This window comes from Rhodamnia argentea, chromosome 5 (assembly GCF_020921035.1).
Source record: "Rhodamnia argentea isolate NSW1041297 chromosome 5, ASM2092103v1, whole genome shotgun sequence".
Lineage (NCBI taxonomy): Eukaryota > Viridiplantae > Streptophyta > Magnoliopsida > Myrtales > Myrtaceae > Rhodamnia > Rhodamnia argentea.
The window spans coordinates 20116073-20260251 of record NC_063154.1 but is presented as its reverse complement, the minus strand read 5'-3'; the positions used below and the strand labels follow the sequence as shown (position 1 = coordinate 20260251).

Here is a 144179-nt window from a genome sequence, read left to right as displayed (position 1 = left end):
TTTTTTCATCGAGTCTGGTTCATATCCGAAATGACCTTCGGCTTCAAATCCTTATGTTCAATTTCAGTTTGGAGGATGTTCATTGACCAACTAATAGGTACTTATGGGATGCTTATGCTTCTTTCTATACTATTAACTTGAGCATAATCCATTTACAAAAATGACTAGCACGTAATCGTTTTGGCTCTGTTTGATTTGAAATATGTTTTCTCTCGTCGAGTTATTTGTTGCTTAGATGAACATGGTAGCGGTACTATTGCTTTTGATTTGATGATTCTCATCTAGACCGTATGGAATAGATAGCATCATTCTCACTTCATTCCGGTTGTGTACAGGTGATAGGAAGATTCGACTAACAACCACAATGAAATAAAGCGTAAAAGTGAGAAAGAGAAAGCGAGACACAAGGTTTTATCCCGATTCATCCTTAAAACTAATACTACGTCTAACAGATGATTTTATTATAATTAGCACATGGCACTTCCCGTTGTATTTCTTCATTCGCAAGAGAAATATATATCATATAGCGATAACTATTCATGGGTTCAAACCCAAACTATAAATAAAAAATACAAGCTCGAATTATAAAACTCATGCGTTTCTCTATCGATTGAAAGTATGAACCACGCTGCAATGGTCGGCTCACTTAATATGTGCAATACTTATGCCTTAAATCAAATGTTTCTGCCGTAAGCATCGACCGGAAGTCACTCGCCCATTCTCATTCTTTAAGGTAATTGAATCAATACGGAGGGTCTTATGGTCCCCCCCTAAGACGGTGCAAGGACAAACGCTTGGAAAAAGCCGACGTGGTCATGGGGCCAGGCTGCGCATAACTAACATCATCACGACCGTTAAACTTGTCTCGTTCACGTGGCTCAACAACCCATCTCAACCCTCCATCCGTGGCTGGAAAATCAACAAAGGGATAGAGACGCAAGAAGCTTCCAACCCTCGGGCTGCTTTATCGCCATGCGGCCACTTGTTTCCTCCTCCGCCGCATGCGGATTTCTGAAAGGTCTTCTTCTACTTGCCGCGACCTCGCGTTCCAGGTTTTCGCGAGGACCACCGTAATAGGTCGTTTTTATAGGCCAAAATATTAATTTAAACCCCCTAAAAAAATGACAATAGTTAGTTAGATCAGTCGGCGAATTTCTCATTTAGGAATCATTGGAGCGCTCATCTTGAGATGGGCTTACTGGCGAACTCCTTTCAGCATAATATCATGAAAAATTGATACAAATTCTTAATTGGCAAGTTATAAATAGCCCCACTCCAGGAAAGCCTGACGGAGCAATACCGCGTGGAGGTAGAAGGGCCACGAAGACTCGTTCAAATCATACAAGTTAGGCGCAAATGGCTCGGAATTAGAATCATTGCATGTACCCGAAATCTTATACTTAACTCTTACGGTAGGGTTCGCACGGTGTTCCAAGAACCTTTCGATGGCCAGGCTTATAATTTTCTCGGATGACAGTAGGGCCGGCGCCGGGGGTTTACACATACACAGTCAATTGCTTAGAAATCTAACAATCTTCCTCGAGGATATTTCAACAGGACAGCACACGCCAACTTGTAAGAATGAAGAATGCAGGGGATCACTGCATGGTCGTTTGAGCTGTTCACTAAAAAGTGTTTGCAAGCAATAATTAGTGTGGTATCATGTCTATTTTAGCGATTGGCTCTATTCGCACGTGAAGATACCATGTAGAAATATCTTGGGAACGAGAGACCGCACTCTGCCAATTTCTGTAGGAACTTCAAGGAAATATCTTCACTTGCTCAAGCAAAGTTGCAAAAAGTCAAGGGTGTGGTGCCAGCCGAAATTGTGCAGCAACCCACAAGATTTGAATCAAATCTTGGCAATATGTTGGCGAAAATATCTTAGTCAGAGAAAGTCCAGAAGAGAACGAAGGAAAAAGATCTAAAAACATTGTTCACGATTTGGAGATATTTGTGGTCATGGGTCTGATATTTTTTCACGATGTGTATGGGCCTCGATGCCGTATATGTAGCTGGGGGCTTGCTTTCTTTGTCGGGCCTCGAGGCTAGAAATCGATTTTGTGTAAATCGGGAAAAATTATCCGAAAAGTTGTGAACTTATTACATTTTTACCAATTCAGTCCCAAGCATTTTATGCTTGCAAATTGACTCCTAAATCTCATGCTTTGACAATTGAGTCATTCCGACCAATTTTTAACGAAAATCGCTGATGTAGACACCGGCCAACAAATGTGGTACAATCCATGTTGACGTGAGCAATTTTTAATAATATTTTTAATATTTTTTAATTCACTTATCTATTTATCTATTTCTATTTTTCTTTACTTTTTTCCTTTTTCCCCTTTCAAGCCATTGTTGGGCCTTGTTGATGGCCGATGGAGGTGCTGGCCTTAGGCGGCATCGGGTGAGGATTGCCCTTGCATGGGCACGCGAGGGCATACCTTCACTAGATTGGGCAAGGGCGGTCCAAGCCCGCCCAAGTGAGGACGGCCCTCGCCTAGGGTCGGCAAGGGCAGCCCTCGCCTAAGGGTGGCAACCTCGGCCGTCCATTGACAAGGTCCAACGATGGCCGGTGGAGGGACAAAGGAAAAGAAAAAAGAAAAAAGAAAAGGAAAAAAAGTAAAAAGTAAACAAGGAAACTAGAAAAAAAGAAACATTAAATTAGAAAATAAATAATTCGAGAAAAATATTATAAAAAATTATTCACGTAAGTCCACGTCAATGATTTCCAATCAAAAGTGGCCATAGTGACTCAATTGGTAAAATATGAAAATGTTTAGAACTCAATTAGTAAAATTGAATCCGATACAAAAAAATTGGCAAAATTAAAATGTTTAGGACTAAATTGACAAAAGTGTAATAAGTTTAAGATTTTTCGGACGATTTTTCTGTGTAAAATTAAAAGGTTTAGGTTTTGATCAGGCCCACAGAAGACAACATGAGTCGGTCCCCATGTATTATCTTTCTTTTCTGTTCAATGGTTAAATTAGGCTAAAAAAAGACACGGGTTATCAAGAAAAACTAATTTTGAGCAAAGAGAGTTTGGGAGGAGGCGTTTTGACACGATTGTTTGGTAAATTCGAAAGTTACACGAATTTAATTTGGACAAGTCGAATGCAGAGCTCCAACATGATACATTCATTGTTGTAATTTATGTCTTTTTTTTTTTTTGAATCTCGAACGATAGAATAATTGCTCTCTCCCTGGACACTTGATAAGCGGGTTCGATCTTTCGGGCAAACCCCAAATGGGCCTGCCTCAGCCCGTCCTAGACTCCTAGCTGAAAATATAGGTCGCTTTTCACTTAATAATCTTTTACATAATACCGAGGGTGTGTTTGTTTTTGGGAAAACCTTTTCCGGCAAAGTGTTTTCCGGATTTTCGTCTGTTTGGTTCGCAAAAAATAATTTGGTCAACGGAAAGCATTTTTCAGTCAACAAAAACTTTATTCAGCAGATTAGGAGAGTGAATTCCTCGAAATAAGAAGGTGGAAACACTTTCCCAAATCTCACTCTCTCGCTCTCTACAGAGGTATGACGCTCTTTCGTTCCATTATTTTCTTTTATTCACTTCTTCTTCACCGACGCTCACCTTCTTCGTCGTTGAAGGTCCGGCTCTTCTTCATTGATGCTCTTCATCTTCGCCATTGAAGCTCGTCATTGAAGCTGGCTCTTCTTCAACGACACTCAACAACGCTCCAGCTTCTCTCCCCTTTCTGATTTGAAAAAAACCTCTGAAATTTGATGATTCTCGTTTCCGTTCATCTTCTTCAAGTGAAATCTTAGAAATTACTTTTAAAAATTTCGTAGATCTTAGAGTTATCAAGCTTGATTGGAGATTCTACCCTACCACGAGAGCTATAAGGTAGTATATCTAACGCTTGACCTTTTTGCTCGATTTTTCGCTGATTTGTTTGACATTTTCAATGGCATGTGCTTCGATGAAACAATATGAGTCGGATTCGGTTGGTTTTCATAGTTTGATGAGTATTCCAATTTTATCGATGTCTGTTTTATGATTTCGATTGCACAGGGCTTTGTAGCATTGGCACTTTCTTTGGCATCCTTGAAAATATTGTTTGGCTAGTTGTTGCGTAGAATTTGATTGAAAGAACTTTTTACAGTTTCTTGTGTAGAATTTGATAGAGAAGGTTCATGATTATGCATCTCATGTTTTGGTTTACCTACGCGATAGACGGTGTTATCATCATTTGTTTCCTTCAACTATGTGATCCATATTGTTAAAAGCATGCAAGGCGTTTGTTAAAATGTCAAGACGGAAAGAAAACCATCGATTATAATTTATTGAAATACCTTTTAGAGTTCCTTTAGTAACTCAGCGGAATCGAGTTGTCAATCTTCACACTATGTGCGGTTTGTGCACAGATGGCTGTGTATTTATTTGGGTGCTATTTTGAGATAAGGGAGTTATAAAAATGAGCAAAAGAAGATCTTCAGCGTACTATGGCATTTGATCAGAGTTGATGAGACTCAACCTAGGCAATAATTATCCCCAAGTTTAAAATGTCTCAAGGTGTTTCGCCAATATTTGGAGAGCGTTTGTTGTACTTGTATTAGCAAAATTGTTTACTCCCTATTTTTATTCTAGGTTTTTGCTGCCCAGAACAAATAAAAGAAGGTACATGTGGAAGACTTGTTAACAATGTTCTATTTACTTGTGTAATTTGAACTTATATTCCGGTGATTGCAAAACAATTTGGTGACATCGACTTGCCTCCTACTGTGGATGTGGATTGCTCAATTGATTTAGATGATAGTAGTGACAATATTACAAAAGGAATAGAAGATCCATCAATAGTTAATAGAAAGCGAAGTCGTGCACCTAATAAGGATGATAAATTTACAATGCTCTCGGAGCAAATTGGAGAGGTTGCTTCTGCATTAAAAAAAGATGAGTAAAAATCAGTTGGATGTTCTTGAGCTCTACAAAGAAGTGATGGAGGTTGAAGGTTTTGATGAAGCCACCCTTGTATATGCCTTTGATTATTTGGTGGACAATGAGAGAGTTGCAAAAGCATTCATTATCCATAGTGCCAAGCTAAAGAAGTTATGGTTTGAAGATTTCGTAGATAAAAGAGGAAATGGAAATTCATACGTGTCGGGCTTTGGATGTTTTCTCTTCATACTATCAGATACTATCGGATACTATCCGAACTATAGACTTGTTCTTTGATTAGTTGTTGTAGTAGCTATCTAAGTAGCTTTTTGTGGCACAATTTATCCTAATGTTTAGACATTGGTACTAACCCAACTATGAAATGTTTTCTATTTGTTTGCTTTGTGAAATCACATCCATTTTCCATTTCGGGAGCACACGTCCAGAGATTCAGGTTTCCTTTTCATTTTGCGAGTTCAAATACTAGATTTGCTAGACTCATCGAGAAAATTCGTTTAGTAAGTAACATTGACTCAATAAATTAATTTGGAAGTGAGAGGCCCATTATTGTGGCCAATTGCCCGAGGCCAGCGAGCTTGATCTCATGTGGCCGGTCACTGGTCATCACCGAGGCTCGGCGACCGGGGAGAAAGAAGAAAAAGACAAAAAGAAAAAGAAAAGAAAAGAAATAATTAAAAATTAATAAAAAAATATAATATAATATAAAAAAATATAAACCTTTCGTGCTAATAAAATATTTTTTTTTTACGTGAGATTCGTGAGATTGAAATCGTTTTCCAAATGAGAACCAAACACCGGAAAATATTTTCGGTAACATATTACCAAACAAAGGAAAACAAACTGTTTTTCAAGAAAATGATTTCCAGGAAATCACTTTCCGAAAAAAGGATTCTTGGAAAACATTTTCCTTGAAACAAACGGACCCTGAATACATAATTGAGTTTCACATTTGGAAAACACTTTGCACTTTCAAATCAATCATCCATATAATAAAATGCTGTCTTCTTTCAAAAAGTGCCCGTCTCCACAGCCTAAATTTTCAATCCTATCCAAATTATCTAAAACCAATTACTAATCAAACCGCCAAAACCCCTGGTAAATGTGAGAAGAAACTAGAGCCCTCGAAGCAATAGCTCGTCGTCGCCGCTTGAATTTTAGGTAGATTGAGTTTTATTAGGTATTGAGGATTGGATTGTGTTGATTGAGGTTGAAGTGTATTGTTATGTCGTTGTGTGATGTTGCCGGAATAATAGTGTCGATCGATTGATATGCAAAAGGGTCATGGGACGTCCTTACACATTCCATTTGATGGCTTTGGATGCCTTTCTTGTCCGAATATGTTTGGATCATGTCGATGCAATCTGACTTATATGTTCTACTCTTGGTTCACTTAAAGTTAGGAAAAGATTAGATGGGAAAATGACATTACAAGTGCCATAACTTTCATATGGTACTCACTTAATGGTCATAAGTTTTTTTTTCTCGATTCCTTAAATACTATAACTTTTATTCCGATCACTTAAATGTCATATGACTTTTCAATCGATCACTTAAATGTCATAATTTTTTAAAAACGTTTACCAATGTTATGCTGTGTTGGATTTTCGGCATTTTGGTTGAATGTTTTTAGAATGTTATATAACTCAAGTGATTGGATTCAGACCAAAAAAAAAAAAAAAGTGATGGATCAGAAGTTATGGTACTAAAGTAAGCGTTGAATGAAAGTTATTGTACTTGTGATATCCTATTGAGATACATGTATAAGCTGTGTTAGAGAAGTCTCATTTCGAAGAATTTGTATGGTGTTGAGTAGTTAATATACCTTAGTTGACCTATAACTCAATGATTTAAGCTTTTGCGTGAAGGTAGATCCAATTGGATATGTTGATGGGCTCGGACTTGATTTTTTTCTTGGCAATCTCTCACTTAACCTTTTGAATGAAGGTGAACCTAACTGAATATGTTGAAAGGCTTAAACTTGGTTCCCCGAATATGTTGAAAGGCTTAGACTTGGTTCCCTCTTGGACTTCTGCTACGTGCTCTCAAGATTTTCTTATCCCCAATTAGATATAAAACAAGTTTGAGGTTGCTGCCTCTTTGATCATTGCGACGAAGTGGGAAGATCAGTCATGTGATTTTACGCCTGGGCTGCATTTGCCTCTCTTGTTGAGAATTTTCTCATCAGTGGGTTTGGAATGTGATTAGGTGGAAAGCGAGACCCTTAGATCCAGTTGGGGTCAATGCAAGCAAGTTCTGAACCATGACGATAGCTTCTGTTACTAGGAAACCTGCTACCTGTAAGTTGTAAGGACTTATCTCATTCGGTCTTTTTTCTATTGCTATGATATAGGATATGTCAAAAATACTCATTACTGTTATGACTGAGCACTTGATCTTGCCTTGTTTGTGCTTTATCAGTTTGCTAGAACGATAGTTTGTGAGATTCATCTTGATTTTGATAGGATTTTTCATCTTCAGTCACAGAAAATAAACAAATCCATTGTGTAGCAGGCCATTCTTATTCTTTACGCCTCGCAATCTCTGTGGTTTTCCCTTCTACACACCCTGTACTTATTGGTATTGGCTGAAGTACACTATAAGTGTCAAAGTTTGTGTATAGCTTTCATTTTAATGCCAAAACTTTTAAAACGATCATTTAAGTGTCAATTTTTTTTTAAAACAATGCTCACTTCAGTGCCAACTCCTATTTAAGCTAACGTGACTTGTGGGAAATCCGACACGACCTATTTTTTATTAGTACTTGAGCTAACATGGCTCGTCGAAGTTGGTATTCAAGTGATCGTTTTGAAAAGTTTTGACACTAAAGTGATCTTTTTTAAAAAAAATTCGGCACTTAAGTCATGATTTTGAAAGTTTTGAAACTAAAATGAATGCCGTACGCTAGTTTTGACACTTGTAATGTACTTAAGCTTTGTTAATGGTTTGGGATGAAGAAACCTTGTGTTCAGTTTCTGTTTATGCCACAGCGTGGCATAATTCACGGGATCAGAAAGAGGATATCCTGCGCATCTTCAGGACCGAAGCGACATACGAAGCGTTTTCATCAGTCTATTCACAGAGTGGCGATTGACTCGGTGAGTATGTGGATCTCGTGTGGTCTCCCCTGCTTTTAAATTGCCAAAGTCGCCTGCTCTGCCTCTTGAAGCGTAGGCGTGGCAATATGCGGGGGATCTGCAACTTTATCCCCATTAAACAACACTTCGTGGCCTGGTTCTCTTGCAAAAGGGGGAACTTTCCATCGCCACAACTTTGCAATTTAATGGATCTGACGTTCATCCCACTTTCCTGAAATGCTGAAAAATTACCCGGAATTCACTCGAGTCAGATATCGTGGAGAGAGCACAAGCCTGAGACTCCTCTGATCTACTGTAGTTTGATCGGGATCGTCGCTTGTGGTCCGTCGATTTTCATCGTATCCGCGCACTTGATTAAGCTGCGACTAAAAAAGTTCGACACAGCTCGGAGGCCGACGTTCCTTTCTACATTAGTTAAAGCAGAGGTCTCTCAGCCCGTTTTCCTCAACCCTCTGCTTTTGAGTGTGCAAACAATTATGTTATCTTTTCCTGCAATCTTTATTTTGTGGAAACACATGCAGCAAGCACTGAAACAACATGACAAATAACCAGATTGGACTCCTGTCGCTATGTGAACACCCTCTGCATATATCTGCAGGAAGGATTCTGAAAGGACTCCGAACTCAAAAACCCACTCTCTGCCTTTCTCTGGAGGTTCCATGGGGACTTTTCTTGGGCACTTGGTGCCAGGACTCGCCCTCACCTTGCTTGGATTATGGCACATCGTAAACATATCAAGAAACTACCTCCTCAAAGGATCGAGCAATTTCAAATCACGGTTTTGGCATCCGTTCACTGCCTCTGCCCCCATATTCAAGCATTCCGAGCTCGTGCTCGTGTTCTCATTCTCTATTTTCGCGATCCTCACGCAAGTGGTGGGCTTCCCTGTCATCCACTTTGCTTTCGAGCTCGATAGTATTGAGCACGCCACCATGTTTCTCCACCTTGCGGTATTCTCTGGTTTCGCTCTTTTGGCAGAGATCAACCATAAAACAGAGACTCTATCGGGAGTTGTGGGAGTTCTCGCTGCATCTGTCTTCGGTCAAGAACTTCTCTTGCTTCATTTCCATTCCGCTGATCATGTTGGACTCGAAGGGCACTACCACTGGCTATTGCAGCTTGTTGTGCTCGTGTCATTCGTCTCATCTCTGGCAGCAACATGTTTTCCCACCAGTTTCCCGGCATCTCTAGTTCTTGCCATTTCCGTGATCTTTCAGGGTTGTTGGTTCATAAACATGGGGTTCTTCCTTTGGATACCAGAATTTGTGCCTAAGGGTTGCACCGCACAGTCCATTCACCCTAGCGGAGAATTAGTGCACAGTGCAGTGACTTGCAGCTCGAGTGATGCGGACTCGAGGGCTCGAGCCCTTGCTAACTTGCAGTTCAGTTGGATACTCGCAGGGATCTTGTTTTCGACAGGGAGCCTGTGTTTGAAATTGGCCGGTAAATGTCCGGAGAGCGGGCAGCATACAGAGTACGAGCAGCTCCGGTGTAAAGGTGCCGAGTTGCCAATCTCATCCTTAAAACATAGTGTAACTGCTTGACAGAGCAATTTATGTGAATTAAGGTTGTCCGGAGTACTTGCGATCTCCTAAGTAATAATAAGCTGGAGTGTGAAGGAATGGCTCAGTATACTGGCATCTACTGTTTATTTCATTTTCAGTAACGAGGGAATTGTGAAGATTATTATAACTTACCTGGTAATTATTATACAAATAGCTTATTCGCAAGAAATCTCTCTCTCTCTCTCTCTCTCTCTCTCTCTTCATCGTGAGTGGCGGTGGCGGCGACGTCTAGAATTGTGACACGATGGCAGCCATGACGTGCGGCGGACAAAGGAGGAGAGGTGATCGGAGAAGAATAAGGCAAAAAAAGGGCAGGACACATCTCACCTGCGCAAAATTTAATTTGTTGATGTGCCATCCTCTTTAAGCGGGAGTAAATTTAAGATACAAATTCATTATCGTAAAATGAACATTTAAATCCGCAGGGTTAAAGATAAATGTCTTGATTTAGGATAAGGGAAGGGGTGGGCAACGGAGGTTAATTGAGTCTGGTCTTGATGGATGGCGATCCCGTCTATTGGTTCCACGGGAAAGAAAGGGCTGGTAATTCATATTTACGTATTGCGTTCGTATCGGCTATTCAAGTCTTTATGTAGAGGTTCCAATGTGATTATCCAACGTTTTTCTTTAAAATATAAGCGAAAATGCGTCAGCAATATCAGTGTTGAATTGAGTTGAGTCATGCCGTGTCGGATTCGAATTCGGATTTCTCTTGGTGATTACGGGATATGGACATCACAGATATTATAATTTTCGTGGTACTCACTTGAGTGCTATAATTTTTTTTTTCGATCATTTGAGTGTCATAACTTATGTACGGCTCTTAGTCAAGTGACATAACCTTTTTTTTTTTATCACTTAAGTGATATATAACTTTTCAATCGATCACTTAAGTATCATAACTTTTTAAAATCATTCATCACAAGTGTTATGCCACGTAGGATTTACGGCACTTGGATGAACCTTTTAAACAAAAAAGTTGGCACTTAAGTGATCGATTGAAAGCTATGGCACTTAAGTGAATATTTTTTTAGAAGTTATGGCACTTAACTGATTGAAAAAAAAAGTTATGGCAGTCAACACCATATGAAAGTTATGACACTTGTGCTATACTATCCCTAGTGATTTCATATAGTGATAGAGTCGTGCTCTTCTGCATTGTTGATGCCTAAATTTTGATTTTTAGAAATTCATTCATTTAAGCATAAAAATGAGGATTAGTCATATTTCTCACAAAAATTAAATTTTCACGCATTGCATATTTATTTTTCGTTAGTCGAGCTTATCTTTGCATTTAGGTTAGAGATGAGTCAATTGAGCTTCATTTTGACATGCGATCGGACTAGAACTCAGCTTGAAATTTTTACCTATAGCTAGAGGGGATACTGAATTTGTTTAAGTTAATTAGACTTGTTCTTGGTCTCAATTCAGTTCATTTAAGTTTAATTTGATTATTAAGACTTTCAATTAAATGCCCATTATTTCATAAAGGTCTTAATTGAGCCCGAGAATTCAAGATGAGCCCATGTACCATGCTGAGAAATTCGGATAGACCTTGCCATATGATGTGCCGAATTTCTAATGTGGTATGGACCTTGATTTTAATTCAAATTCAGCCCATTTGAGCTTTTATAATTGTAAAAGGCCCTTAATTAATTGCCCATTTGATTAATTAATGTCCAATTAGGCCTGAAATCACAAAATGAGCTCACAAGAGCCTAGGAATTTCGTCCAACTCACTGGGACCCCATTCGGACGAAAATTCTTATTATTTTAATTGATTAGGACTCTTCAAATATCAAAATTCCAAGTTCATTAAAGAGTCTTATCTTAACTAGAGATTAGAGTTTTAAGAAATTGAAACTCTATCCTTGTTTGGCTGAAAATAACATAGACTTTTGGTAGATTGAGGCTCCTAAAATCCAACGGCAACTATTGAATCTTACTCGAGCTAGAATTGGCGATTTGACGACCGTCAACGAGTCCTATTCCTACTATGATTCTTAGGACCGAGCTCTATATAAACATGCTTTCGTTTCAAGCTCGGATATCATGCCCCGATCCCCGCGCCCGCAATAACCCTACCAAAACGCCTCGGGTCATAAAAGGATAACGTGTCGGGCACGTGATCAACCCATTATTTTTATCTTTTTATTAAACGCATGCGGAACGTGCAACTCCCGGACAGTTATAAAATCAACATGGATAGAAAGCGGGATATCACACCAGACACAATCTTTTTTATTTAATTATAGGTAACCCCGGGAAGTACGTATATACAAGCCCTACCTCGGGGTCACTTTTTACAACCCCGAAAAATACCAGATTAGGGTTAGGGGTTAACACTACTCAAGTACTACTAAAAAGAACCTGCGCTCACTTTCGGCTTTTCATAGCTAAGGGTCTGAAAAATAGTTAACAACAATTGGGTGAGATATAAAATCTCATTGAGTCAACGCCTAAATCCAAGCAGGACATTAACCCGCTCAAGGCGGTCTAAACACACAGGACAATATCAATAGTAGTTCAATAGCGTGCGACAATTGCAACGCTCTATCTATCACATGAATAGGTACAACCCAATAGTCAATCGTCAAACACATGGAAGCTTATCCCGCCTTGGTCCACACATTAAACAGTTTATATATAACATGCAATCAAATGCATACAACCAAGGCATATAATCAGAACACTCAACATATATTGCATGCACAATGCATCACAAGTGTTCCAGTTATTAATGACCGTTCCCGGTCTTAGCAAAACCATGCTCTTCTAGCGGGACTAGGCACCGTTCCATTTCTTCGGCAACGGCAACTAACAAACAATGTGGTTCCAAGTACCCTCGGCATTGATTAAGAGTTAGGCATTCCCGTAGGGAGCATCGGTCTGTTACAAGCTGCGATCGACATCTAATAAGTTGTGTGGTTCCAAGTACCCTAGGCACGAACTTACCGGGCTTGAACCCTCGCACTTGGGGGTTGGTTTCGTCCTTACGTACCGGAGAGAACGGTATCCATCATGTGGCCACACAAGCACAATAGGTAAATAACCAATTTATATCTTTGCATTTAACCCAATGCACACACACAAACCGTCGTGCTCAAAATTTGGATCAAGGCCATTTTAATGCTTAAAGTTTAGTCCACACATGGTCACATAATCACGGTTTATCCATTAGACTTTGCTTCTATAAACAGGATAATCAGTCATCAAATTCACATCTATCAAGACACTCAATAGCCATCAGACAGTCACCAATAATAATAATCTACTAATTAATTAACAATTAAATAATTATCATGGTCCTAATTAATTGATTTAATTACGATTTATTAGCATTTAATAAATCTCAATTATAAATAATTAAATCTATCTTAATTAATTAACCCGACTTTAGTTAATTAATCCAACTTAGTCAATTAATCCAAGCTTCGATTAATTGTCACCTTAATATTCAGGTGACTCGACTTCGGGCAAATAATTCAATTATCAATTAAATAAATAACCAGCACCAATCAATTATTTCAATCGTAGTCAATATCGGTTATTCTAATCCTCAAATGCGGTTAACGTTCTAATCAGAGTTTATGGGTTAACTCACAACTTTGGTGTTCTATGTAGAGTCGGGTGCGGCGATGACGAAAATGGTGACACGGGTCGAATTGGGGCTCGGGTTACTATTCGGGTCGGGTCGGCGGTTTGGTTCGGGGTCAAATTGGTGGGATTCGGGTCGATTCGGATCGGGTACTGTTCGGGTCGGGTTAGAGAGCTTCGAGCCGGGTCGGATTTTCGAGGCAAATCAAGGCATGGGTTGGTTTCTAATCCAACGGGTCTTGGGTCGATTGGCTTGGCATAGGATTGGCACAACCTCGGGTCGATGCCGCAGCTACTAGTTGAGCAGAACCACTACGACTTTAGAGGGTTGTGGTGGCGTTGGGACAACGAGCAGCGGCGTCGGGGCTCGTGGGGGCAGGTCCATAGCAGTTGGAACAGAGGCTGGGTCGTGGCCGTGGGTTTTTGGTGAGGGCCCGAGCAATGAAGGGGAAAGTCGCGGGTGGTTCAGATCCGGGCTAGGGCGGGGTGACGACGTCGGGTGGAGGGCCGATGCCGATGCTATGCGGTGGAGAGCTAACGCCGATGGTGTGCAGCGGAGGTGGCGGCTAGACACATCGTTGGGGTTAGGTGTGGCGGCACAAGCCACGTTAGCCTTTGGCTTCGTCGGGCGCAAGGGCTGGAGATAGAGGCTGGTGCGAGGGTCGGGCGAGGTGACGGCACGAAGGACGACCGGCCGGGGTGGTGCGACGGCGGACGAAGGCGGAGGCTAGGTGGTGCGGGTGGCATGTCGTCGAGGCAATTGGGTGGTCGGGCGTGGAAGCTGCTTTAGAGAAGAAAAAAAAAAGAAAGAAGATGATGATGAACAGAAGAGTAAGGAGGAATGGGGGTTAAAGCATGTGGAGAGAGAGAGAGAGAGAGAGAATTGATGGGAGAGAGAGAGAGAAAGAGATAGGATGGGGATGAGGTGATGGGGAGGGTGATGTGGGGCGGTTGGGAAAAGCAATTGGGGAGGGGGTTTTTGGCCGATTAGAACAAAAATGGGGCCCACTAATAAAAAAAAAAAGAGAAATTAAATTTTCTTGTCTTATATAAATAAAATCTAGGGGAAAAATAGTAATTTGACAAATGGGTATCGGATGATCATTTGGCTCAATCTACTGAGGGCAAAAATGGTATTTTCACATTTAGGGTTCGGACAAGACTGAATTTGTGCGCGAAGGGTCTTGACACTACAAGTCAACATTTGACTATTCAAACTTGGCTTTTTTTTTTTTTTTATAGACGTTCCGGAACAACCAACCATCGTCTTTTAAATCTTCAAAATCAAAATTTTATTTTCTATGCTGGAATTCATAATTTTTCTTACAAACACCAAATTTTCGGGACGTCACATCGGGGGTCGGTAGTTTGCAAGTTCGATACGCTAAAAAATACAGAAATTTCGTGAGAGAAAAAGAGAGGTGACCAGCTGAAGTTCCATCCCGTCAATTGGCTGGAGCAGTTTCGCACCAATTGACCGTGTGTCTCCTTCCATGCTCCGATCAACTCGTACCAGGCACCACGACATTCAGCACTCAACAACCTATCACCAGGCACCGACGGTGTGTTGATCCAACCTCTGGATCTTCCCGTCTAGACCTTGGAAGTTGCTACCCTACCAACCGGATCCCGGCCCGTAGACCGCCACAACCAGTTTTACGTCGATCGGTCGTGCGTCGTCATCCATGCTCCGTTCAGCTCGTGCCAGTAACCAAGATGATCTTCTCTCGATGATCTACTACCAGCTTCTGATAGTGCAACAATCCGATACATGGAGCTTCCTGTCCAAGCCTTTGACGTCATTGTTCCTACCAACCGGTTCAGCTTGCTCGATCCGCCAATTTTGAGCTACCGGCTGCCCACTGTTCAGCCCTGGTTTTAGGTCAATTGACCTTCTTTTTAATATTATTTTAAGCTCTAATCCCTCTACTACTTGTGCTAGATTGTTTGGGACTAGTCTGAAGCGAATTGGACTTGAAAAGGTTTGGTTTTGGGTGCGATTATGTCAAGTGTGTATGTGCTGGAAATTGAGCTAAGAAGAGGTACTTTTTCTCGATTTTTTAATTGCAATTCGATGTTCGTTAAATTGGTAACTTGCATGCGTGTTTGGTATCACATGTTGATTTGCAATTGAAGTTGGAAAATTTGTCCTTTTTATTAAATCATGCTAAAAAACCAAACATTGAACATTATGAGTCAAAAATCTGATTTTTTTTAAGATCAAACTCAATTTGGTCATGAATTGATTCAATCTCGCAATACTCATGAGAATTGATAAAAATCAAATTGGAACCATGTTTTTTTTTCTCAAAGTAGAAATTGCTCAACTTTTTTTGAAGATCAAATCGGATTTGACTGGAAAAACTAGAATTTTTGTTGAATGGTGGAATTGATTGGTCAAATTATGCTCATGGTGGACGAACATTGCTTTGGTTTTGCTCTTGGTCGGTTGAATTGATGTTATCTTTAATTATTTTGTCATATCTCATGTAAATTGGACGATATTTTGCTAGTGGTGGATAGACTAATTTGCCCGATGATTATCTCTAATGTATGAACCATTGAATTGCCTTATCTTTTACGGATGTTCATGTTAGAGATAAGATTTGTGCTTGATTGGATATTTATCCATTTTTTTTAGAATTATCTAAAACACTTTTTCCAATCTAAAAGATAATTTTCTCAAATTAAAATTGGATCAAATTTTGGATGAGGAAGATGGACTCCAACGTCATATTTTCGGCCACCCTTTTATTTTTTGAAAATTCAAAGCTTAATTGACTCATCTTTATTTTATTTTTGGCGTGCTTGTTTGTTTTGATTGTTATGAAGTTTGGACAATTTTAAACAAACATGCCCATAATATATGCTCCCATATGTGCCTTGTTTTGTCGGAAAAATAAATCACACACCTTGTCCATGATCTTTTGGAATGGGATGGTGATTTAGTATAGAATTTCGTGTTCCGCCCTTTGACAAAAGGGATGTTGTTTTTCTATGCAATTATCCGCATATTAGTTCGAATCCTCGAGGACGTAGCGGATAAAATCTCGCTCCGGCCCAAGTCTTTGGGAATGAGAGGATTTATCGAAAAATTCGAAATATTAAGGTATATTATTGACATTTTTGTTTTCCTTTGTTCAAGCTTTTCATTGTTCTTATTTTAATGTTATTGCCGAGAAAACACAAAAAAAAAAAAAATCATTTTTCGAATATCATATGGTCAAACATGTCAGAATCCTGTTTTTATATAAAAAATAACATCTAATGTAAATTAAGACTTTGAGAAGTCATTTTCTTAATTAAAATTGGATGTTATCACATTTTATGGCATGTTTTCACCATAATCATTCTCAAATTCGAAAATACAAAAAAAAAAAAAATCACTTATCATTCGTATATCATATGACTTAGAGCATATCATTGCCATGTTATCATGCATATTGCCATGTCATTTAGTATAGTTTGCATTGCATTCTTTTTCAAAGAAAATAAAAAAATCAATTCACATCAATCGATTAAAAAGGGATTTTTCATGAAAATTGGTACCGAAAGGGAATTAATTTTCTAGATTAATATAACCAAGTCCTCAAACTCATTTTTCTCTGGTTCGTAGAAATAAAATAGTTCTCCTGCTATTTTATTAAGGTTTCTAATCAACCTTCCGTAAATGATTAGTGGCGGCTTCGATTGAATATTTTTTCATGAATAAACTTAAGTTACGATTCAGTAAGGCTTGGGAGTGTTCAAATTAGGTTAGTTGATTTAATTAACCTGATTATCCGTTAGCCCGATTTTAGGTCGGGACGACTTGGCGACTCATCCGGGGATGAATTTTTAATTTTTCAAAAATTAAAAGGGTGAACCGAATTTTTTTAAAATTTTTTTCGAAAATTAAATGATAATTTTTTGAAAATTTTAATTTATCCCCTCTAGTTTTCGGAAAAATTAAAATTTTGTGGACTTAAGCCGTTGATTTTCATGATCTATACCTTGGTTGATCGATTGTGATTTGCCTTGAATGTGACTGATTTTTTGGACCAACCGATGTGGGGTTCGATTGATTTTCATTTGATTATATCTTGGATAATCATACTCCATTGTGCTTTATTTTTCTGATGATTTTTTGCAGGTTTACTTGATTTTTGGCATTTAATTCAATTGCCCTATTTTATTAGAAAATGCCATGAATGAGTGAATCATACCTATCATGCATGATTCATGACATTGCATTAAACCTAAAATGCTAGATGAACCTAGGATGGTGTTTGGGTAAGAATCCATTAGCCTTCGACTCGAATCCCCAACGTCTTTCGATTTTTTTTTTTTGGTCAAGCCTTGTCTCTTTGGGCAATCCACGGACCGGGCTCATGTGCTGAGCCCCGTCCAGGCGACGACCCAGCCTGTGAAGGCCTGGGTTCGGCTCGATTCGGGCCGGGTTATTGGACCCCACCGGAACCTTTTTGTATTAAATTATTAAAAACCATTTAAATAATAAAAAATCCATAAAATTCTAGAAAAATGCAAAAAATAGTAAGTAGGTAGGAAATGCCTCTATTTACCTATATTTGTCTATTTAAGCTTTTATGTGCTGATTATTGATATATTTGCCATCTCATATTTGCATAGCTTAATTAGATTTTGCATGTAAAAGTCTTTGATGATTTGATATGTAATGCATGTCTCGGTAGTTAAATTAGCATGGTAATTAGAGTTTAATTCGAAATGCTCATTTTATCCTTTAATTTGCCGAACTTTGCCAACAATCTGCTTTGAGTGAGTACATGTTCCAAATGCATGATGGACGAGATTGATATTACAATGCGGCAATCGACAGTGATGGCCATGGAGCTGGTAGCCCATTGAGGATTGGTGATTGAAGACCGACACCTAATTTGGTTTGATTTCATGTGTATCCGATCCGTGTATGAGGGTTGTTTTCTTTAAATATCGCCATTATAGATTTGGTTTGCATGTGTTCATTCCAGTCTTATTTGTCATATTTTACATGATTGAGTGTTTATTACAGCACTATCTTTTGATAAATTGCCTATTAATCGCTTTCCTAGATGCTAGGTTAAGGATAAATAGGTAATTACATGAAATGACAGAAAAACATTATGCATGATCATCTAGCACCGATTAGATACCTAGTAAGCCTAAAATGATGTGCGGAATGTGTGGTCATCTTAGGGAATATTAACTGGTTAGGTACCGAAATGACGCTAATTATTTGATTAGCGTAAACAAGTCCCCGAACCTAGAATCTCTGGTTGTGTAGAAATCGAGACGACACTCTTATGTCTCGATCGGTTTCTAGTCGATCCCAATAGGCTAGTGGCAACTTCTAGTAACATTTTAGGTTGTTAATCAGTAAAATGAAATCTAACGTCACGCGAGTAGGACTTGGGAGAGTCCATAGCAATACCTCTAAACCCGTCGGACCCTCGGGAGAGGTTAAGGCAAGTTACGACAGACATGAACCGGCAACTCAAAAATCGTTATTTCACTTTGAACGTACATGATATAACGATCCATTTGGGTGAGATAACATTAATCGGGAATACCCATTAAAAACTCCATTTTGACAATTGTATATTGCACCAACAAGTGATTAATGGTGGAAACGTGGCATTCTTAGCTATCCAACTTGTGTGTTATGTAGGAGTAGGGGTGAGCATGGTTTCGTGGTAGAACCGAGAACCTGGAACCGGAACCCGTAGGATGCGCTCCGGTTCCAGGTTCTAAGGTATGCGGGGTAGGTTCCAGGTTTCAAAAATTGAGGAACCTGTTCCAACGGGTAGGTTCCAGGTTCCACTACCTGGAACTTGGAACTTGGAACCTGGACCCTGGATTCTGAAATAAATTTTTATATTTTTCTTGGTATATATTTTTGCACAATCATACAACGTTATATGGCATTCGATGATGAGTGTATAATTTGGAGTCAAACAATTTTTTATGTTTCGGGTTCCAAAAAATGATAAATGTGTTGCAATGGATTGGTTTTAGGTTCTAAATGTAATATGTACAGAGCCTAAAATCACTCACATCTACTTTCTCTTGGATGTTGTAGTGGTCACTCTCATTTTGCTTAACTAAAAATGAGAAAATAAAAGAAATTGATAGGTTCTCGGGTACCCGGAACCGATCCTAGAACCTGTGACACGGTAGGTTCCAGGTTCCGAGGTGTGAAGGGTAGGTTCCAGGTTCCAAAAAATGAGGAACCTGTTTGGACGGGTAGGCTCCGGGTTCCGGATGGAACCCGTAAGGAACCTGGAACCGCTCACCCCTATGTAGGAGTGGAGAATAAATGCAGAGATCATCTATTTTTGGCATGTTCTTATGCAGTTTTATATGAGGTTTGGGATGGATTTTCACATTCACACTCTTAATGGGATCTTAATGTGGCGAGAGCCGCCCTTCCTAAGGTGAGGGACCGTCGTCGTTCGCTAGCAAAGAGAAAAAGGGAAAAAGGATGATCGGTGCAATTTTCGATCATGGAAAATTTTAAAGGTTTAGAACTAAATTAATAAAAGTGAAGGTCCTCGAAGGCATGGCCACAAGTTAAGAGTGATGGCCATGGTCACCTAATGCAGCGGCATGAGCCTAAGGTGTTGCGGTAGTGTCGTGGAGCCATGGCGATGGGAGCAAGTCGCAGAGAGAGATATAATGTTAGGATGCACATGTAAGTGTGTTGTGTTAAAGACATCCCACATCGAAGAATCAGTATAATGTATAGCATTTAATATATCCTAATTTGCATATACCTCGTTGGATTAAAAGCTTTTGAGTGAATGTGGGTCCAACTGGATATGTTGATAGGCTTGAGATCGGACTTGGGTTGACCCTTAATAATCTCCATAGATGAAGGAATCAAACTTTTACTGCGCGCTCCTAACTATTGCGTGGTGACATTTTTTGTCCAGAAGCCCTCCTTTTCTCTTCATCGTGAACGTGAACGTCTCTAGCTCTTTCAATGGGGCATGAAGTGAGAAGACTTCAGGCTTATAACGGTTTGTCTTGTAAGAGCAATCGATATCTCACTCTCCTATGTTAGATCGAGAGAATATGTGATTAGGAAAGCAAGATATCTCCCCCATTCTTTCCTCGTGGCCCAAGATTCACGGAATATGCTCTTCTAATTCCTAAATTTGATCGAAGATTTAAATCTTTCCAAGTTTTGTAAATCCATTTGCGATGCAAATGCTGATTTCAGCCACTAGGGAAGATTAGGGCTTGGCTGATTTTCATGCTCTCGCGAGCTTAGTCCAAATGATTTAGTTAGGTGCAAAGCCTTCTTGCTTAACTCCGTTAGTACCAAAACAATTATAATGCAATTCATGTGGCCCTAATTACATTGCTCCTAATATGCAAATCAACAATATTGTTGTTTAGTAGTTGGGTTGATCTCTAATTTTTCTATGGAATGAACAGGTTCGCCAGAATTTAGCTATCTACAAGAATTCAAAAGAAGAAGTGGAAGTTCCAAGCTATTCTTATTTTGGATATACAAAAAGCATATGACATGTTAGGATGTACATATGAGTTATGTTAGAAAAATCTCACATCGGAGAATTGGTGTGGAGTTGAGCGATTAATATACCCTAGTTGGCACATAACTCATTGGTTTAAATTTTAGAGTAAATGTGGCTTCGATTGAATATGTTGATGGGCTCGGATTTAGGCTCCCTCTTAGTGGTCTCTCCTGGTGAAAGTTTCGGGCTTCTACTGTGCACTACCAACAAATGGTATCAGAGTTGATAGTTGATTTGTGGGCTTCCAATGTGTTCCGGTACTAGAGTTGATGGATGATTGGTGGGTGTTCCAATTGATGGTTGATTGTTGGGCTCCCAATCTCTTTCGGTACTTGACAATAAATGGTATCAGACCTAATGGTTGATTGGTAGACTCCCAATCTATGTGGGTGCAACTGAATATGTTGACGAACTTGGATTTAAGCTCACTCTTGGCCATCTTTCCCGGGCGAAGATATCGCTGCTCTACCAATACGACAAAGGTGAGTGCGATTTCTTGGAAACTTGCATGTTAAGAATGGGTTTCAGTTCAAAGGATGGCCACCTCCTTGGTTTCATCTTTTGAGAGGTCTTCGACAAGGTGATTCACTCTCTTTACGTACGATCATCATAGCGGTGAATCCGCTTTCGGCATTAATGAAAAAGGCACTAGAGAATGGAAGCATAAAAGGTATCTAGCTAAACAGGTCATGTCCACTCTAACTCATTTGCTGTTTGCAGATGATTCTATATTTTTCCTCGATGGTACTATCAAGGAATGGTAGAATGTTGTGGAGGTATGTACATTTGGCAAAATTGTCCCTGGAGGTTGCTTGGAAAATGTTAGTTGAACTACAATGTTCCAGGAATTGAAAACACTAGAAGTACCTTGGGATTCCTTTTTATTGGGGTGAAACTAAGAAGCAAATGTTTGCTTGGATTTTAGCAAGGGTCAATACGAAACCAGAGGTCTGAAAGGAAAAATTAATGTCGAGGACAGGCATAAAAGTTCTCATTTAAGCTATGGTACATAATCTCCCACAAAGTTAATTTTACAATCCCAATTTCTATAGGTCGGAGTTTCGAAAGAGAATAGCAAACTTCTGATGGAGAACTAATGAGCAGAAATCTAGGCTGCAATTGAAAAGATATGAAACTCTCAAACTTAGAAAGAATATGGTGGATCGAGATTTAGAGATCTAAACTACTTTTAAAAGGGCAATGTTGAGAAAAACGTGTATGGTTGATGATGCAATCCCCTTCTTCTTTATGGAGCCAAATACTTAAGAGCCGTTATTTTCCTAATTGCTATTAATGGACAACAGGTAAGGGGACTCGACCATCTTGGGGCAGGCAAGGTCTCATCATGGGTAGAGACGCCGTGAACCCTTCTATGATGTGGGCAGTAGTAAACGGGGAAAAGATTTGCCTAAAAGAAGACGAATGGCTCCCCAAGGGAGTGATTGGAGGCCCAACAAACAGAGAAGAACCTCAGAATGTGTCGGGTTTAATTGATAGCTTGTAGCCAACCGGTTTGATGAGCAAACTACCACCAGGATCTCATTGCTCTGATACCAAGTATGTAAGGCACAACTCTCGTTCCTCCTGCTCTAATACCAACTTTGTAAGGGCCATTCTTAATCCAAGCTAGCTTTAATTGCGTTCTGTTTTAATAATTTATTACGTATAATAGAGGTGCATGCGAAAGGCTGGAATAAAAATACAAGTACATGCAAAACAATGAGGCAGGCACGACGCCTAGGGGTAAGGCTTTTCATGGGGTTCCTTAACCTGTAGCACTCATGCAGCCAGACTATTCAACAGATTTTTGAAGTAATTACTTATATATACATTAAACGGTTAATATACATCACCCCAGATAACGTAGAAATAGACAAGGGAAACAACTTCAAAAGACAACAGCTTCCCATCCACAACTTGCCACTAGCGTCAACGTACCCCATCACTCACATCTGACCATCGCATGGCCTCAGTCAAAAAGTAGTTGCTGTGCCGCCAACTCCCAAAAACCTACCTATACGTTTGCTACCTCGACTCCCAGACTCCACTACTCTCCACTCTCGTCGTTGCTGCTCCATCCGATGCTGCCTTCCCCATCGCTACGCTCGCCCACGAGAGGGGAGGGTTGAGATCCATGCCACACACCCAATCCTCAGATGTAGATGGCAGTAAAGTGGTGCTCGACATGTCCCACCGGAGGATCCACATTGATTACTATGATCATGTGCAGCCTCTCGTAACGGTTGTATGGTGGATAGAGTTTGGAACGTTCCTCCCAGGTGCGCGTGATACGTACTGGATCCCCAAAGTGAGGGATGACTCGGGTGGGTGGAGGAGAGGATGACATATCAATAAGCTGGATTTGTTTTTTTTTTTAAAAAGACGGAGACAAAAATGGGGCAGAATGAGCTCAAGGGGCCAATTCCTCCTCTTCCTAGGGCGTACAGATCCAGAAACAGCGACGGGGCGACGGTGGCTTGAGGTGGGACGCAGCTCGTTGATCTGAACGTCGACGCCGAAGCTCGAGCAAAGGGAAGGAGCGTCGGGCATGGGTGACTGAAAAAGAGAGGGACCGAGAGAATGGAGCAAGTGGGCGGAGGAGTCGAGGAAGAAGGGACTCGGGCAGAGAGCACGAAATGCTCTCGGTGGGCTGTTCGCGGGGAAAAAGGAAAGAGAAGCCAGAGAGAGTGGTGGAGGGGTGGGGGTTTTATAGCGGAAGGGTTCAAGGGTGGGGCTGGTTCAACGGGAAGATTTCGCACGCTTCAATCAAATTTTTGCACGGACCGGTTTAAAACTAAACCGAAAAGTTCCTTCCATTATGCCCGTCACTAGCCCCACCGTGAGATAATCGGTCCTCAAATCACATTTTTACTTGTTAATCCAATTTAGTAAGAATTTAGGACGTCACAATCCCCTCTCACAACCGATGTGCAATAACCCCAACAAATTTCGAACATACTTGAGGTACTTTTCATCTCCTTGTATTCTCCAGCAGATATGAAAATCAAGTAGAGGTGGTAAATTGACAGATTGGATCGAGTTTGGGTGGGCCACAAATGGGTTTGATCCAAATCCATCCATTAGCTCACGTTGACCCATTTACTTATTAAGAATTTTTTTTTTTGGTCAGAAACTTACTAAGCAATATAAATGGCACATATTCTCAACCCAATCCATATCTAAGCGAAACCCAGCCATATGACACAATGAGAAAAACATATAAGAAGGCTCAACAATTCTTCAAAATTAAATGAACCAAAAATATAAACAATTTGCAAAACAAAATGAAAACTCTAGCGGTCCAAGAAATTCAAGCTTGAGAAGGCTAGGGTTTTGGACCACAATAGCAGCTACCTCAGCACTGAGGATGGCTCCTCCAAAAACGGCCGCCGTTGACGAGATAAAAAGCAGGCAAATCCCCTCCCCCCCCCTCCTCCTCTCTCTCTCTCTAAAAGTCCGGTTATCATGCATTTCAACGCCCACCATCATCAAATATCTCTCCTGATCTCTCTCTCTCTCTCTCTCTGCGACGAAGATGACGCTTGCAGAGTCTTTGCAGAGACATTAGAATCTGCCAACTACATCCATTCGCTGGAGCTACTAAGGGCCTCGCTAGGATCATCGATTAGCAATGGTGGTGGCCAACTATGCCGAAATTATTGTTCGCGGTGGCATAGTCGGCAGCGCCATTGATGTTGTACGTGCCGCAGATTAGGAGCCTGAACCTGTTCGTCAGGACTGCCGGGGAGTTGCTCCGCCATGCCACTCTGTACGCTCTCAGGGCTTACCCTCGCATCTGCCTCGCCTTCACTCGCCTCTGCAACTCCCTCAACCACCTCTCCAAGTAGATTTCTATTTTCTTTCCTTTCTTTTTTTGTCCTTTTCATAAAATTTTCCGATTGCTGTTGGTCAAATCTCCATTGCTAAACTGCTTGAACTAGGCGAGCATAGAGATAGAGGGGGTGATGGTCACTTTGAAAGCAACAGTCAAATGGGTTGAAATGTCTTCGTAAAGGACCCGGTAAAACCCATTTTATTTGGGCTTTTTCTTTTCGAAACACATTTATGATCCATAAATGAATTTTAAAGCGACTCATATATAACTCGCTTCCATAAACGTCAGTTAAAATATGGGTCGGAAGACCCATTTTGACATCCCTAAAATCAAGGAATAATTTCATTCACAAAGTTAAAAACTGGATCTTTAGAGAACGTAAGAACGGAAGTGCAGAAGAATAGAAAAAGTGAAACTTGACTCAATGAATAAGAAAAAAATAACGTAGATAACAGAAAGAAAGATTTTGAATTGATGCTTGTATTGATTTCTCCCGTTGATCATCTACAATGAGATTATATGTTTATATACACTTACAAAGAATCTGTATAACAAATTCAGTTAGAGTTTGAATGAAATTGAATTAGTTATGGATAATGAGAGGAGTCGAAAATATCTCTCCGAACCGATTCTTGTTGAGATGGCTTGACCGATTCTTGTTGAGACGGCTTGACTTGTTCAACATCCCCCCGCAAGCTGATGAGGCGGCACGAATTGTCGGTTTGGATCGTAGAAGTCGAAAACGTGCTGAGGAGAGTCCTTTGGTGAAAATGTCAGCAGGCTGATCTACGGATGAAATGAAGTGAAGGTGGAGTTGTCCACGAGCTAGTCTTTCACGAATAAAATGATAGTCAACCTCCACATACTTTGTGCGAGCATGAAATACGGGGTTTACAGTCAAGTACAATGCTGATAAATTGTCACACCAAAGATTAGGTGGATGTGGTGGAAGAGCATGTAGATCTTTCAAGAGATATTCAATCCACATAAGTTCTGCGGTTGTATCCGCTAAACACTTGTATTCAGCTTCGATATTGGACCGTGCAACGGTTTGTTGCTTGCGAGAGCTCCAAGAAATTAGATTACGACCAAGGAAAATGCAGTAACCTCCAACAGAACGTCGATCGTCACGATTACCAGCCTAGCTTGCATCCGAAAAGGCATGGAGAGTTGTAGATGAACCACGAGTAAACATAATACCAAGTCGAGGTGTGTTCGCAAGATAGCGCAAAATGCGCTTCACCGATTGCCGGTGGGCTGTGGTAGGGGCATGGAGGAATTGACACGCGGTATTGACGGAGTAGACGATATCCGGTCGTGTAAGTGTTAAATACTGTAGAGCACCGACAATACTCCGATAAAGTAGAGGGTCAAGGAGAGGGTCTCCATGGTGGAGAGAGAGGGGTTCATCGGTGGTGCATGGTGTGGAGACAGCCCGAGCATCCGTCATTTTGGAGCGAGCTAGAATGTCACATGTGAACTTGGCTTGATGGAGGATGAGGCCGTCAGAAGTGAACCGTACTTCAACACCAAGGAAGTAATGAAGGGGACCCAAATCTTTAATGGTAAATTCAGCCTGTAGAGTGGTAAGGAGGTTTGCAAATGGAGCTTGAGGAGAACCTGTGAGGATGATGTTGTCTACGTATACGAGGAGCATCATACTGTAGTGATGTGTATGTTGAACAAATAATGAAGAGTCTGCATTTGACATTTGAAATCCGAGAGCAATTAAATATGAGCTAAGTCGTTGGTACCAAGCTCGGGGAGCTTGCTTGAGGCCGTAAAGAGAACGCCATAGACGACAAACATGATGTGGCCTTGTTGCATCTACAACAGTATCAAATGCTGAAATTTCAAGATGACCTTCATGGGACAAAAGTGGTCCATGAAGGTCTTCTCTACTTAATGGAGATGCTCGGGTCTGCACTAATATTGCCGTCGCCAGTTGATTAAATTCAGCACAAAGCCCACGGAACAAGTGGGTGTGATATTCATTCTCAGAAATAGTTTCACCAATTGCCGATAGTTGATCGGAGATTTCTGTAGCTTGCTAAATATATTCTGTTACCAAGCGAGTTCCTTTCTTCATGGTTTGTAGCCGCATCCGAAGAGATGCAGCCCTGGCAGAGGATTGGGCCGCATATGCATTAGAGAGATAATTCCAAACGGAAGCTGAAGTCTTGTGTTTGGTGAGTTGAGTAACAATCGGTGTGGCTGAGGTGGCTAAAATCCAGTCAAGTGCCGTCTGATCACGTATTAACCACGAAGTGTAAGCTGGGTTGAGGGTGGGGTTTGCTCCGGAATCGTTCTGCTGCTGCTGGAGATACTGCGGTGGAGCCGGTTCTGATCCGTGTACTATGGACAGTAATTACGAAGCTAAAAGAAATGGAGTGAGATGAGTTTTCCAAACGACAAAATTTGTACCATCAAACCTTTCACCAAGTGAGGGAGTTGGGGGAACAGTAGTAGGGAGCACTGGATTCATAGTGGAGAAGATGCCTTCGGTTTCCAAACGGGGCTTGCGCCAAAAGGCTCTGATACCAAGTTAAAAATTGGATCTTTAGAGAACATAAGAACCGAAGTGCGGAAGAATAGAAAAAGTGAAACTTGACTCTATGAATAAGAAAAAAACAAAGAACAGAAAGAAAGATTTTGAATTGATGTTTGTATTGATTTCTCCCGTTGATCATCTACAATGAGATTATATATTTATATACACTTACAAAGAATCTGTATAACAAATTCAGTTAGAGTTTGAATGAAATTGAATTAGTTTGGATAATGAGAGGAGTCAAAAATATCTCTCCGAACCGATTTTTGTTGAGACGGCTTAACCGATTCTTGTTGAGACGACTTTGACTTGTTCAACACACGGCAAGCAAGCACTAGACCCTCAACACCTTGTGAGTTCAGCCGTGGCGGTTTATCGGAATTTCAATCGTTGGGTAAAAACGAAGAAGAGGACATGCTTAGTGGACAAAGACTCACCTCGGATCTGGAAGATCTAGAAATGACCAAGCAAGGGAGTCCTCAAAGTCAACATCAACGACTCTTTTATGGAAGGCACGATGAGCGGAGCCACTAACTACATCTGTTGAGACAGTAAAGGGAGCTTTGTTGGCAGATATGCTCGAGATTTGGGAGATTTGTCCCGGTCGAAATTAATACACTTAATTAGGGATTGTGATTAATTTAGGACAAGATTTTGATACAGCTAAATTAGAGAATATATACTTGCTTTTATTAATCATTCTTTGTACTATAATTAAATTCTCTTGTATAAACAGAAGATGTATGAATGAAAAGTGCACAGTACACAATTGCTCTTCCCATTTTCTTCTCTTTGTTTTCCTTTCCATCCGAAATTGTGACATGGTATCAGAGCTCGCCTTCTCTACATAGCTTCTGCAATCTTCCCGATTGCCCACCGGATAATATTGCACCTTTGCTATTGTAGAAACACTAGCCTACAAAACAAGGTTAACACTTCGGTGTAGGAATCACTATCTAAACACTTTGAAAAATAAATTTTTTCATTTGCTTACCGACACCATGACTAAAGACCGCTCATCTGCTTTAGTAGAGTCAAACCTAGGAGAAAATTTATCAATCCAAGAACCTACCTTGGATCCGCCTTCTGAAGTTGTGAACCAGGGATAGCCGGTTTCGGGCTAGCCCACTTCCGGGCAATCTATTGAGGGCCAGCTGGTCGTAGGCCGGTCCATCTAGTGGCTACTCATCCAGATGGGACCCAACCCATTATTCTATGGGCCAACACAAATAGGCCCATGGCCAACTATCCAAGGCCATGGAGAACAACCCAATTGAGGCCCACCGACCTCATTCGAGGCAAGCTCAACCACCGGGTCGAATTTTTTTCATGCGGGTTATACATTTGGGTCGGATACTACGGGTTCGGGAATGAATCCCTACCCCATTCCCCAACCTGATTTTCTTCCATACTAGATTGTTGCCGCCAACGGCCGACCGGAGGCTAGCGACCAGCTTTACACATCAAGCAACAATGGACCGAAACTAAAGCTCATCACCCAACGGTTATGCGGCCCCAACAACTACTTGATTTGGACGCGGGAGTTCCGACGTGCACTAGTAACTAAGGACAAAGACGAATTCCACAATGGAACGATTTTGATTCCATTCGATGAGCGTTTGGCGTGGCTTTGGAGGAAATGCAATCAACTTGTCCGATCGTGGATTGGAAATTGCATCACCCCCAAAGTCGCTATAGGACTTCCCCCAACGGAGGACAGGGAAAAAATGTGGGAAAATATCAAAGAAATGCATGGAAAATTAGATCGAGTAAAAAAAATTTTGTTAACTCAATAGATCTCATAGTTAAAACAGGGCAACATGACCATCGCCATCATTTATAACAAACTTTCATCCCTATGGAACGAGCTAGAGGCGGCCGAGGAAAACCTTGAATGGCTGGAGCCGATCTTGCAACAATGCAAAGCTATAAGGGAAAGAGAGAAAGGGATGAGGTTTCTCCTCATCTTGAATGAGTCTTACCTCTCTTTTCGATTGCAGATCTTGACCATGGAGCCCATGCCAATGCTTGGCCTGATCTACCAACTTGCTATTTAGGAGGAAAGCCAACGTCTCGGCGCGTCGGACTACGTAAAAGCCGGAGAAGGAGCTATTCTAGTGGCGGTGACCCATGTCCCGCCGAGAGGAGCAGCGGGCAAAGGACAAAGGGAAAACCGAGGCACAAACCTAGAGTTTCTGGAGGAAAAACCAAGAACCTTCAAGAAAGGAATGGACGGCTCAGATTTCGCAGGATGATAGAATGGCCCACGATTGCACCAGTATTTCTTATTGCTTGATGAATTCAATTTCCAATGATGCATGGATAATTGATTCAAGTGCTAGTGAACACATTGCCTGCGATAAAATTTTCTTTTTTGATGTCAAAAAATTGTTGTTTCTCGCCTTAGTAGAACTTCCAAATGGATTATCACACGTGTCATGATGACTAGCACAAGAAATCTTAATTCATTTATCACATTACAAAACGTGCTTTATGTTCCTGAATTTCATTTCAATCTTATTTTAGTTTCTCGAGCTTGTGAGGAAAATTCTTGTTGTGTCCTATTAAATTTTGGTAAGTGCTTTTTTTAGGCCCTTTCGACCGGCAAACCGATGGGCTTGGGTAGAATCTCTTAAGGGCTATATTTTTGGATCAATTTTCCGAGCAATTTCAAATTATCTTGTACTGAATTGAATAAACAGTCATTGTGTAACATTGCGGTCATACTGCTTCTTTTCCTTATCCTCAATGTCTCATTTGTTCCCTAGCAAAACAAGCATGTGCACCCTTCCAAAATAGCAACTCTCGTGCAGATAATATTTTTTCCTTAATCCATGCTAATGTTTGGGGACCCTATCATACTCCATATCGTGATGGCTCTCGATATTTCCTCACAATGGTAGATGATTTCTCACATGCCACATGGGCATTTCTCATGCAATCAAAGAGTCAAGTCATTTCTCATCTCAAAACTTTCTTTTCTCTATCAAGAAATTAGTTTGGGAAATCGATTCAATGCATTCGCACTAATAATGGAAGAGAATTCTTCAATGGTGAATGTGCTCTCTTCTTCTCCTCAAATGGAATTTTACATGAGAACTCTTGCACTTACACCCCACAGCAAAATGGAGTCGTTGAACGTAAACACCATCATCTCTTAGAAGTAGCACGTGCTCTTAAATTCCAAGTATCTATTCCCGAGACTTTTTGGGGAGATTGTGTGGTCACGACAGCTTACCCGATCAATTGTATGCCATCATGTATTATAGATGGTAAAACTTCATTTCAGTTGCTCTATGGGAAGAAACTAGAACTTCACCATCTCAAAGTTTTTGGGTGCTTATGTTATGTGATCGCCATGAGGCTCGGGATAAATTGGGTCCTCGTGCCCGTCAATGCGTATTTATGGGATATCCGAGTCTCAAAAAAGGATATCGGATTTTTTAACCATCCATAGGAGAATTTTTTATGAGCAGGGATGTAATTTTTCATGAGAACATATTTCCCTTCAAAGATGAGATTTCTTCATCGGAAAGTCCAGTGACGAGAACAACTAATCATCAATATCTATCCCAAGAAGATTTATCTTTTGGAGAATCATAAATTGTTGTTACTCCTCCATAACATCCAACGCCAGCTGCAGTATCACTTCCGGATTATTCAATTGAGCTTCCTCCCATCACAACCAACGAGGAGTCTCAACATTCTCAAATGGCGGTTCCTTCAAGACCAACTATTGAAGAACCATCTTCAATGCAGCAACATGACCTAAAATAGTGATCTGGTCATATCACTCGTCCATCGACACGGACGAAGGACTATGTATGTACCACCTTGAATTCACCGGATACTCATTACTCTATCTCTTCATTTGTTTCCTTTAATCGGCTATTGTCATAGCATATGTGTTGCATTAGCCATATATATGAGGAACGAGAACCTTCTAGTTATGATGAGGCAAGGCCCGATCTACGTTGGCAAAAGGCTACGGATGCAGAACTGCGAGCCCTAATGGAGAATCATACATGGGATATTGTACCACTACCTTTCCATCGCAAGCCGATTGCATGCAAGTGGGTATACGAGATTAAATATAGAGTAGATGGTTAAGTTAAACGATATAAGGCTCAATTTGCAGCTAAAGGTTTCATACAGCAAGAAGAATTTGATTACCTCAAGACTTTCTCCCTTGAGGCAAAGGATGTTACGATTCGTTCCTTTTTATCGATCGTTGCTTCTCGTGGTTGGCCACTACATCAAATGGATGTCCACAATACATTTCTTCATGGTGATTTGGATGAGGAGATTTATATGGATCTTCCACAAGGATTACGGAGACAGGGGGAGTCTGCAGTTTGTCGTCATCGCAAATCCCTTTATGGACTCAAGCAAGTTTCCCGACAATGGCACGCAAAATTTACCAACACACTTTCGTTGCTGGTTTTAAACAGTCCGAGACATGATTATGTTTTGTTTACATGGACAAAAGGTATGTCATCTGTTTACCTAATGATCTATGTTGATGACATACTTATCATGGGAAGTAATGAATCCATTGTGAAGAATCTTAAAGAGTATCTACATTCCACCTTTCACTTTAAAGATTTGGGGTCCCCTAAATATTTCCTTGAAATTGAGATAGCTCGCTCGGATCAAGGAATCTCTCTTAGCCAACGAAAATATATGTTGGAGATTATATCAGAAGTAGGTTTATCAAAGTGCAAGCCAGTTGTTGTTCCAATCAAGCAAAATATCAAATTAACCGCGGCAGATTATGATGCGAAAATATCTCAAGATGTCATCCCATGCTCAGAGACCCATCAGGTTATCAAAAACTCGTTGGAAACCTCATATATCTAACCATGACTAGATCAAATATATGTTATTCCATACAAACACTCGGTCGGTTTATGCACAAACTAAAGCAATCCTATATGAATGATGCCCCGAAAGTCATAAAGTACTTGAAGAAATGCCCGGGACTCGGGATACTTCTTTCTAGGAATTGCAACATGGAAATGACGGCTTATTACAATGCAGATTATGTGACCGGTCCGATGAGCAGAAGGTCCATCAGAGGTTTTTATATTAAATTGGGAAAATCTCTACTCTCATGGAAGACAAAGAAGCAGCCAACTGTCTCGTTGTCTTCAGCAGAGGCAAAATATCGAGCCTTGGCAAAACCCACTTGCGAGATAATATGGTTACAATGCTTACTTCAAGACCTTGGGGGTACAAATAAAGGCACAAATTGTCATTTTACTAGAGAAACGATTCAAGAAGGGGTAATTGAGACAAGGGGAATCGGGACCACAAAACAACATGCGGACATGTTTGTTAAGCCTCTTTGTCAAAGGCAACATGCATATCTATTAAGCAAGCTAGGCGTCTTGGACATCTACACGCCACCAACTTGAGGGAGAGTGTTGGAAGATATGCTCAAGATTCGGGGGATTTGTCCCAATCATAATTGATACACTTAATTAGGGATTGTGATCAATCTAGGATAAGATTTTGATACACCTAGATTAGAGAACATATACTTGCTTTTATTAATCATTCTTTGTACTATAAGTAAGTCTTCTTGTACAAACAGAAGACGTATGAATGAGAAGTGCACAGTATACAATTTCTCTTCCCATTTTCTTCTCTTTGTTTTCCTTTCCATCCGAAATTGTGACAAGCTTGGTTAACGAAAAATCCGAGAGATCAAGGTCAGCTGCGTGAGCGTAAGCAACGGCTATGGTCAAAATCTTCAAGCTCTTAGCTACACGAAATGAGGAAAGTCTTCTAGTGGAATCAGATCACCTCAACTTCGTTTATTTCGCGAAAGATGAATGATTTAGAAAATATTTGCCTAAAATTAATTGATTGGAACGCCTGAAATAATGACTCAATGAATAATCTTTTCATTAGAGACACCAATATATGCCTTACACATGTTCATGAACGATGAAATTCTTTTTTTGTTCATTTATTTTGATAAGCGATATAGGCAATCATTTTTAGGAAAATGTTTTGCAAAACATTCATTTTATGGGAAACAAACGGAGGCTTAGGTCGCGTATGGTAATGTTTCCGTTCCCGGAACAACTTTAGGAACAGAAACGCTTTTTTTTTGTTTCTGTTTCATTTCCCGACAACGATTATTGGGAATGGAAACGCATTTGATAATTGCAAAAATATTCTATTCCCAGAATGAAAAAAGAACAGGAACGGGTTTGGTAAGCGCATAAAGTTTCTGTTTAAAAAAAAAAGAAAAGAAACGCTTTTAGTAACCGCAAAAAAATTGTTCCTAATTTTTTCATTTAATTAAGGGGACTATATATATTAAAATTAAGATGTCTTTATCTTTTTAACTTACTAAATCAAACTAAATCTCATTTGTTCAATTTACTAAATCAAATTAGTAATTTATGCACGATTTCTCAAATTACATTATGGACGATATCAACTATAAAAAAAAAAAAACCTAAAAGAGAAGACGAATTGAAATTGGACAACGAGAACATCAAATATGTTTTCTATAGATAGGAAAAATTACAATTATGAGTCACACGTAAATGTTCCCAAGTAGTTAAAAATATGATTACCTTTAAATGGAGACCCCTAGAAAAATATTAATTTCACTTTGAGTGAAACCGGGGACTAAAATGAAAAATATTTGTGCATTTAGGTCCTTTTAGTCCAATTGTGCAAGTTTTCCAAACATGAGGACTGAAATGAGATGCGAGGTATCAAAGTCTCATGTCATGACTCTAAGGGCATGCATGGTAATCATTTTCATTCTCTCGATTCCGATTTTGGGAACAAAAAGGATGAGAATCGCGTTTGGTAACACAAATAAATTTGATTCTGGTTCTGCTCCCATAATCAATTTTAAAGCCAAAAAAAGAAGCAAAAAAAAGTTGGTTCTTCAAAAAGAACCACTTTTACAAAACGTTAAGGAAAATGGGATAAAACACAACATAACCCCTTTCTCTTCGTGCGAAACTCTCGTGGGATAAAAAAGTTGGTTTGTCACTTCTCTAACCTAAAACAATACTTCCCTCGTTCTTGTCCGTCGCGGCTCTCAACTCACTCCCGCATCCGCCGCTCCTCGGCTCGACCGCCACCCCTCGGCTTGACCACTGCCGTCCGCCTCTTCATAGCACGATTCCGGTGAGTTTCGCACGACCCTATTTTCTCTTCGTCTCCTTGCCAAGCTCGATAAGGGCATCCCTCGCCCAGATTGGTGAGGGCGACGCTCGGCCGAGCTCGATTAGGCCCTAATTAGGCTCGGCCGAGCGTAGCCCTCGCCGATCTAGGCGAGGGTAGCCCTAATCGAGCTCGGCCGAGCGTTGCCCTCATTCCGTGTTGTTTTTACTTTTGTTTGCCTAGTCGTATTTGTCTTCGTTCGTGCGCTTTCCTCTTACTCGTCTACATCTGTTCATTCTTTTTTTTCCTTGTTGGGAGTTTGATTATGCAATTTTGCTCGATCTCGCCAGCTTTGGTGGTCTTGAGCTAGAATTTTGCGAAAGGTTTTCTTTTGGAGGTCAACTAGATGTTAAGATGAATAGTCTGGTTGATTCTTTTTTCAATGGCTACTGGGTGAGATTGGCTTTAAAAATAAACTGTTGGTTTGTTGCGTACATGGACAATAGAAGAAGTCTTCATCGTGAGGTTGCGGTGGCGTGTTGATCAAAGCAATGAGATTGCGTCGGTTCCAAGATATTGCAATATGGGTGGGAATCTTTGTTGGGATTTATTCTGGAGAGTAGGCAATGTGCTTATATTGCGAGCAATTAGTTGCCAAGTTTTGTGGTAAATGAAAAGAAAATAGACTAGAGGAGGTCTACTTCTACATTTCTCAAACAGATTAGCTAACTCAGACCAAAATCCTTATACATGGAGCCAATTAGAGATATGGGTGTGCCCGAACCGATTGAATAAATTTTGGGATAAGTGTCTAGAAATTTTCAGAGTGCTTTCGTTCTGCTATTAACAGGGGCTTCTAGTGGCCTGACTCTCATGGACTTTTACCTCCACTAAACCTCCCATCATTCTCCCTCTGGAATTTTGGAATGGATTTTGCTCTATTTCGATTACACTTTTGTTCTTGGGGACTGGAATTTGACATTTATTTGACACATAAATTTATCAAATCTGTTATGAAATGTACATCTTGATGTTTAAATTCGTGTATAACTTTTTCATGACTTTTTTATTGTGGAGGAAGCGAGGAAGTACCTTGACTTCTTACTTGCTGAACCAAACAACCTATCGATATAGGGGAATAGAGGTGGGGATATTTACCTTAGCGGGAGATATGAATCATTTACTGGTTGGTTGGGAAAAAAAAGCCTAACTAATAGGCTCTGAGGCCAAGAAGTGACATGTTTCTGGCTTGCAACCCACTTTTTGTAAAGATTATGGTATTGTACTCTCAGCAAAGGGAAACTTATTTAGCTTGGAAAATCCAGGACTAGACTAACTTATTTGTTGGAGCATTATCCCATATTGCTTGACAAAGGGTCCTAAATGCTCTTTATATTCATGTATTCTCTTTCCATCTATTAGCTTAAGCTTTTGGGTTGGACTTTCTAACATGGTATTAAAGCCGGTATTTACCTTCCACGTGCGGTGGTAGCCTTGGTTGGCTGTACTTGTACAGAACTAAGCTTTAGGTCTCTTTCTGTAGCTAATATGGTGAGATTGATCAATGTAAATTGAAGAAAGAAAACAAATGTAAGAGTTACGACTTCAAACAGCTTGTTTGGATGAACAAATGTTGAATGTTGTTCACGGACCTATACTTCTGGAAGTTATATTTACTTATTTAGCAATTTTAAGTGCTTCGAAATGTTTGTTCTTTTGTTATAAAGATGTGTAAACCGATATACCCTCCACAAGCTTTTGTTATTTCTTTCCAATGTTGTACTCCGGTGACTACTTCACCAACAATGGCTCTTGGGTGAGATTGATCCAAATTTTAAAAGGACTCCATTTCCAACAATCTTTCTTTTTTTCCTTGTGGAATATATTGGGTGAGATTGGCTTCGCATGGATATAGTGCATTAGGATGTTTATGATTTAGGCGAGACATTGGAGTATTTTTGGTTTGTGCTTGCAGATAGATACTTCTACGTGGGTCCGATGATTTTGGTTTGCCTTTGTATTTCAACTAATGAAGAGAGAGAGAGAGAGAGAGAGAGAGAGAGAGAGAGAGAGAGAGAGAGAGAGAGAGAGACTTATGTTAGAGAGAGAGAGAAGAAACACTTGATGATGCTCGTATTTTGTGTTCGTCTCTGTTTGCTGTGGGTTGTGCTCGTATCCTTTTTTGAGAATTTGTTACAAAAGTTAGTTTTGCTACGTGACATCCTTTTTGTAGCGAGTATAATGTGTTTTTTTCTTTAATTTGTAAATGCTGAATACATGTGTGGGTGGATACAAACCCAAAGTCCGAATCTCTATACTTTTTTCTTAAAAGAATTGTTCTAGTATTTATGTTACAATGTTATGACTATGTTATGGTTGCGTGTGGTAGCCATGGCATCCGAGAAAGATACATATAATGCAAAGTAGACCGACCATGTGACCAACCTTTTTATAAGTTTGATGGTAGAAAAGGTAAGAAAAGGGAAATCGTACCTTTTGTACTTTCAACAAAGCGGGGTGGAAAACCATACTTTCTGAATTTAATAGTCGGGCAAGACGCCAATATAAGCTATCACAGCTGAAGAACAAGATGAACAAATTGAGAAGATTATTTGGCAGTTTTAAGAAGCTTCTGACATAATCTTGATTTGGCTGGGATAATGTGAATAAAACAAATCCAAGTATATGGGAACTTCACATCATGGTATCATTTAACTTTTGTTTATATTGTTCTAGTATATATGTGTATTTTAAGAGGTTTGTTTGTGTTGCTGAAGTATATCATTATTGTGAAAATTGCAGGATAATGTTAACTAGGCAAAGTTCAAGAAGGATGGACTTTCTCGGTATTCCGAGGTGTCCATTATATTTGGTGATACATATGCTACTAGCGAGCAAGCACTAGGAAATGCTGAAGATTTGGTGGAGTCGAGGGAAGGTGGCGATCGTGGTGGTCATGCGGACAATGATCCAAACGACTTTGGTGAACACCCCACCGATGAGGAAGTCTTTACAAGTGAACAGCACAACTTGGATAAAACTCCAAATGCCATGAGGAGAAGAAAGAGTAAAGCATGTGAAATTTCCAACACATGCAAAGCCTTACAAGAAATGATTAAATCCAGGGTAAGTCATGTCGCGACCTAAAAATCAGGTTAACGGATTATCGGGTTAATTAAATCAACTAACCTAATTCGGACCCTCCCAAGTCCTACCGAATCGCAACTTAGGTTTATTCATGAGAAAATATTTAATCAGAGCCGCCACTAATCATTTACGGTAGGTTGATTAGAAACCTATATAAAATAGCGGGAGAACTATTTTATCTCTACGAACCGGAGAGAATGAGTCCGGGAACTTGGTTACGCTAATTGAAAAAATTAACGCCCTTTCGGTACCAATTTCATGAAAAAGCCTTTCCGATTGATCGATGTGAATTTGAATGATTTTGATTTTTTGAAAAAATGTAATATGAGACCATATATTATGCGCCAGAGGATGATTTTTTTTTGTATTTTCGGTAATGAAAGAAAACATTCAAAAGCAATCAAAAATCTGAACAAAATTAAACAAAAATGCCCATAATATATACCTTTAATTTTCGATTTTTCGAAAATCCTCTCATTCCCAAAGATCCGGGCTAGAGCGAGATTTTATCCGCTACATCCTCGAGGATTCGAACTAGTATGCGGATATGTGTATAGAAAAACAACATCCCTTTTGCCAAAGGGCAGAACACGAATTTCTATACTAAATCACCATCCCATTCCACGAGATCATGGCTAAGGCGTGTGATTTATTTTTCCGACGGGTCTAGGCACAAAGGGGAGCATATATTATGGGCATGTTTGTTTAAAGATGTGCAAATTTTATAACAAATCAAAAACAACCAGCACGACAAAAAATAAAACGAAAATCAATTGAGCTTGAAATTTCGAAAATTCAAAGAGGGGTGGCCGAAAATATGGCGTTGGGGTCCACCTTTCCTCATCTAAACGTTTGATCCAATTTTAATTTGAAAGAATTATCTTTAAGATAGGAAAAATTATTTCAGATATTTCTCAAAAGATATGGATCGAACCTTATCTCTAATTAGATAACACTCAGGAAAAATGCCAAAGATAGGATAAGATAGCATTCAAATAACATCCAAATCGTCTTGCACGTGCTAGAGATAACGATTAAGGTCAAAAGCTTATTTGTAACAAATGTAAATATTATCCAATGACCTCAAATATTATTGCTAACAATCCAATGTCATCATAAAATCACAAAATAAATCCAATCATCCATTGATACGTTTCCTCCCCCAACACGTTCGTCCTTGAGATCGAAGAGCTCATCCATATTACATCAAAACCCTATCTATCACATAAGATAATGATGTTTCAAACCCAGAACAGGTTCAACCATGACGTGAATGTATGTCAAGAAACTCCAGCATGCTTATCTCATCTTAGAAAATTCATCGGACAACAATTTTTCGAGGAAAGATATTTTCATTTAATCTCATCTATTCTCTAAAAAATTAGATTCGTCCAATCTCATGATCAAGTTGAGTTCACTAAAAAAAATCTGACATCATGACAAATCAATTTGCGGTTCTAGCATAGAAGAACTTGAATTCCTTTAATCGCAAAATCGTGAATGTTCGAAGGAGCCTAAAGACAACATGCACATTATCACGTAAACTAGCATGGATGAGCACTCAAAGTTTAAGATTAGTTACCTTTTCTAGACAGATTTTCCAGCAAGCACTTGAGCTATGATTTTCACCCAAAACAGCCTCCTCTACACCAGATTTGTGCTCTGAATAGCCAAATAAGCTGGCACAGGAATGCAGCTTCGTTAGACAATGAATACGGATCAAAGTAAAGTCAAATTATTGCCTGGACAGAGCTGATTTTTGTGTTGAACAGAATTGGACAGCAGCTGGAGGCAATCTGATTCTCAGCGTCTTGAACTACGACGAACGTCGGGACCGTGGAGGGGCGAAGCACCGAACTGCGATGGTTGAGCGGTGGCGGATCGGTGAACCAAAGCGGCCGCGGGGATGTTGGTGAACAACGGCAAAACAAGGGCAGCTCGTGCGCAGGGGGAAAGCTTCGGCTAGGGGATTGCCTCGACCACGAGGGAGACAATCGAACCCTCGATCTCTCCGAACAACTCTCTACTTTTTCCGCAAATCAATAATGGCTCTTAGAAGTGCTGCAAATTTCAGAACGTGAGCCTCCCTTTTCAACGTGAGCGAAGCCTTATATTTATAAAGCTTGTCTCGGCAATCCTAGTAGGAGTAGGAGTCAATTTGGATCGTTGGATAGAGAGTTCTAGTTAGAACGGGATCGAATGTAAGCCTTAGATTTTAAGAGTTCGCATCCACTAAAACTTTCTGTTATTTGCAGCCAAATAGAGATAAAATTTTAGTTAAGATAAGACTCTAATAAATTTGAATTTTGACCTTAAAAGAGTCCTAATCTAACTGAACACCTATCAATTTCGGCCAAAGTGATGTTGAATGGATTCAGCCGAACAAACATGTCTGTGGGCTTTGAGATGCAATTAGGCATGATTAGATTTCAACTAATTCAATAAAGGCCCTACAAAATAAGCTAAATCAATATCTAAACCCACATGCAACTTTCGGCTCTTTCATGGACTAGCCCCATCAGATTTTCTAATTAAACTATAGGCTTGTCTTGCATTCTTAAACTCAACTAAGGCTTTTCTAAGTAATGGACATTTAACTGAAAGCCTTAATTAAATAATTAAGCCTACATAGACTAAAATTAAAAATAGGTCCATTTAGCTTATTAAAATTCGACACACTCCCCATGCCTTGGTCGCAATTTTTCAAACCAAGTTCGATTCAACCGCTGTCAAAATTAAGCTCGGTTGACTCACCTCCGACCTTAAATGCAATGACCGACAGAAAATAAATATGCGATGCATGAAAAGTTATTTTTGGTGAGAACTATGACTAGTTCTTATTTTTATGCTTGAAATGGATGATTTAAGAAAAATCAAAATTTAGGTGTTAACAAGTCAACAAAGTGAATCTGCTGCCACCTCACAAGTCACATTATCACATGTAGACCCCTTCTCCATATCTGCTGTGATTAATGTCATACTTAGCATACCCGAGTTGGATGCGGATCTTTACCACAAAGCACTGGAACGAGCAATGGATAGTGTCACATGGAGGGAGGCTTTCATCCAAACTCCAACCGAATTGAGAAATGGACTTCTCCAGGCGTTTTCGTAGATGTTGAAAAATGTATTAGGGATTGCATGGGATTTCTATGTTTGGTTTTAATTTACTTTATGACTTATGTTACGATGTTATTTGGTTTTTAAAGATATTCATGTTGAGACTCTTTTACTTGTATGGTGGTATGGGTATGATGTTTTCCTTCCGTAATTGTTATATTTGGTTTGCTTTCACTTTCCGATTTATGTTATTGGTTGTTATTAGATTTTTTTCCCCCGGATATCTATATTAATGTTCTTGTATTTGTGTGATGGCATAGGTACTATGGAAGGGGGACAAAATAGTGAGTCCAATGGCCAGGTAACATCAGGTGATCATTACTTGGATGAGACCGATATTGACATAATATTAGCATGGTTGGGTATTGTTGTAATGGACATGTCCATGCATACAAAAGAACCTATTAGAGACAGTTAATTGTCGGGAGCCGAATGGGTAAGGAAGATTCTTTGTGGATATTCTGATAGAGTATATGAAGCCTTTAGATTGGAGAGACATGTTTTTATGAACCCATGTGATTTGATGAGGGCAAGAGGTTGGTTGAAAGATAACCGTTATATTAAGGTAGATGAACAAGTTGGGATTTTCTTATCTTTAATTGGTTATGGTAACTATAATAGAGATTTATGTGAGAGATTCCAACATTCGGGACAAACAATCAGCACCTATTTCACTAATGTCTTGAAAGCATTTACTGAATCATCAAAAGATATTATCAAACCACCTTCATTTGATGATATTCCAAAGGAGATTCTTATGGATCATAACCATAGACGCTACTTCAAGGTATGATTTTCATAACTTTGTTACACCATCAAATACATATAGTTGATAATCTTGTATAATAGTAGACTTTCATGAAATCGCGGGGTTACATAGGTGCTATTGATGGCACTCACATTAATGCTTGTGTCCTCGTGTCGAAACAAATCCCGTATAGAGGCGGGAAAGGGACTACCACCCAGAATGTGCTGTGTGTTTGTTCATTTGATATGAAATTTACTTTCGTGTATGCTGGGTGGGAAGGATCTGCGAACGATTGTCGAGTCCTCTCGGCAAGACTAGAGACTCCTCGGCTACAATTTCCTCATCCACCACCAGGTTTTTGCTTTGTCCATAACGAGTAATGTTCTTTACATTTATATTGCAACTGCATATCATAACAAATGTTCATATACCTTGTTATAGATAAATACTACGTGCTAGATTCTGGTTATGCTGCACTTGTGGGATTTTTAACTCTGTTTAAAGGTGAACGGTATCATCCGAACGATTATAGGGGTAGAGGGAGACGACCCAAAACAGCAAGAGAACTGTTTAACCAAAGGCACTCTTCACTAAGGAATGCCATTGAGAGGTCATTTGGGGCATTGAAAAATTTCTTTTCCATTTTGAGACATATGCCTCCATTTACGGTTCGTAAGCAAGCACGTATTGTCATTGCATATTGTGCTCTTCATAATTACATTCATGACCAAGACAAGATGGATAGAAACTTTTCCCGATATGGTGATCCGGAGTACCCATGTGGACCTATACAAGAAGAGGTTGTAGATGATATTTTTCATGAGGAGGCCTCCGAGATAAACATGCTCAGGAAAAGTATTGCAAATCAAATGGCAAGAGACAACAATATGGATGAAATTTCATGACTTTGTGTTTTTGATTTTTGTAATCTTATTTTTTTAGAACTTTGCAAGATTTATGTTTATTGTAGCAAGCAAAACATTTATTATGATGCATTTAAGGTACAATCTGCTAGTGAAAGTATATTCATTCATGTTTCAATTTTCTTTGGCTAATGTGAGCCAAGAGTTTTGTTATTTGACGCCTTCATTGGGCTACTAGAAATTCTCACTGTAGACTTGTGGACCATTGCCTTTTCCGATCATGACACTCTCTACCCTCATCTTGTTGGCTTGAGAGACCTTGTGCATGTAAGGCCGTACAGCAACACTCTGAACAATACTAGTGGCAGAGACTAAACAATTATGATAGAGATACTAAGAAGACTCACCAAACAGTTTTGTGTGAAGTTGGTATTTGGGTTGTTTTCTTTTCTTTGGTTTTTGACTCAATAAGGTATTCAAACATTTACTTCAACCAATCTCTAAAGACATGTCGAAATCACTAATTATGGTTTCATCAAGTTGTAGAGTAGAGTGCCTAAATATAGAAGGAGATAAAAAGTCGATGAAAGTCAATTTAGGATACTTTCATGGAGTTTGTCTTTGTCCAACTTTTTTTTTAACTACTTTTTCCACTACTCTAAGTTGAAATACGTAGGCTACGGAAAATAGTTAATTTACCGTGTAGTGGAAAATTTAGTTACGTAGTTCATAATAATTATAAAATCACAAATTGATTATATAGGGCATTGACAATATGTGCGTCGCGTAGCTAATACCGTAGTTACACGACGCCAAAAGCCAAATAAGCTAAACAAAGAACCCGCATTTAATGATTTTGCTTCAAGTTTTTGACATGTTTGACTTATACTCCAAGTTTGCGCGATTCTTAATGATCTGATTCTTAATTGCAATAGACGATTAATACTCCTAAAATCCAATGAGGTCATCTTTTGTTTGGGTTTAAACACCTCCTCTAGATTACTCAGTAAAAGAATGGATCCATCTTCCATTATACTCGTCAAATTCTTCATTCGTATGTACTTTTGAAACGGTTGAGCAAATGACTTGGCTTACCTAATGTTGATTTAATTTGTTTTAGTGAAAAATTAAATCTAAGTGAAAAAATTAAATTATTCTTTTCAATCGAACTTCAAACGTCGTCTATTCAAATTTGTATTTCATTTATGACATGCTAAAAAAAATAATGTCTATTAATTTTTTTTCATTTGACTTAAATGAAAAAAATTAGGAAGAGAAACAACTTTTTGAAACAGAAATTTTATGCAGTTATCAAATGCGTTTCTATTCCAGGAACGTAAATTTTAAGCAGTTATCAAACGCATTCTGATTCTCTAAAACTCATTCAGGAACAGAATCAGAAAAAGTAATTTTAATCAGAATCGATTTTCAAAATCAGAATGGTTACCATGCGCAGCCTAAAAGTAAAAATATTTGGCTGAAATGATTTAAAATGAAAATTTTTAGTCAATTTATGATTATGTTCAATGAAGAGGCATGTGGTCCCAAACTGAATTTTTAAAACTTTAAGAGGTGAAAATGAAAAGGGAATTAAAATAAAAATATGGACTATTTTTGCGCATTTTTCTGACCACAAATACTATTTTTCCTGATTTTCGGTTATTTTATAATTAAAATAAATCCGAAATTTTTCAAAAATTACAAAAAACATTTTTTTTTAAAATTGGTTCCTAAGGCTAGGCCAAAGCTTCCAACGTTGATTTTGTAATTTTATGAATTTTTTTGGTATTTTTAATTAATTTTTTAAAATAAAATGATCAAAAATCAGTTGTCAACATCATGTAAGAACAAAAGAGAAGAAAGTCTGTTAAAAAAAATTGCAATTGTTTCTAAAATATGTTCCAAATGTATTTCTAAAAGTGTTACAGGAACATAGAAACAATTCTTTTTTGTTTTTTGTTTCTGCTCTAAAAGTGTTTCTGTTTCTCAAAAGTGTTCCTGAAACACTTTGGGAATACTTTTTTACCATATTCATTTCTGTTATCAAAGCGTTCTGGGAATACTTTGAAAATAAAAATACTTTCTCTTGAGCGTTACCATACGCCGCCTTAGTCTTGATAAGGACTATTCAAGATGCAAGTCACTTCACTTGGAAGCTAAAGCACTTGTTAGTGAGGCCAAAAAGATACTAATGGACTTCACGGACCTCAAATTGGCCCAACACGATCACGGATTGGACTGTCAAAACCCAAAAGAATGGGTCCCTGCCTTACCAATTGTTGTCCAACCCCCCTTAAGCCCCATGGGCCCCACTATGTTCTGAATCTTATTTCATGTACTCGAAAACTTTGAGCTAGTAAATGAAAAAAAAAATGGATTAACATCACGAAAAAACCTCAAACCGATACATTTATGATAAATTTGCTCCGAATTAAATCTGTAACCACCAAAAATCCCAAACGGTACCTTGTGACAAATTGATCCTCTGTTATTTTTCTTTAAATTTTACTGTGAAATTGTTAAATTAGATGAAACGTGGCAGTTGATGAGTGTAACAGTTTGCGGCTTTTACCCTTCGTTCCAGTTAGTGATTTTTCATGGTATTAACCTAGTTTAGTGCAAACTAACGGATAATAAACTTTTCATAAGTATATCGGTTTGGGATTTTTGATGGTCAAAATTTAATTATCACATGTGTACTAGTTCGGGATTTTTTATAATCGAAAAATTAGTTTGATGTGAATTTGTCATAGATATACCGATTTGAGATTTTTCGTGATATTGATTAAAAAAACATATCAACAATATATTCACATCACCACAAATGTGTGGCAAAATGTAGCCATGGCACATGAAGACATGAATAACTTGTTTAGCTAATGATTTCAAGGGCCCACATGATCTCTCTCACTATGATGTCCTAATATAAATCATATCGACTTGTTATCGGTTTCCCAAATAATCAAACCTCGTTATCAGAACAAACGAAAAATTTCTAAGGCCCAAATATTTGTCCAATCATTTCTGCAGTCAAGATGTAAAGATTGCAAATTCTATGAGGCTTTAACAATTGGTCTTTCATCGCTTCGATGTAGCAAGTATTATCAGGAAAATCGCCGTTAAATCACGAATTTTGTGTGAATCGTTCCCAGTTGAGAACCTTGATTTTAAACTATTAGCTTGAAAATTTCGGTTTGGAATAATTGGTGGGGGCATCAAGACATTTTCATCTCACAAATTAGAGATTATTTGTTCAAGTCTCAGCAATTAATCAAATTGCTCTATATGAAGGGCCACTTGCATTGATCGAAGGGTCGAACTTTACTGATTCATCTCAAAATTGAAAACTTGGAATCATGCTGTTTCGAAATCGTTTTTGTAATCGATCCATTTGGTGGAAAATGTGGCAAAACTTTCGGGGCCAAATGCTGATATCGTGAACACGTGATCTTTTTAAATTTCACCAAACAAATTTTGATTTACTTCTAGATTTCTTTCGTTAGGGCTGACATGGCGCCTAGTGGGATGCCAGGTAGTCATAACTTGCCCGCCATGTCAGTATCTCTTAGGTTAAAGACTCTTTTTTTACGTTAGATTGGTAAAGGAATGTCAAGCTAACCTGATGAAGAAAGACATCGACATAATTGCATCCAACATCAAATGGACGCTGAAACATAGGTTCGATGTCTGAAGAACCGAAGTTCAAATGCGTAAATCTTAACATCCAGTGACTCTTCGAATGAAGAAGGTTCTCCTCAAATCTAAAACTAATGGTCTGATTTAGGTAAACTGAATTTCGTTTCATTTTCTCCAATTCAAATTTATTTTGCATCTTTCCTTTTTCTTTTTCTTTTTCTCTTCTCCTCTAGACCCAACGGTGACTCGATTGGAAATTTAGTCTGCATCGCGTAATTTCGGGACGATTCGGTATAATCTTATGACTTATAAAATAACAAAATAACCCGCCTAATGCTACCAATTTTTCCTTCAACTCTTTTGGCGTTCTTAATTAACACTAAACTTTACTTCTTCTTTTTCATTTTTTAGTTTTATTTTTTGGGGGGGTAATCCATCAGCTAATAAAGATGTCGCCGCCCTCATATTTCAAAGCAGAGTATCTTCTTACATCATCAAACAACAAATAACCAGACATAATTTTAGCCCTGCCCAAAATTCATAAATTAAATTAAAACAAAAAGGGGGATAAAAAAGGGATGACATTTTTGCTTGGAGTTGGGACTTTCTTCTTACTCAGCCTCTTCCACAGAAGCTTCGATCCTGAGGAGGACGAACCCGACCGCGACCCCGATGAGAACGAGCCCGTTCATGATCGCGGCAATCTTGAAAATCTCGTCCACCGCGCTGCAGGTCGAAGAGAGCGCCCCACCGCCACCTCTTCTTGATTTGCCCTGCGACCGGAGAGAGCTCACGATCCTCGCAAACGACTGGTCTGCGCAAACTGGCACTCCCAGCGAAGCCACCCTGTTGCGAGCTTTCAGGCCACCGAAAGAGTTCAGCCCCGCTATGTAGTTCACCCTGCTCTTCCGCTGCTGCGGGGCGGCGACAGGGGCGGCGAGGGTCACGGGGCAGACGGCGGCGGAGGCGGCTGCCATTGCTTCTCAGACACACCCACAACCTGGAACGTTGAAAAGAAGAAGTTAAAAATTAAAAAAAAACAAACAGAGAGACAAGATTTTTTTTTTTTGTCAGAAAATTGGTATGAAAAGTAGTTTGTTGATTGGATAAACGGGAGGAGACGCAGACCTTTGTTTCGCGAAGAGGGTTTGGCGCAGTTTGTGGGGGAGAGCGGGGAGAGAAAAGTGAGAATGGGGAAGGAAGAAATTGGAGGAGGGGAGTGGGGATGAGTGGAAGAGGAAGAGGATAAGGTGGAAAGAATTTGGTTGGCTCACGTGGAGATCAGATGATTTCTCCCCCCCCTTTTTTTCCCCTTCATTTATATTGAGAGAGAATAATATAATAGGGGGATAATAACATAAATAGTTCATGAATTTATACATAATATGTAATATGGCCCTAGAATTTTGGCTTAATGTGCAATGTCGTCCCCGAACTTTTGATTTGTTCAATACGGTTCTTAAACTTTTGATACATGTCCAATTTAGTTCCTAGATTCTATTAAAATATTCAATGTTTTCTTTGAACTTGAATTAGTAGGAGGATAATATTGACCATTTTCATACAATCTATGGACTAAATTAAACATGTACAAAAAATTCATGAACCATATTGAGCAAATAAAAAATTCAAGGATAATTTTGCATGTTGGGCTAAAGTTTGAGACCAAATTGATTAGGTTAAAATTTAAGGACCACATTTCATACTAAGTCAAATGTTAGGAACGATTTGCGACATTTATCCTCATGACTATTAGAGTATAAGCAGTTATCGCTTGTAAATTTGGTATATATAAGCCCAATCTGTACGTACCTGAATCAAGCATTTCTCCCCGTGAGATTCTCCTAATCCAACTATGCATGTCAATTGGGCTCACATACATCAAATTAATTTTAGAATTTTCTCATTAGGCTGGTCTCAAAGTTGAGCAAACATGATAGTTTACATGGACTAACGCTAGAGATGGACATGAGGCACGAGAAATCTGCGCCTGACGGGAAATTGGGCTGGGCATGGGCCAAGGGACGAGAGGAGAGGATGTATATATAGCTCTGCCCCGCCATCCCGCCCTGTGTCTGCGTCCCCCTTTCGATAGTATCGGAAAGAATAATTACTTATCATTTAATTATTTCGCGGATTGTTGACATAAGAAAAAAAAAAGAAAAATATAAAAGGACTCTGAGGACAACTTCTTCCTCTGTACAACTTCTGCTTCAGTAAGAGATAAAGCTTGAAAGTTCTCTATGTAAATAGTGCAAGGAATGATCCCAAAAAAAAAAAAAAAATAGTGGGGGGCAAATTTTTTCCATGTATTCCGTTCACTATTGTCCCACATCACTTATTCTTTTTACTTCGGCGATTTTTTGCACCGAAAAAATTACCAAAAAAGTCTAAACCTATAGCAATTGTGCCGATTTAATTCTTTTTCTTTCTTTTTTTTACAATTGAGTCCTAAACTTTTTGCATTTGTACCAATTTAGTAATTCGGCTAACTTTGACAGGAAATTGCAGACATAGATGTTGATCGTCTTACGTGTTACGGCCGACGCTAACATGGATAATTTTTTTAAAAAAATTTTAATAGTTTTCATACTTTTATTTATTTATTTTTCTTGCCTTCCTTCACCCACTATGTCATGTGTGTTGGGTGATCTTGAGACTCTCTCATCCGAAAAGTTAGTTCAAAGGGTGATGCTTTCTCTCACAATTATAAATCGACCACCAACCTCTTTCACAACCAATGTGGAATAACCTCAACAATCTCTCTTCACACATCAGGCCCTAGGTTAGAGCCACAACAACTTGTATCTCTCCCGTGTGACTGTTGGTCCGGACTTGTTGGTAACCCGGGCTCGATACCTGTGTTGGATGGTTTTGAGACTCTATCATCCCAAAAGTTAGCTCAAAGGGTGAGATTTTTCCTCACATTTATAAATCGATCTACTAGCTCCTTTCACAACCGATGCGGGATAATCGCAAAAATGTGGCCAGCAAGACCATCTCGAGATGCCGCCTTGCTCGGACCATCCGCCTTCTCGCACCGCCGCATGCAAGGTCACCTTGCTCTACTTTGGGTAACTCTCTAGACTTGCCGGGGCCTCATCGGCCGCCATCAAAGGGGGCCATGGCCTCGCCAGTTGCGGTTGAAGAGGCCAAAGTGGGTGAAGGAAGGAAAAGAAAAAAGAAAAGAAAAGAAAAGAAAAAAAGGAACTTAAAGAAAAAAGGAAAGGACAAAATTTAAAACAAAAAAAAATCTAAAAAAATTAAATAAATTTGCCCACACATGCATCAGTTGTGCCACGTAGGATGCTTGCATCCATGTCAGAGATTTTCGAGCCAAAATTGACCAAATGGACGGAATCGTCACAAATGTAAAAGATTTAAAAATCAAGGGAAAAAAAACATTTATGACTGAATTGACAAAATTACAATAGGTTTAGGATTTTTTGATAATTTTCCGATTTGACAACTATAAAACCAAAACATTAGTTCAATATTGTGAAAATCCATCCATGAAATCAGTTCTTATTATTGTGTAATTTTTATATTAGAATATGAATAAACAATGTCGAATACTTTTCTTACAATATGATGCCTTGAGACGGAAGTACTCCACGGGCCCTTGCGCCACCGCTCATGGAACGTGGGGTGATGACCGGGCATGCCCATCCTGGCCTCGCCCCACAATCGCCACTAACTTAATTGTCATTAAATACTTATACATAAATTGTTGTTAATAATTAAAAAAAATTTATCAATCAATTATTACAGGAGATAGAAACAAACATTTTTAGAAAAATTAATTTCAAATCATTCATTTTTCACGAAATAAACGGAGGAAAAAATTAATAAGCCTGAAGAATTGGACGTGGGAAAGCAAACTGCAAACAAATCATATCCCATACATACATAAATGTCCTGAAAATTCAGTGACGAAGCGAGCACGGCACACCGTTTTCTAACCATCATTTGCTGCTACTGATCGAGATTTAGGCGCTTTAATTAGAAAGCTGAGTCCAAGAACTCACAGACCATCCAGATGCTGAAATAATGATTGCCAAATGGAGAAAAGAGAAAAAACTAGGCAGGGTAAATCAACGAGGCCTAAAGGTGAGGGCCCGAGCGTTCACCCTATGCGCAAGATCCAGACATTCAGTTCTAAACCGTTGCCGTCCCTGCCGTTTAACAAGCCACAGAATTTTTCAGCACAGGACAAAGCTCCCCACTGTCTTCCATCGGAAAATTTGTCCAAAAAGTCCGAAAACATATTGTACGGCGGCTAATTTGATCATAAACCTTTCAACCGAGCCAATTTATCCTAAATCTCATGGTAATTTACCAATTTAAGTCATAAACCTTCTAACGAATTGCCAATATAGTTCTTTCGACTAATTTTGATTGAATATCACCGACTTGGATAATTTTTAATTTTTTAAAGAATAACTCAGATTTTTTTTTTATTTTTAATTTTATTTCCTTCCTTTTCTTCTTCATTGTGTCGACGGGCCGTTAGTGACCTCCGCTGGCCTCTAGGCAAGGGCCATTAGCGGGCGATGGTTGCGACCCATCGCAAAACCCTTGTGGCCCATAGCGAGGGAGTCGTAGCACTTGCCGAATCTGGGCAAGGGCTTCGCAATGCTTACCCACAGCCGGTGAGGGCTTCGTAACCCATGCCCAAGGGCTAGTGGGAGTTGCTGGCTTCCCATTGGCACATTAAAGAAAAATTAAAAAAAAATTTAGTGCAAAAAAAATAAATAATAATAATCCATAAAACTAATAACAAAAAATTTAAAAATTAAATTATTGTGCATGCCAGCGCCACGTAGGGTGGCCAGCGTTGATTAGATCATCACATCGGCAATTTTCAGTCAAAATTAGCTAGAAGGACTACATTGGCAATTCCTTGAAAGGTTTAGGAGTAACATGGCAAAATTTAAAAGGTTTACGAATATATTGGCAAGATTAAAAGTTTTAGGACTGAATAGACAAATTATTAAAATATTTATGACTAAATTGATACAATTGAAAGATATAAGACAAAATTAATAGCTGTACAAAAGGTTTAGGACTTTTTGAATAATTTTTTCATCTCCCATCAGAAACCTAAAGTTTGATCCACTCGATAGCAGCAACGCAACTCCAATGCTTCCTAGAAAAACAGCAGGCACACACTTAAAACACATAGCCCAAAAAGAATTCTCTGGCAACCGGCAGAGAAATAAAAAAAATTATCAAAATAAAAAGTAACAAAATTATTTAAATAAAAATAAAAAAATTATTAAAAAATTCGAAGCATGTAGATAGAGAGAAGACAGAAGACAGAGATTGTCTCCACGGAAAATGATTTCCTCTTTTTCTAGAAAAGGAATTAATTTTCTCCATTTTCAAAGGTGTTTTTTTTTTCATTGACAGAAAATGTTTTCCTTGACTCATTTATTTTTTGTAATCAAGCGCTGCAAAAATCGGAAATTTTTTTTCTGGAAGTTATTTTCTGCAAATCGAATGGAGCCTGAGTCGACAAAGAAAATTCGATCCTAGTTTACAGGAACAGTGGAGCGCAGGTCACCCGGAGATGCAAAGCAGAAAACTTCGTGAGCTGCACGAGCTTCGGTGCTTATTAAATTATGGTAAAGGCTATTGCAGTGCATGACATGACAGACAATCAACGGAGCTTGTCGTGGCTTGTGGATTGCTTTCTGCAGCTTGGGGGCACATTCTACGTCCCGTTCCGGAAACGCGGCGGAAACTGTTCAGCTGAAATCAGAAAGGAAAAATTTACGCGATGACCGCTAAAATGCAAGAGAAAGAGCTAGTGCAGGGGTATACGCATTCCGTACTTGATAATGTTTCATGTGATGGGAATCGAAATATGGAGATCCATCGATAGTTGGTTTGATGCCGCCGGCTATCGAAAATGAAAACCAGAATGGTTCAATCGAACAACGGATTCTCGCCGCTAGACAACTGAAAAATCCATCCTTCCCGTCAGCACATCGTAATGGGACAGTGACGGTCAGCTGTAATACCAATTCCATCTAACAACAAATGAAAAAGATTGAGAAACTATTTGGTTTGTCTTCAAAATGACAGGCTACGATTGAAGATTTGAGTAAAAAAAAGAGGCCTCTTAGATGTGGAAAATTACCAAAAAAGTTCTAAATCTATTGCACGTTTGCCAATTCAATCTTAAACCTTTTAATTGTGCCAATAGAGTTATAAACTTTTTTCATGTTTTTCCCAATTGTGTCCATCCGGCCTATCTTGGTCGGAAATAGCTGACATGGTCACTGGCTATTCTACATGACACGGTGGCGCTTTAAAAGGAAGAGCCGAAGATTGGACAAGGAGTGGCGAAAGCGAGACCTTACGCGTACAGAGTGCACAACACAAAAGGAACATGGAGATCTTGGTATTCGGTGCCTTGGTCTTCTTTTGCAATTTAATGCTCTCGGAAGACAGATGTCAAAGTATAAAGCTTTCTCTAAATTCAGATTTTTGAATTCTTAATCACTTGCCCTCTTCATTGCCTTAGTCTTCTTTTATACTCCTCATCATCCATACTTCCCATTAGACAATCTTTAAGAGGATCAATCTCCAAACTAACCGTTGAATAATTGTTGGGAAAATCGATTAGCCGTTGAAGTAATCAATCAGAGTTGATTGTCCATACAATTAAATCTTGGTTTCCAAAATCAGAGTAGTTCATCTTTGGAAAGAATCTTGTCTTCATGACGATTGCCAATCCACAAAGATATTAAGCGTATCTGAAATCTTTCGTGTAGATATAATTTGAGATTGATAGTCGATAATATCATTTCATAATTGGAATCCAAACGAAACCATAAGCTATCAAGGGATGAGATAAAATATCTCAAAATAATCATCGTGAAGAATGTGTCAAGAATCTCGTCATAGGTGGAACAATTGCTATGCTAATATTCATCCATTTCAGTACTACGATCATATTTAGCGTCTTGTTGATATTTAAGAGTAAACCTTGATAATATCCACACAATAGCCTTGTTGATATTCACACAATACGTTTATTATATTCAGCTTTCACGGGTTTCTGCTAGTATCAAACTTTGATCATATTTGGCTACCTGGTTATATCCAGTTGCTTCTCATTAATCGTCCTTGGTATCTTAATGATCCAAAACTATATAAGTTGTTCATCTTGTTTGGTACCTCCAAGTCTTCGCAAACTTCCCATTTTTCATAACTTGTTCACCTCCATAAAGGTCCGTCCAATTTTCGTCAATGTTTCACTTCATACTTCCGACACCTTAGATATCGGCAAAGTATATAAATTTCACTCGAGCTTCTATCTTCTGATCCTTCCAAAGATATTGTTAATCGTGGCTCTACCTCACTATTCACCTATCCATACTACCTCCAGGCCTTACTGAACTCCCCATTCTAGGCTTGTTCTCATTCTACTCAGTTATCTCCAACTTGTAGAATCCCGATAGGACACCATCTATATAACAGTTTGTGCATCTTTCACCTAGTTACTCAACCATTAAACACATTAGCAGCCTTTGACAATTTTATCATCTGTATCTATCAAATGGCATTTTCCCAACTCATAGAACCTTTAACCAAATAAGTATATGCTTAGTTTAAAAGTTCGCGGGTATTGGGATAAATTTAACTCTCAAGAGATATCGATAGGTAAGAAATGAATACATAGAACTTCCAAGAGATATTGAAACTTCCATCAAGATAATATTCTCCAAATCATAGGAATTGGGAATCGCCCGAAAACCAGCCAGTTTAATTTGTCCAGTTCTTTTGCTCACCCCTAGTTTGTGGCCGGAGGATCTTCATCCATACAGTTCCTCACTTTCTATAATTTAGCATAAGCAAACTTTGAAAAATCATAAACGTATGTTATGCGTGTTTGTTCAAGTGAGTCTAAATAAGGAAATCTGATTGAGTAAACTTTAATCTCATTTTCAAATATTAGTGTCAAACTTAGAAAGTTTATTACATGCTAATAACTATAGAAAGAAAAAAACTAATTTTTAGTCTCTCTAATATTTTTGAGTTTAATTATCTGGAAAAATAAACCACAAGTCCTAAATCTTAAATACGGAATGCAATCAAGTCTTAAATCTTTAATTGATTAAATTAAATCCCACATATATGTAAAGTACAATTAAGTCATAAATTTGTCCTAAAACTTGTGGTGAAAAGTGCACTTTAAGGATGCCAAGTAGGTAACCTAAAAGTCAATGGATTGCACTTTTTCTGATAAATTCTATTAATAAATTTAGGATTTGATTGCACTCTGCGCATGAGATTTTGGACATTTGGTGCACTTTCCCTTCAGTATATCTTTTTCACTAATTGTTCATTTTAATATTCAACCTAGGCTCACACTAAATCCACCCCTAAAATGACTCCATCCACCCATAGAAAATTTTAGAGGACGGTATTACCCCAATCGATCTCACTCCCAACCTTCTCTATCTCTCATCAGCTCCTTGGAGTTCGAGCATGCCTGTCTCGCTTTCGCGAACTGCTCCACATACCTCTTCCTCACTCCGCAACGAGACACCATTTCTTCTCTTTCTCCTCTCGAGCAACGAGGCCCAAAATATATGCTACTTCCTCCATCTTCACAATGTTCGAGCTTGTCATCGTTAAGGGAAAATAACACAAATGATTCATGAGCTTTAACTTAATACGCAATGCGATCCCTGAATTTTGGCCAAACATACAGTGTGATCCTTGAAATTTAACCCAATATTCAATTTGGTCCTTAAACTTTTTCACTTATTCAATATAATTCTTGAACTTTCGGCACATGCTCAACTTAGTTCTTGGATAGTATGAAAAATTTCAATACTTCCCCGACCTTATATTAATGAAAGAACTACATTTAATAATTTCGTATAGTTCAATGACTACATTGAACATGTATCAAAAGTCCATGGATCATACTCAATAAATTAAATGTTTGGGGATCACATTGAATATTAAGCTAAAATTTGGGGATCATTTCCCGATCAATAAAAATGTGTCTGTGAGCCATAGTCAAGCCCTTTAATGAAAGTGATAACGACACGGATAATTTTTTAACTTTGACCCAATATGTAATAGGGTCTCTAAACTTTTGATTTGTTAGCGTGATTCATGAACTTTAACTTAATGTTTCATATGATCCTTTAATTTGTTCAATGTGGTCTTTGAATTTTTTGTACATGTTCAATGTAGTCCTTGGATGCTTTGCTTCCGTGTAGTCAGAACAACTTCAAAATATTAAAAACAAAACAAAATGGGCCCCTTGCATGCAATTATTAGGAGAAGGAAAAACAAAATACAATAAAAACAAAATATAGGTTAGCGGTTGAAGCTCGAAGACTTGGTGGAGACAGAGAAGGTGAGGAATGAGACTTCCCAGTTGGATAATTTCGTCTTTTCCATCCTTTAGGGGGATAGATGAAGCCATTTTTAAGAGTGAATTTAGAGCCAGCTTAAACCTAACCCACTTAGTATTATTATTGTTGTATTTTTTTTTTTTTTTTAGTTGATTCGAGTAAAATAAGGAAGTATGATGGGTTTCTAGAGTCAAAGGGCCTTACGGTGGTTGGGAAAAAGGACAGGCGAAGTAGTTAACTCATGATTAATACTCATGTATTAGTATACGATAATTGTTTTGATACTGTTTTAATTTATATATGGTGCCCACTTTTAATAATATGTCTTATAAAGTATAAAATAGTGCAAGGCAATTGTCTACGTGAGACCCTTATGGTAAAGTTTAAGGATAGCTACACTGATTGGCCCTTCCAACCTTTTTACTTATGACAAAAATGCTCATACATGTGTTCGTGAAAGGAAAGATTATTGAAATATTTGGGAAAATTATCGATTCGGTTCTAATTATATTGTATGGATACCAATTCAGTTCTAAACTTTTGAATTTTACCAATGTAATCCTGCACATTTGCAAGAAATTTCAATTTAGTCCTTCCGAGCAATTGCTGCCAGTATCACTCATGGCAATCCACAAATTATCACCTTCGGAACACCACGTAGAATGGCTGGCTTGTCATATTTGGACACCACGTCGGTAATTCCCTGTGGCAATTGAGAGGTTAGATTGCATTAGAATATCGAGCAAAGGTTGAGGACTACATTGGAAAAATTAAAAAATTTAAGACTAAATTGCCATCGGTAAATTTGATTTAGAACTTATTGAATATATTTTCGGCCTGTTTTGCTCCAAGTATTTCTCAAATTGTTTTATTAGGTAATATACTCGACCAAGTGAAGATCACAAACTGGAATTGCTCACTTTAAATCTTCCCTTATCATACATGTGGATGGCATGGAAAATTGATAGCTCTATAAAAATAGAGTTATTTTACCTATTTTAGGCAACAAATAATGTGATATTTGTGAGAAAATATGTGGATTTCCACCTATTTATTCAAATTTTCCTTGTGTATGCAGGATAATGATATATGGAGAAGATAAAGAAAAAAAGAGAGAAGGAAATCAAGATGCCACACATAAAATTGTTAGACGATAGAGATCAAATAACGAATTTTGTGATTTATTCCCTTATTTTAACATTATTCTTAAGGATTTACTTATTTTTAGAATTTCTTAACGTTATCCTCCGGGATTTACTTGTTTTTAGGAGTATTCTTGAAGTTGACAGAATTCTTGTTCTTTTATTCAAGATGTTGGATTTAATTTATATTTTTGTTTCTTCTTCTACTATGTACTAATTTTCTTTCATTAGGGCTATGATGTAGCCTAACCATGATGATAAATTTCATGATATTTATGTTCTGTAAGTGATTTCATTCATGTGAGTTATATATTATTATGCTTAATACTTTTAAGTAACTGGCCATTATTTGAATGATCTAATCTGCATGTTTGAGACTAAAAAGTGATAATATGCAATTGCTCCTTACAATATATTACCACGAATTAAATGTGGATAAAAATATACCATGTTATTTGTGTGGCCTTCAGTGAAAAGGTGATCCACAAAATTCATTGTAAATAGGGAATGTTCATAAATATAATGCACTTATGTTTATTTGAATCTACATAGAGATATGGTGGATTGATAAACCGAGTAGGTTTACTATACCTAGAGATATGATAGTAAAATAGAAGAGGAAATTCCTCTATATTAAGATAAGACAATTTCGGGAATTGCATATTCAAATCAAAAATGGATTAATAACATAATACTTCGCAATATTAATTTGAAAAATATTCGAATTCGAATACAGGTCTATACATGTCAACCACGACGTGTAATTAATTCATGTTTTATGCTGGCGCTGGACCTGATAAAAATCATGTGGATTAACCATGGCTTCAACATGTTTTCATGGGATGGAAGAACTTTTGAATGGTTTTTTTGACATTTGAGCGCATACCAACTTAAAGGTTTAAATGGTCAACTGTCGGGAGATATTGACCTTATTTTACCTAACGTCTCTTCTTCCCTGTTTTCAATGCTGACCTCCAGCACCATTACCTCCGGAACAGAGATAAGATGACCTCCAGAACCATTACCTCCGGAACCAAATAATCATGCATTTCTTCACCAATGATGAATCCACAAAAATCATCACGCCGCCCGTTTTCACGCGGTCCTAAAATTCCGACTTCACAGATATACGGGTCTGCATGCACTGTATACATCACAACCGTTGAGCATGCACAGTACACATCACAACCGTTGATCACACAGTGCCAGGTGAGCCGCACAAATGGGACTCACATGATCAACAGACTGATAACACATGATCCACGGATCCTCGACCATACTAGCAAAAGTCAAATGCCCATTGCAACACTGAAATAACTCAGAGCGACGACAAATATAACTGAAATTTAGCCAATCTGCGTTCACCGAAGCAAGACTCGTGTTCCTGTGCAAAACTCCAGTTCAAATGTCTAAATCCACTTCTCTTTATTTACACCTTGGCCATAGTTTCAGGAGCAAAACCTATCCATAGGAGGTCAACTAGTACCACAAGGAACACGAAGACAAAACCAGCTACAACACAAAAACCAAAAGTCTCGTCTCGTGTCACCATATAATATACATTTGAGACAAAGTTGTGACCCTAATCAGCTCGCTTGTATTGCTTAAATGATCACGAATATGATCAGAATTTGGTAATGAAAACATATGCATTTGAGACCTGGAATGAAATTCAGGGGAGGGGTGCCTTCACTAGAGACACCATGACTCAACATCACATGAAAGAGAAAAGTGCAGGGTATTGATGCTAAGAAAAAGAACAAAAAGGCAGAGAGAGAGAGAGAGAGAGACGGTGTAGGCGGAGCTCATGATCTCAGACACTATCTAATGTTGGAACATGACACAGCTTCTACATAGGAAGAGACCAGCCAGGTCAGGATTCATGGGGAAAGAAAATAAAGGGCTTCACATAATATTGTCCTAGACTATACTAGGCTTCAACTTTGCGACTTAAAGCAGATATAAACATCAACTTCAAGCTGGCCAAAGGAAAAAAGAAACAGTACTTCGAGTTCGAGCTGGCCAATTAAAGGATACAGTGAACAAGGACAACAGCTCGGGTCACTTCATTACCGACTAAAATTAACATGATATTTACAGCCCTAGTCGTGACCCGATGGTGACCAAAGAAAGAGGGAGATTACCAAAACACGGGGAGAGAGAATGTGACATTAAAACCTCTAACAAAAGGTTCCACTAAGTTGTACCGAAGAGCATATGGACACCAAATTGCAACCCACCTCCACACAAGGGAAAATAAGAAAAACCATATCAGAAACTAAACACCGACCGAGACAGAACAGTTAACCGATAGAAACTACCATCTGGAAAGTACAACATTTTCGATTCAAGTTAGATTAGACCCCTCGGATGTTACCGTCCATGATGGCTCAATAAACCACCTTCTTCTACGACACGGAAGACAGTGACCTGCAACACCACCTCTCTAGCCCTCATCAGCTCGAAAACACAAACATCGCCTTCCTCCAAATTGTTCTCCAAAGCAAAGTCGTACCACCCCTGGCTTAGTTTGGCTCTACCACCTCTATAAAGACATCGAACAGGCCACTGTTTGCCATCAGTACTCTGGAGCTTAATAAATCCTGAGACCCCGTTGAGATGCTTTTCAGCAAAGCAGGATGGCAGATACTGCACAGGCGAAAGGAATCCTCGCTAAGCAGCGCACACAAAGACTAGAAATGCGTTAAAAGATTTATGATTACCATGATACAACCACGATATAGGTAGGATGGACGCAAGACTACTCTGCAGAAAGGATTAGGTGGCTCAAACATTTTAGCTGCATTAATGGCCTTTTCCCTCTCTTCAGCCGTTACAAGTCGCTTCCTGGTAGAAGCACTGGCATAAAACCGAAACCGCATTTCACCATCCTCTTCTTGTAGAGCAGATGGCATTGGCTCATCTAAAGTTGGAAGCTATGAATGAGAAAACCCTCTTCGCAATCAAAGGCCAATAGTGATTAAGGAACTTGAGTTTAGAGAGCTTACTAGGATCATTCTTACGCTTTTTCTTAGAGCTTTTCTTGACTTTCCGCGTTGATTGATCTGCGGCCTCCACTTTAACTTGATCTTCACTTTTGAACTTGATCCCACCAGCCTGAATGACAATATCTTCAATAGGTCGCATGCCTGGATGTGAGTTGACAGCACCTTTTTGCTGATGCACAGTCCCATTAAACAAATTCTGCAAGTGCATGGGGTTATAACCCCTGCTTAAAGTCAGTTGATCCATGGTACTATTGACAGCCTTCCTTTTCAAAGAATCACCAGAAGGGTAGTATGTTGAGGGACTAGATATGTCAACAGCATCATCATCTTCCATGTCTTTGAAAACATGGTACTGCCTGCTGTGATGAGGCATTTCAGAAGGAACGCGGCCATTGGAATGATAATTAATCTCGGACGTTGTTAAATTGTATATGAACACTTGAAAGGTGGTGCCGCCCTCGTATCTGAAGACCAAAAAGTACCCAATACCAATGGAGTAGTGATCCACAAATTCTTGCCAACCTTCATGAAACCAAAACTTGCTTTCGCTTTTTCTGATTCCGACGTGCCAGACATGACCATCAGGAACATTCAAAGTCGCAACAGAAGAAAGCTCATCCTTGAATTTCTTGAGAAAATTTTCTGGGATTCTCTGCAAGCAAGCAAATTGCTTTCAGTCGATGCAAAGGCAAAGCTCAAAAGAACAGGCCTTCTGGAAATACAATAGGACAGCATCACAATAGCCACATAAATTATAAAAATCGTCACAGAAAAAGAAACGAGAAAGACAGTTTAGCCAGTAGCTTTTTGATTGCACACTGACTAATTCTCAAATTACTTCTAATGAACTGTTTTTCAATAGTTCAATATAGCACAATAAAGTTCAGAAAATTAGAACAGTACAAAATGGCAGTGTGAATAGTTCATTCAACATGTACTGAAATTGTGGATCAGTACAAGTTTGTCCCCAAATCAAGAGCTTATGTCAAGATCAAGCCTAATTCAAGAGTCACGCACTTGCACTTTGTCCTTCACATTACGATACCAACATTACCCATCTTATCCTCCTAACATCCTTTATCGATGATTCAAAAGTCACGTTGCCAAACCTTTACAAGGGAATGACCATGTTCCATGGACCTAACATAAGCATTATTGCAAATTCACTGTGTGCATGGTCAAGCCCATGTGCACATGTCTGCATGCATGTCAAGCTAATGGAATTCGCCATCAGGAATGCAAAGGCATCTATCTTGTTCAGGTGAAGCAACGAAGACACACAGATACCAGTTTCCCACAGACTGCTATGCGAAAAAGTCAAGCAAATGCGGCATGGATGAATTAAAAGTTGAGCTTAAAGCCTTCCATGCAGCAGATACTTTTGCAACCAATCATGTAAGGCAATCCGTCCTCCTCACTCATGGTTTCAACCGAAACATTGCACTTAAAATGAAAAACAAAAGATTCACCTTCCTCCACTTCTTATGATTGTTTAGTACCACAGAGGGAAGTCTTACTCTTTCTCACTTCACGAAACCCTTTTATCAAATCGGCAAAAAATTTCTCCTGACAGACAAAACAAGCGGGCAACACATTAAGATATAGCATAACTTCACCAATTTGAATTCTCCATGAGCCAGACGACCAGAAAACGCCTCCGGAAAATGAAGCTCTAGTGCCATTTGACCACCCTAAATTAAGCACATCTGTTGCCGCCAAATAGCAGAGCAATCATCGCAGACCTCAATCTTTTTTTCTCTTTCACCAAGATTTCTGGCCAAAAATATTTCCTGGGGTCTCAATTGCAACGGGGCCATGAATCAAATCTAGGTCATCGCTGCTTCGAATTTACTCAAAATCACCACCCAACAACAACAAGGGACAAACCCAACAAGAAACAGCACCCGAAATGGCAAGGCCAACAATCACAGACAGGAAAGCAATCGAATTGAGGGATCAAGCAAGGGGAATCGTCAGAAGGAGCCACGACGAGAAGCGAAGTCGGACAACGGATCCTCACCAGCCTCTTGTCTTGGATTGTGGAGGAAAGCACCAGCTTGTAGAAATAAGGGCGTGGCATTTCTTGGGCGAGCCTCTGCAGAAATTCCTGCAATCAAACCCGATTTTGTGCTTCGCACACCCAAAAACGATTCCTACGAACACCCACTTCGTGTTTTGGTTTTTTTTTTTTTTTGGCTTCTCTAGATCTAGTCCCCTTTCACTGCTTCCCCAGTCAAATAGTGTTGTTAGTGTGTTTTCGCACTAAAAAAATTGGCCAACTTGACCTTAAAAAAAAAAAAAAACACAGAAGAGAGAGAGAGAGAGAGAGAGCCGAGTTGATGCTCTCGGATCGTTGAGTCAAATCCAGGTCGCTGCGTTCTCGCTGCGGAGACCGTGTTAACTCGGGACAAAGACAACTTCGTGGGTTGCACGTGCGAGTGTGTGAAGTTTGAGGAATCGAATGCGAGCTAAGGACAAGGCACCGCTTACGAGACATCGCAGGCTAGAGTGCCCCGCAAATATCAAAACTTATGCACGGCGTTCATTTTAATATTAAAACTTTCAAAACGATTATTTAAGTATTGAATTTTTTGAAAATACTCTCACTTCAGCACCAATTCCGATTTGAGCTAACGTGACTTGTTGGAAATCCGACATGGCCTATTTTTTTATTAATATTTGAGCCGACGTGGCTTACTAAAGTTAATACTGAAGTGAGCCCTTTTTTCAAAAAATTATACGCGTAAGTTAGCACTAAAGTGAGCGCCGTATATAAATTTTGATATTTACAGTACCGGATGCAAAATCACCGTGCAACCTTACAACTTACCAATGTCTCATTGGTCTCTTGATCATAAGTCTAAGTCATATTGCAAGCGAATCAATTACAAACTTGCCAACCTCGTAAGTTGGAGCCCGTTCGAAAAAAGAAAATTTTTTTTCTAAAGATTTGGCCCCGGAGTCCTTGAACACCGAAAACAAATCTTTTTGTTGAATTCTCAAAACTTCTGTCGCTTCGTCCCGGTGGGGACAGAGGACCAGTGGGTGTCTAATCCTAGAAAGATCACCTAATGTTAGTAAGAATGACACCAACTAACCAGCCATTTCTGTGACAAATCAGAAGTTTCGGATGTATTCAGGACATCAAAACCATTTACTATTGTATAACACGAAATTCCTTCAAATTTGAGACGACGTCGATCCTCTACGATGCTTGAGCAATCACGCTTTCCCCTTTTTGAAAAGGGTTGCATATTCTTCGGGCGGCGATTGGGGGCACGGACATAACTAGAGTTGCGTCGTAGAGTAGTCACTTATGCATCGAAGAATTCATCCTAACAAGAGCGTTTGCTCGAAGGGCTTAGTTGATCAATAACTTTTTACTAGACCACTGTTTTGGAGTAAATATTCAGTGATTTCAAACAACCACGCCAAATATTCATGTGGTGTGCTTCTTTTTTTTTTACTGATATCCACTTATGAATTGACACGTGTCCAATTTGCCACCTCAACAGATGACGTGGAATAAAATAAAAATCTGCATTTTTTTTTCTCTCTTTCACTCTCCAGCTCCTCTATGTAGTCACCAGCGCTGCGACCAGGCCATGGGTGAGCAAGGCATCGGCCATGGACCGGTGGCATCACCGGCCTCGGACAAGATGTTGAGTGTCCATCCCAAGGATGTCCTCGTCACTCGCCAAATCTGCCCGAAAAAACCATCTTCTTTGAACCAAACAAAGAAAGATGCGCAGTATATCTTTGAGATGAAAGCCTCTTCTTTGCCAAGCTAGGTCCTCGTTGCTCGCCAAATCTGCTGGAAAAAGACATCTTCGTGGAGCCAAACAAAGAAGATGCACAGTAGATCTGAAGATGAAAGCCACCTTCTTTGCCATGCCACGGTTCTGGAAAAAGCCTTCTTTTTAACCCAAACAAAGAAACGCAGAGTAAATACGGACATGATAACCATCTTCTTTGCCAGGCCACAGATATGCTGGAAAAAGCGATATGATTTGCCTTTGGTTGGCCATCAACGGTGGCTTGAGCCAAACACCTCAGGCACGCGTCGCTCGTTCATTGCCATCATTGCCTTCACCAACGTCGCGCCGCTTGTTCACGACTGTCGTTTGACGTGAGTAGGGGCGGCTTGGCTTAGACGCCCAAGAGGCAATGCGGATGACTCCACTGGTGGCTGCGGTAAGGGGAGGTGCTGCAAATCCAGCGAACAAACTTTTATGGGCAAAATACGTGTTCAATTAATTCCACGTCATTGGACACTTATAACTGGATATAAATAAAAAAATGCACCACGTCAGCAGTTAATGTGCTAGTTTGAATCCACTGAATATTTGATGCCTATATTGAGAGTAGGAAATTACCCCATTGCAAATTCCCAAGCCCCCAACATACACTAGGCTCTCCGCTTCACCACTCACCGCAGTTGCACGCTTGGCTCTCCCTCCACCCACGTTCACAGTCTGTGCCCTCTCTCTCCATGGACAACATTGAGCTGAGTCGCTTTGGTCATGTCGGCCGCCGGCACGTCAACTTAGACCATCAACTGGATTCGCCACGTCAAAATTGATGATCATACTAATTGAACCAGCCACGTTACCGGCTGCACTTTCTGCTTTAGGCTTCTTGGGAGGGAGAAAAAGCGTGCAATCTATACAGCGGTCTTGGTATATTACTGATATAAACTGAGACAAGTCATGGATTAGGTTGGCAATGTTTTAGCTTCACATAATCAACCTAGTTCGAAGCAGTGGTAACGCTCTACCGACACACTGTAATATATAATAGAGGCTTTTTACTCACTAATCCTAAAAAAATACAATACACACCAGCAGATGCACAGTGCACATGAATGTAATAGCTAGACAGGTAATGATGACAACAACAATCAGCAGAAAATTGCAGGGATCTTTCTAGATAGCAAGATATAACAAAATGATAACGAAGTTCAATGCTTAATAATTAGGGCATATTGCGCAGATAGATGATCTCATTTCACTTTAAGACTAAACAGGAAAGAGCTTCTAAATTGGTTGTGAGAGCTTTGATGAATAATGCATTCAATTTAGAAGAGATAGGGGTTATTCAAACCCAGTCGAATGAAACAAATTCACTTTCTACTGGAAGAGTTATTTCAGCACCTACCCATCAAAATTTCCCTCAATCATTTTAGTTGTTCCCAATGGATTTAGTCAAAATATTTCAGGAGCCTACTGAGAAATGAAAATTGGAGAAATCCTAACATGAGAAGCCAACTGAGCATAATGTGAACAATTGGTGGTGGGTCAGCCAATTGTTCATTACTTGTGGGTCAGCCACCCGATACATGTGAATGCATTTATCAGAGTGAAAGAAGGAAAATAATACTTGATGAAACAGAAGGTGGACAAAGAGCCAGTTATATACAGTATACTTCTAACATATGCAAACCAGCTGCAAGTGTCAAAGAGGCATTCCTTAGAAGACCATAACCCAGAAATGACATCTTACAGTCAAATGTATGCAGTAATGCTATTTGCCTACACTGCTATTATATAGAAGAAAGGTTTGTGCGACAGCTTTACAAGCAAACCTTACTCAAAGCCAAAATGCTATGCACGAATCCAATGAGTGCACAAGTGATGATCACAGAACTCCTCAATAGAGATTTGCGGAGACCACGGACTTGGACCTCTTTAGAGTCCCATTCTCTACATCATAAGACAGCAAGTACACTTCACCAGTTGTAACGTTCGGAGCAAGAAAGAGTTCTCCGGCACAGATGCTAACGACGAGAAACCGCCGAGAATGCAGTTGATCCTCTTTCCAACTAAGGGGTAGCACGATTTGACGTTTGTTCAAACTTAACATGCATAATCCTCTAGTACATACAATAACATGATGTTTCCATCCTCAAGATGCTCATAGTCTAACACTATCAGATGGCCTATGAATGGTATCAAATTCAGGCCTATGCACCTGATTCAAGGCACCATCTGGAAATCTTATCGTCCTAAACTTCTCGGTCCCAACATCAAACACCACAAGTATTTTATAGCTCATCAGGTCAAGCGTCAGGGAATGAATAGCTCTGTTGAAGCAAACGCTATCTGCCAAAGGAAACTCAATAGTGCTACTACCAATTTTCCTCCATTAACTGGTTCCCAATGTCAGAATCTTGTTTGCAGTGATGACTTCACCTGAATGGTTGTGGGGCATTCAGAACCCATGTCTTGATGACTTTGTGCTGTTCTGTGACAGGATCAAAGCCCAAGACGCCGAAGCTCCAGATGTTATGGTGCAAATGGATGGGGAAATCAGGACCGGTAGGCGGAAGGGCCTTGACCTCTCTGGTGCTGATGTTGCATAGGTATGAAAGATCCCCAATTTCGAAGCAAATTAAGTCATTGATGTTTTGCGAATCCTCCACGGTCAAGTTGATAGCCTGGTCCAGTTTGCTCGAGGGAGCAGTGAATCCAGTTTGATGGTCTAAGCTGAAGTGCCTGCGGCTGACGTGGCTGAAGCAACTCGGCTCAATGTTGCCCATGATACATATGAACGTAGTGACTGAGCTAAAACCAAATCAGCAAACTGACCGGTTTTTAATGATGGACTACCAGGAAAATGCACTTGAATCAACAGCGTCTTCACTGGCGGTCTCAAAAGTATCTTGGAGATTACCTCGGTGGGCAACTCTGCCAAGGCCACATTTTCTCCAGTAGCCTCCTCTTAAGTTTTTAGATGCTTCCCATTGGAGCCTATAAAAGCAAACATTATGAATGGATAACTTATTTCATTCCAGTACATTCTATTATCTGTTTCTTGATGGGACCTGTAAGTTTCAATCCTGACAAAACCCACAAAAGCAACCAAGGCAGTACCATAGTGAGTTGGAACCTCCATTTCCATGGAATAACCAAAAAAAAAAAAAATCTTTTTATAAAATAAGACCAGGAAGAAATTGTCAGTCGGCAGCAAAAACAAGTGACATTTGCTATTTTCTGTATTTATTTCGACAGAAATCAAAATCAACCATGCTGGCGAAATCTGTCTCCATAACGAAGTAGCAGGAAGAAACTGGTCAGAACAAGAACAATGAAAGATGATCCATATCATCTCAGTGCATCATTAAGCAATACAAGCCGGAAAGTTCTTCTATCATCTGTTTCCTATTGAATCAGAGAAATAACTCGAAAATCGGAGAAAAGAAAAAGAAAAGCAAGAAAGTAGGAGGAGATCTGAGAGAGGCCCAGAACATAAAGTCTTCACTCATGGAGCATCTACTAACCGCTGAGATTCTTGAACAATGTGAAGCCTATCCAGCAATTATATTTTAAATTTGACAATGAATGGCTTAGTGACATGTCATAGAAGACCCAATGGCATGGCTAGAAAAAATCCCATTTTCAAGGTAATAGAGACAAATACATGAATACAAAATAAACCTCCAGTTCTGTGGGCATTTTAGTCACCAGAACAAGCCACTTCTTCATTCAACTAACCCAGAACACAAACACAATATGTGTCACAGAGAAAATAAATCACTGAAATCTCTGAACAAATAGGATACACAAGTTTGCATCTCTATGTTCAAAGGATCTTTAGAAGCCACAGGTTAGCAGGTCCCATGAGTCTTAAAAGAAAACATGTAGGAAGAGGCATGAAAGTTCAGGAAACAAAAACTTCCACTAAAGCTTGGATAGGCACACTTCGTGAATTTTGTAAGCCTGATTAAAAACACCCTTTAAGCCTGCTAAAAAACACCCTTGACCAACGAAAACCAGTAGCCAACCCTGCTAAATAACAAGACCCAATTTCTTTTTCTTTTTGTGTGTGTGATATTTTATTCCAGAATGCAAAAATAGAAAAATATTGAACAGCTAACCGACATATCATGTTCTAAAAAACTCGAGGGAAAGCTAACCAACATTTCATTCCAGAGTGCAAAAATAACAAGACCCTTTCTTTTCTTTTGCATACCCACAATACAAATTCGAGATCATTAGGAAAATCAATGGAAACTCGACATGTCATGTTCTAAAGAAACTCAAGGATGTTATATCGCAGATTCAAAAAATTAACGAAATAGAATCGAGCTTGTTTGTGGAGACCGAATCCAGAGGGAAGATACTTGAGCGTGTCCTAAATCAAACAAATAGAGCTTCAGCAACGACACAACCACCAAATCGAGCTTGAGAGAGAGAGAGAGAGAGAGAGAGAGAGATTCGACCACTGGGCAACGTTGAGGAACCGATAGAGAGAGCAAGCACGCATTGACATTTTCTGAGAGAGAGAGAGAGAGAGAGAGAGAGAGAGAGCATGAAGAACCCAAGAATTTGGAGCAAATTTGTTCTTCTCTTCAGTTCAGCGAGAGAAAGGACACAGAACAAAACAGCGTTTCCTGAAGAAACCAGGTGTATTTTTCCAGCCAAAATAGTCGGTTTTGTTTATCCACATTGGCAGCTACAGAATTTTAAGGGTGGTCATTGTTAGAACATCGACGGAGGGTAAATATGTCAAACAAGGAAAAGTTAGGGGTTTTTAGAGTCGCAAAAGCAAATTGGATAAATGTGTCACAGTGGACATATTTTGAAATTTTGGGTGTCTTTTTCCAAAAAAAAGAAAAGAAAAGAAAACCAACTATCGTCCTGTGGAAACCATAAATCCAACTTTTGCTAAATAGCACATCAAAAGGAACAAATAACAAGTCATAAGAGATGCATTAACACATGAAATTTGCAACGAACAGAAGCATACCATCTAGTAAATACTGCAGCAGTCAGGCAAGTCCTTTACCAGGAACAATAATGAACCGGGAATCCTATATGCAATTCTGGGTAGTAAAGGTGCACATTTGCATTGATTTTCTTCAACTCAATCTGCTTAGCACCTGATTTTGGAATGGAATGTAATGATGATCTAGCAGTTGTAACCATAGTTCCCCCATCACTTGGTATATTTTCTCTCTTTCAGGATGCAGATTATCATCAGCCAAGAAAGCATGAACTCTACTTTTAATTTCAATCCAACTTTGACCTGGAACTTTGCTGACACCAAGTTCCCTCATCAAGTTCCTTAATCTTCCGACATCGTCCCAATGGCCAGTAGAAGCATATATACTGCAAAGCAACACATGAGCAGTAGCATTAAGGGGATCTAGCTTCAGGAGATTCTCCGCGGCCCATCTTCCAATTTCAAGATTCATATGTGTTTTAGAGGCAGCTAACAGAGCTTTCCATACCACAATGTCAGGAGTGTCTTCCATTTGTTTGATAAAATCTTTTGCTTCATATAAGTGACCAGCACGAGCAAGCAAGTCAACCACACATGCAGAATGCTCTTTAGTAGGTAAAATCCCATGTTCCAGTTCCATGGTTTTGTATAATTCCCACCCTTCCTCCACTAGTCCGACATGACTGCAAGCAGTAAGCACCCCAACAATTGTTACCTCATTTGGCTTAACTCCAAGGCTTCTCATCATTTCATAAAGCTTAAGAGCTTCCTCCGCGTGTCCAAACTGAGCATACCCCACAATTAGAGAACTCCATGAGATGACATCAGGATTCCCAATAGAATCGAAGAGACTACGTGCAATTTCAAGGGATCCACACTTCATATACATGTCAATCAGCGCATTTGCAACAGAAACATCAAGAACCAGCCCGGTTTTCATTGCATAGCAATGAACCTGGTTTCCCATTTCTAGAGATGCCATTTCAGTGTAAGCCCCGATCATGGTAGTTAAAGTGATATAGTCAGGCTTCACTTCAGAAACAAGCAACAGTTTAAACAATCTGAACACGTCCATAGGCTCTTTGTGATGCACACATGCAACAAGAATTGCATTCCACGAAACGAGATCATCATGGTGCCTCATATCTCCAAATGCCTTAAATGCTTCCATGAGATTGGAGCATTTTGCATACATGGTAACTAACGCATTACACACTGAAATATCTAGAACAAATGCCATTTTGATAATATACGAGTGCATTTGCTTACCTTGCTGGTGTGATGAAGGACTCATACAAGCACAGAGTAAGGAGCGGACAGTGATATCATCAGGATGCAAATTTAAACGCCTCATTTGATTAAAATACGGTATCGTCTCATTGGAATGACCATTAGTAGCAAATCCAGCAATAGCTGCATTCCAAGATATCAAGTCAGGTGTTTCTATCTGACGAAACACAATCTTTGCCGCACCCAAGAGGCCAAATTTAGCATACATGTCACAAAGGGCACATCCTGCAAATTTGTTTCTCGCAAATCCAAACTTTATGCAAATCCCGTGGATCTGTCTTCCAATCTCCGGTTGTAGCAGGCTCCCGCAAGCCCTGGAAACACTGCCAAATGTAAATTCATTTGGCTGATATACACCCTGACAAAGCATTTCCTTGAAGTAGCACAGGGCTTGTAGTTCGTCATTGAGTTGGGAAAAACCTGCAATTATTGAGCTCCACGAAATCAAATCCTTCTCTTCTATGCGGCTAAATACACTACACGCATCACCGATTTTATCGAACTTGGTGTACATTGCTATAAGAGCATTCTGCGATATAAGGTGAGAGCCAAACTCTGATTTCACAACATGGGCATGCAGTTGCATCCCTAAGCTGACACCTCCCAACCCGGAACAAGCCTTCAATACACTCCCAAAAGTGAAGTGGTCGGGCCAAAAACCCGACTGCAACATTTCAAAGTATAGTTGAAGAGCATCGAAATTCTGACCATTCTGTGAGTATCCAGCAATGAGGGAAGTCCAAGAAACCACATTCCTGTGGCGCATTTCATCAAACACCTCCCTCGCATCCACCATCGACCCGCATTTCCCATACATGTTGATGATATGGTTGTCCAGTACAACGTCCGTTTGAATTCTGGAAGCTCGAATGTGATCATGAACTCGGCGGCCATACTTCAAAGACTTCAGACTAGAACAAGCGCAGAGCAAACCAACACAGGCCTTGGTACTTACCCGAGAACTCGGGGCCTTTTGCAAGGTGTCAAATGCTTCAACAGCTTCCCTGTAGAGACGTCGCTTGCAGAGAGAGACCAGGTAGTCGTCGTTGGATTGTCCATTCTTGAGAAGGGGCGAAGTGGATGGTGGAGCGTGGAGCCGCCTGATCCAATTGCTGAGTAAATGGGGTTTCAGCTCCCTTATCATCTGGAGGTTTGGTGCATGGTTGTGTCCAACACAAAATCAGAGTGGTTGGATTCCCGTTCAAGCCCTTTATCATCAAAGTTAGTACCTGATATTGTAACTCTTTTCATTAATATTACGATTTAAAAAATATTTTTCTAGAAAAAGATTACTTATAAAAAATAAATAAATGATAATTTTATTATTAATGGCACTATTAAGACATAAGTTGATTCTCGCTAACGAAAACATTTTTCACTGATTATTTTTGCAAGAAATCGTTTGATTCGGGGAAACTGAATGATTTTAGAAATATTTTTCAAAAAATTATCGCTCGCAAGAATGAATAAACGAGAAATATTTATCTAAAATGTTTAGACATGAGTTATTATCGACACTAAAATTAGAAGAACAGAGCCCTAACCGCATTGCGGCTTTTGATTCATTCGATTGATAAATCAATCCATCGTAACCTAAGGATTCAATTTCTTGATGTTCATGTGTCGTGTAATATTGACTTTACTCCCACCTTATCTTGTAATTACCTACTTAAACCAAATGCACCAAACGATCTTTCTTTCCGATCGCAACCGGGCGTGACATTGCTTTCGACAACCTTGCGATGAGAATTTTAGGTTTTTTGTATATTCACTCGTCTAGCCTAGTATCGATTAAGAAGAAGTGACGGTGGATGTATCAAATGTGCTTAGAGAAGGAGCAAAGCAGTCCCAATGTCCACAGATCTGCTATTGTGTTGTGACATTGAATCAGATGAATAGATTATTTTTTTTTTTTCAATCGGAATTGATAGAACTGAATCCCCTAAGGTTGAAAGGTCCATGCTAGCATTGGTCACATAGGCTTGAACCGCTTAGGCTCAACTCTTTCTTTGCAAGAATGCCTCGTGAAAGAAGGGATTACCTTTGGTACAAGGCTCAGTGAAGCCGAATTTTCTTCCTTGAACCTTCTTTCTACAAAGCTAAGGAAGATGATTAGTCCATTGTATGGAGCAAGCACTTTCAGTTGTGATTGCACCGCATGGCTGTGATGACATGGTGTAATCAACCAATCATAATTGCTAGACTGCTATGAATCTCATCCTAGTTGGAGTCTTATGCGCTATGTTCTAATTTTTTTTTTCTTCTTTATCGATTAGGACAAAACTTTCTCAAAAGGCAAGAAAAATCTACCTAGTACAATTTCGTGATCTGCACGGAATGCCAACTTCCATAACCGTTTATGGGACAAGATCCACCTGGCTTGTCGATACAACCGTTTCGCGCGTCTCGGGGCCGTTTCCCTCAACATTTGCCATTTCCTCTTCACGCTGGTGTTTTCTTCTCTTTCTTTGCTTCGTTTTTTCCCCTTCAATTCTTGAAATTGCAGTTTGCAAACTTCGAAATCATCAAAAAAGTTTCGCTTTCCTATTCGATTTGAGCTTTCGACGCATCTTCTGCGAGCACACTCCAGTCACCGTTTCTTTAAGGCCTTCAACCCCTTCAACTCTTCCTTGACGCATTCTGCAGAAAGATTTTCACATTCATCTTCTTGTTCTTGAAATTTCCTGGGAGAGCATAGAGAGTTTTCTGCTGCATCGGCGAGGTATGTTCTTGGTTTCCTTTTTTCTTTCCTCCTTTTTTTGAATGATTTGATAGAATGTGTGCGTGAATGATCCATTAAATGGGTTGACAAATGCTGCATATATTGGAGATTACTTTCCCACCTTGTTAGATTGGTTCAAGAAATCCAGAACAATTGTTCTTTATCCTCTTTCCATGTGCATTGAATAATAATTGCATCAGTAAGAATTTTCCCAACTGGGTTTCTTTCCAATACTGCTAATTTTTCTTACGTGGGTGGAAATGATGATGCTTGAGTTTGTTCTTGTGAATCTGTGTTTCTGATTTTTGTGGGCGCATGGTGTTAGAAATCAAGAGTGAGTAGTTCTTCTTTCATTTGATTTCCTGATGTCGTGGTATGTCGAGGCATCATGTTGACTGTGATCTCATATTCGCATCTGTAGTCGGTGAGATTAAATCCTGCACAAATGATGAAGTTTTCGCCTTCTTTCTCAGATTTTGAGAAGTGAAGATGGGAAAACGCAGAGCACATAGTACGATGGACATGGCAGCTTTGGTACCGTTGATAGCTGCAGCGATTTCGATGATGACAGTTGCTGTAGATGCAGCAGACACAAATCTCGTTTTCGATCCGTGCTCGGACACGAAAATCCAGAAAGGGGATGGGTTCACCTTCGGCCTTGCCTTCTCCGCGAAGGAATCGTTCTTCTTTCAACAGATTCAGCTTTCGCCCTGTGATAGTCGACTTCCTCTAGCAGGCTCTGATGCTCAGCTTGCTGTTTTCAGGCCAAAAGTGGATGAGATCTCTCTGCTCACCATCAACAGCAGCACATTCAACCCGGTATGCACTTTAGGAAGCATGTGAAGCTGATTTTTCAATTAACTCCGTGCTTAGAATGGTGTGCATATTTGCACCATAACAAATGTTCGCCTGCACCGCTGTATGTCTTTAATTAGCACATGTCAGCGTTATCAGCGCATGGTTTTTACCAATCGTGGTGGCATGCTTGATGGAACATCTCGTTTGTTCGCTGCTGACCATCACTTGGGTTGTTATCATTTGGACTATGGAGCTCGTCCATGGTCATAATTGTTTATTGCTAGGGCATATTTTTCATAGACTAGCATTGGCTAATGAGGGCGTTATAAAAAGTGCTTTCACTCTTTTGTACGTAGACAAGGTAATGGTGCAAAGCTGTGAAGGCTAACTCGCTCCGAAATTAGGGAAGTTGATTCAATGAAATTGAATTTGTGCTTTAAGTTCCCCAGAGAAGATTGGTTTGTCTTCTAATTAAATCGCAATTGCATTATAATCATGTCGTCACCCTATGTATCTCTGGATTTGGTGTCTTTTTAATGTCTTTACATCTGTTGATTTGTTTATGCAAGCGAGCTCCCTTCTTTAACAGCTTTTTCTACCCGATTTCAGAAGCTTTTATATCCACGAAAACAACGCAGTCACCCCTTCCTTAGGATCAGAAATTGGTTGGCATTTTGAGTGATAGTTGACAACTTAGAAATGAGTTTCTCATTACAAAACATCCTGGAGGATTTGATGCTGCTTGGATTAGTTTAAAGACCAGGCCCTTTCTCATATCTTCTCGTCTGTTGGGTTATTGGTTCTCTTCTGTGTGCTGGAATTTGCATCCTTTTTGTCGACCCTTATACTCCAGTGCAATAATGTGAATTTCTCTCGTAGTAATTTTTTTCTCGTAACATCAGCAAACAGGCAAAAATTGTCGATGCTCGAGCGGAAGCTAACGCTCTTGGACAATTAGCTTTGTTTCTCTCTTCTACTCCTCTCCACTTTTGCTTCCTAGGAGTTTTGATTTTCACTTAATCCTATGAATTAAATTGATAGTACCGGCCATCTTTCCCTATGAGATTTGGCCTGATAGTTCATATATACAACAGCAACATCCCTATGACAATGAAATTGCTCTTTTCCATGAGGTTTTCTTTTGATGTTGTTTATGAACTCCTAGGCAATGTCAAGAGGATATATGGTAGCCTTCGCTGGACGCAAGTATGCTGCAAGATCATTGCCAGTGCAAGTGGCTGATTTTGCTCACACGATAACCAGTTTCACTTTGGTAAATTTCATAAAATCGATCATCTGTCCTTTCATCGGCATCCTCTTTTTAGTTTTCGTCCTCCTTTTTTTCTGTCTCCCTCGTATTTGACAGCAGATGCGGTTCGCTACAGGTCCTTGAGTTCCAGAAAGGCACACTCCAAAACTTGTACTGGAAGAAGTTCGGGTGCGATTCGTGCTCCGGGGATTCTGCTGTTTGCCTCAACAACCAAGACTGCGCAGTACCAAACTCCAAGTGCAGTCATGCCGGGGCATGCGACATAGGCATACAGCTCACGTTCTCAGGTACTGACAAGAACGATGTCGTGCTCAACTCGTGGTACGAAGTAAAGAACCTTCGCCGGTACTCTCTGTACGGCCTGTACTCTGATCTTCGCGATAGAATCACCAGCCCATACCAAAATATGTTCTGAGACTAATTGTTTGGTAGTGGAAACGGCGCATAAGAAGTATCGGCACCAAGTCTCTGATGATTGCCTATGTCCGTAAATTGGAAAACAAACATAGTCAGCTCAATAGGATGGGGAGCAATACGCAATTCTCGTCACTTAACTTCTCCAAGTAGCAGCCTGCAACATCACACGCCGACCTCGTTGATTTTAATTCAGAAAGTTCCAAATCTTCTACAAACTCTCGCATAATTATGTCACTGCTAGATAGTTTCCTCAGTGTTTGTTCAGATGTGCGGAATCATAATCATCTGTTCTAACTGATGTGATCCTTATGTCATCGTACCGTCTCATTTTTTTTTCTTCATCATTCGCCATTTAAATCTCACAATCTTTTCTAGTCTAAATAAGTGAACTGATTCAGATTATGTCCGACAAACTAGTTGAGGCAAGTTCTATGACGCCTGCGAAATGTTCCTTTCCTTAAATCATTAATACATGTACGGATTGCTCCTATTTCAATACGGCAACATCTCTTTCCATGTTTATTTTGCGTCGCAATGGCCGTCAACTTGTTCCAAAGACCTCTTCCGAATCTCGAGGGAGAAAACAGCCACGATAGCCGCTTCCCCAACCTCGTTCACATACCACAAAACCGAGCACTTTTAAGCCAAAAGTGAAGTGTATTGGAGTCGGATATACACGAACCCGTCGTCTTCGAAAAACTCCATCGCATCCTTCTGGGTTTCATTTTCATCTCAAGGTTGACAATTCATAATAGAAAGCTTGGCCTCAATGTGTTCATGGAACCTGCCACCTGCTGCGGCGTCAGGAACATCTTTTCGGTCGAAAAGATAGGGACGGCCGACAACACTTTTTGTACGAGGTTCACTAGAAGTGGGTTCTACCATATCCGCAACGGCTGAATGCATGTAAGCTTCATAGTGGCGAGGTTGAAATGAGATAAGTGAGCCACAGATTTGAACCCTTCCTTTGTGACCTGTAGGGGAAAACATAAGCGGTTTATCTTCAAATAATTGCATCAGATCCACCCTGTCGAAACATTTCTCAGAACACCTAAATCCACATTTTCACACCTGAGCATAACAGTAATCATGTTCGACATTAGCGGAAGTAAGAAGATACCATCAATTCTATAGTCTTGCACGACATACTGGTTGGAGACATAATGAGCTATGGCCATAGACAGAAGGAGGCAATGTGAAGTTGCCTTTGCTGTAAGCTTCTGCTTGCCAAAGGGAAAGATCAAGACATTCTTGTAGAATCAGATGAAGATGCATCGGTATGTATCAGTGTGACCCCAAATACCTGCACTATCCCATTGACCTTTCCAACTGAATTCCCTTCCCACGACAATGAACAGCATGTTGGACACCAGGCGAAACTCATTCACATGGTAAAATGCTGATAAAAAGAAGCGTTTCAGGTCTTTGTTCTGTGCATAGAAAGAAAACTTAAAATTCCAATTTTGAAATTAGTTACCCACTCCATGCATTTAAAAGTAAAGAATATACAAGCAAATGGAGAGGGATCTGCGATTCTCTCCTGATCTTACTATGGAACATCGCTAGCTTATCGTGTCTTCCACGCCGGGTTTTCCTTAGTTGATGCTGAACTTCTGAACTGAGAGGAGAAAAAGGAAAAGGAGAAATGAAGGATTCAATAACTATTGAGAGTATTTGGTCAATGGGGACATATTTATCTATTTTCTTTATTATTTTATGAATAGTAGCAATAAGGGCAATATTGTAATTCTTCACCTTTTGGCTTTATTATAAATAGATAGCTTGGGATCACATTGACCTAACCAATCATTCAGTTCAGTTTTTTTCTCTCAACATGGTATCAAAGCAAAGGCTAAACTGAAACCATAACCCTAATCTCTTTTACGCGCAATCGTTCTTCTCTCCCCCCCTCCTCGCCAACCGCAGTTCCTTTTCAGCTCCTTCTTTACTCTCTTTCACAGCGTAGGGCAACACCAATGAGGTGATTCTTTGAATCTAGTGTCTGCCCTAAACCTCACCTCCATGAGATAAATTAAAGCTTCTTTGCGGTTTGCGATGAGTGGTTCAACCCCTTCTGCGATTTTTTGGATCTTATTGTTTGAGATTGTTTTTTCCTTGCCCCTGGTCTACAATCCGTTCGTGTGTGAAGACCAAAGCACTACGGTTTGTGGACCACCATATTTATTTTTTCATATTCTTTGGGAAAAATCGATTTTGGCCTTCCCTTGATCCGATTTGGCTGTTTTTTGAAGGGTAACTTCAGCCTACTACTAGAGGACTTCTATCCAATTTTTAGCCTCTTTTGGCATCTTTTGGTGGTTCGATTGCTCGGTTTACACTTTTCAAGGCAATTTCTGAGGCACAATATCTAAGGATTCAACTGTGAGCTCTAGACCTCTAGGAGATGGCCTTATAAATTATATTAATTTTGTTGCGATCCCTATGAAGCTTGACAGCACAAATTATTTGGTATGATCTCGATCGGCGTTCTTGACCATCGTAGGCCGGGGGCTTACGGGACATATCAACGGCACTTCAGCGAGACCAGCTACATCGGGTACTACTTAGGAAAAGTGGATCTCGAATGACTGTTTGATAATGTCCTTTTTACTTAACTCGATGCAACCACCTATTAGAAAAGGATATTTACTTCTTAATATTGCGGCACAAATTTGATCGGTTGCAAGGGATACTTATAGTCAACTCGGGAATGATGCATGGGTGTATGAACTTCAAAAAAGGGTTCATGACACCACTTAGAAAAGATGACTATATCTCGGTATTATGTTGAGCTTTGGAGTTTGTGGCAAGACCTAGATCATTATGCTGATTATCACTCAACCAATGATGCGAACGTTGTTGCCTACAAGAGGCATGTGGACAAGATCAGAGTTTATGATTTCTTGGCGGGATTAAACATTGAATATAATCAGATACGTGTTCAAGTCCTTAGCTGATCTCTATTCCCTACTCTGGAACAGTCCTATGCCCTAGTTCACTCTGAAGAAAGCTATTGGACAACAATGCTTCATTCATCTACTGTCGATCAATCTGTTCTACAAATTAGTGCCGGCATTATTGCCAAAACTAGTTCATCCTTTAGATCCGATACTTCTAAGGAGGTTGTGAAGTGTGAACATTGTCATAGACCACATCACACTAAGGCTACCTGCTGGAAGTTCGATGAAAAACTTGCAGATTTTGAGGCAAAAGGGCACAAAGAAAGGAAAAAAAAAAAAAACAAGGTAAACTCGAAACCTGTTCCTACCGCACCTATACTGATAATGGTTTAGCCCAAGAAGAACTTCAAGCATTTCGACGTCTACTGAAAGTTTCTGCTGCTATTGCCTCCTCCATGGTTGCCAATTCGTCTTCTCCTTTTGCTTCAAACCTAGCCACTTCGGGTATCTTCTTTGGGGGGTTTAATGCATCTGTTGTTTCCAACCCATGGATCATTGATATAAGGACTACAGATCATATGACAAGTTCTTCTAGTCTCTTCCAACAATATACCCCTACTTCCAACAGAAATGAAGTTTGCGTAGCTGATGGAACCCTCTCTTCCATTGATGGAAAATGGTCGATCAATTGTTCCTCCACTCTTCCATTATCTTCTATTTTACAACATCTCTCGGTATGTGTGTGCTTTACCCAGAGGTGCTGGTTCAAATCTAGCTTGTGACCTCCTGAATTAGTGCGGGACCAAATCAACAACGGGAAAAATGTACTAACCTACCGCCGAGGTAATAATAAGTCCTACTGTAAGCCATTAGCCAGCCTGTAGGAGTTACGTTATAGGCAGCAGAAGCTGGTCGAGCTAACTCTAATCAAATTGTGATATCACATAAAGTAAGTTTGCCCTAATTGAAGTACTTGGGGACTAGCCTGTCTCCACTATCATGATCATATCATCCGATCTCTCTTCTAAAAGTCAAACTGACTTAAAAGGCCTAGAAGCAAGCATCCAAACAAGAGTTAATAGGGATTGGGTTCAAGCTTCCCCTAGCCCCTTCTCATCAATGGAGTGCTGAAGTATACGAGGCCGAAGTGGAAGATGCTAACCAAGTCAATGCCATATTTGAAGAATCTTACTTCTCCAACCCCCCCAAAGGGAGTCCTCGACCAATTCATTGGAAATGTCTACCCCTGAGGTGACTTCCAGCACATAACCCTCTCCGTTAATACGGTTGAAAAGCTAGAAACTTGTTAGGAGTAGGTTTTGGCTTGCCCCTTTCCACATTCATTGGGCTTCCCTTTTCGGGAGCCTGCTTCCTAGTGTTTTTGTGCAATAAACCCCTCCAGTCAAAGACTAGTGATAGGTGGTCCCGCGGAGCTTTCAGAGAAGGGTAGCCTAATGTGTAAGCACAACAATGAACCGCAGCGAACCCTTAGATGACCTATCTAAGATTGGGGAGAGATCCTCGGTAGTGGTGACCCTTTCACTCTTCCATGGACTGATACAGGAAAGTTGACTCCCGGGTTTGGAACCTGGGGGGTTGCTCCGACAAATCCTTTCTTTCTCGTCCACTCGGAGGGGTGCGGACACACATGCACGGATTACGGTGACAGATTACAAGATTAGCGGGGAAGTTAACGATTCCTGATGACATTCAAGGATGGATGTTGACCCATCGGGCGGGGATAATCATTGCGAGTAGCCGATCTGCTAGCAAGTCCAATGAGTGGTGTCGGTTTAGGGAATGGGCCGACTTGGAACAAGCTACCCGTCACATGTATCACCCCCTTTCTATTAGCTCTCGGAATATGAGTTAACGGACTACCGCATCCTCCTAGCTCCGAATAGGCGCATTGGTGCTCTTCGCTTGATGTCCGAAGTCGCTATGTTGTGTAGGTCTTCGTTACCTTGGTTACGAGCCAACGGTAGAACAAATTCCTATTCTTTTCTCTTAGAGTAAGCATTGCAAGTGAATCGGCTCTAAGCCTATCCGCTCTTATAGTATCTGCTGCACATGCCGGTGGTGTGAGGCAGTGAGCTTAGGAAGTTCACTCGTTTAGTTGATGTTCCCCGCAAGGGATACTTGCACCAATGCTTTAAGATGTTCATTCCACCAGTGCCTTCCCCTACCCCCCCCCAAAACTCGCTCTCTTTGCCGCGAATTCCGAAAGGCAATCGTTGAGTGAACTCTGTCTTCTTTGTGTTAGTTGACCTATACAATAAGAAGGGAAAAATGTTACTTTACAATTTAAATCTCAATTCGGACTACTTATAGAAAGGAGATTAGTAGAGAGGTTCCTTACTAGATCCGGTAATAGAGAAGGAGATTGGATATTGTAGATTGGATGGTAGTCGTTGTCTGCTCGAGGATAGTGGGGTTTCTACTTCTACTTTGTCTTCTATCCCTTATGAAGTTAATTCGACATTGACGAATCTCCACCGCTGGCATTGCAGATTAGATCACCCCCCATTTAGGAACTTTGAAAAAAGCTTTTCCTAGTCTCGTCTTGGCTTGTAATAAAGAAGAGTTTTGTTTTTTTTTTTTTTTGTGAAACCCGTGTTTTGGCTAAAGAAACTCGTTCAACATAACTATCTTCAAATAATAAAAGCCGTTTCCTTTTTCATGTGATTCATACTGATATATGAGGTCCTTCTCGACATACTTCTATTTCGGTCATCGGTGGTTTGCCACTTTTATCGATTATCATTATCGTACAACTTGAGTTTATTTGTTGAAATAAAAGAGTGACATTTTTCACTGTTTTCAAAATTTTCACAAAATGGTCCATACTTAATTCAATGCCACTTTGAATTCTTCACAATAATGGTGACACTTAATACATTGAGGGTCACTTTCAACGATATCTCTCTGATCATGGCATTACTCATCAGACCAGGTGTGTTGACACTCCTGTACAAAATGGCGTTGCCGAAAGAGAGAATCGACATTTATTAGGGCTCGCTAGGTCTCTTATGTTTGCCCGTCATGTCACAACTTAATTTTCGAGCTATACTATCTTAATGGTTGTCTATTTAATAAATCGGATGCCTACTAAAATTATTGATTTTCGCACACCTATTGAAGTTTTATAGGGATCATCGAATTTTATTCCTACCCAAAAATTTTTGGTTGCGTTTGTTATGCTTGTGACACCGCCTCTAAGAGTAAGTTGGAACCCCGTGGTCTCCATTGCATTTTTCTTGGGTATTTAGCTACTCAAAAGGGTTATAAGTGTTATCATCATCTTTCTAGGCACACCATTATATCTATGGATGTCGTTTTTCATGAGTCTAATGTTAGAGATATGCCCTAAAGCAACTATGTAATAGTTACATATTAGGGATTTCAGTTGTATTTTCAATTTCTTATTTAATTAATGGCAAAGACGTATTTATTCCTTTGGTCCGATTATTTACTTATATGAATAAATTCCACAAGATCGGTTGTGGCTGGACCTATTCTTGAGACGTTGAGAATATGTATGACAGGGTTCGAGTTAGGCTGAATCTTTAAACTGTTCCCGGTTGATGGATCATTGAATGGATATCAATGATCCTGTTGAGACCGGTGTGTTCTTAACTTCACCATTGAGCATTGAATACTTAAGGGAATGACGAGTCACAAGTGATTGGGTATTGCGATGCCTAAGTTAGAAAACAGGTGCTTGTATCAGACAAGTTCACTGAACGTGACACCCATTGAACGATTAGCGACATGGAAGCTTTTAGCGTGGTCAATGTCTAATCGTTCATGCTTGGTCTTGTGTAAATAATCCTTAGACCTGAAGCACGGTGTTGACTTGTGTGTTGGATGGCTATGGTTCACGAGGACGCATATTGATGGTTCGTCGATCTGTCTCTGTACTTGATGGTCACAGTTCATGCACATACGAAGTCACATGTGTGCGCAAAATGGAATCCGTCTCCTTGTCACATGCAAGGTATGATATCCTATGCAATTTAATTATGACAATGTATTGAAATCCTCGGCCGGGGTTATGATCGAAAATGAAATGTTCATGTCTCATATAAATGCATGTCAATTAGATTTGTGCATATGATCGAATTGGTGACTTGACAAATATTCCATGGTCTTTGTTCGATCGGGATATAGTAAGACAGAGGGATTAAATTACACTGCAGCCAAAGGCGACGGGTTCATTATATTCTTAAAGCATTCACACTTTATGGGTAGCCATGGCATATTGCTAGATGTCACTCATGGCTTGTAGGACCTAAAGGTTGATCGGGACAATCAATTCTCTTGGAAGTACTAAAGTGTTAGTGCATGTCTTCTTGCCACCTCGGTGATGAACCTAGGCATATCACACACCTTAATCAATACATGACGACAATTAACGGAAAGACAATATTGCAAATATGTTTGCAATTACGATATACCAATTTTAGTCGGGCTAAAATTAAATTAAATGTGATTTAATTTTAATTTTATTTTTTGGTCATCGATGCGGGTGCATATGATGCACACGTATGCTCAACGTGGACATATATTATATGTCCAACATGCACATTTATTATTGTATAGCCTTTCTGTTTTTATTATAATAATAATGGTTATTATTATTTATTATTAAAAAAAAAAAGTATGTGCATGCACATGGTCAGCAAATGCTGACCATGTGCGTGGCACACGATGAGTAAATGTTGCTCATCGTGTGCCCATGCACAATAGACGGCAACGTCGGTTGCTGTCGTTGTGCAATGCGCCCACAATCAGATCGTGGGTGCTTCTCACGATGCTGATTGTGCGGCACATTTTCATTAAAAAAAAAATAGAGATTGGTCTACAAAAAGGAAAGGGAAAACGAGTGAAAAACGGTTTTCACTCGAGCGTGCATTTGTGAGAGAAAAAAGAAAATACTCTCTCTGCATTTACGTTCTTGCGGCGACCGAGAATCGAGCGTACGGAGAATTGTCGCCATGAATTGCTAGCACAATTAAGGTGGTAACTTTCGCGTGTTCATTCTTCCGTTCGTCTTCGTGATTGGTGGTGTGTCCGAACTAGAGACTCAACACTTGTGAGGCTCGGATAGAACGTCTAAACCTTTTTCGTTTCAAGCATGCTTCAAGAGGTAACTCGTTAACCCTCTTTCGTTTAATATGATTTTCAATTGAAACGCACGAACTACGCCTCCGAAGATACGTGTATAGGTTTTTATTTACTTCCGCTGCGTTTATGTTTTATTTGCCTATGCATGTTACGCGAGTCCCAACATCTAATTCCTATTATTCGACTCCACCTCTACAAGAGAGTGTCCTAATGTAGAGGTGTTCCCTATTCTGGATATTCCTGTAGATATTACTTACCCTTCTTCTCCAATAGTCTCTGGTGGTTCTCCTCCCTCCCAAGAGTGTTCTCCTTCTGTCTAAGAGGAGAACATAGGCTCTCCTCCTTCCTAAGAGGAGAACAATGTTACACAGGAAGAGGATAGTGCATTACCACAGGGGGAGATAACAAAGCAACAACTTTAGGGGGAGTCTACTCCCACACCTGTTAGGCAAACTATTGATAATAGTAATACATTGAAGACATATCGTTGTAGGGATCCCACTACCAGCAAGCGAGTTAAGACCATTGATACATTGCATGTTCAATCATCGTCTCCAGATCCGAATTCTACTACTCCTTCTGGTAAGGTATCTTCTTTTGATCTTCCTATTGCACTTCAAAAGGGTATTAGAACTTGTACTCAACACCCTATATCTCGGTTTGTCTCATATGACTATTTGTCTAGCTCTTATCGTACTTTTGTGTCTTCTCTATCTTTCTATTCCACAAAATTGGCGGGAAGCTTTTGCATATGAGAAGTGGAAGGCAGCAATGGTGGAGGAGATGTATGCTTTGAAGAAAAATTACATGTGGGATCTTGTTGTTCTTCCTCCTAGGAAACAACCGGTAGGATGGAAGTGGGTACTTGTTGTCAAACAAAAGATTTGATGGTACTGTGGACAGATGTAAAGCACGCTTAGTGGCAAAGGGATTTACCTAGACTTTTGGGATAGGCTATCAAGAAACCTTTGCTCCTGTTGTCAAGTTGAATACTGTTCGAGTGCTACTTTCATGTGTTGTTGACCAAGGATGGGATCTTCAATAGTTAGATGTGAAAAATGCCTTTCTTCTTGGAGAGCTAGAAGATGAGGTGTATATGGAGATTCCTCTAGGTTTTTCTCGTGACAAAACTCAAGGTAAAGTGTGCAAGCTGAAACATGCACTTTATGGTTTAAAATTGTCATCTTGCGCCCGGTTTGGCGGGTTTCAAAGAGCTATGGTCTTTATTGGGTATAAACAAAGCAATGCTGATCACACTTTGTTTGTGAAGAAATCAAGTGCTAAAATCACTATTCTCATTGTCTATGTAAATAATATTGTTGTCACGGGGAATGATAGCAATGAAATCAATCGATAAAAGAAGTTTCTCGGATAAAATATCTTGGAAAGCTTCAAGACTTTCTTGGGATTGAAGTTGCCCAATCTTCAAAGGGTATATTTTTATCCCAAAGAAAGTATGCCGTTGATCTTTTGACGAAGGTTGGCTTATTGGGATGTCATCCCTCCGATACACCTATTGAGGACAATACTCATCTTCGAGAAAAAGATGGTGATCCAATGGATAAGGGTCGTTATCAACGGTTAGTGGGCAAGTTAATTTATTTGTCTCATACCCGACCCGATATTGCTTTTGCTGTGAGTCTAGTGAGCCGGTTTATGCATGATTCATCCTATACTCATATGAATGTTGTTTTTTGGATCATTCGATATTTGAAATCTGCTCTCGGGAAAGGGATTACGTTATCTTCTCATGATGGCTTGAAGGTTGAAACTTATATAGATGCTTGATTAAATGGATATCTAGACTCGGAAGTCTATTTCTGGTATTGTATTCTTAGGAGGGAATCTTGTGACTTGGCACAGCAAAAAGTAGAATGTGGTTGCTCGGTCTAGTGCTAAAGTAGAGTTTCATGCAATGGCACAGGGAGTTTGTGAGCTGTTATGGCTTAAACGATTACTTGAAGATCTTGGTGTGTCCGTTCATCTTCCTATGATGCTATATTGTAATAATAAGGCCGCCATTAGTATTGCTCACAATCCTTTCCAATATGATTGTACCAAACATGTGGAGATTGGCAGATACTTTATCAAGGAGAAGTTGGAAAGTGGATTAATTTGTATGCCCTTTATTCGGTCCAGTGATCAACTTGTCGATGTGTTCATTAAAGGATTAGAGTGTAAATTGTTTCATCCTGTTTTAGTCAAGTTGGGCATGTGTGATATTTATGCTCCAACTTAAGGGGGAGTGTTGAGAGTATTTGGCCGATGGGGGCATATTTGTCTATTTTCTTTATTATTTTATGAATAGCGGCAATGAGGGCAATATTGTAATTATTGGCCTTTTGGCTTTATTATAAATAGATAACTTGGAGTCACATTGACTTAACTAAGCATTCAATTCGGTTTTTTTTTTCCTCTCAACAATAACCCTATTCACGCATCGAAGGAGATGACATAACCAGCCTCATTATGAAATGCGTATGCGTTAATCATCGATTGCTAGAGTTTTACCATTTCCTAAGGTACACCAAGAACTGCATATGCGTTAATCATCGATTGCCGGAGTTTTACCATTTCCTAATGTACACCAAGAACTTACCTTTGGATAGGCAACACCAAAGCAAGAAAATGTATCATGCACTTGACCAGGCAACATCAATGCATGGCTTCGTTTCAACAAAATGAAGTGTCCACGATTAAAATGTGAGATTTACTCCGACAGTCATCAAGGGATTGAGAATTCGTCCTCCATGGTGATCAGAAATTCCCAGAGCACATATTACACTTCAGAAAGAGAAACATGATCTAATCTTCAGGAAACTAAAGAGTACCAGAGACTAAATTCACAACATTAAGAGAGGAAAAACTTTGGATACAAGACAACACCTATTAATTTGCAGTCAACACCATAAGAAATCATCAGAAATCACCATGGCAATAGAAACAGCCGAAACAGAAACTGCCAATTGACTATTTATTGGTGTACCTGTCAGACATATTTAATGATTAAAAAATTAATTTAGCATTAAATTTATCACAAATGTATCAATTTGAAGTTCTTGCTAATAAGAAAATTAGTCTAAATTAAATTCATCGCAGATGTATCAATTTGAAGATTTCTTGATATTAACCATTTAAAGAATTTGGTTCTGAAGGCGCTTTTCAATTACAATTTACCAAACAATCTTTGCTTTACTAAAATCTTTGCATTTCCCCACCCTCCATATATCACCACCCCCAAGGGCACACATGCACACAATAAGATACAAACTTGGGCCCTCCAGACAATGACGTATAAGCTCGTGCACTTCAATTCTCACACCCGCGGTCAGAGAGAGAGAGAGAGAGAGATCAGGATGACCAATTCACTACTTCTGTTCTTATCATGCTCAACTGTCACAAGTCAAGATTGTAAAGTTGCACAGACAAATTGTGGGCATGCAGAAGCGATAGGAGATGGAGATGGACATGTCGCGTTCGGGAGCATTAGCACCTGAGCTTCTCTATAATCGTAACAGACGACAGTCAGGTATACAATACTGAAAGAATTGGGTGGATCATTCCATTTCATCTCCCAACAGAAAGATTCACAAAGAACACACATACCCCAATCAAATGCAGGGTATTTGCTTCAAGCGAAACAAGGTATGCACATGAACTATATACAGACGCTGAATGTGCGCTCCTGTACAGTTAGCATTTGAGGAGACAAAAACCGATCCTGTCCTGCAAAAACCGGTTTTCTCCGGATCTTGTGAATTTGCAGCACTCATTTTCTTGTATTTTTGGATATATACAGGAAGCTTCAATGTAGATACGATGTAATGGCGAGAGAACCACTGGACTATTCCAAGACAAGGCCAAAATTGTGAAATCCCTCGTTAATTGCCCTAAGCAGGTTGCTCGACACGCATCTTCTGATGGATGTCTACAACAACATCGCGCAACTCAGGGAAAACTGACACTAGTAAGAGTTCCAGTATCCCATATGCCAGTTGCTTCACACAAATAGAAGACTGCAAATTTCGAAAAGAAAAAATTATCGACATACATTATGTAGGTAATTGTAGGAAGACACTTGCAATATGAGATTAGAAATTATATAAAAAATACAAATAACAAAATAACACAACAAAAAATAAACAGAGAAAGATATGAGACGATGGTAACCTGAAGGAAGTAGTACATGTCTTTGGCACAACGTCTATACTGCTTGTGGCCTATCAAGCTGACTAGCGTAGTGGGAGCTCCCTCTGACATAAGGGGAAAAAAATGCATCAATTATAGAAAATGAAAGTTTATAAAAGAAGAAAGTTTATCCATAGAAACAAAAAATGAAAGTTTATCAGCCATTAAAAGTTCAACTCCACCAATATTCTTCATTCATCTTTACTTTTTGTTTGTGGCATACAAGCACCATAACTTTGTGTATGTATACTCTTACATTTCCAGTCAATCTCCTTCAATTACTATAATAACCCTGCTCCCCCAATTCCAATTGATGCCCAATTAAATTTCAAGGTCCAGCAGTTGGAAGCCATTCTTCAACTGGTTTCCTTGATGGTTTTTGGTGAAACTCTCCTTTTGCGTAACAATATCATAGTGCTCACTACATATTGAAGTTGTAAGCTCTTCTATCCACAAGGCAACAGTCAATAACAAGCAATTTCAGCAAGATGATTTTATCGATAGTTGGTATTTGCAGTGATGAGTCATCCGGAGCAGAGTTACATAACTAGAAAGAGACAGGTTACAGAGAGAAAATATAGTGAAACAAGCGATTAGCATTCTTTTCATTTTTTTTGTTCTGATTGAGGTGTAATCCACTGTCCCATTGCTGTAACTTCAGCTCCCATGATTAGGCAAGATATCAAAACCATCATAACAAGAGCCCCCAGAAAAAAGTTCCTAAATAATTGCCAAAAGAAATATCTCTTTTCCACAAGATGATCACCAATTAGCGCATTAAAAGGTAAGGCGACGTGAAGACATTCGACTCATCATAAAATGATCAAATGACTTCCAGACATCATATGAAATCCATTAGCAAACAGCATGTCTTATATCTGTGATGGGTAATTTAATAAAACAGGAACGTTCCAAGAGGACAACGTTGTTGCTAGGGAAGTTAGAATATACAAACCTTTGAAAGGGAAGGAATTTCTGACTGTCAAAATACAGGCTTCTGTGTAAGTTATGGAACATTCCAAGAGGACAACGTTGTTGCTACGGAAGTTAGAATATACAAACCTTTGAAAGAGAAGAAATTTCTGACTGTCAAAATACAGGCTTCTGTGTAAGTTACCGTTGATAGGTTTTCTCTTGTCAGTTCATTTCCTTCTTAATTATATTTCCACAGCAGTAAGCAGTATTCTTCTTATTATACTCGAAATGCTTTTGAGACATTGCTCTTAGCTGAATATATCAAACCATGGTAAAAGCTTAAATAACCAGACACTTGAGTAGTAAAACCATGTTATCTGATACACAAACTACTTAAGATGCAAACTCTCGACCGGATAAACCATAGCCGGCATGGGGGCAGTGGCTAGATATCTTCTTTTTTACCTCGTTTTCTATACCGAAATACTTAAACCAGATATGATCATCAAGTTCAGTACTTAAAATACAATTAGTTATCCAACAGAAAAGGCAAATAAACCAGCAACACAAAAACATCTTTACCTTCAAAGTGTAAAAATTACAACATATTCAGTTACTCTTTGTTAAAATTAAATTCGGGATCATGCACTATCATTCACTTACCGAATAACATCTTCTTGACATCACTGGCTCTGCGAGCAGCTTCAAGCTGTAACTCGAAGGATGAGGACCCTTGTTTGGATATCCTACTGCCACCAAACTGATTCATAGTCTGAAATAATCTTTCGCTTGGTTGCATAACATCTTCTTCAATCTTGCTTTTTCCAAATTTGAGAAAAAATGTACCATCAGGCCAGAGAACCTGAAAGAAGTTCATTTCTTTCAGATCATTGAGAAAAAAGGGTCATATTGCTTCTGAGCATACTGCCTGGTTAAAGAGCCTCATATAAGAAACTACACAAAGTCATGTTTTGATTTATATTATATTTTCGCCAGATGTTTTCATATATATATGAATCACATTAAAGATCATTCATGTTCAGATCAGGTTTATCCTACAGCTACATGCAATCATGCTTTTCAATATATGAATCACATTAAAAGTCAGTCATGTTCAGGTCAGGTTTATCCTGAACTCATATCAGCTAATCATATTCCCTCATTTCTGAATGATATAGATGTTGAATGCACTACATCCTTACTAGAAAAGGCTGTTACTACAGCATTCTTTGTTCTTACATCTTGAACCCACCCAATTCCTTGGGCTACAGTTTCCTCACTCCGAAGCCAGTGAATCTGCCTCAAGAGCCAATCATCAATAGCATCTTCCATTACCAACTGTAGAATCTGCTTTGAAATCCAAAATACCTGTCTCCTGCATCCAAGAGTTTTGACAATGAACTGTTAAGGATTGCCAACAACTGTGTTACTGATTCCCTACAACCTTTGACAGCATATTGTCCCATTTAATTCTGTAATTTTTTTCACAGTAGAATGGGCCATTTTGCAGTCTTACAAGAATACAGTTAATATCGGGCTTGACAAGCGGCGAGTTCATTGTAGCCCTCATGTGCTCAATGTAGTGAGGAGTCCTTGTAATATGCAGTACCGAGCCTATATTACAAGGACTTTTAGGCAGCCAAATGAACTTTCCTCAATCAACTTTAATTGCTGTACGTGGATGCATTCACTTTTTCTTTCTTACTATGTTGCAAATTAAAGTAAATCACTTCCTATGGGGAACTTGTTTTCCATCAAGCAGTCTTCCAATTGTGGGATTTAAGTAGAAGTGAGCACATCCACTTGACCGGCGGTGGTGCCTTACTGTCAGTGGGGCAAAGGCAAGTGATAAGAAGAACTTTAAATGGCACAACGGCAACTTAGACTTCTTTTGCAATATGCTTGATACATATTAAGGAGGTAATTTGTGCCCGTGGATATAATTAGCGACTATTATTGAAGTGTGATTCCATGCATTCCGTTGTATTTTTATTGATCTCTTCAATACAATGAAAATAGAAGAGAATTGGCACTAACGCCCCCTAAGGCACAAAAAGCCATTGTGAGATAAAAGTGTTTGTTGAATTTATTCCATTACAACATCTTAAACTGAGCACAAAATGAATTGCAGTTTGAAGGCTTCTATGGCCAGTTCATTGAGTAGAAATTCCAGCTACTACGACGTTACATAGTCTAGTATTCCTAACAAGTAACAAAACTAGCTAATAGCACTACACTCTACGGTGAAGGAAGCTGACAGACATGCTTTACAATCCTCTACAGCCAATGATAAACAAATTACAAGTAACTTACAGCTTAACAGGTTAAGCCACTCATCATAACTTAATTCAACAAAAGTACAGACAGCAAATTGATACTTTCTTTAGTAAGTTAACAAGAACTACTCATGGTTCAAACAATTGCCAATGGGGCAAAGTCAAACAAAACATATTCTAGGTATAAAAGAAAGGGGTCAATCAGCTCACCTCAGCCACCCCCTCCTCTTAAGCTGAAAAATCTTGTCCACCAAATTCAACATAGGCACACAAACATTCGGAGGACTCCACTGTCAGGGCAAAAGAAGAGTTAAGACAAAAACATGTGCTTAAAGAAATTGGTTCTCAGATTTGAAGTCCTATGCTTGACCTAGCCACCATCTACATCTTTATGAACAATTTCTTGATGCATTATGTAGTGCAGGCATAAACTTTTTCAAGCACGTCTTCAGTGTAAGATGATGAAAATGTGACCTTGAGGCCGTTGTCGCACATGTAAGCAAAACAATAGCACTTATACCGTGAGCTGACTCAGAACTACTTGTTCATTAAAACTTACCAAAACTCATATGAGAAATGCACAAGGCATTCACTATTTTTGCAACAATACTCTACAAAACACTTGAACTGCCCAAGCTAAGCAATATTTCAGAAGGCATAGGTCGTCTACCAGGAGTGATCCCAACATACAGGGGTGAAAGGATAGAAGGTCTACAGTTTGGAGTTCAGATTATTAGGTATGGCGGATCTGATTTGATCCGTCACAACACCAGACCACACAGACACTTACTTCCCTGTTCAACATTTAAAAATACTTCATGATCCACATTCACCAAAGATAGGGAACTCCAGCATATAAAGGCACCTTGTGAAATACATAAAACACACTCTCCAGTCCCTTAAATGGGAACTGAAAAAAAAAAATCATACACAGGAAGTGAGATTTAAAACTATCAAGCAAATCATCACTTGTCATCCAAAGCAGAAATAATTATCCGAAGAAGAGCCAATTAAATTGTAATTCCTTGATGATTTAATAAATCAAATGTTTTCTTACATGTAATCCACGATTTATGAATTGATCCTGCACTGTATGAATATAAACAAATTAAAAGAAGATAAATCTTTCCAAATTTCATGCCATGCGCGTTTGTCAAAGTAATCAGTTGGTAGAAGGATAGATGCTAAATCTGCAGGATATATACTGGAGGACCACAATGAACAATAAAACCTAATCAGGTGGGTTGAAGAAAAAAGGGGGAAAAAGTAGCTAGATTCAGTAGTACCTCAGGAGGCATGCCAACAGGGTCTACCAATTGATCTGGAGCTACTTGAAAACTTGTCAGGGAAGAACCAGCCTGCCCATTCCAATCAGAATGAAGCATCAAACCATGCTTCTTTTCAGACACTGAGTTCCTAGAGCCTTCACTACGTTTGACCACCCGAGGGGGAAAATTCTTGGAGTTCAACTCAGTATCTGAATGCCATCCATTTGCATGTCCACTAGATCCTACTTCATCACTGCCATGATTTCCATCTCTATCTCCATCCTCGTTATCAGAGATACTGGTTGATGTTTCTGCAGTGTTTTGCCTGGAAACGTATCTATCTATTTCATCTGCATTCCAGGACAGGTGCGTCGCTGAAATCGACGCCGATGCTTCAGAAGAGGAAGGTGTAGGACCTACGACTTTACGCATTAATCCATTTGAAACCCCCTTGAACTGCCGGACAATATCATCCACTGCATCGTCCACATTCACTGTTCATTTATGGGAAGGGGAAAAGCCCTGGGTTAACTGAATGCTCAAAATTATCCAAATTTTGTACTCGCAATAAAAAGGTAAGTGCAAAATGTCATTAAAATTAAGTATTAGATTTCCCTTTCCACTTTAAAAAACACCAGATGATAGTATTGACCCCAACAAAGTCATGTTTTGAGTGATGATCAGCTTGACATCAATAGATGCACTTCTTCAGTCTACAACCTCTAACGCTTTAGAAAATTAAGATCCACACGGATTCACTAGAAATCAATCAATTTGTTAAGAATTATGCTAAATATTCAATGTGTGTCTGTTGCCTAACAGTTTGAGGTTAGTAAAAAATTGGTTAAATTCACATTAATAATATAGCACAAGTCAAGAGTTCAAGTTCAATATTGACACTTCTTTTACTGTTATTCTGTTGGCTTTCCTATTCTTGCGATGTAGTCTCCAATTCCATCAATAAGGCATCCTGTGTCTCACATGTAAGATCGTACTCACAGGGGGAAGTGTAAAGGAATATGTACGATTTAAAATGCTCGTTTCTCAAGTTTTGAGGAAAAATGATTGATTCAGAAAATTGAACTGCAAATACTCATTCCTTCAAACCCTCACCAACCCCGCCACCCACCCCCAACCCACCTTCTCTCTCTTCTCACCATTCCCAGCCCAAATGCATGCATTTTCTTTATACTAATATTAAATGGGAGAGGACACCATGAAAAACTACTCACTTTTCTGTTGGCCTAGCTGGTAAGGGAACAATATGTGATAATTTCGATTGTGGTAGGTACTCTCAAGTATCTTAAGGAGTCTAGAAGTGATATAAATGTCACACCCTCAAATAAGTCACCAGATGTGACAACCTCAACAATTACTCCCACTTTCCCTACTTTATTGAACTTGAGCTACTGTCTGTGTTGTTCCAAAGTATTCTCCATTAAAAATTCTCGTAATTCTGCTACAGCTTTTAGGAAGAGTGCAAGGAAATAATTTAGAGTCATTCCTTCTTCTAGATGATGGCAAATTGATAAGCATGTGCATCACCCAAACAAGAAATTATTGTACGATATCATTGGGCATTTTCACCCCTAGTTGCTTGGAGTACTCTGAGCTCAAACTCATTTTGAAGTTAATTGACATTGAGTGTATTTCTTTTCTAAAATTGTCTTATCAACTGCCTTGGTCAGTCACGGCCATAATAACCATTATGTTGTCTTACGGATGCAAAAGAAGGAAAGAGTGCTTTTTCTTTTTCTTTTTGTGTATGACTTGACTTTGGATCCATATATTTTGATGAGTTCATCCAACTTGAAATTGAGTATCAAGTTGCGATTGGTAGGGCTTGCAAAAGCCCATGCTGAGGTGGATTTCTAAAAAGAGGTCGAGAGGCAAAAATATAAGACAACCACACAACTCCACGCAATCTTCAATCATAACGTTGAGAAAATCTAAGCCTGTGTTTGATTTGAGAAAATGTTTTCAGTTTCCATTTTCATAGATACTCAGTGTCTGTTCCTATTTTCTTGAAAACAAGTTGGGTGTGTGGAAAGAAAAAATACTCACCCGGAAAGTGAATTTAATGAAATAGAATGAATGAATTTTTTTTTTTTTTTTCATTTCAGCAACTTAAAGAGATGAAAGGAGAGTTGGGGATTGTATAGTAGAGAGTAGCGAGGGCAAAAAATTAGTGCAAGTAGGCCTCAATTTGCTTACTCTCCATCTTCAATTTTGTTCTTCATTTATTCCACCTGAATTCACTTAAGAATACAATCTTATGTAATGTCTTTAAGGTGACATTTTTTCACTTTTCATCATTTTGACTTTTAATTCTCAACGCATTAGTGTGCTTCAACAAGACATAATTCCACATAAATGTAACAATTTGCATTTAACATTTTACATCGCCAATCTCTTCTACGTTTACTTTCCTCTCTAATTTCAGAATCTCCTTTGCGTTCTTTAGGCATCGACACCATGCAAATCAGACAAAGTTGCCTGAAATATGTCAGATTCAACCTACATAGAAGAATGAATCCCTGCGAGGGCACATATGGATGGATATACTTTAGTAACAAAATGTCTTGTCGTTGTATTATTTTAATTGATTGTCTCATAGATTTTCGATGTTTTACTTAAAGACCAACTTACTCTTCAATGAGATAAAAAGAAAGCATACGTAAAAGAATTGTTAATGTGTGAATAAAAGGCTTTGTCAGTGTATCCTTTCTTTTATAACACACACATATCGGGGGACATTTATGGAGTAAATTGCTCAACCATGTTTTTAAGTTGAATTACAAAGCACACAATATGGATGATAGTCTTGCTTTTTTTTTTTTTGGCTGGAACGTGTGGATGATAGCCTAATAATAAGTGTCAATGAACTTTACTGATAGAGCATGATGTTTAGCAGCTAAACGCAAGGATGTTCCTAGTACTTTATGGATAGAATAATGGCCATCTACCAAAAGGACTAAGTGTAACACAGAAGTCACATAAAAAAATTCTTTTCAAAATTGTAAAGTGGATGATCCGAAGTAAAAATAATTAAAAGCTTTAAGATTCTTGCTGTCATTTTAAAAGACAATCACATTACTCAGTCTGAACATTTATCATTTATAAAAGAAACCAGTATATGAGAGAGAGAGAGAGGAGTGTTGGAACAAAACTATGCAGTTCCTGTTGCTTCCTGACTAGCAGAACTACAGCTCTAGCAATACAAGATGTCAAGGACAGCAGCGACATCAATGTGGGAGTATCAGCTGTCGTTTGGTTTGGAGCTGTGACTGCTTTTATAACTCTCTCTCCAACATCAATGTGGGAGTATCAGCTGTCGTTTGGTTTGGAGTTGTGACTGCTTTTATAACTCTCTCTCTCTCTCTCTCGTCTTATGCAGTTCCTGCTGCTTCCTGATTAGCAGAACTACAGCTCTAGCAATACAAGATGTCAAGAACAGCAGCGACATCAATATGGGAGTATCAGGTGTCATTTGGTTTGGAGTTGTGACTGCTTTTATAAGTCTCTCTCTCTCCCTCCCTCCCTCCCTCCTAACAGGCACAACTAAGGATGTCAAAATAACCAGGTGAATTCACCTCTCTCTCTCGCGTCTTATGCAGTTCATGCTGCTTCCTGATTAGCAGAACTACAGCTATAGCAATACAAGATGTCAAGAACAGCAGCGACATCAATATGGGAGTATCAGCTGTCATTTGGTTTGGAGTTGTGACAGCAGCGACATCAATATGGGAGTATCAGCGGTCGTTTGGTTTGGAGTTGTGACTGCTTTTATAAGTCTCTCTCCCTCCCTCCCTCCTAACAGGCACAACTAAGGATGTCAAAATAACCAGGTGAATTCACCTATTAAAATAATAGGTGAACCTGAAAAACCAGACAGATCTGATAGAACCATTCCGAAATTTTCTGGCTCATTGCATGACTGATTTTTTTTATTATGCTTCAATTGTTATTTGGCTTTTGTTCAGGTGCCCAATAAAAGTCAAAAGCTCTATTAATTTTTCCACGTGTTTAACCATCTTGTCTAGCGCAAACCAGTGCATGCTTACAAAAGCAGGTCTCGAGCATTGCACAGGCTTGAAGTTTACACGTTCTTCAAAAGCCATTGCAACTTTTGTCTGCATCTCTCAGCAATTAAAAGAGAAGACCATGTCTTCGTTCTCTGCATCTACTTTCTTCTCCCACCTAGGTCTTGGGAGATTCTAATCATCATGTGATCACTTAATCAGGAAACACCTTGCTTTTTGCAGGCCCTTTTTTTTTCCCGCATCTCTAGAACTGTGGCCTTTTTCCAAACCCATGTGTGTCTGTCCATGTATGTTTTGCACACTTGGGTTTTTTTTTTTTTTCCCCTCCATATTGCCTAACATGAGATGTGGGAACAAGATGAGCAGAAAATAGACAGGAAGGGTGGCTCATGCTTCCAATCTTGGATTAGGTCCTAGGTTCCTGGTTGAGAAGTTTCGAACCGGAAATTTGAATACTGCTCCCAGCATAGAAACAAACCAGGCCCTTTAGGCCCATGAGCACAACAGAGGTCAAGGAAAGTTCTTAGCATGCCAACCACCATAACCACATTATATCTGCCACACATTATGTCCAGACAATAAATGAACAGATATTGACATACCTGCTAGGCTTCTCATCACTGAAGATGATTTTCCGAAAGAGTAGTTCTATGAAAGAAAGAAATTATTGACCCATGTCAGACATCAGTTAATTTAAGCACAAGTAAGAAATTATTCTGCCGAAATTATTCAGCATGACTATTAAGTCATATTATAATAGAAATTGGACACCTTTGAGGAAGCACTCAGGAAATCCCACACTTCATGTTGTTCAGCAACATTAGCTATCGACAAAAGATCCTGGAATAAGACAGCATAATTAAATTACAAATAATGGAAAAAAGAAAATCAAATACAGAAGAGTCAATAGGAACGTATTAATACTTGCAGATACTTGTCAAGCTGAATGCAGCGCTGATGTACAAAAGCGTCCTCTGTACTTGATGAGAATATCCTCTTAGGTGGCAAATGTAGTGTATAATTAGGAATCTCTTTAAGATGTCGATGCAACCTCTCAAAATTGCTGTATCTGCTGGCCCAAAAAGACATCATAAACCAAAGAGTCCTGATATCTACTGGAAAAGAACAGAAACCTATCTACAGTATTACAGAACAGTTCCCTAGGAAAATGATACATATTTCAGAAGTCAGCTCCAACTGTTCTATAGTAAAAAAGACAGGAAACACACCTTCTCTTGACAAACCACGTTTTGCTTTCTGCATCCGTCACAGCAATTGAATAAACCGCAAAAGACTTCGATCCAAGTTTTTCAAAATATGCTCCCAACACCTGTAAGGCAACACTAAAATATGAAAACAAATATGCAGTACATTGACTGGAAGATATTCTTTCGCTTGAAGTAGGATTCTTCGTTTCTCTGAAGACTTGACAGGAATTCTGCATCTACAGGCCAAAACTATGGGATAAAAAGCTTACCCGGCACTTGAGCTTGGGTAGACGAGGACCCTCGCTTCGAAATACCATGTCTGAGGAACTTTTAACTTTATAATCAAAACTATGGCTGCCAAAATCTGGGCTGTAGAACTCGGCGATATATGCACTTTCACTATCTCCTGTAAATGCCTTTTTTGTTTCTGGTTCAACTTTTAAAGCAGAAGTGCTGTTCGATCTCTTCAGTCTACTTCTCCTGTCGTTAGCACCAATATTGGCAGCATCCTCAATTGTCTCCTCACGATTCCCTCGTCCATAAAGTGGTTGTTTCTCTTTGCTTGAAGAATCATTCTCAGGATCCAGTGGACTATCAAAGATCGATGGGGGAAGCAATTCAACTATGGCTTTCTCTTCAGATCTAGTAGAATCTCCCGCCCCAGCGATTGATGATCCCCTTTTTCGATCTACAGTAGGAATAGAATGAACTGACCCACTTCCAACTGATTCCTGAACTGCTGCTTTAACTTTCTTGGCCTCTCTTTTTTTATAATTTCTTCCTTTGGACCACAGGTTTTCAAGATTTTCAGGCATAAGAACTTCAGTTCTTCTCTGGGTCGCCGCCTCCAGCACCCTTGCCCAATCAGCAGCCCGAGGCTGCTTACTCTCTTCTTGAACTGTACTAGAACCAAAGGATTCATCTCCAGTACCTACCATTGAATCAATCTTAGAATTGCTGGGTGGATATTTAGCTTCACCATCTTTAGCCTTAGCAGTGCCAGAAAAGTCATGGTGGTCAGCAACATTAGTTGCCTGGGTAAAACCAAATACTTTGGTTCCATCCTCTTTAAAAGCAAGGACAAGTAATTCAATTACTTCATTGATATACCTGGACATGTGAAAAAGGTATATATTAGCCATTGAATGGCATTAAGATCTTGGATTCAAGATAACCATTATAACAAAATACATATCATTGATCAACCATTCATTCGTTCATAAGGTACAACTAGAACAACCAATCAGAAAAAAGCAAGCCCAAAGAGAACACACCAAGCACTCAATGCATGAGGAAATTTTGTACCACCAAATTCTCTTCATTTTCCAATAAATATTAGGAAGCAAAACTCCAGATCCAGAAAATCAACTGCATATCTACCCAATGACATCTATCAACATGTACGTACCAAAGCAGGATATTGAAGCTCGCATTTTATTGAGAGTTTTCATGATCAAAAGCTTAAGAAATCATGACTGTTCGTTCTTCTAGGGAATATGAGCAGATAATTATGTTCTAAAAACTTACGCTGGGCTTGCGAAATCCATGACAGGCTGGATCACTACGCAAGTAACGAGCTCTCGAGCAATGGATCTCACAACAGGGCACTGAGCTTCTCTTGGTCTCAGAACTAAAGTTAAAACTCCACCCACGAGTCGCTGAAGCACCTGTTTGGAAATTCACAGAGATTACATGAAACAGAGAAAACTCAATGGATGACCAGAAATCATGAGGCATATTACACCTCACACCTTGTATTCACTCTCAGGAGATACCAATGCAGGATGAAGCTCCTTTGATGCCATAAGATGGAACTTCAACCTTTCATCCCTCTCCTCAGATGACAAAGTCCCCATCACATCAGTACCTATAACTGCTTGGTTCCTTCTGAAAAGATCTAAGTGATCACCTATCAAATCAACTATGTCCCTGAAATATTTAGAGGATGATTCTTTACCTGTACCAACTAGTATCAAACAATTTAAAGACGAACTTTAATCAACTTCCATAAGACAAAGAAGTAAAAGTAAAAATATACCTGGTTAGTAGGTCAACAAGGTTAATTGCTTTGACTCTTCCTGATATCTCCCCAAGGGCATCCATGATTATTGCACGTATGTGCTCCGGAAAGTCCCTATCTGGTGTAATATCAGCGTACCATAAATCTATAACAAAATCCCTCAAGATTTTGTTGATGAACTCAGTGATTGCAGCTTCCACGATAGGTGAATCAATTTTCCTCTTCCATTTTTGAGGAGGTGGAGGAGTTGTAAGGCGTGAGTCATTTATGGATAACTGCCTCTCCTTCAGAATAGATAAATGAGACCTGGGATGAACGGATCGAACTTTCCACTGGACATCAACTTCATTGAAGACAATCCGCATAGCAGAGACAAAAAGTATTGCTATAGGTATATTCATCCACATTGATTTACTTGTATCTGCAACATCATATACATCTTCAGAGTAATCACCTTACTGATGAATCAGCTAACACTGATTGTCGGATTTAACAGAGGAAAAGACCACGTCACTACTAAAATATTCAAGCAAACTAGCAACCAGTTTGTGGGTGACGGACATATTAATCTCTCCCAGTGCACGTGTGGTGGGTGGGACTGAGTGTGTTTAGTTTGCGGGTGGGGGGGGTAGGAAGTGCTGCCCGTGTCCTTTTTCATGCTAACTTACCTACTCACCTGTGTCTAGGTGTATGCCTAATCTTGCATGCATAATTCAACAGTTAAGTGTGAAACTCAAAGCCCAGGTTCAGTAACACCAGCGAATCTACTATGGTAATTTTTATTATTCTATTTTACAGGGGGAAAAAAAACAGATCGTAGTCATTAGACTTAATGATGAGGCTAAAACACTAGTAACCCTTAGCTGTTGATAGCTGCATTCAGATACTGTGCATTGCCAGATAATGCCAAGAGGGTGTATCGACAACCAAAACTACTATCCCAAATGTTATAGATCAAACAAATCGCAATTCACTAATAATTCATTATCCAATAAACGTCTAAGTAACTTAACCTAGTGCCAAATTTTTGGCAAAGCCTCATCCCACTAATAGTAGGATAAGGCTTGGTTTCTTGTTATTGCTGAAGTAAGTTTCCCCTACAATAATCGCATATTCTCCTTCCTTTGGCATTCTTCTATCCCAGAAATTTCTTCGTCAGTGACCATACACAGAATCATCCATGATATGCAAAAGCAGCCACGTTCTTCCACCACAAATCCAAACTATCATCATCGAGAACGACTAGAAAAAAGGCACAACACATCAATACATCGTAACCTAACAAATCAGACAGCTCACTTCGGGACGAAAAGAGAGGAGGGGGGGGGCGACTCCCAATTCCGGGGAGGAAAGCACGGACTTACGCGAGAGGAAGTACGAGACGGCGAATATGACCAGCGCCCACCAGAGGGTCCGAACCTTAGCCTCCTCGATCAGATCGCGTATGGTCTCCATGGGCCTCATTTTCCTCGCCTCGAAGCCCCCCGCCCACAGGAACTCCCTCCCGAATCAAAATCCTCCGACCGAATTCGATTCGCGCGCCGAAAGATCCAGCATCGAGCACAATTTCGGAGTCGAAAACGAGGGCTAGGGTTTCGATGGGTCAAGCTTCGCTGATAGGGGGATCTTCTGGAGGGAGAGTGAGAATCAGCTGAATCACGAGCGAGCGAGCGAGCTCTCTCTTTTTCACAACGTCGCCGGGGACCCGTTAATCCGTTGCGTTTGCTTGCGAAGTTTCGGCGTCGTCGCCATTTGGTCCGAATCACGTTGGCCTTTGAAATTTCTTGCCACCTCAGCACGAGGGCCCACGGGGATTGTGGGGCCCACATAAATGTTTTGCTCTTGCCACGGTGTTCTTTTAATTAATTCGAAATTTTTGGAAATTTTTAGATGGAATTATTAGACAGCAATTCGTTAGTTGTTAGAAAAATTATCCTATATGGCCTAGCCTATGTGTCTGTGTTCGTTTTATCGATTACATGCGAAATTTAAAAAAAAAAAAAATCACACGAAACCGTCCTCAACTCTATTCGGGATGGAGTGTCGACTCTAAAATTTCAACTTATACTATTCAATCTCAAATTTGACTTACGCTTTCGTTTGTCAATAAATCAATAGTACGAAAAATATTTTTCTGAAAATGAAAGTTTGTATCGATTGAAATGATTAGTCAAGAAAAAGTATTTTCATTCATTTTTCGCAAAGTAAAAAGAGCTGTTGCAGCTTTTCATTCTTCGCCCTCTTTATGTGTGTCAAGTACAAATGGCACGCGATTACTAAGGTAAAAACGTGTCTTTTTGTTTCAAAATTTTTGTAAAATTCCAAAAATAATAATTAGTCTCCGACATGGGTTTTTTCTTTTTCAAATTCAGAACGTCTAACCGCAAAAACGGTCTTTGATACATTCTTTCAGTAAATCTCTTTTGTACTCAAATGCAAGCGTTTTAGATGCTACGAGAATATTATGTCTTCTTTGAAATTGTCTCTCGAATCGTTTCCTCTCACTATAAAGAAAAGGGTACGAATTTTCCAGAAATTGCTATTGAAGTTAGCTTGGCACCAAGCTATCCATGTTGTGTATTCATTTTTGTTGGTAAAAGATCTTGAATTTTTTTTTTGGTAGGAAAAGATCTTGAATTTTTTACTTCATCTATTTCGCAAAAAATGAATAATTTGAAACCCATTTCTCTAAAAATGATCGATTGTATTGTGTAATACTATTAATTAGTGAAAACAAATTTCATGTCGTTGATAGTGAAAAGCATTTTTAGTTCATTCATTTTCAAAAACTATACAAGCCATCGGTTTTAAAATATATATATTTTAAATTATTCATTCTCTGTAACACAAACGGCGCCTTCATTAACATGATTAGGGTACAGAGATTTAGTGTCACTTGACAAAACGGTCCGAAGATCTCGTGGTGTGTAGAAAGCCCAGATTCAATTTAGCTCGCCGTTGTTTGATCACAATTAAAAATCGATGGTTTAGTATTAATAAGGTCTTGCCAAACATGTAAGATCATTATTAATTAGTTTTATCAGTATTTATATAGTAACGTTTTAATTGTCATCGAAAGTCAATTGCAAGGAAGGGTTTTGGACCTATGGGCCTTTACAACTCAATCTGCTACTTGATTGTCCATACAAAGGCTGTGGACTATTTGGATATCTTGAAAATGGGATAACATAGGCTTGCAATTGTGGCGCGACCTTCCCGACAATGAATTATTAAGGAAAAGCTAATGGATTACTAAGTCAAAAACTTAGCATGGACTCTCCCAAGTCCATACCAATCGTAACTTTTGGGGTCACGATTTAATCAATCTAACATGAAATTTAATTCATTCGGAGTCGCCACTTGTCTATTACAGGTAGATTAGAAACTCGAGTAAAATGTGGGAGAGCACTTTACTTCTGCAAACCAAAGATTCATGGATATAGGAGCTTGGTTACGTTAGATAAAGCTAACACTCATTCGGTACCTTTTCTTTTTCTTTCAAAATTTTTTTTGCATGCAATCTTGATCAATTTTAATTCTAAACTGCTAACGTATGATGAGCGTCCATACGAGTGCAAATCAATAAAATAACATGAAATAAATCAAAGAAATAGATAAATAAATTGCTGGAAATATGGCAAACATCAATGCAAAATAAATCATAACTTCTCTATGATTAATTTCTCAATATCCACGAAATATGAATAAAAATGCATGTGTAGCCTAAACATGATTTATATATGATTACACAATTTTAACTAATTCTTTTTGGGTTTTTCTTCTTTCTCATAAAAACGATACTATATGCAATGCAGGAAATGTAAGTTATGTTTATGTGATCCTAATTTAATTAATGACATATGATGACATGCAATTTATATCCAACATAATTCTATTGATGGAAAAAATAATGGAGGAATCAAATATGACATGCAATCTAATTTATATGAACCTAAAAGGTAATTACTAAATGACATGAAAGTTATGAGATAGATATTAAGGAGTGGATGTTATGACATGTGATGACGTGGCAACGATGACATTACTATAATGACGTGGCAACGATGATGTGACTATGATGAGGTGGCAATGATGATGTGGCAAAGATGGCGTGGAAATGATACAACAATTTTTTTGTGATTTTTGTTTAAACTAGAATAGAAAATTACCTAAAATATATAACCTAATTTAAACTAGGAAATAATATATGTTAAATCATATTCGAAATTAGGAAATTATTAATTAATTACATGGTTCCTAGATATGCAATTCTATATTAGGAAACTAATATGAATGCAATCTATTCAAGATGCAATGCAATTCTTCTTCTTCTTCTTCTTCTTCTTTTCAAAATAGGAAAGCATCTTGAATTAATAACATCCAATATATAAACTCACACAATTGAGTATGGACCCCATGTAAATAGGAAACAAGGGTAATTGGGGATTCGATCTAGGTCTTGAATATCGATACCTCAATTATCCATCATATAATGCAATATATCAAACTACGAAACTTCCAATTCACGGGACACCTTAAACATCGCAAATAATAATTTCTTGCCGATTTTGTGAAACTCCGAGTTGAAATTTTATCATCAGTTCAATTCGCTACATCAAAGACATACTTCCAGATATTTTACCATCAGCCTCACCGGACAATCTCAATAATAATGTCTTGTCATACTCTCCACAAATTTTGAGCGCGATTCAACAATTAATGAATGCGTACTTGTCGATTTCGTGAAACTTGGCACTGAAATTTTTCCTCGCTCTTGAGAGAGAGAGCTCATTTGTCCTCTTTTTTTTTTTTTTGTGCTCACTTGTCAGAATACTCTAATTCTTCTTCGTCTTCTTCTTCGAGCACACTGATTCATTGTCGTCTTCATCTTCGTGATTAGACACTGAAACTCGTTCCAACGCACGTTTATCTCTCTTCTCGGGAGTTATGGATTTTCATGTGGGCTTACCACGTCAAGTGAGTTATTGTTCTATGTCATTTAGCTTAGCAATTTCATGATAAAACTTGAAACTAATATAGGGTAAATATGTCACGCATATATTACTTTGGAGTTTTGGTATCCTAAAAATTAATTTGAGATAAATTTGTCACATTGTACCATTTGGGTTTTCTGTGATTTAAAAATTAGTTTAGAATAAATTTATTAATTATATATCAATTTGAGATTTTTTTTCGTGATATTAACCTTTTGTGTGGCGCTCCTATTGAAGAGAGAGAAGGGGCCGGAAGAAAGAGTTAGAGACTAGAAATCAAAATTGCCGGACAAACTTGCTGTCAAAGAATAATTAGGGCATTCATGAGGAATGGGTCTTTTACTTACAAATCACTTAGCCAAGTCATTATGTATGGACTTGGGATTTACAACAATTGAGAAAAGTACAGTAAGTAGTGGTGGCCACAATTCGGAACCAGTCGATTCCGGTTCGTGGCCATCTTTGAATCGGAACCGGAACCTTAAGGGGCAGTTCCGATTCGGGTCCCAAATCGGCGATTCTAGGCCGGTTCAAGGGCCGATCCTATTCCATCGATTTTTGAATTTAATTTTAAAATAATGAATTACGAAATAAAAAAATTATAAATTATAAATTATAAAATAATAAATTATGAAATATAAATTGTAATCAAGTTGTACATTGTAATCAAATTTGGGGGAGGGAGGGAGGGGGAAAGGGGGAGGGGGAAGGGCCTTGACTTAATAAATTATCATTAAGCGCCTACATATCTTCTTGGGGATAGAAGAATCAAAGGCCATGTAGATCTTTGGGTTTTTTCTAATTTAATTTTTTTAAAATAAATATTTACAAAATTATTATTATTTTTTTAAATAATTATCGATTTGGGTCTCGCTCGATAGCCGGGCTGCCGAGTTAGGGCCGGGGGGCCCACCCCCACGGGCCCGCTTGCCGCCCACCAGCTGGCGAGTGGGCCGGGGCGCCCCTACCTCCCGCTCGGCAGCTGGCCTGCCGAGTGGGACGATCGCCCCTCCATGTGGCGCCCCCCTTCTGTGCCGCTCTTCCCCACCCTCCGTGTGGCACTCTCCCCGGCGTGTGTTTGTGTCGCGAAAGGGAGGGGGGGCCTCGCCCGCCGCCTTGACTTCGTTTACGGAGCTGTAGAGCAAGAGTGGGGGCTCCCCTCTCCCCCGCATTTTGCACACGGTAGTGTCAGGCGCCGCAGATGTGCAGATGCTCCAGATTTTCCGCTGCTCCCCTCTTCACTTCTTTAAATTCCATCTTCCTCTCGTTCTCTCATTTCTTCTCTTTTTGCAAACGCTTTGTCGCTCTCCCTCTCTTTCAAACGTTCTTCATCCGTCTCAAAACATTCTTTCATTTCTTCCCTCTTTCAAACTATCTCTCTCTTAGACGCTCTTATTGTCCTTCAAACGCTCTCCCTTAGACATATTTCTTTATAGTTAAGTATGAATTTTTATTTATATGTTGTTAGTACTACGTTTTTATATTAATATTTAAATTAATTCGGTACTTTTTCTTCACAATTTGAGCTCCTCATTCGGTGCGTGCGCTCTCTCGATAATTTGAGGTAAATTTCTTTTTCATTATTTTTTGCAGTTTCGTAAGTGTAGATTTATTTATGTGATTGTTATTTATATCCGAATCATCTATGTTACATATAGGTTATTAGTAATTTGTTTTAAATTTTTGTGAATGTAAATATTGTTTTAAGAGTTTAAAATGAATTTTTAGGAAAATAACTAAAAAAAAAGGGTTATCGGATAGACAATACGAGAAGTGTGGGCCGCATTTGACCCGATTAAAAAAAAATCAACGAGATTAGGGTGAATTTTTTTATTTACCCTATCTCCAAGTATGCTATCGTGTTTTCCTTCATGGCTTTCTCTAGCGCTCTAATTAAAAAAAAAATAACAGGTAGAGCCTTTATACAAAGCCATGAAAGAGAATATAATAGCATACTTGGAGACAGGGAAAATAAAAAAATTTGGCATAATCTCGTTAAATTTTTTTTGGACTCATTTTCGCAATTATGTCCATATTCATTTTTAGGTTATCAGATGACCCGAGAATCGTAGGCCGAATTTGACCTAGTCCAAAAAATAATTTTTTTAAAATAATTTGAAAATTCGGAAAAGGAAAATTAAAAAATTAAAAATTGATAAAAAGCATAGAAAAGAAAAAATAAGGAAAAAATGATTGAAAATTCAAAAAATTCAATGCTGCAATAGCCACAATGAACTGGCCATGGAATATTATGGATATTTGGCCCCCGATTTTTAAAAAAATAACAATTTTACGGGGTTTTTTTTCCAAATTAATTTTTTTTTAAATATTTACTAAAATATTTTTAAAAAAAAATATTTACAAATTTGGGCCTCGCTCGGTGGTGGAAGTGCCAAGCGAGACCCAAATTTGTAAATATATATTTTTAAATAATTTAGTAAATATTTTTTAAAAAAAATTAAATTACAAAAAAACCCCAATTTTGCCATTCTGGGAAAATTTCTTCGAAAAAAATGGATAAAATTTCGAGAAATCTTGAAAATTAGTAAATGGCCACAATCAACTGGCCATTGACTATTATTGACATTTGGCCCCCGATTTTAAAGAAAATAACAATTTTGGCCTTTTGGGAAAATATCTCTCAAAAAAATGGGTAAAATTTCTAGAAATCCCGAAAAATAGTAAATGGCAAAATAAACTGGCCATAGACTATTATTGATATTGGGCCTCCGATTTTTAAAAAATAACAAATTTTCCCTTCTAGGAAAATCTCTCCAAAAAAAAAAGGGGTAAAATTTCGAGAAATCCCGAAAAATAGCAAATGGCCACAATCAACTGGGCAAATCCTTATTTTGGTAATTTGACTTTCCATGCTTTTGAAAATGATGCTTTTTCCCCTTTTGACAAATTGGCTCTGAAATTTTTTTTTTTTGCCCGTGCACTTTGATCACACATTATTAAAGCCCTTAGGGATATATGATACATTTATTTCATTTCATTTGATATATTAATTGTCATAATATTAATTTGTTAATGTGTTTGGGACAATGTTTACTGAATTGTATGTGCAAAATAATTTGTAATTTCTTTATTTAGCAGAATGTCATCTGCATTAGTTGCAATTGTATACTGGGGAGGTAGAATAATGCAAAAAGAATATGGACATGATTACGAAGGTGGACAATCTATCATGTTCGAGTTTGCAAACATATCAATATTTGATAAGTTACGTGCTACGATAGAGAGCGCGTTGAATATAACACCCAACCAGTACATTCATAAGCTGATATATAGATTCCCGATTTTAACATCGAATTGTGTCATATACGACATCACGGAGGTGCATGATGATGGTACCGTTAAGATGATCAAGCAATTTGCACTTGAGACTGGTGCTACGGGGTTTTTACAGTTTTATGCAACCATAGCTAAACACCAAGTGATAAATGATTCAGCTGAGAAAGGTTGTAATATCGATAAAGATGAAGTTGGTGTGCATAATCGTCACGTGGACCCCTATCATAATGATGATAATGATGGAGATGATAGCGATGAAGAAGATGATGAATGGATAGACAATGATGACAGTGATGAGGAAGATATCGGAGGTGACAATATGGAGGCTTACTACTACACCCATTGTAGTAATCTCATATTGCCGTTAGTACATCCGCCGCCATATTCGGAGATCGACTTTGATATGATGCAAGTCGATATAAGAGTCAAGCCGGGACGTATGTTATTTGATCCATCAAAAGAATTTGATATTGGCATGTTATTTCCATCACGGGACGCGTTACAGTTGGCTGCAAAAGAGTACTCTCCGATAAGAAATCATCACTTTCGCAGCGATGTCACAAATAAGTCATAATATGTGATAAGGTGCGGTAATTGGAATGGACCATGTGATTGGAGGCTCCGCGCGTCTAATAAAGCGGGTACCTTATTTTGGAAAATAGTTAAGTACAATGGGCCACACACATGTAGTCATCCTCAAATATCACGGGATCATCGACAACTTGATCGGAGATACATATGCAGCCGGATAAAAGCAATCAGATATTAGAATCAAGGCACTCATGGCGGAGATTCAAGACAAGCTGCATTTTGAACCTACTTATCGTAAAACCTGGGCAGCTAAACAAATGGCGATTGCCGAAGCTTTTGGAGGATGGGTTGAGTCGTACGGTATGTTGAGAAAGTTCATGAACGAAATGATGGTAAGGAATCCCGGTTCTTATTTTGTGATCGATGATCAAATGAACGTAGATCAAAGTTGCACCATTTTCAACCAGATGTTTTGGACTTTCAAGTAGACGATTGAAGGCTTCGCAAGTTGCGGCTTGTGATATTTGTTGGTTGTACTTATTTGTACAGGAAATACCAAGGAACACTCCTTATAGCGGCCTCATTTGATGGCGACAACCATATATTCTCGTTGGCATTTGCTGTAGTCGATTGGGAAGATATTGATAATTGGACTTGGTTTATGACTACATTACGGACATATGTCACTAGTAGGGACAATATTTGTGTAATATCGAGCAGATATATGGGGATTAAAAGAGCAATGGAGACAACCAGGTGGCGTTCTCCATATGGCCACCACAGATATTGCGTTCGTCATCTTGTAAGCAACTATAAAAAACAATTCAAAAATGCCAAAGGCAAAGCCCTTATTGAAGAGGCAGGTGAATTTTTAAATTTTAAAATTTGAGGAAAATACGTATTCACAATATTTGAGAAGGAAGTACTAATTATTATTGTAGTATACGGCTTACGCGAATCAATAGCGAAAGTTCGATGGCATCATGAACGAAATTAGGGGTATGGATGCACGCACGGTTGTATGGTGTGACCAGATTCCAAGAGACAAATGGACGAAGGCTTATGATGGAGGGAGAAGATATGGAGCGATGACAACAAATTTAGTTGAATTAGTCAATGGCGTGCTGAAGGGTTATCGTGATCCGCCAATAAAAGCAATGGTGGAGAAGATATTCTATCAATTGGTCCACTATTTTGATAGAAGACGAACAATGTACAAGATGCAGAAGGACCAAGAATATGTATTTACACATTTTGTTGGTCAAACACTCGGGGAAAACAATCAACGTACAAATAGGCACGAAGTTACATGTTTCGATTCTGATGGAGGGATTTTCGAAGTTAAAACTCGACATGACAGATCCAGAGGATCAGGGGGCCATAAACAGATAGTGCGCCTAGACTTGCGAACGTGCACATGTGGAACATTTCAAGAGATTAAAATTTCATGTTCCCACGTAATTGCAGCATGTCAAACATATGGAATTGATTACGAGCCGTACGTAGATGAGTGGTACACGCCGGATAAAACTCTTCGGTTCTATCGGTATATATTTTATCCGTTGGGGCATGTTGAGTACCGGGTCGAACCTGACGCACCGCCATTAGTGCCGGACCCAAGACGCATTAGGAAGAAAGGAAGGCCCCGTGCATCACGTAGACGTAATGAGATGGACTGGAGGACGCCGAGTAGTAGCAATTCCCGCATCCATTGCGCGATATGTGGAAAATCGGGGCATAACAGGAGTATTGTGCACACGGGTCGTGTGACATTCCGAATTTCGACCGTAACTCTTGATAAAAGGCTAAGTAAATTGGGATGAGTTATGTTCGGTTATAGAATGTAGTCGTGGATAGGACGACTTGCCTTATTGATGCATTTAATACTCGATTTTGTATGTACGAAATAATAATCAATGATTGGTTGAGGTGTTAATACGCGGGCCCGGCCATCGAGTTGAGAATCTCTGTGACTATCATAACATTTTATATTATAGACTTGTAAATATATGTTGCTTGAAATGATATAGTACGAAGTCTAGTTCCACTTGTATATTAATTCTTGAATTGTTGTTGATGTATCGTCGTTTGGTTATTAGTGGCTATATATGACGCATTTTAGAATTGTTCGGAAGTAGTATTGGCCTACTAACGATTTAGGGTTGACTTATTGAGATGAAATCTCACCCCGTTGTGGTACAACCTTTTCTAAACCCTAACCTCTAGCTATGCCGCCAAAGCTTTTTGGGGGTACTGATGGACATTAATACGATGGTCACCGAGTACCCGGTAGGCGAGGATAAGGTCTACATCGGGAAGGGAAGCATAGTTTGGGTCGATGAAAGGGACGATTACTAGATCCCACATACCTTGGAAGCTTGGTTCTATAAAGAGGGAAAAGTAGAACATGGACCGCTTAGGACTTTTGAGATACCTAATGGTATTATTCCGGGCTAGTTTAATACCGGACCCGCGGACGGTAAAGTGTTCAACCCCGAGCTCAAGCCTGAAGGCAAGCGATCGGAGTCCTCTAAACCCCCGGCAGATGATCAGATTGTCGAGCCCTCTAATGCGGACGTCGCGCCCGGAGAATCTTCCGAGTCCGAGCCCGAGATGGAGGACGAGTTGGAGGCCCTACTGAACGCCGAGTCCGACCCCGAGGAGGCTAAAGAATGAGATGCTTTTGTGGACTACGATCCGGTAGCCGATGAGGACTTATCCGAGGATAGTGGGCCTAACCTCTAGGTGTAGCTAAATTATCTACCTTTTCATGCCCTTGTTGGATTAGAGGTATTTTGGACCCATCTGTGGGATTCCTTTTGGTAGTCATTTGTTGTAAGCTTCGAACCTCAGACATTTGTATCCATTTTCGTTGAACTCGTTGTGTAATTTGGTTTTCATTTATGTGATGTTTGTTTTTATGATATTCTGGATCATCTTGCTTCGTTGTATTCGGGTTTTGTTTAGGCGTCTGCATGTGCATTTCATTTCGCAATTACGTAATGGATCATACATCGGTAAACTTCTGTGAATTATGTAAATTACCTATACTAAATTTTTTTAAATTATGTAAATTACTTATACTGAATAATGTGTACCCTTTTATATATTAATTTATTGTGATGTTATAATATCACAGTTGCACGATATTTATTCATTCCTTCCGTTCCATATGTACATTAGATATGTCAATTTAATGATGGAGATAATATCACAATTGTAGATATGGCATAAAGGACTCATATTCAGCCGGGACCTCGGGATGATTCACTACTTACACGACGGACCCGACATAGATCGTAGACTGTATGGAACGCTCGGGTAATTGAGAAATTTAGTAGTTCATCTGCCATTCGTAACACCAATATCAAAATTGCTACTAACAATTCATATCACATTTCACAAGCGGATCAAAATGCACTCCTTCGATGTCGGCGATCCATGTTGCACGTGGATGAACTTAATCCACGCATACTCTCGTATCTTCAAGTTTTAGGATTTTATGGAGTTTATATGATGGGCTATTTTCAGTTAGATTGGCATTTGATTACTGCGTTGGTCGAGCGGTGGAGACCCGAGACCCACACCTTCCATATGCCGGAAGGTGAATGTACGATTACGCTTGAGGATATAGCGGTGCTCACGGGGTTTCCCATAGATGGACTTGCGATTCATGGCCGTACCGATTTCAACCGGGACACTATCTGTGATGATCTACTTGGTGCTCGCCCACCTAATTTGCGTGGGACGCAAATAAACTTAGGCTGGTTGAGAGAACACTTTGATGATCCGCCTCCAAATGTCGATAACGTCACTATAGTACAATATGCTAGGGCGTTCATTCTTCGTTTAATTGGAGGATGTATTTTTTCGGATAAATCGGGGGTACGGGTTAGTTTGCTGTTTCTTCCATCGCTGGCGGGCCTCAACAACCCTACGCAGTGCGGTTGGAGTTCAGTAGCGCTTGCATGGTTATATCGGGAGCTATGTAGTGTAATCGATCCATCAAAACATCAAATTGGAGGTGCCCTACATGTATTGCAGATTTGGGCATGCGAGCGCTTTAGATGTGTCTCCCCATCTTTGGCGGATCGTGATCCTTTACAAGATGCACCTCTCGGTAGTCGGTAAGTGATATATTAATTTTTTCGTAACACCAATATCAAAATTGCTACTAACAGTTCATATCACATTTCACAGGCGGATCAAAATGCACTCCTTAGATGTCGGCGATCCATGTTGCACGTGGATGAACTTAATCCACGCATACTCCCGTATCTTCAAGCTTCGGGATTTTATGGAGTTTATATGATGGCCTATTTTCAGTTAGATTGGCATTTGATTACTGCGTTGGTCGAGCGGTGGAGACCCGAGACCCACACCTTCCATATGCCGGAAGGTGAATTTACGATTACGCTTGAGGATATAGCGGTGCTCACGGGGTTTCCCATAGATGGACGTGCGATTCCTGGGCGTGCCGATTTCAACTGGGACACTCTCTGTGATGATCTACTTGGTGCTCGCCCACTTAATTTACGTGGGACGCAAATAAACTTAGGCTGGCTGAGAGAACACTTTGATGATCCGCCTCCGGATGTCGATGACGTCACTATAGTACAACATGCTAGGGCGTTCATTCTCCGTCTAATTGGAGGATGTATTTTTTCGGATAAATCAGGGGCACGGGTTAGTTCGCTGTTTCTTCCACCGCTGGCGGGTCTCAACAACCCTACGTAGTACGGTTGGAGTTCAGCAGCGCTTGCATGGTTATATCGGGAGCTATGTAGTGTAACCGATCCATCAAAACATCAAATTGGAGGTGCCCTACATGTATTGCAGATTTGGGCATGCGAGCGCTTTAGATATGTCTCCCCATCCTTGGCGGATCGTAATCCTTTACAAGATGCACCTCTCGGTAGTCGGTAAGTGATCTATTAATTTTTTAGTTCGTGAGTCATTAATTCTTTCCAGTACGTATAATATATGAAAATCTTATTTTTTTTTGTTTATGCGGTTGGAGTCAAGGCCTACTGACAACGGAGGTCCCCACACATACGTTGCCACATTTGCGCTATCAACTTGATAGAATGGGATCAGAAGACGTAAGTAATGATAGCAACCAACAAGTTTAATATAATTTTAGCTTATAAATTAATTATTGATTTAATTTAATATGTTTTATTACGATACCAGATTATTTGGGAGCCCTAACCCAATGACATTTTAGAGGCTCTACTATATTACCGACCTAGGGGACAAGATAGTTGGAGGACTCGTGTCCCACTCATCTATTACTGGATAGTTGAGTGGTATTATTCAGACCGAGTACTTCGTCGGCTCGGTATGCAGCAGCTAATACCTACTCGTCCGCGTGATCATACGAGATTACATGATATTGAAGTAAGTCGAGTTGGGAAGGATTGGGTAGATAAATACAGACGGTGGATTGATATGTGGGACTGTCGTATTGATTACATAGTCAATGGTGATCCTGCAATGGAGGCACTTCGCTATCATTTAGGATATATGGAGTGGTACCGTAGACATACTCGGAGATGGATTTCTATTCCGGGGCCGCGAGTGGGTGTAACGGTTCGTGCAAATACTTTCAATTTAATTCGTTAATTATTTTTTACTAACATAATCTATTATCATTTCATAACTTTTGTTAATTTTGATATCATTACCAGGGTGATGGCGTTGAACAAATTTTACATATCATACATAACGTCAATCCATCTCGTCGATCCTGGGCGATCGTGGGGAATATAGCTAGGGCAATGCTATATGCTCAGAATGAGGAAAGACGGCTAACAATGATGCCACCGCTCCAACCAGCAACTACAAGAAGACCCGTTGGGCAGTAGGATGATGACTCTCATGAGACTGTTCAGCCAATCCAGAGGACTACTCGAGCTCATCTAGATGGTGATGTCATCCCATATCCCTTGGAGTATCATACGACAGATTTCATTTCGGGGTTTAGCCACTCAAATTTCACTTCAAGGTTCACTCTAGGATTTGGCGAGTCCGATTTCACTCCGGGGTTTGCATAGTTTGCAGGCCCATCTCACGAGGGATATGCTTTTCAATATCCCGACAATACACCGCCGTAGACTCCGGCTACTTCTGCTAAGCCTTATGGATCCGATTTCTCTCCTTTTTCTCAATATCCTCATACAGTAGGATATGTAGCATATGGACGGGGCATATTTGCAGAAGATATGCCTTCGTCATCCACACGTACTACTCATCCGGATTCTCGTCATCGACGTCCGTACAATACTAGACTTCCCGAACAACGAAGACGACCCGATTGCGGAACAGGAGGTCATAGAGGAGGACATCATTAGTATATGTAATTACAGTTGACAAATTGTTATATATTATGAAAATCTCATTTTTTCATATGTGTTACCAATTTTATTTTATAAATATTTTAAATTAATTACATAATTACAACATTATGTATTAATTATAAATCTTAATAAATTTTAACATTAATTACAACATTTTTTTTATATATCTTACCAATTTTTTTTAATTTCGTATTTTTTTAATTATTGATACTTATAATATTTATTGAGATTTTCATAATATCTAAAAATCCAAAATTACAAAACTGCCATTAATAAATCCCGAAAATACTAAAAAATAGAAAAACCCATCTACACGATCCCAAATTGCAATAATCTATTGTTCATCACTACCAACAACAGTGAATATTGATTAGGATGCCGTTTCCCCGTAGCCGATCGAATTTGAGCCCGATCCGATATCGTCGACCCGATCCGCTAGTTCTTGACACATCACCATTTTGCCTTCCAGTTGGATTATTGTCATTCCAATAGATGAATATATTATGAAAATCTCATTTTTTTTCATATATCTTACCAATTTTATTTGATGAATATTTTAAATTAATTACATAATTGCAATCTTATTTATTAATTATAGATCTTAATAAATTTTTACATTAATTATTGCTAATTATGTTATAAAGATAAGCTTCATAAGAAAAAAATTATAAATACAATAAATATTATAAGTATCAATAATTACAAAAATACAAAATTAAAAAAAAAAACCCGGAGCCTTGCTCGGCAATTATATTGCCGAGCGAGACCCAAATCGGTAATTATCTTTTTTTTTAAAATAATTTTGTAATTATTTATTTTAAAAAAATTAATTTGGAAAAAAACCCTAGATCTTTTACCTTTGATAACCCCAACTTACCTCAATCGTCGCTACTAGTTCCGATACCTGTGGCGGTGGTATCTCTATTATCATTGAAGAAATCGGCTTAATTGTTGCGATCCATCTCTTGTTGTCGATGTTTAGCCTTTATTTAATCATCGACACAAGCTCAAGCCTCCACCAAATCCGGATGTAATCTTGAATGTCGATCATCCAAAATGTTAACTCCAACGTTAAAAACTTGTTCAACCGTAATCGTTGAACAAGGAGTTGCTAAAACCTATCTTACAATGAGAGCCAAAATTGGGAATTCGGTTAAATGCCTCTTCCACCATTCTAGAATGTTGAAATTTGTGCCGCATTTGGAAACATCAAACTTAAAAGAAATGGTTAAATAGGTTTTTATTTCATAAATATTACCTACTACTCTGCTCCCTTTTGTCTTTTTTGCCTACTCATCAGCTTTTTGTGCCGTCTACTAATTCTACTTAGGTTCTCCCTTTGTACGTCACTATATTGGAAAGATCCACTATCACCTCCTAGATTATATATTCTACAAAATTCATTATACAATTCTACTATTGTTTGTTTAACCATTGCTTGTGTAGCTCTAACATCTACCACTTCATTCAAATGAAAGCATTCATAATACGTAGTCAAATAATCACCTAAACCATCTAATTTAGTATGTGGATCGAAAATAAAAGCAACCATATAAATAAGAGGAATTTCGATATAATAATGCAGGCATTTTGTTCGTATTGCTATAATAGTTGGAGCTAAATGATCATCTTTTTCATATTCTTCAAAAACACTAGCAATATTCATACACTCTATTAAAAATAAATGCGTAGTAGGATAATAAACACCGGATAAAGTATAAGTTGCATCGTTAAAATTTTTTAAAGAAAATTAAAATTTTGTGGCAAATATCCCACTCTTGTGAGAATAAATTAATTTCAAAAACATTATTTGAAATAAACGTACATAATAAATTTTTATATGTAAAAGATTGATGAAGCAACCCGTACGCAGAATTCCAACGAGTCGAAACATCTTTTGGAAACTTTTTTGGCTTTCTTTTATGTGCTTTACAAAATATACCCCATTCTTTCATAATTTGGGGATGTTTCCATAAATATTGAATTGCTCTCTTTATTGGACTTAGAAAAACATCAAGAATTCGTAAACCATCTTGTACACATAAATTTAAAACATGGCAAACACATCTAACATGAAAAAATTGTCCATCAAAAGTAGATTTACAAATCCTTTCTAAATCCAGAATGGAAGCAGTATTTGACGCGGCATTATCAAAATCAACTCAAATTTTTTTATTAATCTAATCATATTCTTTTAAAACTTGCACAATTACTCTATAAATATTATTGGCCGTATGACTATCATCAAAAACTCAAAATGCAATAACTCTTTTTTGAATGTTCTAATCGTCACATATCTAATGACATGTAATACCCATATAAAAATGAGTTTGTCAAGAATCACTTCAAATGTCACTACTTATATGTACACGTCCATGAAAATTCATAAAAAAAAACTTCAACTCTTGTTTTTCTTTTTTATAAAGCCCAATAAGTTGGCGTTTAAGCATATTCCTCGTAACAAGTCGTGCTTGTAGAGTACATGTAGTGTTTATAAAATGATTAAAATCAAAATTTTCACCAAAATTAAATGATAAACATTCAGTGGTAGCAAATCTAGCTAATTCTTTTTTATAAACTTTTTCATTGTAACGAAATAAAGGAGAAGTGTTAGAATTGGTGTACCCAAAAATTTGTTGTCGGCTGGTGTCGATACCCACTTTCTTTGGATATTTCGACCTCGAATGCTGTTGAAATGCTCCATACCCGCCTCCAATTGTAAATTTGTATGTTGCCCTATAATATTTATATTTTACTTGATACTTGTTTTCGCCTAAATATTCCTTGATGAAGTGTTCCCATATACTATATGCACCCTTCCGTTTTGGTTCCTTTATTATTGATATTTCTTCGACTTCAGTAGGAGGATGAATACTTTTTTGCATTGGGACGTGCTCGACGTTGGGAATAATGTTGATATTATCATCATCGTCTACCCAATATGCAAACTCACGAGGATCAAATTCACGAGAATAATTGAAATCCTCATCAGCATCGCACTCTTTCCCTTGTCACCAGATCTGCTTTCATTTGCCATTTTTTCGAGAGAATTGAGTAGAAAGCGGATTCAGAAAATTGAGAGAATTGAACTGAAATTGAAAGAATTGGATGGATTGAGAGAATTGAGAGAATTTGTGACAAAAAATGAAAGGGGGAGAGGGGTATTTATAAAGATTCGGGATAGTTTTAATAAATTAGGGGGAAAAAAGGGTGGGCGGGACGGTGGACCGTTGCATTGCAATGGTCGGATGGGCCACGGGGGAAAGAGCCCACGGCTCTTTCCCCAATTTTTTCTAAGGCTTAAAAGCCATTGGACCTAAGCCCAATGGCTAATTGCCCGGTTTGGAACCGGCAGTTTCGGGTCGGTTCCAAACTTTGGTGAACCTTAACCAGCCCGTGAGGGCCTGGCCGGTTCCGATTCGGAACGGGCTGGCCCGGTCGGCGAGTTGGTTCCGGTTGGTTAACAGGGCCGATTCCTAGCCAAAACTAACCCGTGGCCATCTCTAACTGCAAGCCCTCTCAAAGGTTAATATAATATACATTGATGCATGACCGGTGATGAGTAGATAAAATCAAGATAAATATACAAATTGTAACGAAAATTTAGGAATAAGTGCATCAGAAGTCCTAAAACTTATTGCAAAAATGTTGTAGAGTTTTAAAACTTTCAAAAAGTGCAATCAAGTCTTAAAACATGTCAAATTGATGCAATTAAGCATCAAAACTTTCAAAAGGTGTACCAGAAATTTTAAAATTTGTTGCGAAAATGCTAACATCACATTTTCTAAATTAATTTCTCTCTCCTAGCATTTTTTATTATTTTATTGTCCAAATTTTATTTAAATTAAATGAAAAGACTAAGAAAAGGCTAAAATTTCATTATAAAAAGCTAAAACTAGGAAACAAAAAGAGGCAAAACAGGGTCTCGTCGATGAGGAGTGGCCGCCGTAGCCCATTGCCGGAGGGGTCGGCAACTCTCGCGCTAGGCTTGCCTAGATCCGGGCAATGATGGTCCTTGCTCGGTCCTAGCGAGGGTAGCCGGTCCCAGGCAAGGGCATATTTAGCTTTGGGTTTCCTCAACCTAGATCCGGGTAAACCTCGCCCGGCCTAGCGAGGGTCGTTAGTGAGGCCTTGCCAAGGGCAGGTGATGGTCGTCGGCCCTAGGGGAGGGCTGGCGTTGAGCGAGCCTCGCCGACTCGAGCCTAGGGCCGGCCACCATCGTCCGGGGCTAGCCACCTCCGTTAGCCCCTCTAGTTATGAGAGGTGGTGGCACCTCACCGGCAAGGCCCTATCTTCCCCCTTTTTTTTTTTTTTTTCCAGTTTTAGCTTTTTAAAATTAAATTTTAATCTTTTTTATTTTTTAATTTAATTCAAATAGGACTTGGATAAATATTATTAATAATAAATGCCACTTAGGATAGATAAATTAATTTAAAAATGTCACGTCATCTTTTTTTATTAGATAAATTAACAGTGTTAGCGGAAGGACTCGATTGCACCAATTTAACAAGTTTTAGGACTTGATTACATTTTTTGAAAGTTTTAGGACTCAATCAAACTTTCGCGACAAGTTTTAGGCATTCTAGTTCACAGATCTCGAAAATGTAATACTAGTCTATATAAGCATTCAAGATCGATATAGTTGGTACACAGCATTACCACTGATATAACAAGCTAGGATGAGATTAACATCTCTAAAGGACCACCAAACACTGGCAATTCATCATCATCACTCACAGCTAACCTATTGAGCATAATCTACGCACACTGTAGTTTGGCATACTAATCCTTGCTTTAGTTGGAGTTCAAGAGATCCTGAAGATCGGTACCGTCAGCTTGGAGAATATGGCATATTACAACTTCAGTCGCTAGGTCCATCAACATGCCAGTTATCATCATCAGACGAACGCTGCTCGTTGCACGTTCGAGGCTGCTGATCAGGACTGAGCACATTCCAGTCAGGTAAACGAGCATTCAACATCTCGGTCGGACAGTCGGATCCGATAGTAACTCCTGGAGTTGCCTGAGCCAAAAACACAGAAGAAAGAAAGAACAAACAGTACTCGAGCTTTAGTATAGATAGGCGTATCTCTAGATCATATGTGGCTTTGTATCCACCTAAAGCAACGTTTGATCACCTGTGCGCTATTCAGATTACTCGGGCCCATTAAATCGGTTGAAGCACTCGCTGTTACTGACTTCGCTTTCTTACTTTTCCTGTTTATTATCCGACAGAGAACCAACGCCGTCTACAAAGACAAGATGATGCCGGCGATGAGTATCGGAGTCACATCATCCGAAGCCCCATTGTTGCCCGAAAGTAATTTTATGAACCAGATGTAGCACGCATCACTCATCAAAGTTGAAGTCATGGGAGTTTAAAGAACAAATTGTCCCATCTGTTGCTTCAGAATCACTCCATTTTTGGCAGTTGTAAACGTCAGTAATCACTGGAACTAAACCTTAAAATGATAATTGGCAAGTTTGGTTTGTTGATATTCCCCATGAAGTTGTACGAAATACAGTAGGAAAAAGTTGCGACTTGCGAAAACATGAACTCACGAACCCAGAAACCCAGAAACCCTCAAGAAGCTGAATTAGGAAAACATGTAGAGAACTGAAATCAATTTTTACCTGCACTTGTAACCATGTTAGAGATGCTCAATTAAGGGAAGCAAAAGAAGGGGAAGTCGAGTACCGGGTCGGAAATTTCACTATCCGAAACATCGGAATTTAGGTGGTATTCGTGCATGGCCACATCAGTCCTGTGGCCATTTGGCTGTTGACCTTCATGGTAAACCAAATATCTCTTGGTTCCCATTGGCTCACCAGTGCCCGGCGCCCGTATAACGCGCGTGCTACTCGTCTCTTTCCAAAATCCCCGCTCGGTCTTCCTCCGGCGACCGCGGGGACAAAAGAAGAAACACTCGCGTCCATCGGACGATTCACTTGATAATACTGCAACCGGAAGATTGGTTTAACTGTTATTTTACTGAAGTCTTCCAGGCAAGGACCGATTACCATCAAACCATAATAAGAAACTAGGGCAAATAGAGAACTCTAAGAACTAAATGTAAGTTACCGTCGTATAGGATAAATAAATCCGGAGGCTCCCAGTAGTAGATGTATAGCTCTGGAATCGCGCTGTGAGCTTCCATTTCTCCTTTGAGCTTCTTCTTCAAGAAATGACCGATGAGCTGCTCGTCCGTCGGTTTGAATCCGTATCCCACCTGCGGCTCCTCCGTCGATCCCGCCATGCTATATGCTTGCTGTCGTGTCACATTCGAAATCTGCAATGGGGAAAAAGAGGAGAGGAGTATGGAATGGTACTAGTGAAATAAGCAGAGGAAGAGAATACAGAGGAGACGGACTTCACTCTTGGCTTGGTTTTTGCTTTGCTTGAGAGTGTAGACTCTAAAACAGCTCTAAGTGCGTCAATTTATAAACACACAAAAGGAAAAATTCCCTTTAGCTTGGTAGAGAAGGAACTACTGTTCAAGCGGATCCCACCTCGAGCTCGAGACGACGACGACGTTTTCCGATTAGAGCAGCTTCTTCGAAGCCGGTAACGCGGATTAAACTCGATCGATAGGACCCATCTGGACCTTGTAGTCAATGGAAAAATGTGGAAGCTTATAGAAGATTCTAAATCCCAAGTGACATGGATTGTTTGAGCAATTGCGTCGAAAGTGAAAGAGATGAGAAGATTATGGTTAGTACAATTTCAAAGAACCATCGTTTCTCTATATATGCATCTTTATCTTTTTTTTTTTTTGTCGAAATATGCATCTTTATCTTTACAGAGTGAGAACTTTGGGGGGAAAAGTTCAAAAGGGCAGACTCATATACACTTTAGCAAAAGTTAAGATGCCCGTTCTTGACTTAAAAGTCTAGCTTCTTGTCAGAATTTAGAACCTTGATGAGTGTAAAAACGTTTTATGTAGTCGCCATTGGATGTGACATAAGTGCAAATGTTTAGTTACGGATCTAAATTTTTCCTTGTCTTTCCGATGATTATAAGAATTGAGTTTCCTTCATTATTGGCGTTACTCGAAGGAGCGTATTACGAAATTTATGACTAACATGCCAACGGTCAAGATTTGTCAAGATGCCGACAGAGACGATGCATAGTAGACGATGCTTATCCTAAATGATAAAATATCGTGCTTGTGTTAAAGTAATACATTTTGCCATTCCAACTACTTGTTTGTGTTGACATTGTGTTTTATAACGTTGCCAATGCTTTTATGTAACTTATATTTTGTTATAGTAATAGGGTAATGTTTTTCAAATATTCTAAGTAACTAATATTGGGAAGAATCAGCAAAAAAGTCATAAATCTATTGTAATTATGCCAATTTAGTCTTAATTTTTTTTTTGTCAATTGAGTCATAAACGTTTTGCAATTGTGCCAACTCAGTCTATTTGGCCGGCCAGCGTTGATGTGGCAAATTTTCAATAATATTTTAATATTTTTTTTTATCTTTTTTTAGGGTTTGGGTCGGTAGTCCTACCGGAGACCTCCTTCGACCCCTGGGCGAGGGTTCCTAGGCGCTCGCCCGGGGACTAGTGGCTGGTAGCCTTTTGTAGACCTAAACAGAAAAAAAAAAAAAAAAGAAAAATTATTAAAAATTATAAAATTAAGAATTTACCTTAGGACCAACTAGCCAAATGGATTGAATTAGCACAATTGTAAAGGTTTAGGAGTTAACCGGCAAAAAAATTTAAAACTGAATTGACACAATTGCGATAAATTTAGGACTTTTTTGATGATTTTTTCTTAATATTTGGCATGCGCTTAGCCCAAAAACAAAGTATATTTTTTCAATAATTTTGAGTTATATTATTTGGATAATGATACATACACTAACAAGGGCTAAGCTATTTTTTTTTTTTGTATCAATCCCTTTTTTTTGTATCAATACCTTTGAGTGCTGAATTCTCTTAACTTTGTCGTTTGTAGTCCCACCATGAAATTTAACTTTGTTTCTCTTCTCTTTTCGCCTTGTGGGTCCCACTCAAATTTGCTCGCCCATCTGGTCAAGAAAATGTCAAAACGTACCACAAATCATGTATTAAGATTTGTAGAATTCTATGATTTTGTAGTCCGATTATTCTACGGTTCCCTGGTGATCTTAATTAGAAAAAAAAATTAACAGTTTGGACAACCTTATCATTTGTGTCATTAAAAGAACCTAAACCAACATGTTCGGGTTATCCACCCGTGTTTGAATCGTGGTTCTTGTTAACACCTAAGGTTATCCCTCGGGTGAGGGCCATGTGACGAGCAAGAGCTTTGATCACCTACGGGTAAGAGCATTGAAGAAAGACTCAGAAGAACCTCGGAAATGCCACGTGTCGGAGAAAATTTTGGCGGCATCTTCCTTGAAAGACGAAAGAAGAAGCGCGTGAAAAGAGCCACGATCGGAGCGGTTAATGAAAGATTCACGGTAATCCCCACGAGATGAAAAGAAAGAGCGCGGAAACGAAGGAACCGCCAAGGGGCCACCCACATGGCTTATCGAAAAAGATTAGAATGTGGAGCCAAAGAAAATAACCGCTCGACGGTTACTAGACTTGGTCTATAAATACCTTGCGGCCACAACAGGCAAAGGATAACAAAACACACACACATAAACACTCGTCTCTATAATTAACTCTTCGCCTTTAGCTTAGTTATAGCTTTCAGATTCCCATCGTCGATTCAATTCCGGCGAGGGTCATATACAGAGTTAGGTGTTGTCGATTGAATTCCGGCATCTGCTCATTAGGTTCAATACCGTCGATTCAATTCCGGTGTTGTTTCCATCGCCCATCCCGTCCAATACCGTTGATTAAATTCCAGTATTGTGTCCTACATCCACCGTCCAGTGTCGTCGATTAGATTCCGGCATTGTATCCTACAATTTTGGTTTGGCCTCGTTGATTAAATTCTGGAGCCAAATCCCGGATCCCAGTGTGTCGAAGTTCGTTTCATTGTCGAATGAGTGGGTTGTCGAATTGTCAAGAGTACGTAACACGCATCTTGCGTCAACATAAGTATTTTTCGCATTTGACACTCTCTGTCCAAAACCGACCTAGAACTCCTTATTGGAAAACGAACGGATTAAGTTCAATAAAAGATTCCCGCGTGGATAATCCTTTTGGGCTTCAACCTCATTTGCGCCAAAGCTCGAGAACTCGTTTGGGCTTAGTTGAGGGATTTTTTAATGCGCAACAATCTTTTTTGGCACGCCCGGTGGGACACGGGTATTAGTTTGAGAGAGTGTTATGCCACAAACGAGAGGACGAAACAACGCAGACGGCATTGGAGACGAGCCCATGAAAGGAGTATCTCGTGAGGAATCATCAACTGCAGCTCATGGACCGGGGAACTAGGTCCGGGGTAACAATGATGAGGCACCTCGACAGCATGTTGAAGAGCCCGGAAGGAACATGGAGATGACGTCCGTCATGTTATCATCGATAAGATGGGTTATTGAAGAAGTCCAAAACGAGTTTGCGGACCACGTGGTTCAACGAATGATTGACGTTGTTAGACTATTGATCATTAACACTTACCATGAGTGTGCCTCGGGTCAATACGGGACTTCGGTGCAACCTCAAGGTGGGAACTCGGTCATACCCGCTAGAAATCCTATTGCTCCAACCACTACACCAACAAACATGGGTCATGTTGGGCAAAACTTGCTGCCAGTGGCACCGGCAAGGATTTTGTAGCGATGAGAAGTCCTTCCTGCTGTGTCAAGTGATGGTTCTAACCTTCAAGTAAATGTAGATCCGATTGAGGCGTTAGGATATGTTAACCGACGGGTCGTACCTACTATTCAACCAATTGTTGCTCACGTCTCAATGAATGAGCCGCTTGCACCCATGATCAAAGAAGGAGCGATATCGTTCCTCCTAAGGGGTAGGGCCAAGCCAAGGGGCGGGACCGGTTGCCCCAAGTTAAGGGACTTTATCAACCCTTACGGCCAGGGTATCATGCTCGGCGGCAATATGCGCAGCCGGGATTGCGAGCACGGATTCCTCGGCCCGTGTTTCAAGCTATTCAGCCAGCTCTACAACCAGGGCATCAAGCTCTGCAACAACCGGAGTATCACGTACTTTATCAACCAATGTATCCAAACCAGCTAGTCGTAGACCCGGTTGTTGGGTATAATGATCTAGTGGTAGGGTACGTAATTAATGTTTATCGAAAACCATATCCGGATTGGATGGATACTGCCCCGTATCAAAGAGGATTCAAGATACCAGAGTTTACACTCTTCATTGGTGAAGATGAACAGTTTACATACGAGCATGTTAATCGCTTCTTAACTTTATGTGGAGATGCTACTCATGCTGATCATTGGAAGTTAAGATTGTTCCTACTTTCTTTGTCGAAGACAACATTTACGTGGTATACTGCCTTACCACCAAATTCGGTATTGACTTGGGAACAAATGGAACGTTTATTTCATAGCCAGTTCTAGCGGGCTGTGCTAAATTTGTCGATTGCTGATTTGTCGATAATGAGGCAAATGGCAAATGAAACTGTCGATCAATTTATTGCAAGATTCAAGAAAGCTAGGAATAAATGTCTAGTCCCTTTACACGAAAAGACATTTGCAGAATTCACCTTTAATGGGCTAAAGTTCGAGATACAAGACAGGATGGTAGGATATCCATGTGCAGATTTGTTCGAGCTATCTATCATAGCCGTCAAACACGAAACTCTGCTCAAGGAAAGAGATAAAAGACATACTCGCAGGGGAGATATAAGTTTTGTCGAATCAGCGGATCTCGTCGAAGAGCCGATAGATTCTGTCAAGTAGGCTGTCGCTCAACTAATCATAGATAAGCCATACACTTGTTAAGCACTCAAGTCGGCAAAGATGAAGGAGAAATCAACTGTCATGGCTAAGGCCAAGGAAGTGGTATACTATACATTTGATGCAAATCGAACAAAAGAAATTTTCGACATGCTATTAGCTGATGGACAAATTAGGTTGACGGAAGGTCAAAAGATACCGACATAGGAAGAGATGGGTGGAAAAAGGTATTGTAAATGGCATCACTCATGGAGCCATAACACTTCAGATTGCTTGGTTCTCAAGAAAAATATCCAAGAAGCTATTCGACAAGGAAAGATCAAGTTCGCCGATGACAAAGGCAAATCTCCTATGGATGTAGACATAGACCATTTCCCGGTGATCACCGGAATGGTATCTTTGCGACAACCAGGTAAGGGACACAAGTTGTCGAATCTTTGTACTCATTGCAAGCATGAGCTACAAAGAACAGGTTGATACATGGACGATGACCGGTGGGTCGGCTAGATCAATCGGGAGTTTAGACGGTCAGCTCAAAACAAGGAAGTAATGCCTAAAGAGGTTCTTAGTCGATAGAAGATTCGTAAGTCATTCGCACAACGGTGCAGAGAGGGGGATCCCGTGATTGACACATTGGGAGAACCAAGCGGAAAGTTTGACTATTACGTGAGCTATAACCCTCTATCGGCCTACCCTCAAGGGAAGAACGGGTGGGAGAAGCAATTGGACAACAACACCCAATCAAATTATTATGCTTCAGCCAAGCCCCGATACTAGAAGACTCTTAAAATCCCCAGCAATCCCTTAGAAGGATCTTGGTATGAGATTACTGAGCTTCAAAGAGAAAAAAAGGTTATGACCTGCACTAGAAAAAGGAGGCTACAAAGGAAAAGAAGAGCTTACACACTGTAGCGACGGGTTACATTACTTAACCCCGAGCCGGTGACCACGGCTCCAAATCGTCCTAGACCTTGAAGAGCGAGAAATTTGGTCCGGAAATACAAACCGGAGGAGGCACCACCAGCTAAGGAAGGTTGCAAACAACTTGAATTCCAAGGCTCCCCCAAACCAAAGTCCCAATTCAAAGGTCGCACAAGCGGGTCGGTGTCGCCCCTAAGCTCTTGTATGGTCCAAGTTAAGATACCTAATGAGTTTCGATCGTAGTCGCCTTTGATTGATCCCGATGATGAAGCAACGGTGCAAGAAAGGGAAAGTGCTCGGTTACGCTTCGATGACGAGGAAATCATAGAGTTCAAAAAACCACTGGAGAAGATCTCGAATCACTTAAGGTCGCTCAATATAAATGCCAAGATCAATGGGCGGCCAGTGATGAAAGTATTGGTAGACGGAGGTTCGACATTAAATCTCATTCCATACCGCTTCTTCAAGAAAATAGGAAGGAACGATGATGAGATTATCCCATCGAACATCCAGTTATGCGATTTCACCGGCGAGATCACTAAAGTGAAAGGCATGTACGTAGCAAATTTGACTATCGGATCCAAAACATCGAGGACGTCTTTCTGCGTTGTAGATGCCGATGGGTCATATAACCTACTTTTAGGGAGAAACTAGATAAATGGAAACAAGTGTGTCATATCGACACTGCACCAAATGTTAGCATTTTGGAATGGAGAGAAGGTAGAATACGTAAGAGCTAACCCGCAAACTTGCATAACTTGGACTCGTATATCCGGACGAGATAAGGTTATGACGGATGACTGCCTTTGCATATCCGAGCCCCCCGAGGTTGACCTAAGAGATATTGCATTCTGCCGTTTCGACAAGGGAAATACCGAGTGGATCCCAAGGAAGGAACCGACGGAATCACCCCGCCCGTTTGTTAATGGGAACCGGACTATTAGTACAAGCCCTCACTAGGGGGTATTCGGCATCTAACGAGGTGATAGATGGAATTCGGGATTTCAAAGATTCTCCAATTGAGGAAGACCGTAAGGCGGTTTAGGCTCAAAACCCATTAAAAGAGGTAAATCTCGGAGACGAAGCTTGCCCGCAACCAACTTACGTCGATAAATTGCTTGATCAACAGTTTAAAGATCGGTTGGTAACGCTATTAAGGGAATATAAGGATTTCGCTTGGAACTACCACGAAATGCCAGGCCCGAATAGAAAGATGGTCAAGCATCGATTACCATTCAGAAGGGGATTTCGACCACACCAACAGGCTCCGAGAAGGCTTGTTCCAGAAGTAGTCCTCAAAATCAAGGAGGAAATTGAGTGTCTCCTTTCTACCGGTGTCATAAGGACGGCAAGGTATGTTGAATGGTTGTCTAATATCGTGCCGGTCAGAAAGAAAAATGGTAAGCTTAGAGTATGCATTGACTTTCGTGATCTCAATGCAGCTACCCCGAAGGATGAATATCAGATGCCTATGGCCGATGTGTTGATCGATTCGGCTTCCAATAATGAGATTATGTCTTTTATGGACGGATATTTTGGGTACAATCGGATCTTCATAGTAGTGGAAGACGTCTACAAGACGGCTTTCGGGTGTCTTGGGGCTATCGGTACTTTCGAGTGGATCGTCATGTCGTTTGGATCGAAGAATGCTGGCGCCACTTATCAAAGGACAATGAACTTTATTTTCCATGACATGATTGGAAGATTCATAGAGGTCTACATTGACGACGTTATCCTTAAGACAGATCAGGTAAGTCATCTAGACTAATTAGAACAGGCTTTTGTTAGAATGCGCAAGTTTAAATTGAAAATGAATCCTTTGAAATGTGCTTTTGGGATAAGGGCTGGTAATTTCCTAGGCTTTTTGGTTCATTAGAGAGGTATAGAAATAGACAAGAACAAAACGAGGCTATTTTAGAATTGGCGCTCCCCATGAATAAGAAGCGGCTGCAAATGTTGATTGGGAAATTGAATTTCCTACGACGTTTTATAGCTAACATGTCGGGAAAGATCGAAGTCTTTTCTCCATTGCTCAAGTTGAAGAATAAACAAGAGTTCGAGTGGGAGGAGAAACATCGGGCGGCTTTCGACAAATTAAAAGAATACTCGAGTAAGCCACCGGTGTTGATACCGCCAAAGGAGAGAAGGCCATTGAAGTTATACTTATCCGCAACTGATACAACGATAGAGAGTATGCTGGCCCAAGAAAATGAAGAGGGTAAAGAACAGGCAGTATATTACCTAAGTAGGATGCTTAATGACACCGAGACAAGATACATACCCATCGAAAAGTTGTGCTTATCATTGTACTTTGCTTGTACCAAATTATGACATTACATGCTGCCGACCACGGTGCATGTAATTTGTAAAACAGATGTAATTAAGTACATGCTGTCCGGGCCAATCATAAGAGGCCGGATCGCGAAATGGGCATTTACTCTGATAGAGATCAATTTAATTTACATGCCACTCAAAGCAGTAAAAGGGAAGGCAGTGTCCGACTTCATCACGGAATACCCATCGGGTTTGAAAATAGAAGATGACGAAAATTACCTTCGCATAGCACCATGGGTATTATATTTTGACAGATCGGTGACATCCGGGTCGTCGGTGCTTGGGATTATGATCGTATCAACCTATCAACAAAAGGCTAAGCTTATGTTCGGGTTTGATTTTGAATGTTCAAATAATCAAGCCGAATATGAAGCTTTAATCGTAGGATTGAATGTCCTAATTAACATGGGGGTCAAGTCAACAAAAATAAAGGGTGATTCTCAATTGGTGATTAGGCAATTGAGAGGAGAATATCAATGCCTTAGTGAAAACATCGTGAGACATCATCGCTTGGCGAAGGAGTTGCTTTCGAACTTTGCTGAGTATGAGCTGATCCACGTTAAAAGAAGCAAAAATTCGGAAGTCAATGAGCTAGCTCAAGTGGCATCCAGATATCGGATATCAAAGGAACTGGCTGATCATATTATCACCCAAACAAGAACTTTGCCTTCGATAGAGGCACGGGTGATGATGGTCAAAAGTGAAAAGGTTGAGAGTTCGAGCTAGGACCTTAGCCAACAAGATTGGAGAACCTCCCTTATGAGCTATTTGAGGGAACCGGGATTGCATAGTAAAGACTTCAAGAGAAAAGCCTTAAAGTATCTTCTAATTGATGGGGAACTATATCGCAAAACAATCGATGGGTTGCTTCTAAAGTGTCTAAGTCAAGAAGAAGCGATGCTAGCTACGGTAGAGGTTCATGAGGGGATTTGTGGAGTACATCAAGCCGATTTAAAGACAAAGTGGTTCCTAAGACAGCATGGATATTTTTGGTCAATAATCACTAAAGATTGCATCAATTATGCTAAGAGTTGTCGGTTGTGCCAAAAACATGGACTAGTTTAGCATGAGCCGGTCGCATTAATGAACCCGATTGTCAAGCCATGACCTTTTCGAGGATGGGCAATGGATATAATAGGAAAAATTTATCCTCCCTTATCGAAAAAGCACAATTTTATTCTCGTAGCTACAGATTATTTCACAAAGTGGGTAGAAGCAGTCTCATACAAGAGCGTGACATAGAAAACAGTGAAAGAATTCATCGAGGAGCGGATTATTCATCGGTTTGGAATTCCAGAGACTATAACCGCCGACCAAGGGACAGTCTTCACAAGGCGAGAAATATTGGATTTCACCGAGTCAAGAGGAATCAAAATGATCAATTCGACACCCTATTATGCTCAGGCTAATGGTCAGGCGGAAGCCTCTAATAAGATAATCATTGGGCTAATAAAGAAGCATTTAGAGGACAACCCAAGGGAGTGGAATTCGCTGCTTTCAACGGTGTTATGGGCTTATCGAACGTCCAAAAGATCAAGCAATGGAGATAGCTTTTATATGTTGACGTATGGACAGGAAGCCGTATTGCCCCTTGAAATTATTGTACAATCATTAAGAGAAAATTCCAAGGCAACATGGTGAAAGAACAAGACGATGAGATGATGTATGCCAATATCGATGAGTTGGGAGAAAATTGAGCCGCAGCCTGGAAAAGCTAATGATTCATAAACGAAGGGTGGCCAAAGCGTATAACAAGCATGTGAAAATTAAGTGTTTCGAGGTAGGAGACTTGGTTTGGAAAACTATTTTGCCTACAAGTCTTGACAACGAAAAATTCGACATATAGTCACCGAAATGGGAATAACCGTATTTGATAACCAATGTCCTCCTAGGAAATGCATATTGATTGATGGAGATTGATGGGCAAGAATTACAGCGATTGATCAATGGAAAATATCTAAAACAACTCTATCCATCTATGTGGGAAAGCAGGGAAGAACTAGGGGGCATAGAGTAAAACGCCGATTCATTACCAAACAACTTTCGTACATTTCTCTCTTCCTTCTCTCTCTCTCTCTCTCTCTCTCTCTCTCTCTCTCTGCCTCTCTTGATCTACCTTCACTTCTGCTTAAGATGCTCGTGGAAGCAGGCGACGAAATGACGTAGCCAACCCTCAAGTAAGGTGTTTTCCTCTTGGGCACGATGCTTGGCCTGAGCCGGTTCGCCCACCAAAGCTTCCCGAGCGTCCCTTTCACGCTCCAGCCCTTGAAAGCGTGTAATGCGGGCCTGCACGAGATCATTGGCGGTGTCCACCATGGTCTTTAAGGCCTCCGCGGTGGCTTCAGCAGAAGTCAAGGATCGAGCCTCATAGGCTTCACCCAATTCATATTCTTGACTCTCAGAATCCTTCGGAGACCCCGACAGACGCCGCCGACCGACCCTCAAGCGATCAGAAATGATGTTTTGAAGCTGAAGGACACCGGAGTGAGATGAGAGAAGGGCTTCTTAGGCATTACAAAGCTCCTTGTACTCCACTTCTCCATTCTCAACTTCTTCTATTTCACACCACAGTTCGTGCTCGACAAGGTCGTGTTTGGAAATGGTGACCACGTTTTGCCGAAAATTGTTCGAGCCCATAGTCAAAGGTGACCATGAACTCGTCGTAGGCCGCCTAGAATGGGCGATTAGCGGGGAGACTCGGCGGTATGGCCCGTTTTAGAAGAGAGTTCAATTTTTCGAGAGCCCGAGGACGTATCATCAATAAAGCGTAAGTATAGCCAAGGAGAGAAATGATTTCTTTCCAAAGATGGGTGAACTCACGAGTGAAGGACGAAGATGATGAGGCGGAAGAAGTAGTAGGCTTCATGTTGACAAGAAAGAAGGCTCGCTCTCTTGTTTTAAGAAGTCTGAATGAGGGACTAGTTCAAACGAACGGTGCTACTTATAGACGAAAGTCCAGGCGATGTCTCATCTCACAATACACAGAATCCATCCACGATCTTCCGGTTACTAGGGCGCTTATGATCGTGGTTGAGTACCGAGTTATAAGGCAATCAAGTGCATCGTGGAAAAGTGGAGAGGTGCGGTTAATCCTAGTAACGTGGATAACAGTTCCTAGTTATCCGCAATTTCTATCGGAGAGTCGTGGCTATCGGACTTTCAGATAGGTCCGAAACGACGTCTAGCATTTAAACGCCACGAGGGAGAAGGGGGGATCTTTTGAAATCATGCCTTGCTAAGTTGTACAGGATTCGACGTCAGAACCGGGAGATTCACACTAAGGATAGACCAAATAAAGACAACGGAATCGAGAGAAAAATTGTGCCGACATAAAGATGAATAACAATGGATTATAGTACATGTTGCTTGATGCTTAACACGAAATCGTAAAGCTGCATGTCACTATTACAATTAGCTTCGATAATTGATGCCTTCTGATGTCCAATCCTTAACAACTCGAGGTGAAGAGAGTCGCAGATAGCCTCCCGCCGCTTGATCGCCTTTAGTTGAGTAGACAAAGTTTGCAAGGAGGTACGTTCGTTATTATTTAAGATATTGAGTATACCACATTGATAGGACAATTCTTCGTCGGCAAGAAGAAAAGCCTCTTCCGGTTCATCGATAACCTCTTGATCATGTTGCCTCATTTTATATGATTTTAAGGCTGAGCCGAATGTAAGAAATAGTTCATTGACGGCAAACTCCAGAGCACGACATTGGATTGGGTAAGGCAAATGAGCCGGGAAAGTAAGGAGATCTCCGACTTCATTTTCGATGGCCACTTTTCGACATATATTGGCATATCCTTCTTTCAGAAGATTATGAAGGTGTAGCTACTTGGCATGGATGAATTGGTAGTTGTCACGAAACATATTCGGCGAACTAGTTAAAATACTTACCATATTCATGGGAACAACCCACGTGTCGCTGGAAATTCCTTTAGTACGATCGTCAGAGGCTAGCGAATCACCCGTGATACGACGAAGATCGGTTTAGCACAAATCCTTAACAAGAAGACCAAGGAAAGACTTACCTTCATCAGCTAGCTGATCGAGTACAATGTTCGACATGAATAGTGAAGCAGACTTCCTTAGGGGATGCGGTAAGCCCAATAGAGTTCGATAGACCTTGGAAAGAACATTGCTCATGCTATTAGGGAACAAAGCAGAACTATAGCCTTGCCACCATTGCTCGAAGAATGAAGAGCTACAAGGGTGGTCAGAGAAATTGGCAAACGTGAAGGGTTCGAAAGTAGCATATGCAATTTCGATGTGACAAACCATGTCATGAACAGCCCTCCGGCTACAAAAAGGGAAATTCATGGAATATACCATTGGCATGGGAACACCCTAAATGAGTCCAAATTGGCGAGCACAATAATGAGGATTATAAATCTCGAATCTTGATGAAAATTTGCCAACCCCGGACAAGTTCAGAGCCAAGTTCGCTGGAATTAAAATACTCATCTAGAAAAGGTGAGCGTCGAAGCCGCTGCTCAAGGAACTGTAAACACCATCTTCAACGGGTAGCTTGAAGAAGTCAAAGCTAGCAAGAGACAGCAGTACAACAAAAAGATCGTTGAAGGGTGTGGAGCCATCGGATGTGTGTCGAAGGGTTTGATTAAAGGCCATAGGCACACGGTTCTCTTTGATAGTTGTCGAAGAAGATGTTTCATCATGAAACATTTGGGGAAAGTAAACCCGCAACCACCAATGTAGGATCCAGAAGGGACCGGAAAAGGGAAAAGGGTGTTCACCCACAAGTGAAAGTTGTGCATCCGCCAGTCCACGGTACAGGGCGGCCAAGAACATCAAGCCTAGTCCAACATCGATACCTCGTGCAAGTACACACGCTACATCAAGAAACTCCGAAGATACTTGACACGTGGGGAGGCAGAAGACATACCTGCAGAGCCAACACAAGAGAAAAACAGTATGTTCCTTTGGATAGACGGGTCCCGAAATTTTGGTATGGTGATCCATGAATTCATCATAAGGAAGATTAAGGCGACGAGCCATGTCAAGCAGAGGTTGGTCACTTAGGAGTTGGATATCACACTTGACAAATAGAGAAAGACCCGTCAACGACCAAATATCAAGTAAGGTAGGGGTTACGGGACCGATGGGAAAAAAGAAGCAATTTGATGAGGGTGACTAGAAACAACACAAGCTGCCAACGAGACCATATTCCAAAGGATCAATGGACATACCGCAGAATGATAATAGGATGTCGATCGTGGCCTCTGCCCAAACAGTGGCTAGCTCTCTCTCTAATCGTTTATACCGGTTATAAAACCGGCTATTGAAAGACGGATATGAAGAGAATCTATGATTATTCGACAACTAAGCGGAAGCACAGATAATGGATCGTTTAATGGGTAAGGTTTCTTTAAGGCTACAAGGAAAACAATGCATCGGCATCGAAGGAGGTGGCAAACGTGTAAGGTGCGGACCCAAGCTAATATGGTCGTTGCCCGATTTACGGTCCATGAATAACAAGACTACCTTTCCTTCGTCCTCATAGTGAGAAAGACCATTAAGGTGCAACAGATATATGGTCGCATGGACACATAAGCTACCGGGATAAAAGTCCGCCATGGTTAATCGGCATACGTTCAAAGATGTAGTTATATAGAGGGTACCAAGGAACCGAGCCGAATAAGTGGACAGTTAGGTGAACGTAGGGAGGTTACGTTGCTCAAAGACATGGCAAATTTTGGCGCGAAAACACATGATTTCATTAACAAGGCTCGGGATACGGGATTCTTTGGGCCGCTTTAAGCAAGCTACAAAGGATAGACTCAAACTTCCTCCTGCGATCAAAGCCAATGCTCCTAGCTTGTCGTCGTTCTACTTCCACTCTTGCTATCCGGGCCTAGTCGGCCTGTTTCTTCTCCTCTAAGGAAATAGTAGACGTTCTGAGTTGTTCCTCGGTGGCAGCTTGGTGAGAAGATATGACAGACCGCCGACGCTGGATCTCTTCCATTTCTTTCTCTATCGCTAGTCTTTGCCGCTCAAGGTCAAGCTCCTACTCGTTCAAGTCGGCAATCTCAGCAATGATAGATTGCAAAGATTGCCTTTCTCGATTTACAAGCTGCTCCGCTTCCTCGGTCTCGACGCTAGGTGTGAGGGAGCGGCCAACAGATTTGGCAAGAGCAATCACTTGATTTTGATTTCGACGGAAATGCTCAAAGCTTGTGGAGAAATGCTCCAAGAAAATTCTGAGTTTTTGAACCAGGCTTGCGGGAAGTTTCATGCTAGCTTCTCCGTTGACCAGTTCTTCCATAACCGCCCTGATTTCCTGAAGAGATTCCAGATCATTGACGAAAGAAGCAACCCCAGAGTAAGTCAGATCCAAAAAGCAGGACAACATGATATTCGGTTTGCTGAAGGCCGCTGTAGATGGAGGAACGTCGCTCCGAGGCGCAATCGGGAGGTCGGAAGAAGAGCGGGATAAGCGGGCAAAGTAGGCTTGGAAGTCTCCTACAAGCGCCATAAAGGTAGAAGCAACTGGAGGATCTTGAACGGTCCGGGTAAGTAGTGGGTTGTCGATTAGCAATGTCGAAGCAACAATTGGAGCTGAAGAAGTGGGCTCTCCGTGAACTACCTTGACTATCAATGGAATATCGAATGATGCAGCCCGAGGTGAGGCAAGAGTAGTAAAGGGTTCATCGCTGGTCTCCAAAAGCAATGGCGTTAAAATTATGGCCGGAGCGGCGGGAACGGATGGCCGATCAACAGCGGGGGCATCGTCTATTTCTTCGACAGGTCGGCTTGTGCCTTCATACTCGACAACCTCATTGAGACCACTCGGAGACTCTGTCGAAGACTTAAGCCTTTTTGTTGTCGAAGGAGAATCCTTCCTTTTCCGCTTAAGCGAGGAGAGCGTCTTTATATCAGCCTCATCATCCGAGTCATCATCTAACAAGGAAATATGAATAAATCTATCTAAAATATTGATAGCTTCGGGATTATGAAAGGACAGAAGAACTTATCACCAGCAAAGGTAGTTGAAGTCTTGGGACTGCCAATTTGAAGGGCCTTTGCCAAACCTTTCCTTCTTGCCTTCTTCGACGGAGGGACAAAGGGCTTTATCTTCCCACCTTTGAGAAGTGACGAGGTAGCCTCTTCGAAAGGGCTGTCGAAGACAAAGGGCGAACACCAAGCTTTGAATGCGAGAAGATACCCGGGATTCGAAAGAATGACAACAGGAATATCCTTAGATATCGCCGGTACATCTAGGCAGTAATTTGTGGGTAGCAAGCAAAAGAGTCGTCATCCATGATGTTGTATACCTTCTTGTTCATCAAATCAAAATCCATCATATAAGGGATGAGCATAGGCACGACTTATCGAAGACCGAACCGATGGGCACAATACTTGGGGAGATATAGTTCAAACCTAGGGAAAAATCTGCCTTTTAGGTAAAGGCGAATCGGAAGGCCTCTGGGGAAGAGGATAGAGGTCCAAAAATCGCGATGGTTGAACCGTCTTATCGTTCCGGAGTCGAAGAGAAAGTTGAACTCACTTGAATGGTAGGGGAAGAAGTCTATCCAACTTGTCTTTTGGAATACCGCCTTTTGAAGATAAAAATGCAGAGGTAAGACATTGGCGGGGACCTTCAATGGAATAGCTCGAAGCAATCGCATGCCTAAAAGGGAAGGCGCACCGGCCGCCTCATAGTTAGGAACACTTTCTAACATGAAAGGGAGATACTGTGCTGCCCAAGCCTGGAGAATCCAAAGCGGATCGGCCAATACACAATCCTCCTCAGATAACGCCATTAAAGAGGCAGCATGAGTGATTCCCCTGTACAAAGTCGCAAGAACTAGAGGACCAAGAGCAATCTTCTTTCCTTAGCCATACCGGAAGCCGGTGCGAGGTAGTCCTTCAACATCTTGATAGTTGGGCTAAAAAATAAATACTTCGACAACCGAAAAAGAAGGAAAGCCGTTCGCTCGACCCGAGTAATAGTACCAAAAGTTTTGCAATAGGTCTCAAGAAACTTCTCGTACGCAAGAAAGTTGTCGGGAATGGAGATGTTTGTCACTTTTTCGAGATCATTGACAGGGTTCCCATAAGGAGAAAGGCCAGCAATAGAGAAAACATCCAAAAGGGTAACGGACATAGGGCCCCATGGGAAAAGAAGCAGTTGGTCGAAGAGGACCAGAAACTTATGATGGAGCCCAGCAAACCCCTATTTAGGTCGTGGGATAATAGGCTGACTTCGAGTGCCGTTTGTATGCTTGCGATAGTTCAAGAGGAGACAGTCAGCGCATCCTCTCGAAGCCGACATAATCAGGCATAGAATTTGTCATCATACAAGGAAAAGCTTATGAACCGTTAGGCCGGAGACGACCAAATATCTCTTAGAGGGGTAGTTTGAATAGAAAGCTTTTCGCCTTTACGTGTCGGGAAATAGGATCGAAGAAGTACAGTAACATGATGATGGTTGAAGAGACCGGGCCCAAGAATAAATCCAGCGTATTGTTGTTGGGTATTCGGAAGCCGGAGAAAACAGTGGTCGGCATCCCGGCTATTAGACGGTTCGTCGAAGCGATTAATGAACCGACGTGGGGTGAACTTGGAAATCTCGATCGCCATAGGAAGGAAACTCGGGAAGCCGGGAAGGGTTTAGGGTTTGAGTCTCGGAAGAAAGAAGACAACGATGGAAACATTTACCCAGGAGGTCAAAAAGGATCGAAGCGCCATATGAAGAAATGATTGCACTTCGGGAAAGGAAAACGAGGAGGAGAAGGGCAAATCACAGCTGGTAGTTGTCAAATTGAAAGATCTTTTAAAAGAGATAGATCTTCGATTTATATCTTTTAAAGGGGGCATTTGTTAACACCTAAGGTTAACCCCTGGGTGAGGGCCATGTGACAAACAAGAGCTTTAATCACCTACGGGTAAGAGCATTGAAGAAAGACTCAGAAGAACCTCGGAAATGTCACGTGTTAGAGAAAATTTTGGCGGCATCTTTCTTGAAAGACGAAAGAAGAAGCGCGCGAAAAGAGCTACGATCGGAGCAAGGAAAAGAAAGAGCGCGGAAACGAAGGAACCGCCAAGGGGCCACCCACATGGCTTATAAAAAAAGATTAGAACGTGGAGCCAAAGAAAATAACCACTCGACGGTTACCGGACTTGGTCTATAAATACCTCGCGGCCACAATAGGCAAAGGACAACAAAACACACATATAAACACTCGTCTCTATAATTAACTCTTAGCCTTTAGCTTAATTATAGCTTTCAGATTCCCATCATCGATTCAATTCCGGTGAGGATCATATTCAGAGTTAGGTGTCGTCGATTGAATTTCAATGTCTGCTCATTAGGTTTAATACCGTCGATTCAATTCCGATGTTGTTCCCATTGCCCATCCCGTCCAATACTATTGATTAAATTCCGGTATTGTGTCCTACATCCACCGTCCGGTGTTGTCAATTAGATTCTGGCATTGTGTCCTACAATTTTGGTTTGGCCTCATTGATTAAATTCTGGAGTCAAATCCTAGATCCCAGTGTGTCGAAGTTCGTTTCATTGTCGAATGAGTGGGTTGTCGAATTGTCAAGAGTCCGTAACACGCATCTTGCGTCAACATAAGTATTTTTCACATTTGACACTCTCTGTCTAAAATTGACCCCGAACTCCTTATTGGAAAACGAAGCAGTTAAGTTCGATAAAAGATTCCCACATGGATAATCCTTTTGGGCCTCAACCTCATTTGGGCCAAAGCTCGAGAACCCGTTTGGGCTTAGTTGAGGGATTTTTTAACGCGCAACAGTTCTTAATCAAACTTTTTCCATGATGCTAAATGTAACTCTCATGCTCGAAGCTAGAAAGGCTACGATTTGTAATCATTTCATAAGTAATAATCATCCCAAATGTAACAACCTCTTGTATGATTACTTCTAGTACTTCTTTCAAGAACTTGCTTGGCCCGCATATGTATATGAGGGCCAGCATCGACCATGATGTTGGTTTTTAGGTGAGTGAGTGCGTAACATTCTAAAGTAACAAATAACCCTTACACAAAAAAAAAAAAAAAAAAAAAGAAAAAATAGCAAATAACCTTGATTAAAATCAAGTGAAGTTAGAAATTGCATTAAGCAATGACATTAGTTACACACTCAAACCAAACGAATTTCGAATCCTTTTATTGAACTTGGTATTTGATCAAATTACCGAATTGAAAAAATAATAAAAAGGTAATATGGAAGATGGAACCCCATCTAAAATTAAGAGATAAGTGCATTAAAAGTCCTAAAATTTGTCACAAAAGTGCAATTAAGTCATAAAACTTGTCACGGGAGTGTAATAGAGTTCTAAAACTTTCAAAATGTGCAATTAAATTCTAAAACATATCATGTAACTACAATTGAATCATAAAACTTTCAAAATGTGCAATTAAATCCTAAAACATATCACGTAACTACAATTGAATCCTAAAAATTTCAAAAAGTGTAATTAACAGAAAGAATTGATTTCACCAATTCGACAAGTTTCCAACAACCACGAGTGACTATTCGAGCATAATGAGCAAAATTTCTGTGCCAAGCAACCGAGGTTCGATTTTCTTTTCTTCCATTTCGAGAACAGATCTTGCTAAATAATGAGTTCTGCTGAAGAGCTCTTGCTATACGTTGGTATTTCTCTTGTGTGAGATTAGATCTTTTAATTTTCGTCATGTTATTTATTTTCGTGTATAAAAACACTGTTGGTTAGGGCTTAGGTCGAACCAAGCTAGCCCGGCCCAAGAAAAATCATGCTGGGCCTATTTTTGCCCATTTGGTTTGGGCCAACCAACTTTGCTCGAAAAAAAGGCAAAGCTGAATTGCTTGGGTTGAGTGGTTTCTTCCATTAAAAAATCCGAGATAAGTACATGATCAATGCCATAACTTTTATACGGCGTTTGTTGGTGGCTAGTGAATTCACCTAGAGGGGGTGAATAGGTGATAACGTGTAATTTTAAGATTTTATTGCGGAATTTAAATCACACGGTGTAAAACAGAAATCTCAGATGCTCAAGCAATTCAATTAATGTAAGATATGTAATAGGATTGATGCGTATTGTCCGTGTGCGGTTTAGCTATCACAAAGTATTTAGAGTGATCAGAGTAAGAGATAAGGAAAACCGCACAAAGGGATTATAGTGGTTCGGCTTTAGTTAAGCCTACGTCCACTTCTTCGGTGACAGCCAATCGGCTGGATTCCACTATTAATCTACTCGGAGGTTACGGATCGGTGATCTCCTTGACACGCAGGACTTTACACCTAGCGTTCAATACTCTTGTGTACACCTCCTCACAATTACAATGGATGGATCAAGAAGTGTGTTTAAAATGGAGTACACTCTATTTAGGAATTATGAACATTTTTCCCTCTTTACGCCGATCTGTGTTCCCTTCATCTTCGAGATGTCTTTCATACTCTTACGCCTCCAATCTAGCCGTTGCAAGGCATCCGGAAGAGATCTCTCCAAATTTACCATTTTGGACGAGATATTTGCAAAAAGAAGATCTCTTAGCCGTTAGGGATCGCCAAAGCAAAGTCCTCGTTTGGATTCAATCGTCCATACAATTATGATCCCGGGTTTCCATAGATGGTTTCTTCCATTTAGAAAGTCTTGATTTGTCTTCTTGGTTCCGCATTCTTGATTGATCTCAATCAATAAGAATCTTCAAGGATGATCCAGCTCGATGGCGTCCATTGATATGCATCAATTAAGCTCAATTAGTATTCCTCTTGAAATTCTGATTATCGCTAGTGAATTACTTCTCTCGGAGCTTGAGCGTCATTCCAACGTATGAGCTATCCCCACTAAACGTCCGAGCTCGAACCAGCATATGAGACTCTCGAAACAACATCTGAGCCAAATCCTTTTGCTAGATTCAATCCCGTGCATCCCCGCACCAAAGGATAATCTGCAAAACAAGTAAATCATAGCATTATCTCAAAATACAAGAGTACTAGGATTGTTTTGTCAACTTCAAAACCGTCTAGGAATTTTTTCTCAACAATCTCCCCATTTTTGATGATGACAAAACAATCCACTATATGAATGAAAAATTGAGTTTAGAAAAGGATGAGCAACTTCAGCAAAGTTACTCTAGTGATAATCTTGCTAAGTAATAATTATGGAGTGTCGTTCCTTGTACTTTTAGCAAGAATAAGTTCTGAGAAAGAATGCATTTATATGCTATGATGAGCAATCTTCAGAACTTGTGTTATCTCAATCGATAAATTGTATTCTAAGTGCTTTGAGATATTAAACTATTTCAAATACGAACAAGTATTGTAACTCCTTAAATCATCACACTTTGTTAATGCTCAGAACTTGTCCCGTTTAGTCAGAGCTTTCAAATATGTGATTTTGAAAAAGTGGAACTTGTTCACCTGCTCTGTTTAAGAGAAGATGTTCCTTCTTAGATGATGTCTCCAAAGTTCATGCTTTTGTATTCCGCAGAACATGCTGAAATCCCGTATTTAATGGATACTTGCCAGAATACACACGCATATAACAGTTTGATCTCACACGATCCATTCATACAATCATATACAATTATGAAGTGTATATCATGACACCATCAAAACATTATCACAAATATATCTCAATTGAATTATAACACCATCAAAACATTATCACAAATATGTATCAATTATATGCCATTTTTCTCTCCCTTTTTGTCATCAAGAAAAGGGAGTATCCTGCATAGTCCGATGGTGATCAAACATTGCTCCCCCTGAATTCAATGCCTATTCAGGTCATTTATGCGATCTACTCAAAACATACTAGCATTCAGAAAATAATGAATCATTCAATCAAATCATGCTGGCATTCAATTTGTCAATCATTCAATCAAAAAAGAATAGAGTGCAGAGTAAGATTCGGAGTACATATCCAAACATCAAAGAAAAATTTCTTTTAAAACATTAATCTTTTGGTGTTTGGTCCGGATGAGAAGATGTTGGGGCTTAAACTCAAGTGGAGGCTTGGTCCGCAGGTAGTTGAACAAGGACAAACTTTGATAGCTGATTTAGCTTTAAATCCAGATCCTTCTTCGGAGTGAGGATCCTGTTGTCCAAGAAGCCCAAATGAGATTCTAAATGATCATGGACAGTTCTTTGAATTTTTGCAACCTTAGCATCTACCTTTGTGCTTAGGCCTTCAACTTCTGAGCGCAGAGAGGACCAAAGATCCGACCATTTTTGGTCCATTTCTTGTTGCCTCTGTGCTATTTCCCTAAGAAGGTCCGAGGTACTGTCTGTCTCATCCGTCCGAATTCCTACATTTGTTGACTCCCCCCGAGTCCTTGCATGGTGCTTAGATGATGAAGCAGATTTGTCCGGGAGATTTGCTATTGTAGCAGCATTGGTTTCTATTTCAGCTTGCTCCCTCTCAGACATTTCTTCTTGTAGAAGTTGCCCCTCTGTCTCTATTCCCTGTTCGGGAACAGATGATGTTTCTTCTCTTTCTTTATCTCCTCCTGCTTCTATGTCCTCTTTTTCCTTTTCCTGCTGTTCCAAATGAATGGCAGTCTCATCCTCATAAGTTGTTCTTACGATCGTTTGGATCAGCTTTTCTAGTTCTGAATCATATGTTGCTGGGCTATCCGAGATGTGCTCTTTTTCAATTCTGTCAAGCAGCATCTTAGCAAGTTTTCTTCTTTTGCTACTAGGTCTGGTTGATTTGTGAGCAATCATCTTGATCCTTCTCTTTCGAGTGGACTCAGAGGATGGTTCCCAAGACTTGTTCTGTGAAGATTCAACAGAAGTCTCCTTCTGAGGAAGGTCTATGAGGATTACTTTCTTCTTTCTATCCTTCCAGCTTCCATTCTCAAATATGTAACCCAACTTTGTGAGCATAGTCTCACCCACACTTCCCCGATGAAGCTCTATGGATATGAGCTCCAGAGGTACCACTATCCGCAGGTACCCAAAAATTCTGCTTATTAGAGATCCATAGGGCAGCCGACCCTTGTTCTTCTTCACTATTCTCTTCATATGCAGAAAGATTAAGTGAGGCAGAGAGAAGGGTTGTCCATTTAGAATGGCCCAGATAAGCTTTGCCTCATACCTTGAGACATCTGTTTTTGAGGAACCCTTTGGCCTTAGGCAGTTGATAACTACCTTATGCGGTATAATGGTCCTCGGAGGAAAGTGATGATGCTCAACGTGTGGCTTGTTGGCTCTTGATAGATCAAGGTTGCCGGATAGCTTCTTATAGACATCTTCATCCGAGACATGGATTTTGGTGAAGTCGAACAGCTCGGTCTAAAGAATGTCCGCCATGTTTTCAAGACTCAGAATGATATTCGGCCCCCTGTAGGAAAAACGAATTGCATTTCTATCGATCATTGTAAAGTTTGAATAGAAATAGGCGATCGGTTCAATGTAAGTTGGTGTAGATAAGGAGCAGAAGTTGTGAAGCTGCAGGTTGGTGAGAGGATAAAGAATCAGTAGACCATTCCTTTCGAAAAAGTCCGAATCGACAGTGTCATTAGGCATGACTCCTCTAGCAAGTAATGCCTTGTAGCATTGTTCATGTTCTTTTGATCCGAACAACCTGTCCGCCTCTTCTTCATCAGCCAAAAATTTCATGGGCACCGACTTGAAGAAGGAATAAATCAATTCATCATCATCGTCCCTCAAATGTTCAGACACGTAAATTTCCTCTTCTCTCACATCTTTCTTTTGAGCACTTCTCTGCTCAATTTCCACAGGTTCTCCAACCTTTTCTTTTCCTTTTCCAGAGGGACTACTCTTCCGAAGTTCTGTTCCTACCCCGGTAGCTAGCCCGATTTCCGTCCGAGTAAGCATCTCGGAGAATCTTTGAATTTCTCCCTCATTGAAGAATCCATTTATTTTGACAAAATCCAGAATGTCAATTTCAGACCTACCACCAATCCGCATTCCTTTAATAATATTCAACGGACCCCTAGCTAGCCTTATTCTTTTATCAACAGGTAGACTAGCATTTTCATCGGGGTTTCGGATTACAATAAAAGAGATTTGTTGTTGAATCTTCTTACGTTTCTCCTCTGTTACTCCCGATGGCGAAATCTCTATCATATGAGCGATCGGTCTTCATGCTTGCTCTTCGGCTTCGCTCGGCAAGGTGGTGAGTGTCGGAGCATCCCTAGATGTTCTCTGTCCTAGGCGACCGGACCAACGAGAACCAGCCGCTGAAGATTTCTGTGCCGAGGGATTTTTGGGTGCCATGAGGAATGAAATTTGTTGGGTAATCCCGATCGTGGAGCTTTGGGAGTTTTTAGGGTTTTTGGATTTCGTAGAGCCGAGAGAGCGATTTGTGAGGGTGAACGAGTGGAGAAGATTTAGGGTATATGAGGCGTTTTCTCAAAGGGGAATTCTTTAAAAAAGATTTTGAGAATATTTTAACTCAACCAATTTAATTTCAATCAAGGCAATCAAATATTCAATCAGAGCAATCAACACAATCACATAATATTTGCCGAATATTTAGGAAGATTGTGTTGATGCATACCTTATTTGTTGCCAAAAATAAAAACGACTTACGCGCCAAGATTTCGAACAATCAAATCTTTTGTTGTATCTGCTCCGAAGATGTTGTCTACAGATGATTTTCCAAGTTCCGAGATCCGTAAGTTCCTTCAGAAGATGCTTTCAAGCTCTGGAGCTGCCGAAGGTCTTCGGATGATACTTTCTAAGTTCCGAGGAAATTTCTCCTGTCTAGATCTCAGCTCAAATAGGAATCATGGTAATACCCAACTCTTGTCTAATGTACTCAAATGTATTTTTATCGAGTGCCTTAGTGAATATGTCAGCTAATTGATGTTTAGAATTAACAAATTTAATGTTAACGTCACAGTTATGCACATGATCACGAATAAAATGATGTTTGATTTCAATATGCTTAGCTCATGAGTGCAGAACTGGATTCTTTGTGAGGTTGATAGCACTTGTGTTGTCACATTTGATTTCCACATAGTGAGCTTCAATACCAAAGTCCTTCGGTTGTTGCTTCATCCATAGTATTTGAGCGCAACAGCTTCCTAGTGCCACATATTCAGCTTCAGCAGTTGATAGAGTTACGGTGTTCTGTTTCTTGGAGAACCAAGACACCAGCATTGATCCCAGAAGTTGACATGTGCCCGAAGTACTTTTTCTATCCAACTTACAACCCGCAAGATCATCATCCGAATAGCCATGTAATATAAGATCCGATGTTTTGGGATACCATAATCCTAGGTTTGGATTAGTTCATATATATTTGATGATTCTTTTGACAAGAGACATATGAGATTCTTTAGGATCAGATTGAAATCTTGCACACATGCATACACTGAATATAATATCGGGTCGAGATGCGGTAAGATATAACAAAGAACCAATCATGCTCTCGTATAGCTTATGATCAACCTATTTGCCCTGTTCATCCTTATCTCGTTTGGATGAGGTAACATTGGTGATTCTGTTTTCTTGCAATTATTTTG

At 39.7% G+C, this 144179-nt stretch overlaps 7 protein-coding genes across 14 annotated transcripts; 2 read left to right on the top strand and 5 right to left on the bottom strand.

Annotated features, from left to right (window-relative positions):
- Nucleotides 1-8603: 8603 nt before the first annotated feature.
- LOC115737213 (transmembrane epididymal protein 1) lies at nucleotides 8604-9559 on the top strand. The gene has a single exon (XM_030669237.2). It carries the CDS (start codon nucleotides 8675-8677, stop codon nucleotides 9557-9559), a length of 885 nt encoding a protein of 294 aa, XP_030525097.1. The 5' UTR covers nucleotides 8604-8674.
- A 36683-nt stretch (nucleotides 9560-46242) lies between these two features.
- On the bottom strand, nucleotides 46243-47033 carry LOC115737206. Of its 2 annotated transcripts, none has more exons than XM_030669223.2 (2): nucleotides 46884-47033; nucleotides 46243-46754 (listed from the first exon to the last, which is right to left on the bottom strand). In XM_030669223.2, the coding sequence occupies exon 2, from the start codon at nucleotides 46727-46729 to the stop codon at nucleotides 46364-46366; it is 366 nt and encodes a 121-aa protein (XP_030525083.1). In that variant the 5' UTR covers nucleotides 46730-46754; nucleotides 46884-47033; the 3' UTR covers nucleotides 46243-46363. The 2 variants fall into 2 exon arrangements, with proteins under 2 accessions (XP_030525083.1, XP_030525084.1); XM_030669224.2 differs by having other exon boundaries at nucleotides 46243-46774; nucleotides 46882-47021.
- An 11239-nt stretch (nucleotides 47034-58272) lies between these two features.
- On the bottom strand, nucleotides 58273-61672 carry LOC115737204 (B3 domain-containing transcription factor VRN1). 2 transcript variants are annotated; one of them, XM_030669218.2, is made up of 4 exons: nucleotides 61309-61672; nucleotides 59304-59940; nucleotides 59004-59203; nucleotides 58273-58929 (listed from the first exon to the last, which is right to left on the bottom strand). In XM_030669218.2, exons 1-4 carry the CDS (start codon nucleotides 61366-61368, stop codon nucleotides 58654-58656), a joined length of 1173 nt encoding a protein of 390 aa, XP_030525078.1. In that variant the 5' UTR covers nucleotides 61369-61672; the 3' UTR covers nucleotides 58273-58653. The 2 variants fall into 2 exon arrangements, with proteins under 2 accessions (XP_030525078.1, XP_030525076.1); XM_030669216.2 differs by having other exon boundaries at nucleotides 58320-58929; nucleotides 59289-59940; nucleotides 61309-61665.
- A 2193-nt stretch (nucleotides 61673-63865) lies between these two features.
- Nucleotides 63866-70515, bottom strand: LOC115737227 (pentatricopeptide repeat-containing protein At3g53360, mitochondrial). Of its 3 annotated transcripts, none has more exons than XM_048279237.1 (3): nucleotides 68037-70515; nucleotides 65872-66126; nucleotides 63866-65811 (listed from the first exon to the last, which is right to left on the bottom strand). In XM_048279237.1, exon 1 carries the CDS (start codon nucleotides 70444-70446, stop codon nucleotides 68149-68151), a length of 2298 nt encoding a protein of 765 aa, XP_048135194.1. In that variant the 5' UTR covers nucleotides 70447-70515; the 3' UTR covers nucleotides 63866-65811; nucleotides 65872-66126; nucleotides 68037-68148. The 3 variants fall into 3 exon arrangements, with proteins under 3 accessions (XP_048135194.1, XP_048135193.1, XP_030525118.1); XM_048279236.1 differs by having other exon boundaries at nucleotides 63866-65788; nucleotides 65876-66037; XM_030669258.2 differs by lacking the exons at nucleotides 63866-65811; nucleotides 65872-66126 and adding an exon at nucleotides 66393-66448.
- Nucleotides 70516-71596: 1081 nt separating this feature from the next.
- Nucleotides 71597-74773, top strand: LOC115737226. Of its 2 annotated transcripts, none has more exons than XM_030669256.2 (4): nucleotides 71597-72024; nucleotides 72498-72843; nucleotides 73988-74095; nucleotides 74208-74773. In XM_030669256.2, exons 2-4 carry the CDS (start codon nucleotides 72514-72516, stop codon nucleotides 74505-74507), a joined length of 738 nt encoding a protein of 245 aa, XP_030525116.1. In that variant the 5' UTR covers nucleotides 71597-72024; nucleotides 72498-72513; the 3' UTR covers nucleotides 74508-74773. The 2 variants fall into 2 exon arrangements, with proteins under 2 accessions (XP_030525116.1, XP_030525117.1); XM_030669257.2 differs by lacking the exon at nucleotides 71597-72024 and adding an exon at nucleotides 72093-72358.
- Nucleotides 74774-86015: 11242 nt separating this feature from the next.
- LOC115737202 lies at nucleotides 86016-100201 on the bottom strand. 3 transcript variants are annotated; one of them, XM_030669213.2, is made up of 15 exons: nucleotides 99819-100201; nucleotides 98473-98875; nucleotides 98186-98363; nucleotides 97962-98101; nucleotides 96704-97544; nucleotides 96456-96556; nucleotides 96151-96295; nucleotides 95998-96066; nucleotides 95829-95874; nucleotides 91202-91677; nucleotides 90126-90205; nucleotides 88879-89014; nucleotides 88303-88501; nucleotides 86707-86789; nucleotides 86016-86552 (listed from the first exon to the last, which is right to left on the bottom strand). In XM_030669213.2, exons 1-15 carry the CDS (start codon nucleotides 99916-99918, stop codon nucleotides 86427-86429), a joined length of 3123 nt encoding a protein of 1040 aa, XP_030525073.1. In that variant the 5' UTR covers nucleotides 99919-100201; the 3' UTR covers nucleotides 86016-86426. The 3 variants fall into 3 exon arrangements, with proteins under 3 accessions (XP_030525073.1, XP_048134512.1, XP_048134513.1); XM_048278555.1 differs by having other exon boundaries at nucleotides 98186-98321; XM_048278556.1 differs by lacking the exons at nucleotides 86016-86552; nucleotides 86707-86789 and adding an exon at nucleotides 86842-87385.
- An 18078-nt stretch (nucleotides 100202-118279) lies between these two features.
- Nucleotides 118280-120030, bottom strand: LOC115737225 (protein NTM1-like 9). The gene is made up of 4 exons (XM_048279171.1): nucleotides 119718-120030; nucleotides 119334-119593; nucleotides 118774-118884; nucleotides 118280-118658 (listed from the first exon to the last, which is right to left on the bottom strand). The coding sequence occupies exons 1-4, from the start codon at nucleotides 119890-119892 to the stop codon at nucleotides 118497-118499; spliced, it is 708 nt and encodes a 235-aa protein (XP_048135128.1). The 5' UTR covers nucleotides 119893-120030; the 3' UTR covers nucleotides 118280-118496.
- Between the last annotated feature and the right edge of the window lie 24149 nt (nucleotides 120031-144179).

Excerpts from the sequence above, each read along its gene's own strand:
- LOC115737226 (XM_030669256.2), top strand. The coding sequence starts at position 72,514 with ATGGGAAAACGCAGAGCACATAGTACGATGGACATGGCAGCTTTGGTA. Across the intron at positions 72,844-73,987 it reads ACAGCAGCACATTCAACCCG|GCAATGTCAAGAGGATATAT; the intron begins GTATGCACTTTA and ends ATGAACTCCTAG. Across the intron at positions 74,096-74,207 it reads CGATAACCAGTTTCACTTTG|GTCCTTGAGTTCCAGAAAGG; the intron begins GTAAATTTCATA and ends GGTTCGCTACAG.
- LOC115737204 (XM_030669216.2), bottom strand. The coding sequence starts at position 61,368 with ATGCCACGCCCTTATTTCTACAAGCTGGTGCTTTCCTCCACAATCCAA. Across the intron at positions 59,941-61,308 it reads CAATCCAAGACAAGAGGCTG|AGAATCCCAGAAAATTTTCT; the intron begins GTGAGGATCCGT and ends GCTTGCTTGCAG. Across the intron at positions 59,204-59,288 it reads AAAGCGTAAGAATGATCCTA|ATGAGCCAATGCCATCTGCT; the intron begins GTAAGCTCTCTA and ends TTCCAACTTTAG.
- LOC115737213 (XM_030669237.2), top strand. The coding sequence starts at position 8,675 with ATGGGGACTTTTCTTGGGCACTTGGTGCCAGGACTCGCCCTCACCTTG.
- LOC115737206 (XM_030669223.2), bottom strand. The coding sequence starts at position 46,729 with ATGGCAGCCGCCTCCGCCGCCGTCTGCCCCGTGACCCTCGCCGCCCCT.
- LOC115737225 (XM_048279171.1), bottom strand. The coding sequence starts at position 119,892 with ATGGCGGGATCGACGGAGGAGCCGCAGGTGGGATACGGATTCAAACCG. Across the intron at positions 119,594-119,717 it reads TTTATTTATCCTATACGACG|TATTATCAAGTGAATCGTCC; the intron begins GTAACTTACATT and ends TTCCGGTTGCAG. Across the intron at positions 118,659-118,773 it reads GTAATCTGAATAGCGCACAG|GCAACTCCAGGAGTTACTAT; the intron begins GTGATCAAACGT and ends TTTTTGGCTCAG.
- LOC115737227 (XM_048279237.1), bottom strand. The coding sequence starts at position 70,446 with ATGATAAGGGAGCTGAAACCCCATTTACTCAGCAATTGGATCAGGCGG.
- LOC115737202 (XM_030669213.2), bottom strand. The coding sequence starts at position 99,918 with ATGAGGCCCATGGAGACCATACGCGATCTGATCGAGGAGGCTAAGGTT. Across the intron at positions 96,067-96,150 it reads AGCTTGACAAGTATCTGCAA|GATCTTTTGTCGATAGCTAA; the intron begins GTATTAATACGT and ends GTCTTATTCCAG. Across the intron at positions 89,015-90,125 it reads AAGAGGAGGGGGTGGCTGAG|GAGACAGGTATTTTGGATTT; the intron begins GTGAGCTGATTG and ends TCTTGGATGCAG.